General features: G+C 66.2%; 7 protein-coding genes across 15 annotated transcripts in view; 1 reads left to right on the top strand and 6 right to left on the bottom strand.

The window, feature by feature from the left end:
• The window catches only part of EFNA1 (ephrin A1), a 9,918-nt gene extending 9,200 nt beyond the window's left edge, over window positions 1–718 (bottom strand). Inside the window, exon 1 of the mRNA XM_029054741.2 lies at window positions 567–718. Within this exon, the coding sequence (XP_028910574.1) occupies window positions 567–664 (98 nt within the window). The 5' untranslated portion in view covers window positions 665–718. The remainder of the gene's footprint in view (window positions 1–566) is intronic.
• A 13,275-nt stretch (window positions 719–13,993) lies between these two features.
• On the bottom strand, window positions 13,994–28,081 carry EFNA3 (ephrin A3). 2 transcript variants are annotated; one of them, XM_029054834.1, is made up of 5 exons: window positions 27,961–28,081; window positions 18,330–18,634; window positions 14,757–14,822; window positions 14,533–14,610; window positions 13,994–14,356 (listed from the first exon to the last, which is right to left on the bottom strand). In XM_029054834.1, the coding sequence occupies exons 1-5, from the start codon at window positions 28,068–28,070 to the stop codon at window positions 14,226–14,228; spliced, it is 690 nt and encodes a 229-aa protein (XP_028910667.1). In that variant the 5' UTR covers window positions 28,071–28,081; the 3' UTR covers window positions 13,994–14,225. The 2 variants fall into 2 exon arrangements, with proteins under 2 accessions (XP_028910667.1, XP_028910668.1); XM_029054835.1 differs by lacking the exon at window positions 14,533–14,610.
• A 12,713-nt stretch (window positions 28,082–40,794) lies between these two features.
• Window positions 40,795–48,755, bottom strand: EFNA4 (ephrin A4). Its single transcript, XM_039910943.1, has 5 exons — window positions 48,599–48,755; window positions 42,076–42,371; window positions 41,732–41,790; window positions 41,503–41,569; window positions 40,795–40,892 (listed from the first exon to the last, which is right to left on the bottom strand). Exons 1-5 carry the CDS (start codon window positions 48,724–48,726, stop codon window positions 40,795–40,797), a joined length of 648 nt encoding a protein of 215 aa, XP_039766877.1. The 5' UTR covers window positions 48,727–48,755.
• Window positions 48,756–50,165: 1,410 nt separating this feature from the next.
• ADAM15 (ADAM metallopeptidase domain 15) lies at window positions 50,166–71,552 on the bottom strand. The gene is made up of 24 exons (XM_039910850.1): window positions 71,404–71,552; window positions 70,685–70,776; window positions 69,689–69,765; window positions 69,523–69,601; window positions 69,335–69,411; window positions 69,045–69,250; window positions 68,249–68,352; window positions 68,086–68,154; window positions 67,695–67,864; window positions 66,692–66,776; window positions 66,432–66,580; window positions 64,873–65,056; window positions 64,546–64,638; window positions 64,145–64,455; window positions 62,591–62,789; window positions 62,424–62,501; window positions 61,494–61,605; window positions 60,679–60,829; window positions 60,040–60,099; window positions 59,565–59,631; window positions 57,363–57,462; window positions 57,066–57,172; window positions 55,248–55,489; window positions 50,166–50,172 (listed from the first exon to the last, which is right to left on the bottom strand). The coding sequence occupies exons 1-24, from the start codon at window positions 71,474–71,476 to the stop codon at window positions 50,166–50,168; spliced, it is 2,892 nt and encodes a 963-aa protein (XP_039766784.1). The 5' UTR covers window positions 71,477–71,552.
• Window positions 71,553–76,737: 5,185 nt separating this feature from the next.
• On the bottom strand, window positions 76,738–94,105 carry DCST1 (DC-STAMP domain containing 1). The gene is made up of 16 exons (XM_039910849.1): window positions 94,025–94,105; window positions 92,753–92,930; window positions 91,678–91,752; window positions 91,455–91,583; window positions 89,627–89,766; window positions 87,331–87,529; window positions 86,358–86,501; window positions 85,205–85,326; window positions 83,847–84,004; window positions 82,615–82,714; window positions 82,214–82,309; window positions 80,350–80,476; window positions 79,567–79,683; window positions 79,310–79,452; window positions 77,998–78,111; window positions 76,738–77,007 (listed from the first exon to the last, which is right to left on the bottom strand). Exons 1-16 carry the CDS (start codon window positions 94,103–94,105, stop codon window positions 76,750–76,752), a joined length of 2,181 nt encoding a protein of 726 aa, XP_039766783.1. The 3' UTR covers window positions 76,738–76,749.
• DCST2 (DC-STAMP domain containing 2) lies at window positions 94,086–115,444 on the top strand. Of its 6 annotated transcripts, none has more exons than XM_039910934.1 (15): window positions 94,086–94,326; window positions 97,023–97,193; window positions 98,848–98,949; window positions 100,234–100,431; window positions 102,137–102,202; window positions 103,671–103,884; window positions 104,072–104,229; window positions 105,707–105,871; window positions 107,649–107,816; window positions 108,242–108,342; window positions 108,928–109,058; window positions 109,232–109,359; window positions 111,680–111,773; window positions 113,337–113,477; window positions 115,262–115,444. In XM_039910934.1, the coding sequence occupies exons 1-15, from the start codon at window positions 94,104–94,106 to the stop codon at window positions 115,389–115,391; spliced, it is 2,190 nt and encodes a 729-aa protein (XP_039766868.1). In that variant the 5' UTR covers window positions 94,086–94,103; the 3' UTR covers window positions 115,392–115,444. The 6 variants fall into 6 exon arrangements, with proteins under 6 accessions (XP_039766868.1, XP_039766870.1, XP_039766871.1 ...); XM_039910936.1 differs by having other exon boundaries at window positions 115,203–115,308; XM_039910937.1 differs by lacking the exon at window positions 105,707–105,871.
• A 1,543-nt stretch (window positions 115,445–116,987) lies between these two features.
• Window positions 116,988–130,600, bottom strand: ZBTB7B (zinc finger and BTB domain containing 7B). 3 transcript variants are annotated; one of them, XM_029054718.2, is made up of 3 exons: window positions 130,523–130,600; window positions 117,726–118,966; window positions 116,988–117,573 (listed from the first exon to the last, which is right to left on the bottom strand). In XM_029054718.2, the coding sequence occupies exons 2-3, from the start codon at window positions 118,958–118,960 to the stop codon at window positions 117,033–117,035; spliced, it is 1,776 nt and encodes a 591-aa protein (XP_028910551.1). In that variant the 5' UTR covers window positions 118,961–118,966; window positions 130,523–130,600; the 3' UTR covers window positions 116,988–117,032. The 3 variants fall into 3 exon arrangements, with proteins under 3 accessions (XP_028910551.1, XP_028910550.1, XP_039766854.1); XM_029054717.2 differs by lacking the exon at window positions 130,523–130,600 and adding an exon at window positions 129,917–130,032; XM_039910920.1 differs by lacking the exon at window positions 130,523–130,600 and adding an exon at window positions 121,780–121,847.
• Between the last annotated feature and the right edge of the window lie 4,959 nt (window positions 130,601–135,559).

Below are 135,559 nucleotides of genomic sequence, written 5' to 3'. Positions count from 1 at the left end.
AACTAGAGCCTGAACACAGAAACCCAGGGCCAGAGACACGCAAAAAGGCCAAGTCACATAAAGTCACGGGGGGGGGGGGCAAAAGGCAGAGACCCACTCAGGAGACGCACACACACCCACACCCACTCACACCTCCACAAACTCCCCCCCTTACACATACACACACGCACAGACACAAAGCTAGAGCCCGAACACAGAAACCCAGGGCCAGAGACACGCAAAAAGGCCAAGACGCGTACAGAAACACAGGGGGGCAAAGGGCAGAGACCCACTCACACCTACACACACTCCCACACGGAGTCACACACAGCGTCACATACACACACGGAGTCACACACACACACACACCCAATCCGAGCCTCTCCCTCTTCCCTCCCTCTCCCCTTTCCCAACTCCGGGAACTGTGTCCAGAACAAAGGCGGAGACCCCGGCCCCGATTTCGGCTGCGTCCCCCTCCCCCCTGTCCGGCCCCCTGACCTCCCCCAACTTTACCCCCTTCCCCTCCCCCCTAGGGAGGAGGAGGGGGCTTCCCAGGGGTCGAGGGTGGCGCACAGGGTGGGCCCTACCTGGGGTTGCTGCTGTTCCAAAAAACGGTGTGGCGATCGGCGGTGGCGGCGGCCAGAAGGTAGCAGAGGCCGAGCAGAGGCGTCCAAAGCGGCTCCATCGGGGGTCCCGGGGATGGTCCTGGGGGGAGGGGGCAGGGGGAGGGGGAGGGGAGGGCGTCCGAGCTGGGATTCTCCGCTGGACCGGGCGGCCTCTCCCCTGGGCCGCACTTTGAGGACTGGACCCGCAACCCCCGCCTCCGACACCGCCTCCGGGAAGGACCCGCCCCCCGGCCCCACCCCCAGCCCGGGACCCGGGGAGGGACCGACCGGCCCTTCGGCCTGCTGATGCTCCTGCGGGCTCCAGGACACAAGGCCCGGGGGCCCCGGACACACCGACGGACGGACCGGCAGAACCTTTTTCTTTTTAAATGCCATTTGCTAAACGCTTATTAGGTGCCGGGCTCTAATTCCGCCTCTGCCACCTGTGGGCCGGGTGACCTCGGGCGAGTCGCTTCACTCCTCTGGGCCTCGGTCCCCTCGTCTGCAATATGAGGATGAAGGCTGGGAACCCACTTGGGTGCTGAGTGACCTCGAGCAAGTCGCTTCACTCCTCTGGACCTCGGTCCCCTCGTCTGGAATATGAGGATGAAGGCTGGGAGCCCACCTGGTGCTGGGTGACCTCCAGCAAGTCTCTTCACTCCTCTGGACCTCGGTCTCCTCATCTGCAACATGGGGATGAAGGCTGGGAGTCCATCTGGGTGCTGGGTGACCTCGAGCGAGTCGCTTCACTTCTCTGGACCTCGGTCCCCTCGTCTGGAATATGAGGATGAAGGCTGGGAGCCCATCTGGGTGCTGGGTGACCTCGGCCGAGTCGCTTCACTTCTCCGGGCCTCGGTCCCGGAAAATGGGGATGAAGGCTGGGAGCCCACCTGGGTGCCGGGTGACCTCGGGAGAGTCGCTTCGCTTCTCTGGGCCTCGGTTCCCTCATCTGGAATATGGGGATAATAATAATAATTATGGTATTTGTTAAACGCTTACTCTGTGCTAGGCACTGGACTAAGCTCTGGGGTGGATACAGGCAAATCAGGTTGGACACAGTCCCTGTCCCACGTGGGGCTCACACTCTTAATCCCCTGGGAATCGAGGCCCAGAGAAGTCAGGGGACTTGCCCAAGGTCACACAGGAGATAGGTGGCAGAGCCAGGATATGAACCCAGGTCCTTCTGACTTCCAGCCCGGGCTCTAGCCACTAGACCACATTGCTTCTCTAATTTATTGAGCTCTTACTACATGCAGAGCACTGTTTTAGCACTTGAGAGGGTACCTTATAACACTCTAACAGACACATTCCCTGCCCACCACGAGCTTAGAGTCTAGAAGGGGAGACAAACGTTAATAAAAATAAATAAATTACGGATATGGATAGGGATAAATTGCAGCACACGCAGCTGTATACACAAACACACGCACAGTCAAACCCCCTTTCTCCCCTGCCCCAAACTAGAGACAGACTCACAGGAAAGAAGACACACATAAAAACCAACACACACCCAGATATGGACATAAATGCTGTGTCTACCAACTCTGTTTTATGGTACTCCCTCCAACTCAGCACAGTGCTCTGCGTGCCATAAGCGCTCAATAAATGCGATCGATCGATTGACCGACGGTGGGGCACGCCTACTCCCAATCGCTTAGTGCTCAACAAATACTATAGATCAGTCATAGCCGAGTCGGTCAGAGAAGGAGCACATCTTTAATAATAATGTTGGTATTTGTTAAGCGCTTACTACGTGCAGAGCACTGTTCTAAGCACTGGGGTAGATACAGGGTAATCAGGTTGCCCCACATGAGGCTCACAGTTAATCCCCATTTTACAGATGAGGTAACTGAGGCACAGGGAAGTGAAGTGACCTGGAGCGCAGTGTGCAAGGAATTATTAATCATTCGATCCATCGAGCGTATTTATCAGACGCCTACTGGGTGCACAGGGCACTGTCCCGAGCTTTGGGGAGACTACAGTAGAGTTAGAAGACGAGATCCCCGGCCTCAAGGAGCTTCTAATCTAGTAGGGGAGACCAGACACTGAAATCATAATTATATTAATGATTACGGTGTCTGTTAAGCTCTTTCTATGTGCCGGGCACCGGACTGGCCCCGGAACCGATGACAAGAGGAAGAGAAGAGAGATGCCAGCGAGGTAGTGTTTAAATAACAGGGCGTGTGAGGCATTCGCAGAAATGCTGCGCGAGGTTGTACAAGTGCCTAGGTGACCCAGAAATCACTCACTTGGATGCGGCCTCCAAGTTGATGACTAAAGGATCACACTATCGATTATGTGTTACTGTGTGTTGGGTTTGCAGCCCAGCTGTCTAGACTGTAAGTTCCTTGTGGGCCCCGCTACTAAGCTCTCAGTAAATACAACTGATCGATTGCGGGCTTGCATGCTGTTATGTACCGACTGGGGGGTGATGTGTTTGTATTTCTGTGTGTCATTCCCTCTATGAATTAGTGTTTGTGCGTGCTTGGGTGTGTGTTATTGCTGTTTTGTCGCACTAGGATTTCCACTCTTTATTCACCCCTCCCTCAGCCCCACTTGTGGTACATGTTCAAATTTCATTTTTTATCCCCCCCCTTTCCCTCTGCTCCTCCGCCTCTCCCTTCCCCTCCCCTCAGCACTGTGCTCATTTATTACCCTATTTATTTTGTAAATGAGGTGTACATCCCCTTGATTCTATTGTTTTTGTCTGTCTCCCCCGACTAGACTGGGAGCCCGTCAATGGGCAGGGACTGTCTCTATCTGTTGCCGAACTGTCCATTCCAAGCGCTTAGTCCAGTGCTCTGCACATAGTAAGTGCTCAATAAAGACTATTGAATGAATGAATGAATTCATATTAAAGTCTGTCACCCCTTCCTCTAGACTGTAAGCTCGACGTTGGCAGGGAACAGGTTTACCACCTCTGTTATGTTGCACTCTCCCAAGTGCTTTGTGCAATGTTCTGCACAGGGTAAGTGCTCTAACCTTCTCAGTGGGCCTCGATCTCGTCCATCTCGCCACCGACCACCCGGCCCACATCCTGCCCCTGGCCTGGAGCGCGCTCTCTCCACAAATCCGCCAGACAACGACTCTTCCCCCGGCTTCAAAGCTTTATTGAAGGCCCATCCCCTCCAAGAGGCCTTCCCTGACTAAACCCTCCTTTCCTCTTCTCCCACTCCCTTCTGCATCGCCCTGATTTGCCCCCTTTGCCCTTCCCTTCTCCCAGCCCCACACCACATTTCCATTTCCATCATTTATTTATTTCTATTAACGTCTGTCTCCCCCTCTAGCCTGTAAGCTCCCTGTGGGCAGGGAATATGCCTGTTTATTAATTCAATCAGATTTACGGAGCACTTACGGTGTGCAGAGCACTCCAAAGTGCTTAGTACAGTGCTCTGCACAAAGTGAGCCCTCAAAGTATGATTGAATAAATAAATATGACTGAATGATGGTTTTATCTGCGTGATTTTGTTCATTTAAGGGGGCATGTGTGTCTCTGGGATACTACGTGTAACCGTTTGGAGGTCTGGTATCTGTATCTATTAGACTGTGAGCCCATCATTGGGCTGGGGTGGTCTCTATCTGTTGCCGAATTGTACCTTCCAAGCGCTCAGTACAGTGCTCTGCACACAGTAAGCGCTCAATAAACAATATCGAATGAATGAATGGACTCCATTACGTTGAGCTTTTCCAAACACACAGTCAGGGCTCCGTAAATACCAATCAATTGATTAATCGATTGGCTGGCGTATTGGCGTCTAAATGTTCGTCCTTCAATTTTTCGAAGTGTCCCTCCGGGTGTGTCTCAGCCTATACGTGCCTGGGTACTTTCGGTTACTGGGGGGGGGACGTGACACAAAGATATTCGAGTGATGTTTGACCTTTTTGCACACAAACGCATGCACACACACATATACACAATCATTCTCCCTGGACTCTGCCCCTTTCCCTGCCCTGAGAAACTCTGGATTTGTCTCTCATGTTTGTTTCGGGAATTACTGGCTGAGGTTACTTTGGCTGGAACCCACTGTGTGTCGGGGGGGGGGGGGGGTTGGGCGGTGCAGTATCACCGGTTGAGAAGCGGCCCGGCCTAGTGGGTCACGGGTTCTAATCCCGGCCCCGCCGCCTGCCTGCCGGGTGACTTTGGGCAAGCCACTTCATTTCTCTGAGCCTCGGTTCCCTCCTCCGTAAAATGGGGATCGAGACTGGGAGCCCCTCGTGGGGCAGGGGCCGTATCCAACCCGATGTGTTCCTATCCGCCCCAGCGCTTAGTACAGTGGCTGGCCCTTAATAAGTGCTCACTAAATACCATCATCATTATTATTAGTGAGCACTCGATATTCTCGATATTCATTTATTTGCCACTGTTTTTATGAGATGTTCTTCCCCTTGACTTTATTTATTGCCATTGTTCTTGTCTGCCTGTCTCCCCCGATTAGACTGTAAGCCCGTCAAAGGGCAGGGACTGTCTCTGTCTGATGCCGATTTGTACATTCTAAGCGCTTAGTACAGTGCTCTGCACAGAGTAAGCGCTCAATAAATACTATTGAATGAATGAATTGATGAATGAATGAATGAATATTCACCCCACTCTCGCATCTCTAGACCGTAAGCTCCCAGAGGGCCCGAAACACGTCTACCAATTCTGTTGAATTGGCCTCTCCCCGTGGGCTGAGTAAAGTGCTCTGCATGCAGTAAGCGCTCAGTAAATGCCGTTGATTGATAACAGTGTGTTTCGCTTTCTGAGTGGCCCCGGAGACAGTGTTTCTGTATTAAGCACACCGGGAAGGGCAACAGAGAAACTTCTCTTGCCCACAAAGAGCTTCCACCCTAAAAGGGAGGGGACACAGAATGACAACTAGCAGAAGCAAGAGGAAAATTAATCAATCGATGGTATTTATTGAGTGCTTCTTTTCCTTGGCACTTGTCAAGCGCTTCCCGCGTGCCAGGCACTGTACTTAAACGCCGGGGTAGATTCGAGCTAATCAGGTTGAACTCAGTCCGTGCTCCACATGGGGCTCACAGTCATGATCTCCATTTTCCGGACGAGGTAACTGAGGCCCAGAGAAGTGACTTGTCCAAGGTCACACAGCAGAAGAGTGGCAGAGCTGGGATTAGAACCCAGGTCCTTCTGACTCCCAGGCCCGGGCTCTTTCCACTAGACCACTTGTTCCCTGCCCACAACAGATTTACAGGATTAGGTAGGGAGTCCAGCATTTAGAACAGTGCTTGGCACATAGCAAGCGCTTAACAAAGACTATAATTATTATTATTACGTGGCCAACTGGGGGTGTGTGCATGTGTGTGTGTGAATGCCCGATTGTGTGTGCCTGTGAATGCATGACCAGTTTGACTGTATTCCTGAATCTGTGACTGACTCGACTGCGTGAGACGGATTTTGTGTGTGGGTGTCCGACTGACTCTGTAACTGTGTCTGTGTTCGACTGTGTGGCGGACCGACTATGGGTGGCTGTACCGCTGCACGAGGCTGAATGCCATGTGTTCTTCTTGGGTGCGCACGTCTGAGGGACGCTGCGGGGGACGGCGTGAACGTGGGTAAGCGCGTGGGGCTGCGTGTCACCGGGAATGGGCCCGTGCAGTGTTGGTGACCGAGTGCGTGCACGTGTGTGACTGCGTGGACTTGGGTTCGCGCAGATGTGCTTCAGTGACCCCTTTCCCACATCCTCCCTCTGGCCTGGACCACCCTCCCCCTCCAGAGCCGCCAGACCACCGCTCTCCCCGCCTTCAAAGCCTTATAAAGGTCACCTCTCCTCCCAGAGGCCTTCCGGGATTAAACTCTCCGATCCCCAGCTCCCTTTCTCTTCTGCGTCGCGGCGACCTTTGGACATATAATGTTTGCCCCACCCTCCGCCCAACGGCCCCTCTGTCCATATCAAGAATTTATTTCTTATCGAGAAGCAGTACGGCCTAATGGCTAGAGCCCGGGCCCGGGAGTCGGAAGGTCATGGGTTCTAATCCCAGCTCTGCCACGTGTCTGCTGTGTGACCCTGGGCAAGTCGCCTCTCTTCGCTGTGCCTCAGTTACCTCATCTGTGAAATGGGGATTAAGGCTGAGACAACTTGATGTGCCTGGATCCTCCTCAGTGCTTAGTACAGTACCTGACATATAGTAAGTGCTTAATAAATACCATTATAGTAATAATTATTATTGATATTAAGGTCCATCTCCCCCTCTAGGCTGTAAGCTCGTGGTGGGCAGGGAACCCGTCTACCAATTCTGTCGTATCGTAGTCTCGCAAGCGCTTAGTACAGTGTTCTGCGCACGGTAAGCTTCCAAGAAATACCACGATTGATTGAATGAATGTGTTACTGGCTGGGCCTGGAGAGGACATGGGGTAATGATAATGATGATAATGATTCTGGCATTTGTTAAGTACTTACTGTGTGCCGAGCACTGCACTGAGCGCTGGGGTGGCTACAAACAAATCGAGTTGGCCACAGTCCCTGTCCCCCGTGGGGCTCACAGTCTCAATCCCCCTTTTCCAGATGAGGGAACTGAGGCCCAGAGGAGTGACTTACCCAAGGCCACACTGCAGACAAGTGGCGGAGGCGGGATTAGAACCCAAGACCCCCTGACTCCCAGGTGTGTGCTTGTGTCTGATGGATCGTGTGACGGTCTGGGCGAGTGTTGGGGGGTCGGTATGACATTGTGGACACGTCTGTCCGGCTGTGAGTGTGTGGACGACTATGGGCCGGGCCGGGGGAGTGTAGCCGAACACAAACAAACAAACAAACAATTAAAGCTGCCTTTGTGATTCCCCGCGTTCACCGCCTCGGGCCGGCTCTCTCCCGCCACTCTGTCTCTATCTCTCCACGTGGAGGTCTCTCCCTGTCTCCTTGACTCCTTCTGGATCTTTGAGTGTCTCTGTCTTTCCACCTGGAGGTCTCTTCTTGTCTCTCTGGCTCCTTCTGGATCTCTGAGTGTCTCTGTGTCTCCACGCGGAGGCCTCCCCTTGTCTCTGTGGCTCTGGATCTTTGACTGTCTCTGTGCCTCCTTGCAGAGGCCTCTCCTCTCTGTGGCTCCTTCTGGATCTCTGAGTGTCTCTGTGTCTCCACGCGGAGGCCTCCCCTTGTCTCTGTGGCTCCTTCTGGATCTCTGAGTGTCTCTGTGTCTCCACGCGGAGGCCTCCCCTTGCCTCTGTGGCTCTGGATCTTTGACTGTCTCTGTGCCTCCTTGCAGAGGCCTCTCCTCTCTGTGGCTCCTTCTGGATCTCTGAGCGTCTCTGTCTCTGCACCTGTAAGTCTCTCCTTGTCTCTGAGTGTCTCTGTGTCTCCACCTGGAACTCTCTCCTTGTCTCTGTGATTCTTTCTTAGTCTCTGAGTGTCTGTCTCTCCACGTGGAGGCCTCTCTTTGTCTCTGTGACTCTTTCTGGGTCTCTGAGTGTCTCTCTGTCTCCACGTGGAGGCCTCTCCTCGTCTCTGTGTCTTTCTGGATCTCTGAGTGTCTCTGTGTCTCCACGGGGAGGCCTCTCCTTGTCTCTGTGGCTCTTTAGAGAAGCAGCGTGGCTCAGTGGAAAGAGCCCGGGCTTGGGAGTCAGAGGTCATGGGTTCGAATCCCGGCTCCGCCACTTGGCAGCTGTGTGACTGTGGGCAAGTCACTTCACTTCTCTGTGCCTCAGTTACCTCATCTGTAAAATGGGGGTTAACTGAGAGCCTCACGTGGGACAACCCGATTACCCTGTACCTACCCCAGCGCTTAGAACAGTGCTCTGCACATAGAAAGCGCTTAACAAATACCAACATTATTATCTTTCTGGATCTCTGGGCATCTCTGTCTCTCCACCTGAAAGTCTCTGTGACTCTGGATCTCTGAGTGTCTCTGACTCTGCAGCTGGAGGTCTCCCCTTGTCTTGTGACCCTCTCTGGATCTCTTAGTGTCTCTGTCTCTCCACCTAGGAGTCTCTCTTGTCTCTGGGACTCTTTCTGGATCCCTGAGCATCTCTACCTTTCCACTTGGAGGTCTCTCCACCCAGAGGTCTCTCCCTGTCTCTGTGAGTCTGGATCCCTGAGCGTCTCTGTCTCTCCAGCCGGAGGTCTCTCCCTGTCTCTGTGAGTTTGGATCCCTGTCTCTGCCTCTCCACCAGGAGGTCTCTCCTTGTCTCTGTGACTCTGGATCCCTGAGCATCTCTGTCTCTCCAGCTGGAGGCCTCTCCATGTCTCTGCGAGTCTCTGTGGACCCCTGATCGTCTCTGCCCCTGTGGATATGTCGCGTGTGGACCCCCGACCCCTCCGCAGGCCCCGCACCTGGGGGGGGAGGAGGGGTCTCTCCGGGGCCCTGTCTCTCTCTCTATCTCTCTCTGTCTCTCTCCCTCGCCTCTTGTCTCTGCTTCCCCAGGCCGGGAATCTGTTTACGTCTGTCTGGCGGTCACGGGTTGGTCTCCTCCGGGCCTTGCCAGGTGTGTCTCAGTGTCTGTGAGTCTCTGTGTGTGTGTGTGTGTCTGTCTGTGAGTCTGTGTGTGTATGTCTGTGCTTGTCTGTATGTCTCTGTGTGTGTGTGTGTGTGTAGGTGTTGGCGGGACTTTCCCGGTGGTGGGTGGGGTCGAGTGGCCGGGGGTCCCTGGAGCCCCCCTCCCCCCACCACGGCCCCCCTAATTAGGGGCTTGGGGGGTGGGGTGGGAGGCCTGGGCCCTGGGCTCCCCGGACTCCTGGGTCCCGCAGCCCCGCTCCCGCCCGGGACGGGCCTCGGCTGGTCCCGGCCCGCCCCGCCTCGCCCGGCGGGACCCACTGCGGCCCGGGGGAGGGGGATGGGAGGCTGGGGAGGGGGAGGGGACCCGGGGGGGGGGGGGAAGGAGGAGGTCTGGGGGGGTGGGGGGACCTGGGGGGCTGGGGGAGGGAAACCTGGGGAGGGGGCTTGGGGGAGGGGGCTGGTGGGGCTGGGGGAGGGAGAAGAGAGGCTGGGGAGGGGGTCCGGGGGAAGGGGGCTGGTGGAAGGGACCCGGGGGGATGAAGGAAGAGGTCTGGGGGCGACCTGGGGGGCTGGGGGAAGGGACCCGGGGGGATGAAGGAGGGGGTCTAGGGGAGGGGATGGGGGAAGGACCTGGCGGGGGTTGGGGGAGGGGGAGGGGAGGCTGGAGGGGGGCCTGGGGGGCTGGGGGAGGGAGAGGGGACCCGGGGGGGATGAAGGAGGAGGTCTGGGGGCGACCTGGGGGGCTGGGGGAGGGGACCCGGGGGGATGAAGGAGGGGGTCTAGGGGAGGGGATTGGGGGAGGACCTGGGGGGGCTGGGGGCTGGGGGCTGGGGGAGGGAGATGAGAGGGGCTCGTGGGGAGGGGGAAGGGAGGTTGGGGGGGAGCCGGGGGGGCTGGGGGGCGGCCCAGCGAAAGAGACCCGGAGCTCTGAATCCCCCTCCCCCGGAGCGCCGCCTGGTGGAACGACACTAGATAATAAGAAGAAGAATAGTAAGAAAAATAAGAAGAATAATTTGGGATAAGCGTTTCCCGTGTGCCGAGCGCCCAGTCAGGTACAAGATACCCGAGTAGACACGGTTACCTAAACCGAGACAGGCGTCGAGAGACAGAGAGAGTGAGACCCAGGGACAGGGAGATAAGGGGGAGGGGGCAGAGAGAGACCCCCGTCCCTGGGGCAGAGACAGGCCCAAGGGAACTGCGAGACAGGGTCGGAGAGAGACGGGGAGACAGAGAGACAGAGAGGCAGGGCCTTTCGGAAGCTGCCCTGGGGTTGGGGAGGGAAGGGAGGAGCCGTCTGTCTCTGTCTGTCTCTGTCTCTGCCTGTCTCTGTATCTGTCTGTCTGTCTCTGTGTCCGTCCCTCTGTCCGGGGGTGGGGGATGTGGGGGTTCCCCACCTGACTAAAAGCTGAAACAGGGGAGGGAGGAAAGGGGAGAGTTCAGCACCCGCCCTTCAAGGTGGCATCGTGGAAAGAGCCCCGGCTTGGGAGTCAGAAGTCATGGGTTCTAATCCCGCCTCTACTACTTTTCAGCTGGGTGACTTTGCGCAAGTCATTTAACTCCTCTGTGCCTCGGTGTCCCCATCCGTAAAATGGGGACGAGGGCTGAGAGCCCCACGTGGGACAATCTGATCACCTTCTGTCTATCCCAGCGCTTAGAACGGTGCTCGGCACATAGTGAGCGCTTAACAAATACTATCATCATTATTGTTCACCCTCATTTTCACCCCCACGGCCCTCATGTCCGTATCCGCAATTTATTTCTCGGTATTTCTGCCCGCCTCCCCTTCTAGACTCTAAGCTCCTGCAGGACAGAGGACGTATACCAACTCTGACGGTAATCATAGTATCCGTTAAGCCCTTGCTACGTGTCAAGCACTGTTCTAAACGTTGAGGTAGGTTCGGTCTAATTAGATTGGACAGAGTCCCTGTCCCGCGAAGGGCTCGTGGCCTTCACCCCCATTTTACAGGTGAGGGAACCGAGGCCCAGAGAAGTGACGTGACTTGCCCAAGGTCACACAGCAGACACGTGGCGGAGTTGGGACGATAATAATAATAATAATGTTGGTATTCGTTAAGCGCTTCCTAGGTGCAGAGAATGAGAACTGGGATGAGAACCCAGGTCCTTCTGACTCCCAGGCCCGGGCTGTATTCACTAGGCCACGCTCTCCTGAGCGCTTAGAATAGTGCTCTGCAATCAATCGGTCGTATTTATCGAGTGCTTCCTGTGTGCAGAGCACTGTACTAAGCGCTGGGAAGACAGAGTTGCTAGACACATTCCTTCCCCACAGCGAGCTTGCAGTCTAGAGGGGGGAAGGGCTGTACATAGTAAGCGCTCAGTAAATAGTCGTGATTGATGGGTTGGTTTACCCTTTTCAGGGTGAGGGGCTCACAACCCTCTCCCCCTCACGCCCCCACAGCACTATGTGGCTCAGTGGAAAGAGCCCGGGCTTGGGAATCGGGTCATGGGTTCGAATGCCGGATCTGCCACTTGTCAGCTGAGTGACTGTGGGCGAGTCACTTCACTTCTCTGGGCCTCAGTTGCCTCATCTGTAAAATGGGGATTAACTGTGAGCCTCCCGTGGGACGACCCGATGACCCTGGGTCTCCCCCAGCGCTTAGAACAGTGCTCTGCACACAGTAAGCGCTTAACAAATACCAACGTTATTATTATGATTACGTGCCCAGGTAGAACTCCCCCGACCCATTACTGGTATATCCTGGCCCCGTGGAGAGTAATTGAAATAAAAATGATCATTGTGATATTTGTAAAGCACCTTTTAGGTGGTAAGCACCGTTCTAAGCGCTGGAGTAGAGAAAATCAGTCAATCGTATTTATTGAGCGCTTATCGGGTGCCCGGCACTGTCCTAAGCACTTGGGAGAAGGCGATAGAACAGTCTAGCAGATACACTCCCTGTCCACAACGAGCTTGGAATCTAGAGAAGCCCAGGCCCGGGAGTCAGAAGGTCGTGGGTTCCGATCCTGGCTGTGCCGCTGTCTGTCGTGTGACCTTGGGTCACTTTACTTCTCTGGGCCTCCGTTCCCTCACGTGTAAAATGATTAATAACGATAATAATGTTGATATTTGTTAAGGGCTTACTATGTGCAGAGCACTGTTTGAAGCGCTGGGGGAGATACAGGGTCGTCGGGTCGTCCCACGTGAGGCTCACGGTTAATCCCCGTTTTCCAGATGAGGTCACCGAGACCCAGAGAAGTGAAGCGACTCGCCCACGGTCACCCAGCTGACGAGGGGCCGAGCCGCGATTCGAACCCATGACCTCCAGCTCCCAAGCCCGGGTTCTTTCCACGGAGCCACGCTGCTTCTCGCAAGGCTGTGAGCCCTGTTTGGGACGGGGACCGTTGGTCTCGTGTCTACCCCACTGCTTAGAACAGTGTCGTGGTACACAGTAAGCACTTAGCAAATACCGTAATTATTAGAGGAGGAGACGGGATAATTAGAGAGTGGGGGGGATGAGCCCCCATTTTACCAACTGCCAATAAGAGATGGGAGAGGAGGTGGGCCCTGTCCAAGGAGCGAGACATCTCCCCTACGCAGCCCAAACTCCCGTTTGGGTGGTCCCAAAGCAGCGTGGCCTAGTCGAGCCCCGGCTCTGCCCCTTGTCTACCGTGTGACCTTGGGCCACTCACTTCCCTTCACTGGGCCTCAGTCCCCCCCCACCCTTTGAAATGGGAATTAAAGCTGGGAGCCCCACGTGGGACACGGACTGGGTCCGACCCGACGATCGTGGTCCTCCCCGCGCCCGCGCTTAGTACGGCGGCTGGCGTAGAGTGAGCGCTCAACAAACGCCATAAAAAATAAATAGTCTCGCCCCGCCGGGGGGGGGGTGGTTAGGGGTTGGGCGAGCTGGGTCCAGGGGCAGAGGGCAGGGTGCCACGGAGGGAGGCTCTGCCAGGGACCGGGCTCAATCGTTCCTTTGTCTCCCGAGGGTGCCGAGCCCCCCCCTTCCCCCCCATCCAGGTGCTCGGGCACACCCCGGGGGATCGGGGTGGGGGCAGAGAGGGGGGAGGGGGAGATTGGCATAAGCCAGCCAAGCCCCTCCCTGCCTGCCTGCTGGGGGCAGGGAGAAGCTCTTCCCAGTCACTTCTCTGGGCCTCAGTGACCTCATCTGGAAAACGGGGATTAACCGTGAGCCTCACGCGGGACGACCCGATGACCCCGTGTCTCCCCCGGCGCTTACCACAGTGCTCTGCCCGTAGTAAGCGCTTATCGAATACCAACACTATTAAACACGGGCTAATCGAGACCCCCCCCCAGCTCCTTGCGGGCGGGGAACGGGTCTGTTTCTCGCAGCACCGTCCTCTCCCAAGCGCTCAGTACAGTCTTCCGCACGCGGCGAGCCCTCGACCGATGCCATCGGACGAATGAACGGATAAACCCGTCGCGGGCAGGGAAGGCGACAGCGTGGCGGTGGACTGTCCTCGCCCAAACGGCTAGTCCGGTGCTCCGCACGCGGTGAGCGCTCCATAAACGGGATCGAAGGACCGGAGGGCCCGGCCCTCCGGACGCAGTCGACGGGGTCCCGACCGGCGTCCGGATGGTGAGGGTCCCCCACCCGGACACCCCCAAAATAAGAACATCCGGCACCCCCCCAGACGCACAGGTCCCCCCGGCTTTTCCCGGCTTTTATTTTTTTTAGACTAAGAGCAGAGTATGAAAGTCACAGCCAAAGCACTTGAAAAAGGGCAGGTGGGTCGGGGAGGGGGTCCGGCGGGGGGGGGGGGGGTCGGAGGGGGTCCGGGGTCCCGGTTCCGGGGGAGGGTTGTTCTCTCGTCTCCAAAAGTGTCTGTGCGTTGCATAGATCGCGTCTTCACGGAAGACAGAACGGGGGCCGGGGGATCCGGGGGACGGGGGTCCTGGGTGGGAGGGGGGGCGGTCCTGGGTGGGTGGGGGGGTGGGGTCCGGGTGGGGGGGAGGGGATCCTGTCCATCTGTACATTATATATATATAGAGAGAGATATAGCCACCGTCCCCCACCCCCCACGCCCCCCGACCCCACGATGTAAACCCGATCTCGAGTGGGAGGGGACTCACGTGGGGCGGAGGGGGCGACACGGGCGTGCTTATTGCTGTAATCCGTGGGGGCGGGAGGGGAAGGGGGGGGGTCTTAGACACTGGCCCCCCCCCCCTCCCCCGGGCGACCCCAGTCCCGGCCCTGGGGGGGAGGCGGAGGGGCGGGACCCAGGCGTCCCGGGTGGGAGCTAGGAGGCCAGGAGGGAGAGGAGGAGGAAGGCGAGGGCCACGGCGAGGGGCAGGTCCTCTCTCCGGGGGCTGGTCCCGCTGACGCTCTTCTCCACGCGCGGAGGCTCCGCGTTCCCACGGTCGAAGTGATCTGCGGGGAAAACCGCGGGGCGGGGGGCCGGGGGGCGCCCCGGGGGGGGCGGGGGGCGGGGAGGGGTCAGGGGGCTCCGGGGAGGAGGGCGGGGGGTCCCGGGGAGGCCGACGGAGGGGAGGTGCGTGGGGAGGGGGGGGAGGTGACGGAGGGGGGGCGCGCCCCCAAAAACTCACCTAACACGTCGATCCGCACTTTGGGGCCCAGGGTCAACTGGGGGAGGGTGGGCAGGGGTCGCTCCCCGGAGTGCGACGCTGTGGGGGTGGGGTGGGGGGGGGGAAGGGTCAGGGTCGGGCCCGTCTCCCCCCAGCCCCGGGTCCCCCCACCCTTCCTCCTCCTGCCCCCACCCCCCCACCCCCCCGGGAGACCCTCCATGGGTGGGAGGTCGCGTCATACTCACTGGAAGCACAACAGACGAAGACTTTCATCTTCAAACACTTCCAGTGCAGGTTGTGGGTGGGGGTCGCTGGCGGGGGGGGGGGGGAGGGAGGGGAAATAATCACAATCAAGATGTTGGTATGTGGTAGGCGCTTACTCTACACCGTTCTAAGCGCGGGGGGAGACACGGGGTCATCGGGTTGGCCCCCGTGAGGCTCCCGGTCTTCATCCCCATTTGACAGACGAAGTCACTGAGGCGCGGAGAAGTGAAGTGACTTGCCCGCGGTCACCCAGCTGACAAGTGGCAGAGCCTGGATTCGAACCGATAGCATCAACGTGGCATTTCTTAAAGCGCTCACTACTCTTCTAAGCGCCGGGGGAGATCCAAGGTCGTCAGGTTGTCCCAGGCGGGGGTCCCAGCCTTCACCCCCCCTTTGACAGACGAGGGAACGGAGGCCCAGAGAAGCGAGGCGGCTTGGCCCCAGGTCACACAGCGGACGAGTGGCAGGGGGAGTCAGGATTAGAACCCACATCCTCTGACTCCCAAGCCCGGGCTGTTGCCACTAGGCCCGGCCACGCGCTGAGCACTGTTTTGAGCGCTGAGGGAGGGGGACCCTGAAACGTGCCCTCTTTCCCGCCTCCGATTTGTTGCAATCCACCTCAGCGTTTAGTGCGGTGCCTGGCACATAGTAAGCACTTAACCCATATCATAATAATAATGATGATTATTATTAGGATCCCCGCTGCTCCCCATCGTGGCCTCTATCGCGGCTCTCGGGGCGCCGTGGAGCGGGAACGAGCCCAGAGCAGAGGTGGGGGGCGTGGGGGTCTCCTTCGGACACGGGTGGGGGGCTCTTAGTCTGGGAGCCCCACGAGGGACAGGGGCTGTCACCCCATCTGATGATCTGGCATCCCCCTCCGTGCTCAGCGCAGTGCTTGGCACAGAGTAAGCGCTCAGTAAATACCCTCATCGTCCTCACCATCTCACCGTCCCCCCCAGACAATTCTTTATTTCTATTAAAGTCTGCCTCCCAAACCCCCCCCCCCCCACTTGTCAGCTCGTTGGGGGTAGAAAATGTGTCCGTTTATTGTTGGATTGCCCTCTCCCGAGCGCTCAGTGCAGTGCTCTGCACACAAGAAGCGCTCAATAAATAGGAGCGAATGAGCGAACGAATGAATAAGCTCGTTGCGGGCGGGGAGTGCGTCCGTTTAGTGTTGGATTGGCCTCTCCCGAGCGCTCAGTACAGTGCTCGGCACACAGGAAGTGCTCAACAAATCTGAATGAATGAATGAACGAATGCGTATAAATGATGGTATTTGTTAAGCGCTGACTATGTGCAAAGCACTGTTCTAAGCGCCGATGTCCCTGTTGCCCTAGAACCATTCATGGGTGTCCCCCGCCTCGGGGTCGCCGTGGTGTCCTGACCTTGTCCCTTGGCCCCACACCGCCCCGTCCCCCTCGGGCCGTCCCTCACACCCCTCCGGCCGCTGACCCCTGACCCCCGTCCCGCCTCTGGCCTGGAACGGCCTCCCTCCCCAAATCCCCAGTTGTACATTCCAAGCGTTTAGTCCAGTGCTCTGCACACAGTAAGCGCTCAATAAATAGGATTGAATGACGGAAATCCCACAGACCACCACTCTCTCCCTGTCTTCAAAGCCCTCTTGAAGGCCCACCTCCTCCAAGAGGCCTTCCCAGACTAGGCCCCACTTTTGCTCATCTCCCCCTCCCTTTACTCTTCCCCCGCCTCCCACCGCTTAGATATCCATATCTGTCATTTTATTTATTTGTATCGATGTCTCTCTCCCCGCCCAGTCCCCTCCCAAGCGCTTAGTCCAGTGCTCGGCACCCAGGAAGCGCTCAATCAATACGATTGAATGAGTGAATGAACAAGCTCGTTGCGGGCGAGGGGTGCGTCTGTTTATTGTTGCGTGTCCTCTCCCGAGCGCGTAGTAAAGTGCTCTGCACACAGTCGGCGCTCAATAAATACGACTGAATGACTGAAGAAGTTCGTTGTGGGCGGGGAATGTCACTGTTTATTGTTGTATTGCACCTTCCCAAGCACTTAGTGCAGTGCTTTGCACACAATAAATGATCAATCAATACGATTGAAGGAAATGAGGGTTAGCGGTTGAGTCCCGGCCCCCTCCCTCTGGCACCATCCCCTCGGGCTGTCACTCACAGGTCTACCCCTCTCAGCGCTTAGTACAGTGCCTGGCAACGTAGTAAGCGTAGACTGCGAGCCCGTTGTTGGGTAGGGATGGTCTCCATTTGTTGCCCAATTGTCCTTTGCAAGCGTTTAGGACAGTGCTCTGCAGAATAAATACGATTGAATGAACAGTAAATGCTCAATAAATATGAATGAATGATTGAATATATTATTATTATTATTATTAAGTGGAGGGGTTAGTGCTTGAGTCCCCGCCCCTCCCCACAACCCCAGCCCCCCGAGACTGTCACTGCCAGAAGGGTTAGTTCTTTTGGGGGTCCCTGTCCTGACCCCCTTCTCCCCCCTTTTCCACAAACTGTCACTCACAGGGGCTCGTGCCCCTCCCCCGCTACTGGGCGCTCACTCTAAGCCCCCCTCTACACTCTAAGCTCATAGATCATGGGTTCGAATCCCGGCTGGGCCACTGGTCAGCTGGGTGACTGTGAGCGAGTCACTTGACTTCTCTGGGCCTCAGAGCCCTCATCTGTAAAATGGGGATGAAGACTGTGAGCCTCACGTGGGACAACCCGATGACCCTGCATCTCCCCCAGCGCTTAGAACAGTGCTCGGCGCATAGTAGGCGCTTAATAAATACCAACGTTATTATTGTGGGCAGCGAGTGTGCCTGTTTATGATCGGGTTGCACTCTCCCAAGCGTTTAGTCCAGTGCTCTGCAAGGAGTAAGCGCTCGATGGATACGACTGACCGTAAGCTCGTGGCGGGCAGGGAATGTGTCCGCTTATCGTTGTACCGTACTCTCCCAGGCGCTTAGTACAGCGCTCGGCACACCGTAAGCGCCCTTCACTGGGCAGGGATTGTCTCCATCTGTTGCCGAATTGTCCATTCCAAGCGCTTAGTACAGTGCTCTGCACATAGTAAGCGCTCAAGAAATACGATCGAATGAAGAGGAGACGCAGCGTGGCTCAGTGGAAAGAGCCCGGGCTTGGGAGTCGGAGGTCGTGGGTTCCGATCCCGGCTCCGCCACCTGTCAGCTGGGTGACTTCGGGCCAGTCGCTTCACTTCTCTGGGCCTCATCTGGCTCCCCGTCTTCATCCCCGCGTGGGACCGCCCGATGATCCTGGATCCCCCCCCCGCCCCCCGGCGCTCAGAACAGTGCTCGGCACATAGTAAGCGCGTAACCAACACCATATCGTTATTAACGATAAATACGACTGAAAGAACGAACCGACCTGTGGCCCCGTGGCCCCCCCGCCCCTCCTCCGTGGACGCGGCGCGTGGGGAGGAGGGGACCCGCCCCCTCCCCACGTCCCCCACGGCCGTCCCCGCGACCCCGCCGGACGGTGACCGTGCTCGGGGGGGGTGGGGACCGGCCCGCTCCCCGCGCCCCCTCCCCGCCTCCCCCCCCCGGCCCCCGGCCGGCGACTCACAGATATAGTAGTATTCATGTCCCGCGTGGAACTCGTAGCCCAGCGAGAAGGCGCTGTAGCGCTGAAACTTCTCCGAGAACTTGATGGGGCTGTGCGGGGCGTGGGGCCTGTTGCACTCCCAGCGTTTGAAGCCCTGACTGGCGTTGCAGGTGCGATACCCCGCGCGGCTCACCATGTACAAGACGTACTGCTCCGCCCCGCCGCCCCCGGGGCCCGGGCCGGACCCCGACCCGTTATAATGCGGGCAGTAGATGTCCAGGTAATCGTTCACGTTCACCTGCACCGTGTAGCCGTCGCGCCGCAGGCTGCGGGAGGGAGAGAGATGCGGGCCGGTCACGATGACGACAGCCGCGACGACGACACGAAGGCATCTGGGAAGCGCTCACTAGGTGCCGGGCGCTGTACTGAGCGCTGTTATTTATGACGCTACTTTGTTCATGAGGCGTACGTATCTGTGATGCTATTTAGCTGGATGGTGTCGACGCCAGACTACTTCTTCTGCTCTGTCGTCTGTCTCCCCCGTTGAGACCGTGAGCCCGTCGTCGGGCAGGGATGGTCTCTCCCCGTGGCCGCGTCGGCCATTCCAAGCGCTCAGGACAGCGCTCTGCACACAGTAAGCGCTCAGTAAATACGAGCGAATGGATGAATGCCAGCTGATCGGGTCGGACACGGTCCCCGTCCCACGTGGGGCTCGCGGTCTGGACTGTCGGCCTGTTGTGGGGAGGGAACGTGTCCGTTTATTCTCGTATCGTCCTCTCCTGAGCGCTTAGTACGGTGCGGCGCGCGCCGTAAGCGCTCAATAAATACGACTGAACGAATCCCCAAGAAGGGAGAAGCCCCTTAATCGTAACGAACAATTACGCTACTTGTTCAGGAGAGGAGCAGCCTGGCCTAGTGGCAAGGGCCCGGGCTTGGGAGTCAGAGGTCGTGGGTTCTAATCCCGGTTCCGCCGCTCGCCTGCTGTGTGACCTTGGGCAAGTCACTTCACTTCTCTGTGCCTCAGTTCCCTCATCTGTCAAATGGGGATGAAGACCGGGAGCCCCACGAGGGACAACCCGGTCACCTTGGATCTACCCCAGGGCTTAGAACCGTGCTCGGCACCTAGTAGGCGCTTACCAAACGCCATCACCGTTTATTATTACGTCCGACCCGATATGCTTGTATCCACCCAGTGCTCACCACAGTGCCTAGCGCATAGTAACTCGTTAACGAATACCACCGTTATTAATTATTGTTATTACTATGTGCCAAGCACTATTTTAAGCGCTGGGATAGAGACAAGTCTTTCAGGTTGGACACAGTCCCTGTGGGCAGGGAATGCGTCTGTTATATTGTGGAACTGTACTTTCCAAGCGCTCAGTCCAGTGCTCTGCACCCGGTAAGCGCTCAATAAATACGACTGAATGAATGATTGGGACCGGTCGGCCAGAGTCACCCGAGTTCCTCTCTCCCAGGGCTCTGACCTTTTCCTCCCGCTCGCTCCTCGTATCCCTCTACCCCCAATTCAAGAAATCTGGTGGCTACAGCCCGGGCCCGGGAGGCGGAGGGACCTGGGTTCTAATCCCGGCTCCACCACTCGTCTGCCGTGTGACCTCGGGCGAGCCGCTTCACTTCTCTGGGCCTCGGTTCCCTCATCTGTCAAATGGGGATGGAGAATGTGAGCCCCATGGGGGGCAGGGGCTGTGTCCAACCGGATTAACTTGTCGCGTAGAACATAGTGAGCGCTTAGCAAATGCCGTCAAAAAAGATGAATTGATTAACACCCCCGTTCTCACGCAAACCCAGCGGCTCCCTGCTCCCGGGACGGGTCCCTCCCGGAGGCGGTGTCCAGAACGCATAATAAGCACTTAAATACCATAAAGAAATAAATCGACCGGTTTATTGAGCAGCCGCCGTGTGCGGAGCGTTACACTAAGGGCTCGGAAGGGGACGATCCAGCAGGTATCGGGAGCCTACATTACACCTCCAAATCAAACAAGAACTTGTCGCCGTTGGCTTTAAAGCCTTCGATCCCCTCGCCGCCGTCCGCCTCCAACCCGGCCCGCACGCTTTGCCCCTCCAGTGCCAACCTCCTCACCGGGCCTCCGGCTCGTCACTCCGGCCGCTGACCCCCGGCCCACGTCCCCCCCTCCGCCAATCCGCTCTCCCCCTCCCTCAAAGCCGTATCGAAGGCCCGTCTCCTCCGAGAGGCCTTCCCTGCCTGCGCCCTCCTCTCCTCCCGCTCCCTTCTGCGTCGTCCCGGCGCTTGGATTTGCACCCTCTCCTCTCCCTCAACCCTACAGTATTTACGTATGAGGTCCCTGATTTATTTCTTTATTCATTCAATAGCATTTATTGGGCGCTTACTATGTGCAGAGCATATTAATGACCGTCTCCCGCTCTTCACTGGCAGCTCGTTGCGGGCAGGGAACGTGTCTACAGTGCTTTGCCCACAGTAAGCGCGCAAATAAATACAACAGAACGAACGGATGCATAACACGGTCCTCTTCCGAGCGCTTAGTAGCAGCGTGGCTTGGTGGCAAGAGCCCGGGCTCGGGAGTCAGAGGACGTGGGTTCTAATCCCGACTCTGCCACTTGTCCGCTGTGTGACCTCGGGCGAGCCGCTTCACTTCTCTGGGCCTCAGTTACCTCATCTATAAAATAGGGATTCAGATTGTGAGCCCCACCTGGGACAACCTGATTACCTCGGATCCACCCCAGCGCTTAGAACAGTGCTTGGCACATAGTGAGCACTTAGCAAATACCCTAATTATCATTACTAGTAGTAGTAGTAGTAGTATAGTGCTCCGCACCCAGTAAGCGCAGAGAAGCAGCGTGGCTCAGTGGAAAGAGCCCGGGCTTGGGAGTCGGGGTCATGGGTTCGAATCCCGGCGCTGCCACTCGTCAGCTGTGGGATTGTGGTCGAGTCACTTCACTTCTCCGCGCCTCAGTGACCTCATCTGTAAAATGGGGATGAAGACTGTGCGCTTCATGTGGGACAACCTGTTTATCCTGCATCTAACCCAGCGCTTAGAACAGTGCTCTGCACCTTGTAAGCGCTTAACAAATACCAACATTATAATGTGTCAGGCAGCATGGTCTAGTGGGCGGAGCCCGGGCCCGAGAGTCCGAAGGTCATGGGTTTTAAATCCCGGCTCCTCCACGTGTCTGCTGTATGACCTTGGGCGAGTCACTTCCCTTCTCCGGGCCTCACTCATTCATTCCGGTATATTTATTGAGCGCTTACTGTGCGCGGGGCACCGTCCCTGCCCTCCAACGGGCCTCAGTTCCCTCATGGGCAAGTCACTTCACCTCTCTGTGCCTCAGTTGCCTCATGGGGATGAGGCCCGGGAGCCTCACGTGGGACAATCTGATTACCCGGTATCTCCCCCAGCGCTTAGAACGGTGCTCTGCACAGAGTAAGCGCTTAACAAATACCAACATTGTTATCTGCCAAATGGGGATGAAGGCTGGGAGGCCCAACCCGCTCCGCTGGCCTCCGCCCCCCCCCCCAAGCCTGGCCCGTAGTGAGCGCTGAGCAAACGCCATCATTATGATGAACAGATCCGATCGATCGATCGATCGATCGATCGATCGGAGGGCGGAGGAGGGGCGGGCGCCTGTTTTCCCCAGACTGTCCAGCAGGGGGCAGAGGCGGCCTCGGAATCCCGACCCGGGGGGGGGGGAGGGAGGGAACCGAACACGTGCGCTGGTTGCCTAGCAACGGCCAGGCCCCAGCGGTTCTTACAAAGCATCGCGCGTGGCTTTTCCCGTCCCCCCCCCCCACGCGTGGCCCCACGTGAAAGAGGATCTGCCCAAGCCCCTGGAGACGGAAAGGGTCCCGGAGACGGCGTGGACGAACGCATCCCCGCGATGGGATTCCTCATCATCAATACCATCGCCAATAATCGAAGGCGTCGAGCGCTTACTGTGTGCAAAGCGCTGTACTCTGAGGCCGCCGCGGGCGGGGATCGTCTCTCTTTGTCGCTGTACTTTCCAAGCGCTTCCTACAGTGCTCTGCACGCGGGAAGTGCTCGACAAAGACGATTGGATGAATGAATGAATGAGTCCAGTGCTCTGCACGTAGTAAGCGCCCCATACGATTGAATGAATGAATGAGTACCGTGCTCTGCACGCAGTAAGCGCTCAATAAATACGATTGAATGAATGAATGAATGAATGCGTACAGTGCTCTGCACGCAATAAACGCTCAATACGAGTGAATGAATGAATGAATGAATACAGTGCTCTGCACACAGTAAACGCTCAATACGATTGAATGAATGAATGAATACAGTGCTCTGCACACAGTAAGCGCTCAATACGATTGAATGAATGAGTACAGTGTTCTGCACACAGTAAGCGCTCAATAAATATGTTTGCATGAATGAATATAGCGCTCTGCACACCGGAAGCGCTCAATAAATACGATTTGAGTGAATGAGTCCAGTATTCTGCACACAGGAAGCGCTCAATAAATACGATTTGAATGAATGAGTCCAGTGCTCCGCACACAGGAAGCGTTCAGTAAATACGGTCGAATGAATGAGTCCAGTGTTCTGCACACGGGAAGCGCTCAATAAATCCGATTGGATGAATGAATGAAATTGTTTGGGATTATTGAGCGCTTCCTGTGTGCAAAGCACTGGACCGAGCGCTTGGATATTCACCGACAGACGCGGGCGCACGCCGGGTGGGCACGATCTCAGGCACGCACCCACGCGCGGTATAAACAACAGAGACACCCGCCCCCTTCGGGAAGTGCACGCGCAAAGAGAAAGTGTACCCCGGATATACAGCGTCCCCCATGGCACGTACCGAGAGTCACCGACACGTGCACACGGCCCACACTGTCACACACACACAGACACCCAAACACGGGACGCGCGGTACGCTCCCACCGGCGGGGCGCTCCCACAAGGTGTGGGCCCCGCTCCATTCATTCCATCGTATTTACTGAGCGCCCACTGAGCCGCGTGCCTCCGCGGCAGGAGCCCAGGCTGGGGAGTCAGAGGTCGTGGGTTCTAATCCCGACTCCGCCACTCGTCTGCTGCGTGACCTGGGGCGAGCCGCTTGGCTCCTCTAGGCCTCAGTCTCCTCATCCGTAAAATGGGGACGGAGACCGCGAACGCCACCTCAGCCCGGCGCTTAGAACGGTGCTTGGGTAGATATATGCACATAGTCAGTATTCTATCGATGCTGTGTCTACGTCTATAATTCTATTTATTGACATCGAGGCTACCGATGCCTGTCGACGTGTGTTTCGTTTCGCTGTCTGCCTCCCCCCTTCCAGACTGTGAGCCCGTCGTCGGGTAGGGATGGTGTCTATCCGTCGCCCAACCGTACTCTCCGAGCGCTTAGTACAGTGGTCTGCACAGAGCAGGCGCTCGATGAATACGACGGAAGGAAGGAACGACTGCTCGGCGCCTAGTAGGCGCTTAACAGCTACCGTATCGATGATGACCGGGTGCCGAGCGCCGTCGTAAGCGCTCCATCCACCCACCCGCCCACTCCGCGCCCCTACGGGTTAACGGGGCCGCTCGCGGTGAGGGGGGAAACGGGTGTCCGTCGTCGCCTCGCCCTCTCCCAAGCGCTCACCACAGTGCTCCGCGCACAGCGAGCGCCCCGTCGATACGACTGAGGGCCCGGTCCGAGCCGGGAGGGTCTGCGTCCGGTGAGCCTCCCTCCCACTCGGGACCTCCCGTGTCTTCTCCCCACCCCACCCTTCTCTGGGGGGTGGGGGGTCTGGGGCTGGGTCCCTGGGAACCCCCGAGGGCAGGGCCCGGCCCTTCCCACCACGTCAGCGACTCCACAAACAGCAATTAGGCCTCATTACGGTAACGAGCGTGGAAGCCCGCGGCGTGGGGGGGAGGGAGAGGCCGGTCTCCCTCCCTCCCACGCCCACGGCAGTTCCCACGGACCGGTCACTCCCCCCGGGAGACCCTCCCCCCCCCCACCCGGCCCTCGACGCCCCGCCCCGGGGGGACCCACGGTCGTCCCCCCCCCCCATTCCTCCCCAGGCCATCGGCTGCACGACGCCGGGGCACCCAGCCGCCCCCCCTCCCCCCCCCCGGGGGTCCCGAGGGCGCCTAAACGGGTCCCGAAGGGCGTGGGGGATGGGGGAGGGGGACTTGTGAGCAGCCCCCCACCCACCACGCCCCCACCCCCATCACCCCCAAGAGGGTCGGCGCCGAGAGGGCCGGAGGAGCGGTGGCCGGACCCCCGGGCGGGGGGGAGGGAGGGAGGGAGGGACATCGCGGTCCCGCCCCCCGCCCACCCCCCGCCGCCCCCTCCCCCTCCCTGCGACAGCGGCGGAGGTTTTATTGATCTGCAGCGGCGGCGAGAAGACCGGGGAGGCAGAGATGCGGCCCGACCCGCAGAGATAGGCAGAGGGGGACCGACAGCCCGGGAGGGATGGAGAGGACCTCCACGCCACGCACGGACGGAGACCCGAGGATGCCGAGGGCCCGGGGGTCGGCCCTCGCCCACCCCCCACCTCCCCCAGAGCTGGCCCTCGGGGATGCAGAGACCCGGGGAGAGCAACGGAGACGCCGAGAGACCCAGAGGAGGGGACGCGGAGGGGCCGGGACGGTCCCGGGACCGGGGCCGGCACCGTCCGGCGGGAGCCGCCGATGCGGGCCGACCCCTGGATCCGGAGGGTCAGAGACCCGGGGACACCCAGACTGAGAGCCCCGCCACGCCACACGACACGATAAACACACACACTTCCCACACGCAACAGGTGTCGGGGACACAAACCGGGAGAGAGACACCTCCGAAAACACGAGGCGGCCAGAGAGACCGAGAGGCCCAGAGACAGGACCCGGCGGTCCCCTCCCACCCCCACACCCGGGGACAAAGACAATCCCAGAGACACCCCAGAGGCCATCCCTTCCACCGAGACCCCTCCTCCTCTCCCCTCCGCCTCCCCCAGGGGGGCTTCCGAGCCTTAGCCTATTGGGGGGAGTCGGATTGGGAATCCGCGGGCCCCGGGATAAAAGGCGGGGGAGACCCCGGAGGCCCCAGAGACATCTCTCCCCCTCCTCCCTCCGTCTCTCTCCCACAGTCCCGCGTCTCCGTGGGTGTCTCTGGCTCTCTCCGTCTCCGCTCGGCCGTGGTCGCCCCCTCCCCACCCTCGGCCCGTCCGCCCTCCCTCCCCGCGGCCCCCCGGGCCCGGGGGGGGGAAGGGGATGGGGGGCAGCGGGCGGACGGATGGACGGACCCCCGCCCGCCCCCATTTCTGGAGGGGGGGGGTCTCTGTCTCTCTGGGTGGGTGGGTGGGTGTGTGTGTGTGTGCGTGTGTGTCTCTCCCCGGACCCGCCCCCTCCCCATTCCCCGACAGGCACGTCGCTTGCACAATTTATGGGGCCGCGGCTGCCGCAGTGAGAGAACAGAACCCGACCGAACCGAACCGGGGGGCGACGGCCGGGGCCGAGACCCCCCCCCCCCCCCCCGGTCGGGGCGCCCCCTCCCCCCCCGTCGGGGGGCTCAGAGACAGGGACGCCCCATCCCTCAAACTTGGGGCTCCTCAACCCCCCAGGGGCGGTGGGGAGGGGGCGCGGGGGGGGGGGACCCGGGAGGGGGGAGAGGGGCGCGCCCGCCCCCTCCCCAGTTCTGACCCCCGCGGAGGGAGAGGTGTAACGGGGGCGTCGGGAAATAACAAAGGCCGGGGTGGGAGGAAGGGTGGGAGGTGGGGGGGGGGGTCTCCGGGGTCGCCCCTCCCTCGAGGAGAGGCTCCCCTCGCTTTCCAGATCCCCCCCGGGGGGACCCGGGCGGGAGGGGGATGGAAGATTCTCCCCTCCCGCCCCCTCCCCTCCGCCCCCCGCCCCCCCCCCCCCCCCCCCCCCCCCCGGCTTCCAAGCGACGACACCCACGGGGATCCACGGAGAGGAGAAAACAAGGACAGGGAGGCCGCCGGCGACAGAGATGCACGGAGACCAGAGAGACGCCGGGGGCGGGGAGACAGAGATCCAGAGACGCAGAGACTCGGGGGGCGGGGAGACAGAGACCCAGAGGCGCAGGGGGCGGCGAGACAGAGACCCAGAGACTCAGGGGGCGGCGAGACAGAGATCCAGAGACCCAGAGAATCAGGGGGTGGGGAGACAGAGACCCAGACGCTCAGGGGGCGGGGAGACAGAGACCCAGAGACTCAAGGGACGGGGAGACAGAGACCCAGAGACGCAGGGGGCAGGGAGACAGAGACCCAGAGACGCAGGGGGCGGGGAGACAGAGACCCAGACGCTCAGCGGGCGGGGAGACAGAGACCCAGAGACCCAAGGGGAGGGGAGACAGAGACTCGGGGAGACAGAGATGCAGAGACCCAGGGGGCGGGGAGACAGAGACCTAGAGACTCAGGGAGACAGAGACCCAGGGGGAGGGGAGACAGAGACCCAGAGGGCGGGGAGACAGAGACCCAGAGACTCAGGGAGACAGAGACGCAGAGACCCGGGGGGCGGGGAGACAGAGACCCAGAGACTCAGGGAGACAGAGACGCAGAGACCCAGAGACCCGGGGGGCGGGGAGACAGAGACCCAGAGACTCAGGGAGACAGAGACCCAGGGAGCGGGGAGACAGAGACCCAGAGACTCAGGGAGACAGAGACGCAGAGACCCAGAGACCCAGGAGGCGGGGAGACAGAGACCCAGAGCCCCGGGGGGCGGGGAGACAGAGACCCAGAGACTCGGGGAGACAGAGACGCGGAGCCCCAGAGGTGGGGCACCTACACCCTCCCCCTCCCTGGACGCACAAGCGCCCCGCAACACCCAGGACCCACACCCCACAAGTTGCCACCGTCGCACACGCCCACGACTCCTAAGGACACGGGCAGCCCGGGCGCCCGGACAAGATCCAGTCCCACAACTCACGGACGGACCCCCACCCGCGCTGGCCCACCGAGGGCCAGGGAAATCACGGGCTCCTTCCTCTGAGCGCGCCGGCCCCCCGCTCGCACCCTGGCGTCTCCGGGGACCCCCCTTCCCCCCGCTCCCCTCGGGGGACCCCGGCCGGGCTTCGCGCCCGGGCCTCTGTGGAGGGGTGTGGGGGCGGGGGGGGGCGGGGGTGACACGCTCCGGCTCACCGTCACCCCCTCCCCCGCCCCCGGACGCCCTCGCCCCCTCCCCCCCATCCGCTCCCGCGGACCCAGGACCAGCCGCCCCCCGCCCCGAAACAGGTCACCGGGCTCCCCGGATCCAAACCGGTGGCCCCCCCGGACACGCTCGCCCCCCCCCCCCCCCGCCCATCCGCTCCCACGGACGCAGGACCGCCGCCCCCAGACAGGTCCCCGGGGGTCCCCGGATCCAAACCCGGTGGCCCCCGGACACGCTCCCCTCGCCCCCCCGGCCCCTCCCACGGACCCATTCCTACCGCCCCCCGCCCCCGAGCGGGTCATTGGGCCCCCCGCGCCCCCAGACCCCCTCCCTCCCCCGGACCCCCTCCTACCGCCCCCCGCGGGGGGGGGGGGTCATGGTGCTCCCCCCGCGCCCCCAGACCCCCGGGCTCCGCCCTCCCCCCCGCTCCCACGGATGCGCGGCCCCCGCCCCAAAGGGGGTCACCGGGCGCCCCGCATCCTCCCGCGCGCGGGGGGGGGGGGGGGGGGGGGGGAGAGGATGCCCGACGCCCGGTGCCCCCCGCCCGGTGCCCCCCGCCCACTGACTGCTGGTTGGAGCTGTTCCAGTAGACGGCATGCCGGTTTCCGTGCGGCCCGGCGGGCAGCTGGGCCAGGAGCAGCAGCAGCAGCGGAGCCGGAGCCGCTCCCGCCGCCATCCCCGGTGGAGCCGCCGCCCCGCACCCGCCCCCCGCGCGCCCCCGCGCGCCCCCGCGACACGCCCCCCCTCCGCCCCCGGCCCCGCCCCGGCGCGCGCGGACCCGCCCCCGTGCGCGCGCGCGCGCGAGACGCGTGGGCCGGTCCCGCTCCCCTCCCCCGTCGCCGGTGGGGCGGGGGGAGAAACGCGCCTGCGCCTTGGGGTCCGGGGGTGGGGGGCTGCGCCCGGGACCACCCGGGCCACGGCAGGGACTCTCCGCCCGCCCCCTCTCCCTCCCTCCTCCTTCCCCACCTCGGGGGTGGGATTGGGGGGAGACCCCCCGCCCCCCAGCGCAGCAGGAAGCGGGATGGGGAGGGGGACACCGGGCGGGGGCGGGAGGACACCAACGTGCACACGGAAGAGCACACGCGGGCCGTGTGAAGGCACAGATCTCAGCGCCCCCGCACTGCCCTACACAAGCACGCCCCCGGGCGCAAGCGCGCCCGCCCGTGCCCGTGAACGCGCACACCCCCTCACGTGCCCGCGTGCCCAAACGCATCCACTCGCACACACGAGGGGGCACACGCACGGGCCCGTGAACACACACCCCCTCGCACGCCTGCCTACACAAACACATCCACTCGCACACACGAGAGAGCACACACAGCGCCCACGGGCGCACACGTCCTCACATGCCCGCGTACACAGACGCATCCACTCGCCCCTACACAAGAGCGCACACGCACACACGTGCCCTTGGCCGCACACGTCCTCACGTGCCCGCGTACACAGAGACATCCACTGGCACACACACAAGAGCGCACCCACACACGTGCCCGTGGGCGCACACGTCCTCACATGCCCGCGTACACAGAGACATCCACTGGCACACACGCACACACACGTGCCCGTGGCCGCACACGTCCTCACGTGCCCGCGCACACAGAGACATCCACTGGCACACACGAGAGCACAGACACACAGGCCCATGAACACACAAGCCTCACATGCCCGCATACACAGAGACATCCACTGGCGCACACACACACACAAGAGCACAGTGCCCATGGGCGCACACATCCTCACATGCCTGCGCACACAGACACGTCCACTCGCGCACACACACAAGAGCACAGATACACGTGCCCGTGGGCGCACACGTCCTCACATGCCCGCATACACAAACACACCCACTTGCACACACAAGCGCGCGCGCGCGCGCACAGGCATATGAACACACATCCTCACAAGCCCTCGCGCACATACAAAGCACGCCCGCCTGCACTCCGATGCTCACGCACGTGCCACATGGACACACCCTCGCGCACCCGCACATACACAACACGCGCAGGCACACCCGAGAGCGCGCGCGCCTCCTCGCGCGTCTGCACACACGTCCACGAGCACATCCACTTGCACCCCCGTGCACCCCCACGGTCCTATAAAAGACACCCGTCCAGGTGGGTGGGGCCGCACAGGTTGAATCTCTGCGCGGCCCCAGCTCACACGAGCTCAGACACGCTCAGGCGACACAGACACGCGCACCGTCCACCGCCTCCCGCAACTACCTGCCGATTCTCGCTCGCACAGAGCACGGTCACGAAGACACCCACGCACAGTCGCTCAGTGTTTCCCTACCACGACCCTTCGCGCACACACGCGCACACGGTGTCTCTCGCGGTCCACCACATGTGCAGGCAATAGCAGGTGTTCAGTAAATACCGTCGGTCGAGGCGGCGTCTCTCACGTGACCGCGGATACGTTCGGCCATCCCACCCCCACCCGCTCATCCAGAAACAGAGGGTGGGTCGGTTGGGGGTTGGGTTCCTCGCGGGTGGGATGGCTGGATGGGCAGGTTGGGGGAATGGATTTGGTTGTGACTTGGGGTCCGGGGCCTGGGATGATAATAATAATAATAATAATAATGATATATATTGTTATTATGGTATCTGTTAAGCACTTGCTCTGTGCCAAGCACTCTTCTAAGCGCCGGAGTAGATCCAGGGTCATCAGGTGGTCCCACGTGGGGCTCCCAGTCTTCATCCCCATTTTTCCAGATGAGGGAACTGAGGCCCAGAGAAGCGAAGCGACTTGCCCAAGGTCACCCAGCAGACGGGGGGGGGGGCGGGATTAGAACCCGCGTCCTTTGACCTCCAAGCCCGGCTTCCGCCACTGGGCCGTGCGGCTTCCGGGGTCGGTCTCTGCCCGGGAGGGGCCGGCGCTCGGCCCGCTGCCCCGGCTCCCGGGGGGGCGGAAAAAGAACCGTCATGACGACGGCGTCCAAGTGCACAGTCGGTAGCGCAGGGAGCCCCTCCTCCCCCTGCCCTGGCAACCCCCTAGACCGCGGGCCCGTCGCCGGGGCGGGATCGTCTCTCCCCGTTGCCGAACTGTACTCCCCAAGCGCTTAGTACAGTGCTCTGCACGCAGTAAGCGCTCAATAAACAGCACCGAACGAAGGAACGAATGGACCTTCCTTGGTCCCCAGGGAGCCAGCGTCCGCCCGAATAAGCATAACCACGGCATCCGTTAAGCGCTTGCTTGTGTACTAAGCGCCGGGGTGGATACGGGCCAGTGGGGTGGGACGCAGTCCCCGGCAGTCATCCACTCGATAGTATTTACCGGGCGCTCACGACCCGCGGAGCGCGGTATTAAGCGCTCGGAATATACAATTCGGCAACAGACAGGGACGCTCCCTGCCCGACGACGGGCACACGGCGTCCCCCGTGGGGCTCGCAGTCTCGATCCCCATTTTGCAGCTGAGGAAACCGAGGCCCAGGGAAGCGAGGCGACTTTCCCCAGGTCACACAGCAGTCGAGCGGCCGAACCGGGATGGGGACCTCCTGACTCCCAGGCCGGGGCTCTGTCGGCTAGGCCTTAATTAGCGTTTATTCGGTGAGACGAGGGAGGCAGGGTCCACCCTAGGCTCCGCTCAATAAGCCCGGGGGGGCTCCGCTCCGCCTCTCCTCTGCCGGGTGACCCTGGGCAAGTCGCTCCGCTCCTCGGTGCCTCAGTTCCCTCACCTGTGAAATGGGGATCGAGACCGTGAGCCCCGGGTGGGACGGGGGCCGCGTCCCACCCGACTGGCTTGTATCCAACCCGGCGTTTAGGCCGGCGCCCGGCACACGGTGAGCGTCTGACAAATACCGCAGTCATTATTATTATCGTTATTATTACTATCGGTAGGGGAGGGGGGTCTACGGAGCTGGGGGGAGGGCCACGTGGTGGAACCGTGGGGCCGGGAGGTCTGAGAGACCGAGCTCGTCGAGGACGGGGGTCGTCACTCTTGATTACTGTATTGTCCTCTCCCAAGCGTTCAGTACAGCGCTCTGCACGCGGTAAGCATAGAGAAGCAGCATGGCTCAGCGCAGGGAGCCCGGGCCCGGGAGTCGGAGGTCGTGGGTTCTAACTCCGGCTCTGCCACTTCTCAGCTGGGGGGAGTCACTTCACTTCCCTGTGCCTCGGTCACCTCATCTGGGAAACGGGGATGAAGACTGTGAGCCCCACGGGGGTCAACCCGATCACCTCGTGTCTCCCCCAGCGCTTAGAACGGTGCTCGGCACATAGTAAGCGCTTAACAGACACCGACATCATTACTACTATTATTATAGCGAGCACTTGATAACTACCAACGAACACAGGAATCTGGGGATCTGGGGGTTCGGAGGCTGGGGTGTACGGAGGGCCGGGGTTTTGGGGTCCGGTGGGGGGGGTCCGTAGAGGTGGGGGCTGCGGGACGGGGGGGGGGCCGGTAGGGGGGTGAAGAGCTGGGGGTTGTGGAATGGGGTGGGGGGCTGGTGGGGTTGTGTAGAGCTGGGGGTTTGGGGGGGGCCGGTGGGAGTGGGAAGAGCTGGGGGTTGTGGGATGGGGTGGGGGGCTGCGGGTTTGGGGGGCTGGGGCCCGGTGGGGGGGGGTGAAGAGCTGGGGGGTGGGGCTGGGGGGGGGCCGGGGGGTTGGGGTCTGTAGAGCTGGGGGCGTGAGGGCCGGGGGGCAGATTCCGGCCGTCGGGCCGGCCGGGCCGGGGCCGCTTCCCTCCTCCCGCCGCCCATCTCCCCCTCCCCCCGGCCGCTTCTCGGCCTGCGGGGGCCGAAGGGGCCGCAGGATGGATGGCCGGCCTCCCCGCCCCTCCCCGCCCCTCCCCGCACCGCACCGCACGGCACCGCCGCGCCCTCTTCGATCCATCACGGGCCGGGGGCCGGGGGAGGGGGCCGGCGGTCATTCCCTCCGCAAATAAAGGCGCAGAGGGCGACAGCCGGGCCCCAGAGACCCCCCCCCCATCCCTCCGAGGAGTCCGCGGGAAGGAGACACGCGTGGGCGCCCAGGAACCCCCGGGGGATGGTCCCTGCGGGGGCGCGGCCCACCCTCCTCCCCCGGGAGTGGGGGGGCTGGGGCTCCCGGGCTCCCACGCGTGTCTTTCCTTTCCGTGGATGCCGGGTCAGACGTCGCTTCGGTCGTGGAGTCCCCCGAGCGTGCGAAGATTCCCACCCCCGGACTTTCCGGGCCCCCGGACACGGGACCCCACGAGGGAAGAGATGTCAGGCGCCGTCACGGGGATGGACCCGCGCGTGGGCCGCCGCGGACCGGGGCCGCCCGTCTCCGAGCGCGGGAGGGGCCGGCGTCCGGGCCCTCGTGGATGGAGGGACTGGGGGGAGGCCTTCCTCTCCGCTCTCCGGATGCCTCGCCTCGCGGGGAACCCCACGATGAGCAGAAGCGCCACGACCCGTCCCCACCCCGGCGCTCAGAACGGCGTCCGGCACGCAGCCAGCGCTCGACGAGTACCACGCGTGTCGCCACGCTGCTCGTCTGGTCCGCTCCGTTTCGCTTTGCCGTCCGTCCCCCCCGGTCGCCGGGCGGGGATGGTCTCTCTCCGCGGCCCGATCGTCCGTTCCGAGCGGCCGGTCCGGTGCTCCGCCCGCCGTGGGCGCTCAGTCGATACTCTCGAGCGGATGGATTTTTATTCTCGATTGGTATTAAAGAAGCGGCGTGGCCCAGCGGACGGAGTCCGGGCTTGGGAGGCGGAGGACGTGGGTTCTGATCCCGGGCTCCGTCGCTCGTCCGTGTGACCTCGGGCAAGCCACGTCGCTTCTCTGGGCCCGTGAGCCCGGCACGGTCCGTCCGTCCGTTGCCCAACTGTTCGTTCCGAGCGCTCAGGACGGTGCCCTGCACGTAGTGGGCGCTCGATAGATACCATTGAATGAATGAATGGGCCTCTCTCACCTCATCTGTCAGATGGAGGTGAAGCCCGTGAGCCCCACGGGGGACAACCTGCTGACCTCGTTCTACCCCGGTGTTTAGAACGGTGCTTGGCACACAGTAAGCGCTTAAATACTATCATCATCATCATCGAAGGAGTGGCCGACCCGGTTGGGCAGTGGAGGGGCGGCCCTCTTCCCCTCCCCCCGTCCCAGTCCCCCGTCCCCCTCCGCTCCCCCTCCCTACCTCCCTCCAAAATGCCGCCCGATTCGTCCACGAAGCCGTGGGGGATCGAGACGGAAGCCAGCCGGAGGAGCGCGCGTCGCGGGGGAGGTGGTTCGTTCGATCTTTCATTCGGTCGTATCTGTTGAGCGCTCACCGTGTGCGGAGCACCGTGCCAGGTCGAAAGGGAGTCGAAAGGACCCGGGTCCTGATCCCGGCTCCGCCGCTCGTCTGCTGGGTGGCCTTGGGCAAGTCATTTCACTCCTCCGGGCCTCGGTTCCCTCAACCGTAAAACGGACGTCGCGACCGTGAGCCCCACGCGGGACGGGGACCGCGTCCCGCCCGATTTGCTCGGATCCACCCCAGCGCTTAGTACAGTGCCTGGCACGTAGTCAGCGCTTCTCAAATACCACGATTATTATTTAATGTGGCCCACGGACACCCGGACACAGAAACACAGGTTGAGGGTAAGCCTGCGCGGTCCCGCGGAGCCAAGCCCACGTGACCCTTTCTTCGGGTGGGGGGGGCTGTGGGTTCGAGTTCTGCCCAGGACCGGGGTGAAGGGGAGGGGAAGTGTGTGTGTTTGGGGGGGCGGGGGGCGGTAGTCCCAGGGCAGCTGGCACAGGTTGATGAGGCCTCATTAGCGCTAAATGGGGCTGGAGACCGGGCCGGCCGAGGGACCCGGGACGTGGAGGGCGGCCTCGGGCATCGCGTGGGCCTTCCCCTCGGTTAATTAAAGTCTCCGGTGGCCTGGCGCCTCACTCCCCGCCGAGGGGGGGGGACACGACAAACCCGTCGGTGAACCCCCGGTGGGTTAAGCGAAGGTCAGAGGCCCCGGAGAAGGGGAAGCGGCTCGGCCCGGTGGCTAGAGCCCGGGCCTGGAAGTCAGGAGGTCCCCGGATTCCAATTCCGGCTCCGCCACTTGTCCGCCGTGTGGCCTTGGACGCCTCACTTCTCTGGGCCTCGGTTACCTCGTCTGGAAAACGGGGATTAAGACCGTGGGCCCCGAGCGGGACAGAGGCGGTCTGCAACTCGCCGCTGCGAACCCGGCGCTTCGTAAAGTGCCCGGCCCAGGGTTAGCGCTTAACGAACACCCCGATCCTTCTCGTCATTAAGGGGCACCGGAGAGAGGGGTCGCGTCGCCCCGACTTGCTCCCCTTGTTCATCCCCCTCCCAGCCCACAGAACCTACATCCATATTCATTCGCTCACTCATATTTACTGAGCGCTCACTTTGTGCAAAGCACTGTACTGATAATGCTGGTCTTTGTTAAGCGCCCGCTCGGGTAGCTACAGGGTGATCGGGCTGGACGCCATCCCTGGCTCTCCTGGGGCTCACACTCTTAATCCCCATTTTCAGAAGAGGGAACTGAGGCCCAGGGAAGTGAAGCGACTCGCCCCGGCTCACACAGGCGACGCGCGGTGGTCGGGATTAGAACCCAGGTCCTTCCGTCTCCCGGCCCTTGGCTCTAGGTCGCCTCAGCGCTTAGAACGGTGCTTGGCACATAGCGAGCGCTTAACCGATACCGTCGTCGTCACCATCATCATTCTACACCCCACCTACGACCCTTTATTGCTTCTCTCCACCTCTAGTCTTTGAGCTCCTTGGTGGGCATGGGACCCGCCTACTTCATCTTTCATTCATCCAATCGGATTTATGTACTGAGCGCTTACTGTGTGCAGAGCACTGTACTAAACGCTTGGAAAGCACAAGTCCGGCAACAGATAGGGACAGTCCCTACCCAGCAACGGGCTCACGGTCTAGAAGGGGGTCTAGAACGTCCGTTCCGAGGTACTCTCCCGAGCACCTAGTACAGTCCTCTGCCCACAGGAAGGTTGACTGTATTTATCGGGCGCTGGGGGGGGGGGGGATGCTGATGGATCAAGGGTGGTGGAGGGTCTCTCGGGCCCGGATTAAGGGTTCGAGTCGGGGGTCGGGGGCCGGAGGCCTCGCCCCTCCGTCCGGCCACAGGCAATGGGGGTGACCCGCGGTGACATCACGGCCCAGGATCGCAGAGGGGAGGGGAGGGGTGGGGGGGCGGAGAGGGTGGGGAGGGTGGGACCCCTCCCCCGCCGCCGGGAGCCGGGGAGCCCAGCGACGCCCTCGAACCGGCCTCTCGGGACCGCACCCCAGGCCTGCCCGCTCCCGCCCTCCTCTGACTCACCCACCCACCCACCCGGGACCGGCCGAGGACCGCTCCGGCCCAGGGGATAGCGCCGGAGGCTCGCAGACACACACCGTCAGAGACTCCTAGAGACACCCGCACCCACCCAGAGAGACAGAAACCGATTCAGAGACCTCCTGTAGGCCCACACCTAGGGAGAGAGGCGGGCAGAAGCAGATTCAGAGACAGCCATAGGGCGCTCGCTTACGGAGATGGACGGAAACAGATGCAGGGACATCTGTAGACACGCACCCATAGAGAGAGAAACAGGTTCAGAGACACCCATAGGCACGCACCTGTAGAGACAGAAACAGGTTCAGAGACACCCATAGGCACACGCTTACAGAGATGGACGGAAACAGATGCAGAGACATCTATAGACACGCACCCGCAGAGACAGAAACAGGTTCAGAGACGCCCACGGGCACACCCTTACAGAGATGGACAGAAACAGATGCAGAGACCTCTGTAGGCACACACCTCTGGAGACCGAAACAGAGTCAGAGACATCCATAGATACGCACCCCTAGAGACAGAAACAGGTTCGGAGACACCCATAGGCACACCCTTACAGAGCTGGACAGAAGCAGACGCAGAGACCTCTGTAGACACACACCTCTAGAGACAGAAACAGACTTAGAGGCATCTATGGGCACGCACCTACAGACGGACGGAAACAGGTTCGGAGACACCCGCAGACGCGCACTGGCAGAGATGGACAGAAACGTACTCAAAGACCTCTGTTGACACACTCCCATAGAGACAGAAACAGATTCAGAGGCACCTATAGGCACACACCTACAGAGACCGACAGAAACAGATTCAGACACCCATAGAGGCACACTGACAGAGATGGACAGAAACAGATGCAAAGACACCTGAAGGCACACTCCTTTAGAGACAGAAACAGGTTCAGAGGCACCTATAGGCACTCACCTATAGAGACAGGCAGAAACAGATTCAGAGACACCCACAGAGGCACACGGACAGAGATGGACAGAAACAGACGCAAAGGCACACTCCTATAGAGACAGAAACAGGTTCAGAGACATCTATAGGCGCGCACCTCTACGGACAGAGACGGATTCGGAGACATTCAAAGAGGCGCACGGACAGAGATGGAAAGAAACAGACGCAAAGACACACTCCTATAGAGACAGAAACTGGTTCAGAGACATCTATAGGCGCGCACCTCTACGGACAGAGACGGATTCGGAGACACCCACAGAGGCACACTGACAGAGATGGAAAGAAACAGACGCAAAGACACACTCCTATAGAGACAGAAACTGGTTCAGAGACATCTATAGGCGCGCACCTCTACGGACAGAGACGGATTCGGAGACATTCAAAGAGGCACACTGTCAGATGGAAAGAAACAGATGCAAAGACACCTGAAGACACACTCCTATAGAGACAGAAACAGGTTCAGAGACCTCTGTGGGCACGCACCCCTAGAGACAGACAGAAACAGATTCGGAGACACCCACAGAGGCACACTGACAGAGATGGAAAGAAACAGACGCAAAGACACACTCCTATAGAGACAGAAACTGGTTCAGAGACATCTATAGGCGCGCACCTCTACGGACAGAGACGGATTCGGAGACACTCAAAGAGGCACACGGACAGAGATGGAAAGAAACAGACGCAAAGACACCTGAAGACACACACTCCTATAGAGACAGAAACAGGCTCAGAGACATCCATAGGCAAGCACCTCTAGAGACAGACCGAAAAAGATTCAGACAGCCATAGGCACACACCCAGAGAGGCAGACAGAGACAGATTCAGACACCCACTGACACACACCTATAAAGGCCGATGGAAACAGATCCAGAGACACCCATCTAGGCACACACCTATAGAGGCAGACAGAAAGAGATTCAGGGACACCCAGAGAGACAGAGACACCTATAGCAAACGCCTATAGAGACGGACGGACAGAAACCCAGCCCTACAGAGCCAGAAGCACAGATGCGTTCATTCATTCATTCGATAGTATTTACTGAGCGCTTACTATGTGCAGAGCACTGGACTGAGCGCTTGGAAGGGCCAATTCGGCAACAGATAGAGGCCTTCCCTGCCCGTCGACGGGCTCACGGTCTAATCGGGGGAGAAACGCACCCCTATAGAGAGACACCGATTCGGAGACAGTCACCCACGCGAGACCGAAACACGGATTCAGAGCCAGAAGAGATGATGGTGGGATCCCCTCCACCCCCCCCCCCTCAGAAAAGAGACGGAAAAGCAGGTCCAGAGACACCCAGAGACCCACCCGGAGAGGGACGGGTGCAGACACCGATGCAGAGACAGCCGTAAACAGACCCACGCGTGAATCGGTCTCTGGGGGGCTTGGCCTCTGCGTGTGCCGCCCAGGCACACGATCCGTTCCCCGGTGTGCACCGTGCGTGGGCCTGGCCGAGAGACAGAGACAGAGAGACACACAGAGAGAGAGTCTCTGTGCAGGCAGGGTCTCTCCAAGAGACTAGGAACTGCGCAGGCGCGCTGCTCAGGGGCCGGGGTCCCGAGCCCCCTCCCCCCCTCCCCCCCTCCCCATGCGCGTCCTCGGACCTGGGGCGGGACCGCGCATCCTTTCTGGGGATGCGCGAATCGGGGTGCGGGGCCGCGCCTCGGCCTGGCTGCGCGCCCCCGAGCCGGGAGGAGAAAGGGGGGCGGGGGTCCCCTTTGGAAGCCCTCCCCCCTCTCGTCCCCCCCCCGCCCCCTCTCAGGCTGTCACGTTTCCTCCGAAGGTGACGGCAACCGGAGGACCCGTTGCCATGGCAACGCCCAGGCAGGTCCTTCCCGCCCATCCGCCCCCAAACCCCTTCAGGAGCCGGGGGGGGGGGGGGTTGGGACTCGAACTCAGGACTCCCACGCCCTCCCCACCTTCCCCCCGGCCGGGGTGGGGGGCGGGAGGCGCTTGGCAGCCCCTGCCCGCGCTGCCGGGGAGCGTTCTCCCGGCCCAGGGAGGTGGCGTTCTTGCGGTAGCCCCCGTTTTAAGGAGAGCCCCCCACGCCGGCCCGCGGCCCTCCCCGTCCCCCGGGCCCAGGTCCCCGCACATGCGCGTCGCCGTCTCCTCCCTCCCCCCCCCGCCCCCCGCCCCGTGGGGTCTGCCCACGCAGACACCCAAATCGTCGTCCACGGGCCCCCGACCCATTCCCACCGCGGAACACGATGAACGCCCCCCACCCCGTCCCAAGGGCCTAGCCAGACGCCCCCCCCGCCCCCCGAACCGTTTCTCCCCCTCCCCTCACCCCGTGGTATCGGTTAAGCGCCTACCCCGCGCCAGGCGACGTACCGAGCGCCGGGGTGTGGACGATCAAATCGGGCGGGACCCGGTTCCCGACCCGCGCGGGGAACCCCGGTCCCGATCCCCACTTTGCGGATGAGGCGACCGAGGCCCAGGGAAGAGGAGCGGCCTGGCCAAGGTCACCCGGCGGAGGAGCGGCCCGGCCGGGATCGGGATCCCCGTCCTGGATCCCCGGGCCCGGGCCCTATCCGTTAGGCCCCGCTGCTTCCCGGGCCCCTGGGGGTCCTGTGGAAGGACAGATGTTGGAAGGGGAGGGACCTCGGCGGGCAGAAGGGCGAGGTCGAAGGCCCGGCCGCCCCACATCTTCCGCCCTCGGCCCTCCCGGGCCCAGGAAGCGGGAACGGGGAGCGGGGTCGGCGGCCGACGGGAGGGTCCGGGCGCCCCCGCCGCCCGGGGTCCGACCGGGTGGGGGGGGGGGCGGGGGGGGACCGGGCGGACGGACACGGAGCCGACGGTTCCACCGGGAACGGAGTCTTTATCAAAAATACAGGCGGGCGCAGCGTCCAGACGCACGGGCTATTCGTCTTCGCAGAAGACACGGGGTCGGACGGGGGCGGGGGGGCGGGGGGTCTTCTCCGGGGGAGAAGAGATGCCGTCCTCGGGCCGGGGAGGGGAACCCCGGGCCACCCACCCGGGCCACCCAGCGCCGCGGGGGACCCAGGCGTCCGAGCGGAGACGCGGAGCGGCGGGCCGGGGGGCGGAGCGGGCCGGCCGTCCGGCCCCGGCCCGGTCCGGCCGGCCGTCCCTCGGCGGGTCGGTGCGGGGCGCGGGTGCGTTTGGGGGGCCCCGCGTCTCCGGGCTCCTCCCTGCCGTTCGGCCTGATGATGATAATCGCGGTATTTGTGAGTGACGATGAGAATGACGAGGGTATCGGTTAAGCGCCTACGGGGTGCGGGCACTGTTCTAAGCGCTGGGGTAGATAGAGTAACGACAATAATGATGACGGTTTTTGTCGGGCGCCTACTCCGTGCAAAGCACCGTTCTAAGCGCTGAATAAGTTAATCAGGTTGGACGCGGTCCCTGTCCCCCGTGGGGCTCACGGTCTCAACCTCCATTTTACAGATGAGGTCACTAACGCCCAGAGAAGGGAGGTGACCTGCCCAAGGTCACCCCGCAGACGAGCCGCGGAGCCGGGATCGGAGCCCGGGTCCTCCTGACTCTCAGGCCCGGGCTCCGCCTGCTACGTGCCGGGCACCGTATTAAGCCCCGGGGCAGAGACAAGAATCGGGTCGGACGCGGTTCCCGTCCCACGTGGTGGTCTCGGTCTCAATCCCCATCGTGCGCGTGAGGAAACCGAGGCACAGAGAAGCAAAGTGACTCGCCCGGGGTCACGCGGCAGACCGCATTAGAACCCAGGTCTTCGGACTCGGGGGCCCGGGCTCTTTCCACTAATAATAATAATAATAATGTTGGTATCTGTTAAGCGCCTACTCTGTGCCGAGCACCGTTCTAAGGGCTGGGGGAGATACAGGGAAATCAGGATGTCCCACGTGAGGCTCACGGTCTTCATCCCCGTTTTCCAGACGAGGTGACCGAGGCCCAGAGAAGTGAAGTGACTCGCCCACGGTCACCCAGCTGCCGGCATTCGAACCCGTGGCCTCTGACTCCCAAGCCCGGGCTCTTTCCACTGAGCCACGCTGCTTCTCCAACCGGGCCACGCCGCTCCTCCCGTAAGGGGGGGCCGCGTCGGGACCACCGAGTCACCCTCCCGGTGTCCCCGACCCCCAGTCTACTCACCTTGCCCGAACTGCCGTGGCTCTCTCTTGTTTCGGGGGGCAGGTTGGAGGCGTCGTGGGGCGGGGTGGGGGGGGGGGTGGACGGCTGGGCGGGGGGCGGGGAGGGCCGCGGCCCCCCTGCTCAGAGCCCACGCAGGAGTCTCAGTAGGGGCAGCAGCAGCAGGAGGAGGAGGCAGAGGGGGCCCGGGCCCCGGCCCCCCGGCCACAGCGGGGTCCCGCCTCCGCCGGGGCCCGGCGTCTCTGGAACACACATACGGGACGGGGAGGGATAACGACGATAATAAATAATCACGGTATTTGCCAAGCGCTTACTACGTGCCGAGCACCGTTCTAAGCACCGGGATAGATACCGGGTCACGGGGTTGTCCCACGTGGGGCTCCCACTCTTTACCCCCATTTTACAGATGAGGGACCCGAGGCCCAGAGAAGTAAAGCGGCTCGCCCGGGGTCACGGAGCAGACAAGCGGCCGAGGCGGGATTAGAACCCACGGCTTCCGGCTCCCCAGCCCGGGCGCTTGCCACTGAGCCGCGCCGCTTCACGACGGGGACGGGGTCGGGGGGTGGGGGAGGGATGGGGGGCTTTGGAGAGGGACGGGGTGGGGGGCTGGGGAGGCGGAGGGGAGGGGAAAGGATGGATGGATGGGGAACGTTTTTGCCAATGCTGCTGTACCGCCCTCTCCCAAGTGCACAGAACAGCGCTCTGCACGTAGGGAGCGTTCAGTAAACACCGGGGGCTGCTTGATGGGTGGCGGATAGGCGGGCCGGAAGTTGGAAAGAAGAGGGGGAACCCAGACCCGTCGACCCCCATCCGCCCCGCCCTCCTCCCCGCTCTCCCCCGGACTCACCCCCAACCCCGCGGGGTAGGACTTGGGGGACCAAGGTGACCCTGCCGTCCGCTGTGGAGAGAAGGGAGAGAGGGGTCGGGACCTCGGCGCTCCCCCGGCCCCCACTGGGGCCTGGCCCTCCTGTCCCCCCCCTCCCCAAATTCGGGTCTCAGTCGTCGTCGTCGACACCACCGCCCCCCCCCCCCCCCCGCCCCGGGACTCACTGGTCGCCACGCAGCACACCGACACCTTCAGGCGCAGACAGTGGCCGGGACTCTCCGGAGACGGGACGGCTGGCGGGGAGGAAGAGGCGGACGGTCCGGACGCCACCCCCCTCGCCACCCCCTCGCCCCCCCACTCGTCCCTTCCGTCGTATCCATTGAGCGCTTACTGCGTGGAGAGCGCTGTACTGGGCGCTTGGGGGATCGCCAAGGGACAACCGCCGGGCACATTTCCTGCCCACGAGGGGCCTCAGACCTGCCCCGGGCCCCGCCCCACCTCCCTCCCCCAGGACCCCGGGCCATGACCCCTGACCCCGGCCCTGCCCTCCACCCCAGCCCGGGGCCCGGGTCTCTCACAGATGTAGTGGTAAGTGTTCCCGGGGACGAATTCGAAGCCGAGGGAGAAGGGCGTGAAGCGCTGGATCTTCTCGGAGAAGCGGACGGGGCCCAGGGGGGCGAAGGGGCGCGAGCACTCCCAGCGTTTGAAGGCGCCCGGCCCGTCCGGCCGGCAGGCGGCATAGCCGGCCGCGTCCACCATGTACAGCGCGAAGGTCTCCGGGCCTCCCGGGGGACCCGGGCCCTCGTAGTGCGGGCAGAAGATGTCCAGGTAGTCGTTCAGCCCCAGCTCCACCGAAGGGTCGTCCGCCCGGAGCCTGCGGGCACCGGGCGGGCGTCACGGGGGCCGTCCCCGCCCCCGCCTCAGGACCCGCTCGTTCGTCCGATCGTACCGTCCGAGCGCCCGCTGCCCGCCGAGCCGCCGGACCGAGCGCTGGGGAGGGGACGGGACAGCAACGGACGGCTCGCGGGGCCCCGGTCCTCCCCGGGGACCCCGTCCTCGCGCACCCGGGCGGAGAGATGGAGGGGGGAGAGACCGACGGAGATCCAGAGAAACCCGGGGACAGGAAAAGAGGCGGGGAGACGGACGCCGAGACGGAGGCCGAGGATCTGGCAGCGAGACAGACGGGGTAGGGGCAGAGACGGCCAGCCTCGGAGCTGCGGGGGATAGAGACAGAGAGACGCGGAGACGGAGACTCGGAGTCGGAAGAGTGGCAGACCTGGAGAGACAGAGGAGGCGGAGAAACACAGACTCAGCCCGTCGATCATTCGTTCCGTTCATTCGGTAGTGTTTATCGAGCGCTCACTATGTGCAGAGCGCTGTACTGAGCGCCTGGAACGGACAGATCGGCAACAGAGAGAGACGGTCCCTGCCCTCTGACGGGCTCACGGTCTAATCGGGGGAGACGGACGGACGAGAACAACAGCGATAAATAGACCGTGAGCCCGACGCTGGGCGGGGATGGTCTCTATCTGTTGCCGAACTGTATATTCCAAGCGCTCAGTCCAGTGCTCTGCACAGTGTAAGCGCTCGATAAATACTATCGAACTAGAGAGACGGAGAGACTCAGACCTGGAGAGACGGACGCGTAGACAGAGAGACGGGACCAGAGAAAGCTGTAAAGAGACACACCCGCAGAGAGACAGACACACAGAGAGAGAGATGAGGAGGCGCAGAAGCAGCGTGGCTCAGCGGGAAGAGCCCGGGCTTGGGAGTCGGAGGTCGTGGGTTCGAATCCCGGCTCCGCCCCTTGTCAGCTGGGTGACCGGGGGCGAGGCACTTCACTTCCCTGGGCCTCACTTACCTCATCTGGAAAAGGGGGGATTAACTGCGAGCCTCACGTGGGACAACCCCATCTCCCCCAGCGCTTAGAACGGTGCCCTGCACCTAGTAAGCGCTTAACGAATACCAACACGATTATTATTCTCCGGGCCTCAGTTACCTCACCTGTCAAATGGGGAGGAGGGCTGTGAGCCCCACGCGGGACAAACCCGATGGCCTTGTATCTACCCCAGTGCTCAAGAACAGAGCCTGGCACCTAGTAAGCGCTTAACGAACACCGTCATCGTCTTCCCAGAAGCAGAGAGACAGGCCCAGGAACAGAGACACAGGGCTGGAGAGAGAGACAAAGAGAGAGGCGCTGAGCCAGAGACACCGAGACAAAGAGATTCCCGGGCCACAGAGAGACAAAGAGGCAGGAAAACGCAGAATAATAAGAGACGGCAATGGCTTGGGCGGGGCAGATGGCACCGGAGAGAGTGTGAACTTTGTCCGCAAGTGAAAGTCGCTAAACAATAATAATAATAATAATAATAATAATAACGTTGGTATCTGTTAAGCGCTTACTATATGCAGAGCACCGTCCTAAGCGCCGGGGGAGATGCGGGGTCATCGGGTCGTCCCCCCGTGAGGCTCGCAGTTAATCCCCATTTTACAGACGAGGGAACTGAGGCCCAGGGAAGTGAAGTGACCTGCCCACAGTCCCACAGCCGACGAGTGGCCGCGGCAGGATTCGAACCCGCGACCTCCGGCTCCCAGGCCCGGCGGTCAGAGAGATGCGGGTTCTGATCCCGGCTCCGCCGCTTGTCTGCTGCGTGACCTCGGGCGGGTCGCTCCGTACCTCCGTTCCCTGGTCCGTAAAACGGGGACGAAGACGGTGAGCCCCGGCGGCGGGGGGGGGGGGACGACAAGGACCGCGGCCGACCTGACCTCTTTGCGTCTACCTCGGTGCTCGGGACGGCGCCCGGCACACGGTAAGCGCTTTACGGGGACCATAAAATGAAGCCCGTCGGCCCACCTGCCCCTCCGCCTTCTGACCCTCGTTCGGGCGCGGCCCGATACGCGACCCCGGCTGCACCCTGGGCACACCCTGGCACGCCCCGGGCGTGCACGCAGCCGCGACCTGTGCGACCGGGGCGCTCGGTCGCTGAGAAGGACGCCGACGGGCACGCACACACGAACACATCCACATCCACACAGGCACACGCTCGACTCCCACGCCCACACGCACAACCCATTTCCACGCACCGACCCGACATTTACACACACCCCCAACTCTACTCCTTTCACAGACGGACACACGGACACATCATCTACCCACCAACCCGACTCGCTCCCGCGCAGGCGCGGACTCGACCATCGCCCGCGGGCCCGAACGACTCATTCACACCCACAGACACGACGTTTACACGCAAACTCAACCCGTCTGCACGCGTGCAGCTCGACTCATTTGGACACACAGATGCAACACTTACCCAGGCGCAAACTCAACTCATTTACACGCACAGGCACAAACTCAACCCACCGGCGCGCAGGCGCATCATCTCCCATTCCCCGACCTGTCCCGCTCGGCTCTCGGTCTTGACCGGCCCAGGGCCGAAGACGAGGGCCGGGAGGACCCGATGGGAAGGCGGGGGGAAGAGGCAGCCTGACGATGATGACGACGATGATGATCTGTTAAGCGCCTACTAGGTGCCGGGCACTGTACCGAGCGCTGGGGTGGATCCAAGCTCGGACCCAGCCCCTTGTCCCACGCGGGGCTCGCTGCCTCAGTCCCCGTTTTCCGGATGAGGCGACTGAGGCCCAGAGAGACGGAGTGACCTGCCCGAGGTCACACAGCCGACAGGCGGGGGAGTCGGGATTAGAACCCGCGACCTCCTGAGTCCCAGGCCCGGGCTCTAGCCACGGGGGGGGGGGGGAGGGAGAGCACCATGAGAGGGAGGAAGGAGAGCACCCACCGCCAACCCGGGCCTGCCCCGACCGGCTGCCCGCCCCAGCCCACGGAGACCGGCAGAGACCCACAGAGAGATGGAGAGAGACGGAAGAGACACCGAGGCGGGCGAAGAGCCGGAGAAGAGGGGCCAGAAACCCGAGCGGGGCGGCCGCTAGGTAACACCGGGTCAGAGGCGCACGGACGCAGGGGCCGCAGAGACCCGGAGACCCGGGGAGACGGGGCGGAGAGATAGGGGGAGGCGGGCAGAGACGAAGACGGGGCAGGAGCGGAGCGCCTCGAAGGCCGCGTGAGGGGCAGGAAGACGTACGCGGCATTTATCGAGCGTTCGCTGTGTGCCGAGCACCGAACTGAACGCTTGGGAGCGTACACCAGAGAAGCAGCGTGGCTCACTGGAAGGAGCACGGGCTTGGGAGTCCGAGGCCACGGGTTCGAATCCCGGCCCTGCCACCCGTCAGCTGCGTGACCGCAGGCAGGTCATTTCACTTCTCTGGGCCTCAGTTCCCTCATCTGGAAAACGGGGATTAAGATTGTGAGCCTCACGTGGGACCACCCGATGACCCTGTATCACCCCCAGCGCTTAGAGCAGCGCTCTGCACACAGTAAGCGCTTAACAGATACCAACGTTATCATTACTATTATTACACCACTACGGAATGGACAGGCTCAATCCCTGCCGACGAGGAGTTTACGGTCCCGGGCGGAGGTGGGGGAACCGGACGTTAATACGGAGAGGGATCGAACCCCGGGGAGACGCCAAAAGGGAGATTGATCGATCGGTTAATCGGTTGTACTCACTCGATCGACGGACGCTATTTATTGGGCAGTGACCGCGCGCGGGGCACTGGACGAAACGCTCGGGAACCTACGCCACCACGGGGGCTTTCGGTCTCGGGGGGGGGCGAGGCTGGGCCCAGTGGACGGAGCCCGGGCCTGGGAGTCGGAAGGACCAGGGTTCTAATTCCGCCTCTGCCGCGCGTCTGCAACGTGACCTGGGGGGGAGTCACTCTGCTTCTCCGGGCCTCGGTTCCCTCACCTCTAAAATGGCCCGTGGGGGCCGGGGATCGTGTCCAACCCGATTACCTTGTATAATAATAATAATAACGTTGGCTGGTATCTGTTAAGCGCTTACTATGTGCCGAGCACTGTCCTAAGCGCTGGGGGAGACATAGGGGAATCAGGTTGTCCCAGGTTGTCCAGGTTGTATCTGCCCCGGGGCTCAGAACAGTGCTTGGCACAGCAGTAAGCGCCGGACAGATATCATCGTCGTCATTAGAGCGGGGCGGGGAGAGACCCGGAGAGGGACCGACCCCGGGGGAGACGCCCAGACGGAGAATGATTCGTCAATTGTATTTATCGAAGACAAGAAGCGGCACGGCCTAGCGGCTACCGCCCGGGGCCCGGAACTCAGAAGGACCTGGATTCCAATCCTGACTGTGCCACCTGTCCGCTGGGTGACCTTGGGCGAGGGCACGGGCTTTGGAGTCCGAAGTCATGAGTTCGAATCCCAGCGCTGCCACGTGTCAGCTGTGTGACCGTGGGCGAGTCACTTCACTTCTCTGTGCCTCGGTTCCCTCATCTGGAAAACGGGGATGAAGACCAGGAGCCCCGCGTGGGACGACCCGATTCCCCCGTGTCTCCCCCAGCGCTTAGAACGGTGCTCTGCACATAGTAAGCACTTAACAGATACCAACATTATCTTCACCTTTTTGGGCCTCAGTTCCCTCTTCTGTAAAAGGGGGGAATTGAGACCGTGAGCCCCAGGTGGGACAGGGACTGCGTCCGACCCGATCTGCTTCTAACTTAATAATAATAACGACGACGAGGGCATCTGTTAAGCGCTCCCTACGTGCCGGGCACTGTTCTGAGCGCCGGGGTGGATACGAGGCAATCAGGTCGGACGCGGTCCCTGTCCACCCCAGCGCTTAGGACAATGTCTGGCACGTAGTGGGCGCTCAACAAATACCAAAACGCATTTTACTTTTCTTTCTGCCATCGTTCGAGAGTAACGTTTCTGCTCATTCAGCCAGTCGTACTTACTGAGCGCTTACCGTGTGCAGAGGACCGGACTAAGCGCTTGGGAGAGGACGACGGAACGATAAGCGGCCATCTCCCAGATGCTCAGGACGGTGCTCCGCACATAGTAAGCGCTCAATAAATAACGCCGCGTTTAATCGTTTTAAATAAATAACCGACCCGGGGTGGTGAAGAGATTGTTCGCTGAGACACAGAGACGCGGAGAAGAGATCGAGAGACCCGAGGACAAGCAGAGAAGAAGGGACTCGCGTTGTCTTGTTTTTGTCCGTCTGTCTCCCCGGACGAGACCGGGAGCCCGTCGCTGGGCGGGGACGGTCTCCTACCCGCTGCCCGGTCGTCCGTTCCAAGCGCCCAGTCCGGTGCTCCGCACAGAGTAAGCGCTCAATAAATACCACCGAGTGAACGGATGACTCGGACCCAGAGACCTGGGGACACCCAGAGAAGCAGCGGCCCGGCCCAGCGGCGAGAGCGCGGCGGGAGTCGGAGGACGTGGGTTCTAATCCCGCTCCCGCGTCCGCCGCGTGGCCTCGGGTCAGTCCCTTTCCTTCTCCGTCCCTCTCGCGGAAAATGGGGATTCAGGGGGTGAGCCCCACGAGGGACAGCCTCATCGCCCGGCACCCGCACGGTGCTCGGCCCACGGTAGGCGCTCAACCAACACCATCCTCGTCGTTATTAGGAGGGACGCAGGGAAGAAGAGAGGCGGCGTGGCCCGGGCCCGGGGGTCAGGGGTCACGGGTTAGAATCCCGGCTCTGCCCCCCGGCAGCCGAGGGACCGTGGGCGAGTCCCTCCTTCACTCCTCCGGGCCTCGGTTCCCTCGCCGGGAAAACGGGGGTTAACCGGGAGCCTCGCGGGGGACGACCCTCTATCCATCGGTTATTTGTTAAGCAGAGCGCCGTTCGAAGCGCCGGGGGGGATACAGCGTCACGAGAGGCCCCCGGCCCTCACCCCCATCTTCCGGATGAGGGAACCGAGGCCCGGACAAGCGAGGCGACCGACGAGCGGGATGGGAACCCGTGACCTCCGCCTCCCAAGCCACGCTGCGTCCAGCTCCCCCAAGCGCTTCCGACAGCGCTCCGCCCGTAGCGAGCGCTGAGCGAATCCCACCATCGCGAGGATCGTGCAGAGACGCGACCCCCCCGGGGACCCCCGGCCGGGGCAGTCGCAGGGGGAGGGGAAGGGGCGGTCGTGGGCTCCTCCCCCGGGTGCGGACAAAGGATCCCGGGCGCGGGGCGGAGGCGGGGGGGAGGGGGGGGGTGTCTCCGGGAGGGGGGTTCACCTGGGATTGGTGGCGTTCCAGTAGACGGTGTGGCGGAGGCCCAGCCCCCCGCGGAGGGGACCCCCCAGCAGGGCGGCCCACAGCACCGCCGCCCCCACCAGCCGCCCCAGGCCCGGACGGGCCCGCATCGCCTCCCGGGCCGCTCCCGGGCCGGTCCCGGGCCGCTCCCGGCCTGGACAGCGCGGGGTGGACGGGGAGCCGAGTGGGGAGACGGGGCCGGGGGCCGGGCGGGGGCGGCCGGGGGGCGGCCCCGGTCCCGCCCTCTCACTTTCCACCAACCAGGGCTCCCGCCGCCGCCAAACTTGGGCCGACTTGGCCTTAACCCTTGGCGGACTCCCACGCGTTCGTCCCTTCCTCCTTAAATGATCCCGACGTTGGTATCCCTCGAGCGCTTACTCTGGGCAGGGCGCCGGGGGAGATCCGGGGTCGTGGGGTCGTCCCACCCGAGGCTCCCGGTCTTCGGCCCACTGTGAAGTGACTCGCCCCCGGCCCCCCGGCCCAGCGGGGATTCGAACCCGTCACCGGGCCACGCCGCTTCTCCCATCGGGCGCTTAACAGTAATGATGACGGTGGGATCCGTTAAGCCCTCACTCCGTGCCGGGCGCCGGGGGAGATCCGGGGTCATGGCGTCGTCCCCCGTGGGGCTCCCGGTCTTCGCCCCCGCTTTACAGACGAGGGAACCGAGGCCCAGAGAACGAATTAACTAGTTAATTGATGTAGGTATCTGTTAAGCGCTCGCTGGGTGCCGAGCGCCGTTCCGAGCGCCGGGGGAGATCCGGGGTCATCGCGTCGTCCCCCGTGGGGCTTCCGGTCTTCATCCCCATTTTCCAGATGAGGGAACCGAGGCCCAGAGCATCAATCAATTAGTTGATGTTGGTACCTGTTGTGCGCTCCCTAGGTGCCGAGCGCCGTTCCGAGCGCCGGGGGAGATCCGGGGTCATCGCGTCGTCCCCCGTGGGGCTCCCGGTCTTCACCCCCATTTTCCAGATGAGGGAACCGAGGCCCAGAGAAGTGAAGTGACTCGCCCACGGTCACCCAGCTGACAAGTGGCAGAGGCGGGAGTCGAACCCATGACCTCTGACTCCCAAGCCCGGGCTCTTTCCACTGAGCCACGCTGCTTCTCCGATGACAACGGTGGTATTCGTTAAGCGCTTACTACGTGCAGAGCGCCGTTCTGAGCGCGGGGGGGGGGGTACGGGGTGATGGAGTTGTCCCCCGTGGGGGGTTCACGGTTTTAATCCCCATTTTGCAGATGAGGTCGCCGAGGCCCAGAGGAGTGAAGCGACTCGCCCAGTCACGCGGCTGGCGAGTGGTGGGGCCGGGATTAGAACCCACCACCTCTGACTCCCAAGCCCGGGCTGAACTATGCGCCCGGCACCGTTCGAAGCGCCGGGGGAGATCCGGGGGCATCGGGTGGGCCCGCGGGAGGCTCGCGGGCTGCGTCCCCGTTTTCCAGATGAGGGAACCGAGGCCCGGAGAAGCGAAGTGACCGGCCCACGGTCACGCGGCTGACGAGCGGCAGGGCCGGGGTGTCGTTCTGCGCCCTCGCTCGGCGCACAGCACTGTCCTAGGCGCTGGGAATGGACACCGGGCAACAGAGAGGGACCGTCCCTGCCCAACGACGGGCCACCGGGCTGCCTGCGCGCCCTCCACCCCTGCCCCCCCCCCCAGTCACATAATGATGGCATTCGGTAAGCGCTTACTATGTGCCAATAATAACAACGTTGGTATCTGTTAAGCGCTTACTCTGTGCCGAGCACTGTTCTGAGCGCTGGAGTAGATCCAGGGTCATCAGGTCGTCCCACGTGAGGCTCAGGGTCTTCATCCCCATTTTTCCAGACGAGGGAACGGAGGCCCGGAGAAGTGAAGTGACTGGCCCACGGTCACCCGGCTGACAAGTGGCAGGGCCGGGATTGGAACCCGTGACCTCTGACTCCTAAGCCCGGGCTCTTTCCACTGAGTCACGCCGCTTCTCTGTGCGCTGGGGGTAGAAGGTGATGAGGTGGGGCTCCCAGGCCTCATCCCCATTTGACAGATGAGGGAACTGAGGCTCAGAGAAGTGAAGTGACTTGCCCCATCGCGCTCCACACCTGACCACCGCCCCCCCCCAAGCGCGCGCCCCCCCCCGGCGCCCCCCCGACCCCCTCCGGGGTCACCGATTTGTTCATTCGATCGTATTAATAATGTTGGTGTCTGTTAAGCGCTCACTGTGTGCAGGACACCGTTCGAAGCGCCGGGGGGGGGGGCTACAAGGTGATCAGGTTGTCCCACGTGGGGCTCACAGTCAATGCCCATTTTACAGATGAGGTCACTGAGGCCCGGAGAAGTGAAGTGACTCGCCCAAAGCCACACAGCTGGCAAGGGGCAGAGCCGGGATTCGAACCCACGACCTCTGACTCCCAAGCCCGAGCTCTTTCCGCCAAGCCTCGCCGCTTCTGGATTCAGCGCTTAGAACGGTGCCCGGCACACAGTAGGCGCCTAACAAAATGCCGTCGAGCAGTGCGGCTCAGCGGGAAGGGCGCGGTCGCGAGTGCGGATCCCGGCCCTGCCACCCGTCAGCTGTGTGACGGTGGGCGAGTCGCTTCACTCCACTGGGCCTCAGTTCCTCGTCTGGAGAACGGGGACGAAGGCCGGGAGCCTCCGGCGGGACGACCCGATGACCCCGTATCTCCCCCGGCGCTTAGGACGGTGCTCCGCCCAGAGTGAGCGCTCAACAGACGCCGTCGTTGCTGTTACGGTTATCACCGGTATTTATCGAGCGCTTCCGGCGGGCGGGGCACCGTACCGGGCGCTCGGAGGGCACAATCCGGCCGCCGCGAAGGGAGACGACGGCCGCCCACACGGGGCCGAGGACGGCGGGAAGCGGGACCGACCGGGCGTGCTTGTATATCGGATTATTTATTATCGCGAATGATACGTATATATATATATATATATATATCTCCGTGATCCCATTTCTCTCGATGACATCGACGCCAGATGGCCTCTCCCCGTTGGCCGCGTGTCCGTGAACAATTAACGTCGGTCCTCGTGAAGCGCTCCGATGTGCCGGGCGCCGTTCCAGGCGCCGGGGCGGACACGGCGGGGGATCGGGTCGTCCCCCGCGGGGCTCCCGGTCTTCATCCCCGTCTGACAGACGGGGGAACCGAGGCCCGGAGGGGGGGAAGCGACTCGGCCCGCAGTCGCCCGGCTGACGAGGGGCAGAGCCGGGGGGGGGTCGAACCCACGACCTCGGACTCCCAAGCCCGGGCTCTTGCCACTGGGCCGCGCTGCTTCTCTAAGCTCAGCACAGCGCTCTGCGCAGGGTGGGCGCTCGACAGACGCGACCGAACGAATGGCGGGCTGGGGAGCCCCGGGTCCCGGGTTCTGATCCCGCCCCCTCCACTCGTCCGCTGGGTGACGTCGGGCAGGTCGCCTCTCCGGGCCTCAGTTCCCTCCTCCGTCGAATGGGGATGAGGAGCGGGAGCGCGGCCCCGTCGCTTCGGACGCCCCCCGGAAGCGAGGGCTTAACCAAGCCCATCGTCATCCTCCCCCTCCCCTCCCCGTCGGTTTTCTGGGCGTCGAAGCCCCCCGCCCGCGGCAGAGGTGTGATGAGGGAGGCGGCGGCGGCGGCGTACAAAGCGCCTTTGTTCCCGAGCCTCGGGGGGAATCAGGTGCGCCAAGGCCCAGACCCATGGGATCCGCCCCATCCCCGGCCGGGCCCGGCCCTTCTCCTCCTCCTCCTCCCCTTCCCTCCTCCTCCTCGCCCCGCCGGCCTCTGGACCTCCGAGGACCCGGGTTAATAATCGCGACGTTGGGATCTGTACTCGGTGCGGAGCACCGTTCCAAGCGCCGGGGGACATCCGGGGTGATCGGGCGGTCCCCCGTGAGGCTCACGGCGAATCCCCATCTCCCAGATGAGGGAACTGAGGCCCGGAGAGGCGAAGCGACCGGCCCACGGTCACCCGGGCCGACGAGGGGCCGGGCCGGGAGCCGAACCCATGACCTCGGACTCCGAAGCCCGGCCTCTCTCCGCTGAGCCGCGCTGCTTCCCGATCCCGCCTAATCCCGCCTCCTCCTCCTCCTGCCCCACCTGTCCCCCGGGGGTGACCTCGGCTCGGTCGTTTCGCCCCTCCCGGCCACGGTTCCGTCCTCTGTCAAATGGGGACGATGAGAATCGCGTTGGTATCTGTCAAGCGCTCGCTCCGTGCACGGCACCGTTCTAAGCGCCGGGGGCGGGAAGGGCTCATCGGGTCGGTCCCCATTTTACGGAGGAGGGAACTGAGGCACGGGGAAGTGAAGGGACCCCTCGGTCCCTTCCCGGTCACACGGCCAAATGGCAGAGCTGGGATCCGAACCCGCGACCGCTGACGCCCAAGCCCGGGCTCTTTCCACTGGGCCAACGCCGGATGGAGACCGGGAGCCCCACGGGGCCGGCGTCCGACGACCTCATTCGCTGGGCATCCGTGAAGCGCTTCCTGTGGGCCGAGCCCCGTTCTGAGCCCGGGCTTCGGGGTCGGAGGCCGCGGGTCCGGATCCCGGCTCGGCCACTCGGCGGCTGTGTGACTTCGGGCGAGTCGCTCCACCTCTCGGTGCCTCGGTTCCCTCGTCTGTCAAGTGGGGATGAAGACCGGGAGCCCCGCGGGGGACGACCCGATTCCCCCCGTGTCCGCCCCGGCGCTTGGAACGGTGCTCGGCGCGTAGTGGGCGCTTGACAGATACCGCCATTATTGTACGGGGTCATCAGGTGAGGCTCGCGGTCTTCATCCCCGTTTTCCAGAAGAGGGGACTGAGGCACCGAGAAGTGCCTTCCCCTCCCCTCAGCACTGTGCTCCTTCCTATAGGTTATTTATCACCCCGTTTACTCTGTGAATTAGGTGTATCTCTCCTTGATTCTATTCATCTTGACGACGTCGTCTCGTTTTCCTCTGTTTTGTTTGGCTTTGCCCTCCGTCTCCCCCGATTAGACCGTGAGCCCGTCCTCGGGCGGGGACCGTCTCCCTCCGTTGCCAAATCGTCCGTTCCAAGCGCTTAGTACGGTGCTCCGCACATAGTGAGCGCTCAGTAAATACTATCGAACGAAAAGTCGCTTCGCCTCTCTGGGCCTCGGCGACCTCGCCTGTCAAATGCCGACGGAGACTGTGAGCCCCGCATCGTTAACGATTGGCCCTTGCTAAGCCCTTACTGTGTGCGAAGCACTGTGCTGAGCGCCGGGAGGGATACGGGGTGATCGGACCGTCCCCTGTGGGGCTCACGGTCCCAGGGGAGGCCACTGAGGCCCAGAGAAGTGAAGCGGCCTGCCCAAAGCCCCCCAGCTGACAGGCGGCGGAGTGGGGATCAGATCCCGTGACCTCTGATAATACTAGTGTTGGTATCCGTTAAGCGCTTACTGTGTGCCGAGCACCGTTCTAAGCGCTGGGGGAGATCCGGGGTCATCGGGTCGGCCCACGTGGGGCTCACGGTTAATCCCCAATTTTCCAGATGAGGTCACCGGAGGCCCAGAGCGGTGAAGCGACTCGCCCACGGTCACGCACGGCTGACCAGTGGCGGGGCCGGGATCCGAACCCGTGACCCCCGACTCCCAAGCCGGGGCTCTTTCCGCTGAGTCGCGCCGCTTCCACGTGGGACCTGATTAGCCCGTGTCTGCCCCAGCGTTTAGAACGGTGCTTGGCGCCTAGCGAGCGCTTAGCGAATGCTATCGTCGTCATTATTACTATCATCGTTACCCAGCCTGTCGTCTTCCTCCCTGCCGGGCCCGTCGTCCACAGCCCACCCCGGGAACGCCGCCGCTCCACACGGCCCCCCCCCCCGTCGCGACGCGGGAACATCGGGCGATAGGAGGGAATGTCGGGCGATAGGAAGGAAGGCCTCGCCGACGGGTGCCCACGTGCTCCTCCGCCCTCCTCCCCGGTGGCAAGGCACGGGGACGGGGAAGGACGGCGCAACGGTAACCGTGCCTCCCGTTGAGCGCGTCCCACGTGCCGGGCCCCGTACTAAGCGCCGGGGTGGATCCGAGCAAACGGGGTTGGACGCGGTCCTCGTCCCGCCTGGGGCTCCCAGTCCCCGTCCCCATCTGACCGATGAGGGAACTGGAGAAGCCAAGTGACTTCCCCGAGGTCACCGGGCAGACGGGTGGCGGGGGCGGGATTGGAACCCGTGACCACCTGACTCCCAGGGCCGGGCTCCAGCCGCTGCGCCGTGCCGCTTCTCGTGGACGACCGCGTCGGTGTCCGCTGAGCGCTTACTACGCGCAGAGCGCCGTTCTGAGCGCCGGGGGAGAGACGGGGTCATCGGGCCGTCCCACGTGGGGCTCCCGGTCTTCACCCCCATTTGACAGATGAGGGAACCGAGGCCCAGAGAGGCGGAGCGACTCGCCGGCGGTCGAGGGGCGGGGCTGGGATTCGAACCCACGACCCCGGACTCCCGGGCCCGCGCTCTCGCCGCTGAGCCACGCTGCCGGACGACTAGAGAGAGAGAGAAAGGGACGGGGCGAGGACGGAGGCCAAGACGATCTCGGCTCCTCGCTTTTATTGTCGGCCCTCCGAACCCCGGCCCCGCGGGAGGGTCCGCCCCGACGGGCCGACGGGGCGGGGACCTCGGGCCGGGCGACGCAGACCCCGGCGGGGCGGGCGGGGGACGCGGCGAGGGCGGCGCGCACCCCTCCCCCCACTGGGCGGCGGGACCCCCGGCCCCGACGCGGGTCCCCCAGAGCGCGGCGGGCGGCCCGACGGCGCCACGCGGTCCTCGGCCGGCGCGGCGGGAGGCCCGGCGACCCTCCGCCGCGCTCCGCCGGCGCCCTCGGCGGCGCCGGGGGTCCCCCGGGCCGGGGCCGGGGCCGACGCGGCTCGAGGGCGGGGTCAGGGGGCTGCGCCGGTGCCTGTCGCGGTACAGCTGGGGGGCGGGGGCGCCGGCCTGGGGACAGAGAGAGAGACGGGGGGACGGGTCGGGGGAGACGAAGGGGCCGCCAGCTCCTCGCGGGCAGGGAGTGCGTCCCTCTGCGGGGCTCTCCTCCTCTCCCCAGCGCTCAGCACAGCGCTCTGCACGCGGTAAGCGCTCGGGGGATCCGATGGAATGAATGCTTGGGCATTTCCCCCAGCAGTCTTTCCGGGCCCTCCACCCCCGCCCCCCCCCCCCGTGACCGATCCATCGGTGGTATTCAGTGAGTGCTCACTTGGCGCGGAGCACCGGCGACACACCGGCGCGAGGCGAGTGTGATCCCGTGGGTAAACATTTCGTACTCTGGTCCTGCCGTCTTTCGATTACTTCGGGGTCTGTCCTCGCCCCCCCCCCCGCCCCCCGCCCCCGCCGGTGATAACGATACCGTCCCAAGCGCTCACCGCGGTGCTCCGCACAGCGCAAGCGCTCGGTAAATACGATCGAACGAACGAACGGCAACCGTGGTGTCCGTCGGGCGCGCGGTGTGGGCCGGGCACTGTGCTGAGCGCCGGGGCGGGTCCGAGCAAACGGGCTCGGACCCAGTCCCCGCTCCCCGTCTCAATCCCCATTTGACAGATGAGGAAACTGAGGCCCAGAGAAGCGAAGCCACCCGCCCAGATTCACAGAGCGGACACGGGGCGGAGCCGGGATCGGAACCCGCCGCCTCCTGCCTCGCGGGCCCGGGCTCCAGCCGCTGAGCCTTGCTTGCGGTGAGGTCGCCGAGGCCCAGAGGAGGGAGGTGCCCCGCCCAACGTCACCCAGCAGGCAGGCGGCGGAGCCGGGATCGGAACCCACGACCTCCGACGCCCAAACCCGGGCTCTTTCCGCTCAGCCACGCGGCCTCTCTAAGCGCTCACCGCGTGCCAAGCGCCGTCCGAAGCGCCGGCGTAGAATCGAGGGAGCCGGTCCCCATCCGGCTCACCCTCTTAACGATAGCAGTGACGACGCTGGTATCTGTTAAGCGCTCACTCTGTGCGGGGCACCGCTCTAAGCGCTGGGGGAGATCCGGGGTCGTGAGGCCGTCCCACGGGAGGCTCCCAGTCTTCATCCCCATTTTAGAGAAGCAGCGCGGCTCGGCGGAGAGGGCCCGGGCTTTGGAGTCAGAGGTCGTGGGTTCGAATCCCGGCACCCGCCACCCGTCGGCTGGGTGACCGTGGGCAGGTCGCTTCGCTTCTCCGGGCCTCGGTCACCTCACCTGGAAAATGGGGATGAAGACCGGGAGCCCCGCGTGGGACGACCCGATTCCCCTGCGGCGCTCAGGACGGTGCTCTGCACACAGCGAGCGCCTAACAAACACCAACGCTGTTATCGTTATCTTCCAGACGGGGGGACGTGAGGCCCGGAGAAGCGACGCGACTCGCCCGCAGTCGCACAGCTGCCCGGGGGCGGGGCCGGCATTCGAACCCGTGACCTCGGACTCCCAAGCCCGGGCTCTTGCCGCCGACTCTGGATCCCCATCGTCCGGAAGAAGGGAACGGCGGCCCCGAGAAGGGAAGTGACCCGTCCGAGGTCCCCCTCGGCGGGGCCGGGGTTACAGCGGGCGCCCCCTTACCTGGAGGGCGCCGTCGCGGCCAGAGCGGTAGCGTCGGGGAGCTCTCGGCCGCAGGGGTCGGTGGGCGAGGGCCTCCGGGGGGCGGGGGGCTTGGCGGGGCCCTGAACCTGCGGGGGGAGAGCAGGGCGTCGGGGAGGGGGCGGGGCCCCGGGGTCCGGGGGGTGGGGGACAGCCCCCCTCGACGGGGTCTCCGAGCCCCCGGTCCCGCCACGGAGAAGGTGGGCGTCGTGCGCTCTCCCCCCCCCCCCGCCCCCCCGGTCTCGATCAGGACATCAGAGGCATCTCTCAAGCGCCTACCACGTGCCCGGCCGGGCAAACGGGGGTGGACGCGGTCCCCGTCCCACGGAGGGCTCCCGCTCCCGATCCCCGTCTTACGGATCCGTCGGTTCGATCGAATCTATCGAGCGCGTACGGAGCGCGGGGAGCGATGGTGACCACGGCGCCCGTTAAGCGCTCGCCGGGCGCCGGGCCGAGCGCCGGGGCCGACACAGGCGGATCGGATCGGACCCGGGGCCCGGGCTCACACCCTTGCTTCGTCCCCGTCTTGCGGGTCCATTCATTCGATCCCCCCGGGCGGCCGTATCTACCGAGCGCTTCCCGCGGGCGGGTCGTGATAATTACGGCGTTTAAGCGCCTGCCACGGGCCGGGCGCCGTTCCGAGCGCCGGGGCCGGTCGCGGCCCCCGTCCCCCGCGGGGCTCCCGGTCTTAATCCAGGTGAGGAAACCGAGGCCCGGGGAGGCGACGTGAGCCGCCCCGGGGCACGGAGCCGACGGGCGGCGGAGCCGGGGGGGGGGGGACGACCCGTGACCCCCGGACCCCCGGGCCCGAGCTTCTCCACGCCCGGCGGGGGACCCGGACCCGGGACCCCGAGACGAGGAGCCTCCCGCTCCACCGACCGGGCCGGCCGGGCTCGTCACCTGCCGGCTCCCGGCCGCGGGGTCGGGGGGCGGCGGGCGCGAGGGGGGGGGTCGGGCCGGCCGGGGTCCGCGGCCCGGGCGGGGCAGAGAGAGGGCGCGGCCGGCGAGCGGGGGGCGCGCGGCGGGGCGGGCGGGGGGCGGGAGCCGACGATGCCGGGCGGCGGGCAGACGCGAGCGGGGGGAGAGGAGAGGGGCGGGAGAAGGGAGACCGCGTGGCGGCGGCGAGGACGAGGCCCCCTCCCCGCCGACGCCCCTCCGGGGGCCCCCCGCCCCCCGGCCCGGGTTTACCTGCCGGGGTCCGGGCACGGGGTCGGGCGGGAGAGGCCCAGAGGGGGGGCGGGGGTGGCCGGGCCCGCCGGGCCGCGGAGAGACGGAGGCGGAGAGGGGACGGGGACACGGACCACGGGCGCGGGGGGGGGGGGGGTCGGGGACCCGAGAGACGGGGTCGGGGACCGCGACGGATGAAGAGAGGCGGACGGGGACGGGCGGGGAGCGGCGGGGTGGCAGAGATGCGGGGTGGGTGGCGGCGGCGGAGGGGCCCGCGGGCACGGCGCCCGCCGGCCCGCGGCCTCACGCGGGGTCGGGGCGTCCGCGGAGGGCGGGACGGGGGAGGCGCCGGGCTGCGGGCGTCGTGCGGGGAGCCGGTCCCGCCGCCCCCCTCCCCGCAACCCCCCCCGGCCCCGCCGACGTGGGCGTCGAGGGCGCTTACCCACCCCTGAGCGGGGGGGCGCCCCCACCCCCGCAGGCAGCGCCAGCCCCCTTCCCCGGGCACGGTCCAGGGCGGCGGCGAGGCGCCGGCGGGCGGAGGAGGGCAGGGCCCGCCACCGCCTGGGGCGGGAAGGGAGAGGGGGCGATGGCCGGGGACTGGGGGGGGGACGGGGGGCGGAGGCAAGAGGGGGCCGGGGGGCGAGGGGCAGGGGCTAGAAGGAGGACGGGATGAGGGGCGGGAGCGGGAAGGGCGAGGGGGCGAGGGGCAGGGGCTGGAAGGGCGAGGGGGCGAGGGGAAGGGGCTGGAGGGGAGAGAGGAAGAGGAGCTGGAAGGAAGAGGGGTTGAGGGGAAGGGGCCGGGGGAGAGGGAGGAAGAGCGGCGGGGGCTGGAAGGAAGACGGGGTGGAACGGGGGGCGGGAGGGAGGGGAGGGGAAGACCGGGGGAGGAGGGAGGAAGGGTGGGGGGCGACGACGGGGCGGGGGCACACGCCCCCTTCCCCGCTGGGGGGAGGAAAGCGGGAGGAGAGGCCCCCCACGATTAAACCCCCCCCCCCCCCGCCCCCCGTCGATCACTCGACCGTGCCTACGAAGCGCTTTCGGTGCGCGGAGCGCCGCCCCGACGCATCTTGGCAGAGGACGGGGGTCCCTGCCCACGAGGAGCTTACGGTCCGGAGGGGGAGACCGGCGCCGGTGGCGGTGAATTCGATTCCGGATGCGACGCATCGGGGCCGCGGGGCCGAGGGACGGGGGACCGGATCCAAGTGCCGGGGCGACGCCGGAGGGGGCGGGAGGAGAGGGAAGGGGGCTCCCACCTCGTGCCGGGCCCCCCGCCCCCCGAAACCCCTTCCCTCCCCCCCCCGCCCCCCGGCTCACCTTAGCGCCGGACAGCGACTGGAGCTCGGTCGCCCGGGAGCGCCGGGGGAGACTGGTCTGCGGGCCCCTGGCAGCGGAGGGAGGGTCAGACGGTCGACCCGTCCGCTGAGCGCTCACTGCGCGCGGAGGGCCGCGCCGCGCGCTCGGGAGAACGCGACGGGACGACCCCCCCCCCCCCGCCCCTTTTCTCTGCGCTCGCCGGGGGCGGGGGCGGCCTCTCCCGATTGCCGCGTGGCCCTTTCCCGAGCGCCCGGGACAGCGTTCCGCGCACGGGAGGCGCTCGAGAAGTACCACCGGATGAATGACCGGTTCCGTTACCGGCCGGCCCGTTCCGAGCGCCCGGTACGGCGCTCTGCACCCAGGAAGCGCTCCATAAATACCACCGAACGGACGGACGGACGTTACACGGACGCGTTTAGGGTTAGGGCGGAAGGGGTGCTCTCCCTCCCCCACCCCCCCATTTACTCTGGCTTACCCCCAGCCGTTCGCCCAGAAGCTCCCGTGGAGGAACCGAACCCGCGTCTCCGCCGCCTCGCTGCGGGGGAGGGAGGGGTCGGCGCGGGAGGGGCGGGGGTCCGCACGGGGGTGTGGGGTCCGGGCGGGGGCGGGGGGCGGAGGGGCAGCGGGATGGCCCGAGCGGCTGGAGCCCGGGGCCCGGGAGGCAGGAGGTCGTGGGTCCCGACCTCCGCTCCGCCCCGTGCCCGCCGAGTGACCTCGGGCGAGTCACTTCACTTCTCGAGGCCTCGGCGACCTCACCTGGCAAACGGGGACGGAGGCCGGCGGGACGGGGGCTGGGGCCGACCCGGTTTGCTCGTCTCCGCCCCGGCGCTCCCGACGGCGCCCGGCGCCTAGCGAGCGCTCGACAGACACCGCTCTCTTTAGGCTCGGTGGCAAGAGCCCGGGCTGGGGAGTCCGAGGTCACGGGTTCGAACTCCGCCCCCGCCCCCCGACGGGCGCTTAGAACGGTGCTCCGCGCCTGGGAAGCGCTCGACCGATCCCCACGTTATTGTTCTTATTATCAAAAGAGGAACGCGGAGGGAGGCTTGGGCAGGGGAGGGGGCGACACGACGGGGGGGGGGGGGGCGGGCGCGGGACGGCGGGGTCCGAGGGCTACCTGTCCAGCCCGCCGGTCCCCTTGAGCCGGCCCGGGCCCCGGCGGAGGGAGCGGCGACGGAGCCGGTGCTTGTACCAGACCCCCAGGGCCACCAGCAGCAGCAGCAGCAGGGTCAGGCTGAGGAGCAGGCCCGCGGTCAGGGAGCGGGCCGCTGCGGGGAGGGAGGGGTCGGAGGTCAGCGGTCGGGGGGGGTCCCGGAACCAAGGGGCCGGGAGGGGGAACCGAGTCGGGGGGCCACGGGGACGCGGACGCCGGGGACGCGGCGCGGGGAAGCGGCGCGGCGCGGCGGATCGCGGCCGGGCCCGGGAGTCGGAGGGTCGCGGGTTCCGATCCCTCCTCGGCCACCCGTCCGCCGGGCGCCCCGGGGGCCGCCCCCCTCGCTTCTCCGCACCTCACTTCCCTCGTCCGTCCAACGGGGACCCGAGACCGTGAGCTCCGCGCGGGACCGGGGCCGATCGGATGGGCCCGCGGGGAGGATCGCCAGCACGGCGCCCGGTGGGCGCCGTCCGGGTCGGACGCCGTCCCCGCTCTTCGCTCCCGTTTTCCAGATGAGGTCGCTGAGGCCCAGAGGAGTGGAGCGACTCGCCCGGGGACACACGGCGGACTCGGGGCGGAGCCGGGGTTAGGAACCCAGGTCCTTCTGACTCCCGGCCCCGCGCTCGTGCCACTGAGCCGCGCTGCTTCTCGCCACCCCGGCGCTTAGAACGGTGCTCGACGCGGAGTGAGCGCCTGACGGATACCGTCGTCGTCATTCCGGCGCTTAGCCCGGCACACGGTAACCGCTTAAAAAATACCATTATTAATATCGTTATCACCTTTGGGCTGGCCCAGGGCCCCGCTATCCACACTGCCTCCGGTGCCGTGAGTCTCGCAGTTGGGCGGCGCCCACCCCTCTTGACAGTGGCAGTGCCCGCGGCTGTTGCAGACCTGGAGGGGGCAGGACGGGTGGCATCTGGGAGCCCGTCGCGGGGCGGGGACGGTCCCTCTCCGCCGCCGAACCGTCCGTCCCGAGCGCTCGGTACGGCGCTCTGCGCGCAGCGCGCGCTCAGTCAATACCGCCCAACGAACCAACGAGCCAAAGAGGGCTCTGCGGCGCAATGGGTCCGCCCGTCGGGCAGTCGCGGTACCCGTTAAGCGCTTCCTAGGCGCCGAGCGCCGTTCCCGGCGCTGGGGGAGATTACGGGGTGGTCGGGCCGGCCCCCGTGGGGCTCCCGCTCATCATCCCCGTTCGACGGATGAGGGAACCGAGGCCCAGGGAAGCGAAGCGGCTCGCCCGGGGTCACCCGGCGGGTAGGCGGCGGAGCCGGGATTCGAACCCCCCGACCTCCGGCTCCCGAGCCCGGGCTCTTTCCCGCCGAGCCACGCCGCTCCTCGGAGGGAGCCGAGGCCCCGGCGGAGGGAGGTGACGGGCCCGGGGTCACGCGGCGGGCAGGCGGCGGAGCCGGGCTGCGGACTCCCGGGCCCGGGAAGCAGCGCGATCGGGTCTGACCCGACTATCCGCTCTCCGTCGCCGCGCTGAGGGCGGCGCTTGGCCCCTAGGAAGCGCTTCACAGACACCACCGTCAAAACCGTTAGCGTTCCGTGGGCGGGAGGGCGTTCGGAGCCCCTCCGTCCCTCTCTCGCGGCGGCAGCCCCCCGACCCCGCGACCTCCGACCCGCCCGGCCCGCGGGTCCGGTCCGCGGCCGTGCCGCCCTCCCCGCGGCGCCCGGTCCGGCGGCCCGCGCCGACCGACCGCGCGACTGACCCCGCGTCCGTGGCACTTGCTGCGGCACTCCTCCGCCTTCAGGGTCTCCACGGGCTGACACCTCCGCTCCACGCACACCTGGGGGAGGGGACGGAGGGGTGGGCGGGCGTCGGGGCGGGGGGCACGGGGGGGGGGGGGCACCGTCCCCGCCGCGCCCTCCCCCTCACCAGGCCGGGGCCACAGGAGGTGCCCGTCAGGGCCAGGGGGGGCTGGGCCACGTCCTCGCCGAGGTCCAGGTGGGTCCAGCGGCAGGCCCGCCGGGTCCCGTTGGCAGCCACCGTCTCCGTCCGCGTCTCCCGGGCCGTGCCCACCAGGGGCCGGGCGCCGCCGCCCCGGCACTGTAGCTGCCCGCAGCCGGCATCCCTGTGGGGAATTCGTCCGGTAGTATTCACCGGGCGCTTACTCCGCGCGGAGCGCCGGACCGGGCGCCCGGGACGGACGGTCCGGCGCCGGACGGAGCCCGGCCCCGCCCGGGGGCGGGCGCGCGGTCCGGTCGGGGGACGCGCGGCGGGCGGGGTCGGGCTCAGGCCAGTGCTCCGCGCCCAGCGGGCGCTCAGCAGACACGCCCGGACCGACGGGACCCGTTAAGCGCTCACCGCGCTCCGGACGCCGGGCCCGATCCGGCCCCTGGGCCGCCCGGGGGCTCGGTTAGGAGGGAGAACCGTAGGAGCCACGACTGAGGCGCTTACTGTGGGGCAGGCGCTGTTCTAAGCGCTGGGGTGGACCCGGTCCCCGTCCCCCGGGGGGGCTCCCGCCGTGCCCCGGTGGAAAGAGCCCGGGCTTGGGAGCCAGAGGAGGTCACGGGTCCGGATCCCCGCTCCGCCCCTGGTCAGCTGGGTGACCGTGGGCGAGTCACTTCACTTCTCTGGGCCTCACTCACCTCATCTGGAAAACGGGGGATTAACCGCGAGCCTCACGTGGGCCAACCCGATGACCCCGGATCTCCCCCGGCGCTCAGAACGGGGCTCGGCACAGGGTAAGCGCTCAACGGATGCCGACGCCGTTATTATCCCCGTCTCCCGGACGAGGGACCCGGGGCCCAGAGAAGTGAAGCGACTTGCCCGAGGTCCCACGGCGGACAGGTGGGACAGGCGAGCCTCGGGCGGGACGGCCCGATTACCCTGCAACCATCCCGGCGCTTAGAACGGCGCTCTGCACGCGATAGGCGCTTAACGGATACCGACGTCAGCAAGCGGCGGAGCCGGGATTAGAACCCGGGTCCCGCCGACGGGTCCGGGCGCCGGCCACCGGCGGGTCTCGAATCCCCGGTCGAGGAAACCGGGGCCCGGAGGAGTTAAACCATCGTGACGACGGCGACGACGACGACGACGACGACGGCGGCATTTTGAAGGGCTTAAGTGCCGCACGCCGCGCCGAGCTCCGCGGAGGACGCGAGCACGGCGGATCGGATCCGGTCCCCGTCCCCCCGTGGGGCTCCCGGTCTCCGTCCCCATCTTCCGGACGAGTGGACCGAGGCCCGGAGAGGCGAGGCGACCGGCCCGAGGCCTCCCGGCGGACAAGCGGAGGCGGGGGACGCCGACCTCCCGACTCCCGGGCCCGGGCTCGAGCCGCCGGGCCACGCCGCTCCCAAGCGACTCGGCCGGGGCTCGGAACCCGGGTCCTCCGCCTCCCGGGCCCGGGCCGCGGCCGGGGGGGGGCGAGGGCGGGGAGGCCGGGTCGGGGGGGGGGGGGGTGGGGGGTCGGGGCGGGCACTCACCGGGGGGGCACAGGGCCGGTAGCCCCCGTCGGCCCGGCGCCCGCAGCTCCCGAAGGCGTCGCCTCGGACGTTGGCGGCCAGGAGGCAGGGGCCGGGTGCGGGGCTCGCCCCGGGACCCCACAGCGCCCGGCACTGAGCGGCGTAGGACGCGCAGCGGCCGCCCGCGCACACGGCCTCCTCCCCGGCCCCCGTGCCGCAGGGCTCTCCGTCCCCGAGGCTGGCGTCCGGCGGGCAGCGCGGCCCGTCCCCCGGGCAGGACTCGGGCAGGTCGCAGGCTCCACGGCGGGGGCGGCACTCCCAGCCCGCCGGGCGGAACTGCGGGGGCGACGGCGGTCAGCGCGGGCGGCGCCGCGGGGCCGCCCCCCCCCTCCCCGGCCCCGCCGGCCCCCCCGGCGCCCGGCCCACCCGGCAATCCCGGCAGCACAGCTGGTCCGAAGAGCACTGGGCGCCGGGCATCAGCTGGCAGGAGGTGGCGTTGCAGCAGGGGTCAGAGCAGTCCTGGCCGGGGAGCAAACGCGCAACAATCTGTTGGTCCGTGCCCTCCCGGGTGCTCCGCACGGAGCGGCCGCTCAATGGGTACCACTCGCCGACGGTCCGCTCGGCGCAGAGAGCGCCGGCCGACAGACGGGAGCGGCCTGGGGCCGGGCGCGGGGGGTGAGAGCAGGGAGGGCGACACGGGGCTCGGCGGCGGGGCTCGGCGGCAGGACCCCGGGCTGGTGGGCCGTGACCCACCTGGCGGAGGCCACAGTCGCACCGCTCCCCGGGCTCCACCAACAGGTTGCCGCAGCGGGGGGTCCGGGGGGTCCGGGCGGGGCGGGGGTCCCCGCGGGCGAACAGGCAGGCCTTGCCCCCCGCCCGCAGCCCCCGCTCCAGGGCCTCCCGGCTGCAGGTGCTGAAGCTCAGGCCGGGCAGGAACCTGCCGGGGGCAGAGGGGGGGGCGGGGGGTGAGACCGGCCGGCTCCGCCGCCTGACCCCGGTCGAGCCGCTTCTCGTCTCTCGGCCTCGGCTCCCCCGTCGGGAAGATGGGGACGAGGACCGGGAGACCCGACTGGCTTGGATCCCCCGCCGGCCGCTCCACCGACGCCGCGGCCGTCGGTGAGGCTCCCGGGCTTCGTCCCCATTTAACGGATGAGGTCGCTGAGGCCCAGAGAAGTGAAGCGACTCGCCGGCTGGCAGGGCTCGAACCCATGACCTCCGCCTCCCGAGCCCTTTCCACCGAGCCACGCTGCTTTCCGGCGGGTCTCTCTCTATCCCAGCGCTCAGTTCGGTGTCTTTCTGCTGGGAAAGAAAGCCGGGTGGGCGAAGAGCCGGGAGCCGGGAGACTCCCCCCCCGAGACCCTGAACTCACCGTGGGCGGGGAACGTCGCGTCCCGCCGAGGTGTTATCGGTTCGTATCGTTTTACCGTCACGAGAGGCAGCGTGGCCTAGCGGGTAGGGCCCGGGTTCCGGGCGCCAGAAGGACCCGGGTCCTGACCCCGGCTCCGCCGCTTATCCGCCGCGCGACCTCGGGCGAGCCGCTTCGCTTTTCTGGGCCTCCGTTCCCTCGTGGGGAAAACGGGGATCGAGAGCGCGGGCCCCGCGCGGGGACGGGACCGTCGTCCCACCCGTCTATCTAATTTCGCCGGCGTCCGCCGCGGTGCCCGGCGCAGAGTGAGCGCTCAACGGAGAAGCAGCTCGGCTCAGGGGGGAGAGCCCGGGCCGTCGGAGGTCACGGGTTTGGATCCCGCCCCCGCCCCCCCGTCGGCCGGGTGACCGTGGGCGAGTCACTTCCCTTCTCCGGGCCTCGGTTCCCCCGTCCGTCAGATGGGGACGAAGACCGGGAGCCTCCCGTGGGACCGCCCGATGACCCCGGATCTCCCCCGGCGCTCAGCACGGTGCTCGGCACAGACCGGGCGCTTAACCGATACCGACATCGTCGTCGTCATTATTCTCCGAGGCTCGGTTCCCGCCTCTGGAAAATGGGGACGAAGACCGTGAGCCGCACGCGGGACCGCCTGATGACCCCTCAGCGCTCTGCACGTAGTAAGCGCTCAGTAAATACCACCGGACGGACGGCGCTCGGCACATAGCGCTCAACCGACAGCAACGTTCTCATTACTCTCCCGAGCGCTTAGTACGGCGCTCTGCAAAAGGTGAGCACTCAGTAAGCGCAACAGACTGGCACGTAGTAAACGCTCAACGGCGATCACTTTGAAAACGAGAAGAGAAATGGCTCCTCCCGGTGCGTTCGGACCCCCGCCCCCCGCGTCCCCCCCCCCCCGCCCCCCCCGGCCCTCCCCGGCCCGGCTCACGCGGTGGCGGCCTCCATGATGCAGCTCTTGGCGGGGGGTCGGTCGGGGCAGGGGCAGGCTTCTCCCGGGGGGTCGTGGGGGAGCCCCAGGCTGTGGCCCAGCTCGTGGGCCATGGTGGAAGCCAGGCCCAGCACGCTCACCGAGTGGTCCTGCGGGCAGAGGGGACGCGGCGCGTGACGCGGGGAGGGACGGGACCGCCGCCCTCCGCGGGGCCGGGCGGGGGGCCCGGCCGGGGGAGGGGGGGGGGGGGGTCGTCTCACCACGTTGACGCCGCCGGAGAACTCCGGGGAGCAGATGGAGTCGTGCACGGCCATGCCCACGGCGGCGCCGGAGAACAGAGAGGCCCTGGAGCCGGGGGAGAGGGCGAGGGGTCGACGCGGCCGAGACGCGGGGACCCGCGCGCTGCGCTCCGCCGCCTCGCCGCTCCGGCCGCCCACCCTCCTCACCCCCCCCCCGCGCCGTCCCTCTCCCCGCGAAGCCCTTCCAAACTAGAGGAGCGGCGCGGCTCAGGGGAGAGAGGGCTTGGGAGTCAGAGGGCGTGGGTTCGAAGCCCGGCTCTGCCCCCTGTCAGCCCGTGGGCCGGGCCTCGGTTCCCTCCTCTGGAAGATGGGGATTCACCGGGAGCCTCCCGTGGGACCGCCCGATGACCCCGGATCTCCCCCGGCGCTTAGAACGGGGCCGGGCACAGAGTAAGCGCTTCACCGGTACCCACGTGATTGCTAAAGCCTTATCGAAGGCCCGTCTCCTCCTCCAGGAGGCCTTCCCAGACTAGGCCCTCCTCTCCTCCCGCTCCCTCCTGCTTCGCCCTGACTCGCTCCCTTCACCCGTCGCCCGTCCTTCGGCCCCGCGCCGATTACGTCCGTATCCCTCATTTATTTATTTCTGTAAAGGGTCGCCTCCCCCGTCCAGACCGCGGGCTCCCAGCGGGCGGGGAACGCGTCCGGTCGCCGCCGGACCGTCCCGTCCCCAGCGCCCCGTACCGTGCTCCGCGCCCGGCGACCAACCGGTCTACGGAAACGTCCGCCTCCCCCCCCCCCCCGGACCGTCCGCTCGTCGTGGGCGGGGAATGTGTCCGTCACGCCGTCGTACTGCCCTCTCTCCCGAGCGCTCAGTACAGTGCCCCGCGCACGGTCACGGCTCAATAAACGACGCCGGACCCGACGGGTCGATCGCCGGATCGGGGTGTCTCGGGGGCGCGGCCGTGGCCGGGGGCGAGCGGCGGTCGGGGGGGGGGGGGTCCGGAGGGTCCGCCGCGAGGCTCACGTGACCAGCTGGGCGCTGTCGTGGGGCAGCCGGGGCAGCAGGTCCGTCCGGCGCCAGCGGAGGAACCGGTCCAGCGCGGCGCCCGGGTCCCGGCTCAGCGTCGCGCCGGCCCCGGGGGTCCAGGCCTCGATGCCCACCAGGGCCACCCGCACCCCCAGCGGGAGGAAGAACTGCCGGGGAGGCGGGGGGGCTTGGGGGGGCGGTCCAGGAGGCCCCCGCCCCTCGGCCCCGCCCTCTCCCCCCCGGCTCCGGCCCCCCCCCACCCCGTGCCACCCGCACCCCCGGCCGATGGAAGAGCTGGGGGGGGGACGGGGAGGGCTCGAAGGGGTGGGCCCGGAGACCCCTCCCCACGTGGCCTCGCCCCCGCCCCCCCCCGCCCCCCGACGCTCACCGCGTCCACCAGGTTGGCCACCTCCAGCATGCGGGTCTGGAGCTCCTGGGCATCCGGGTAGCGCCGGACCTGGCGGCAGGCGGGCGTGAGGTCGGCGGGCACGGGGCGGATCGCCGCCCCCTCCCGCCCCCGGGACCTGCCCGTCCGCCCCCCCGCCGCTCACCTCCGAGGGGTCGGCCACGATCACCAGCTCCACCAACCTGGGCTCGCCGCCGGCTCCGCCACGGCCCGTCTGCCCCTGCGGCGAGGGAGCGGCCCGGTGGGGCACTGCCCGGGGGGGCGCCGCCCCGGCCCCTCCCCTCCCTCCCACTCCCGTTCATCCGTTCGTCCTATTCACTGAGCGCTCACTGCGTGCGGAGCGCCGGACCAGGCGCTTGGGAGAGGCCGATACGACGATAAACGGTCGCCCCGCCCACGACGAGCTCACAGTCTAGGGGGAATCACGGCATTTAAGCGCTTATTGACGACGACGACGACGGTTAAGCGCTCGCTCTGCGCCAAGCGCCGTCCTGAGCGCCGGGGGAGATTATCGGGCCGTCCCGCGTCTCAGTCCCCATCTCACAGATGAGGTCGCCGAGGCCCAGAGAAGCGACTCGCCCCAGGTCACACGGCCGACAAGTGGCGGGGCCGGGACGAGCGCCCGCGGCCTCTCGACTCCCGAGCCCGGGCTCTTTCCACTCAGCCGCGCCGCTTTTTCAAATGTGCGGAGCTGCCCATTTCTATCCGTGCCCATCTCCCCCTCCGATGACGACGACGGCATCGGTTAAGCGCTCACGGCGTGCCGGGCACCGTTCTGAGCGCCGGGAGGGATAGAAGCTAACGGGGCGGGACACGGTCGCCGTCCCGCGGGGGGGGGGGGCCCCAGGTCCAAATCCCCGTTTTCCCGGAAGCCCAGAGAAGTGATTTGCCCCGGGTCCCCCGGCGGAGGAGTGGCGGAGGCGGGATCGGAGAACCCGGGCCCCCCCGGCTCCCGGGCCCCACCCACCAGGCGGGGCCGCCCCTTACCCGCCGTGCGGGCCGCGGCCCGGGGGGCGGCGGGCGCGTGGCGCAGGACCCCCCCGGCAGGCGGAGGTCGTCGGTCCCGGTGACCCGGACGGGGCCGTCGGGCCCTCCCGCCGTCGGCTCCAGGGCCAGGCTGACCCCCGGGGTCAACGCCACCAGTCCCCTGCGGCGGAGAAGCGGGCGGCGGTGGGGCCTGGGGTCCGCCGGCCCCCCCGCCGCCCCGCCGCCCCGCCGCCGTCTCCCGTACCTGAGCCCGGAGCAGGTGCAGACGGAGACCCGGGAGTCCGGGAGGCCCAGCACGGTCCCGTGATAGCAGCAGTTCTCCTGCGGCCCGGGGAGGAGGGAGGGGAAGGCTCGGCGGGCACCGTCCCTCCGCTCCCGCGTCCCCCGACGGTGCCCGCCGCCCCGTCTCTCTCCCCCTCGCCCCCTACTCACCAGGGCGTCCCCGGCCCGGGGGTGGCGGGGTCCGGCCGGCCGGGGCCACGTCGGGGAGGGGGGGCGCGGGAGCAGAACCCTGGAGGCGGGACGGGAGGGGACGGGGTCGGCGCCGGGCCGGGGGCCGCCGCCCGCCCCGCCGCCCCGGCCCGCCGCGCCCTCTCACTCGTTCCGACGCAGGTCCAGGACGCGTTCCAGTCCCGCCAGGTCCAGGGCGATCCGCAGGGCGGAGGGCGGCCCGTCCTGTCGGGGGGCGGGGGGCCCGGGCAGGGTGACCCCGGGGGCGCGGACCCCGGGGGGGCGGGGGGCTCCCCGGCGGAGGGGGAGGGGGCGCGGGAAGCGGGTCGGGGCGCGGAGCATTGTTCTGGGGGGGTGGAGGGTCCGGCTCCTTCCCCACCCCACCCCCCCGGGCTTCCTGCCCCGGGGAGGAAACGAGGCCGGGTGGGGTGGGGGGCGGAGGGCCCGTCCCCCGCCCCCCCCCCGCCCGGCCCTTCCTGTGACTCAGTGCGAAACCCCGGGCCGGACACGTGGGGAAGCTGGACGGGGACGGGACGGGGCCCGAAGCTCCGAAAGCTGGGCTGGGGGGTCCTGGGGGGGAGGGTCCTGGGCGGGGGAGGGTCCTGGGGGGGAGGAAAGAGTCTCGGAGGGGAAGGGTCCTGGGGGGGAGGGGAGGGTCTTGGAGGGAGGAGGGTCCTGGAGGGGAGAGGGTCGGGGGGGGGGGAGGAGGGTCCTGAGGGGGAGGAGGGTCCTGGGGGGTGGAGGGTCCTGGGGGGGGGAAGGATCCTGGGGGGGGAAGGATCCTGGGGGGGAAGGATGCTGGGGAGGGAGGGGAGGGTCCTGGGAGGGGGAGGGTCCCGGGGGGTGGAAAGAGCCTTGGAGGGGAAGGGTCCTATGGGGGAAGGATACTGGGGGGGGGGGAAAGGAGGGTCTTGGGGGGAGGAGGAGGATCCGGGGGGGGGCAGAGGGTCCCGGGGGGGGAGGATCCTGGTGGGGAAGGATCCTGGGGGGGGTGGGGAGGGTCGTGGGGGGCGGAGGGTCCCGGGGGGGGAGGGGAGAGAGTCCCGGGGGGAGAAGGATCCCGGTGGGGAAGGATCCCGGGGGGCGGGGAGGGGCCCGGGGCGGGGGGAGAGTCCCGGAGGGGGAGGGGGCGGGGGGTTCTCACCCGGAGGGCGTCCTTCAGGCTGACCGTCCCGTTACCCCGCAAAACCAAGGGGGTGGCGTGTCCCGGCGGGGTCCGCTCCGGCCGCCGCCCCCCTGCGGGGTCCACCGTCAGGACCGGACGCGACCCCCACCCGCCCAGCCGGGGACCCCCGCGGCCTCCCCTCCCCCCTCCCCCCCGGGACCTTCCCTCCTCCATCCATTCGATCGTCCCGGCGGAGCGCTCGCCGCGTGCGGGGCACTGCGCCGAGCGCTCGGGACGGTGCCCTACGACAGTCGGCGGACGCCAGCCCCGCTCACCGCGAGCTCACAGTCTAGAAGCTCGCGGTCCCCGGCCGAACAGCCATCGATAGAAATCGATCGAATGACAGACGGGGACATGGGGGGGGGGGGGGGCGGAAGACGACAAGAGGAGGGGGACCTGCCCTTTGACCCCTCCGGGATAGGCCGTGCCAGTGTCTCGGGCCGGGCGGGTGGCACGGCTTGGCACGGGCCGCGGGGGGGGGGGGGCGGTCCGGAGGGGAAAAAAAGGGGAAAGAGGAGACGAGGCGCCCACCCTCGCGATGCCCACCTGCTCCTGGCCCTGCATCCCGTTGCCATGGAGACGGGGGGGGCATCCCGCGTCTCCACGGCAACGAAAGCCTGCCTGTTCCCCCCAGCATCCCGTCCCGAAGGAGGGACACCCCCCCCCCCACCCCGACCCGTCGGGGGTGCGGGACTCACCGGGGTGCGCGGCGGCGGACGGGGGGCTGCCCGCGCCCAGGAGCCCGAGGGTCCACAGCAGGGCCAGCCGCATGGCGGCGGGGGGGAGGGGGATGCTCGGGACGCCGCGGGGCTGCGCGAGGCGCCGCGGGGACCGGCTCCGCGGGACTCGCGCCGCCGCCGGCCCCGATCCGGGAGCTCCGGCCCCGCCCCCTCCCCGTCCGGGACACGCCCACGGGGGCGTCACGTGCCCGGCCCCTCCCCGGGGCCCCGCGAGCCCCCGCCCCCTCCGAGCGTTCGACCGGGCCCCGACCGTGACGTCACGCCGGACCGAGGCCCCGCCCACTCGGAGCGCCCGCTCCGACCCCGCCCGCTCTCGTGACGTCATAACGGGCCGAGGACCCCCCCCCCCCCGGGATCACTCCGAGCGTTCTGGGCGCTCCGCCCAAACTCGTGACGTCATGTGGGACCGCGGCCCCGCCCCCGGACGTTCTGTGAGACCCCCCGCCCGCTCTCGTGACGTCATATCGGACCGAGGCCCCGTCCGTTCGGTGAGACCCTCCGCCCGCTCTCGTGACGTCATATCGGGCCGGGGCCCCGCCCGTTCCACGACCCCCGGCCTACTTCGTGACGTCATATCGGACCGAGGCCCCGCCCGCTCCGTCCGTTCGGTGAGACCCCCCCCCGCCCGCTCTCGTGACGTCATATCGGGCCGGGGCCCCGCCCGTTCCGAACGTTCTACGACCCCCCCCCCCGGCCTACTCGTGACGTCACGTCAGACGGAGGCCCCCCCGCCCGATTCGCACGTTCTATGAGACCCCGCCCACTCTCGTGGCGTCGTGTCGGGCCGAGGCCCCGCCCTTGTTGCATGTTCTATGAGGTCACGTCCACTCGTGACGTCATTTCGGACCGATCCCTCCCCCCTTTCTAGAAATGTTCCGACAGGCCACGCCCTCTCGCGCCACTTCACGCTTGACCCCGCCCACTCGCAGGATTCACTCACTCATTCATTCACTCATTCATTCATTCATTCATTCATTCATTCATTCGTATCGATTGAGCGCTTAATGTGTGCAGAGCACTGCACTGAACGGATTTAGAAGCAGCGTGGCTCAGTGGCAAGAGCCCGGGCTTTGGAGTCAGAGGTCATGGGTTCGAATCCCGGCTGGACCACTCGTCAGCTGGGTGACTCTGGGCGAGTCACTTCACTCCTCTGGGCCTCAGTGACCTCATCTGTCAGATGGGGATGAAGACGGGGAGCCCCACGTGGGACGACCCGATTCCCCTGGGTCTCCCCCGGCGCTTGGAACAGTGCTCGGCACATAGGACGCGCTTAACGAATACCAACATTATTATCATTATTATAATTAAAGGCAACGTCGGCCTAGTGTGGGACCGCGTGGCCTAATGGATAAGGCGTCTGATTCCGGATCAGAAGATTGAGGCTTCGAGTCCCTTCGTGGTTGATACTTTAGTGTCCATTCATTCGTTCGTTCGTTCGTTCGTATTTATTGAGCGCTTACTATGTGCAGAGCACTGGACTAAGCGCTCGGAATGGACAAATCGGTAACAGATAGAGACGGTCCCTGCCCTTTGACGGGCTCACGGTCTGATCGGGGGAGACGGACGGACGAGAACGATGGCGATAGATAGAGTCGAGGGGAAGAACGTTCCTAGCGCTCAGTCCAGTGCTCTGCACAGAGTAAGCGCTCAATAAATACGATTGAATGAATGAAGAGTGTAAAATCTCCCCAGCCCAGTCCCTTTTCTCCTCTGGCCGACTCGTTCATTCCAAGCGCTCAGGCCAGTGCTCTGCACGTAGTGAGCGCTCAATAAATACTATTGGATGAACGAGTCCTCTTCTTCTCATCTGCCAAAGGGGGATGAAGACCGTGAGCCCCACGAGGGACAACCTGATGACCTTGTCTCCACCCCGGCGCTTAGAACGGTGCTTGGCACATAGTAAGCGCTTAAATGCCGACGTTATTATTATCGTTAAATGGAGGAGATTCAAGAGGCAACACCCACTCCCAGGGGTCCGGCTCAACCCGTTGGCAACGTTTCATCAGGCACCACCCACTCGCTGGTTTCCATGACGGACGGAGGCCCCGCCCACCCGGAGCCGACTGGAAATTGTTTTTAAACTGGGAGTTCGTTGTGGAGCAGGGACGGTCTCTATCTCTTGCCCGATTGTCTATTCCAAGCGCTCGGTACAGTGCTCTGCACGTAGAAGCGCTCAATAAATACGACTGAATGAATTTCAAGCGCTCAGTGCAGGGCTCTGGAGAAGCAGCGTGGCTCCGTGGAAAGAGCACGGGCTTTGGAGTCAGGGCTCATGAGTTCGAATCCCGGCTCTGCCCCTTGCCGGCTGGGTGACCGTGGGCAAGTCACTTCACTTCTCTGGGCCTCAGTTCCCTCATCTGTAAAATGGGGATCAAGACCGTGAGCCCCACGTGGGACAACCTGATTCCCCTCTGTCTACCCCAGCGCTTAGAACGGTGCTCGGCACATAGTAAGCGCTTCACAAATACCAACATTATTATTATTACATCGATTAGACCGTAAGCGCGTCAAACGGCAGGGACCGTCTCTATCTGTTGCCGACTTGTTCATTCCAAGCGCTTAGTACAGTGCCCTGCACAGAGTAAGCGCTCAGTAAATACTATGGAACGAATACTAAGCGCTCAGTAAACACGATTGAATGAATTTCAAGCGCTCAGTGCAGCGCCCTGCCCCCAGTGAGCGCTCAATAAATACGACGGAATGACAGAATGAAGAAGGCCCCGCCCACTCTGGGTTCCATGGCAACCAGAGGCCCCGCCCGCTCCCTGGCCTCATCGGGCAGAGGCCCCGCCCACCTGCCGCGTTGCGTGAGGCCTCGTCCAATCACGGGGCCCCGTGTCTGCCCGAGGCCCCGCCCACCCGCCGAGGTCGGTGAGGCCCCCGCCCGTGCGCAGAAGCAACGTCACCTTTCGGCCCCGCCCCCATCGCGTCTGGCCACGCCCCTCCCGAGGCCCTCGCCCAATCACGACGCTCCTTGTGTGACCGAGGCCCCGCCCACTCGCGGGGGTTCCTGTCATTCTCGAGGTCCCGCCCATGCGCAGAACTTCATTCATTCATTCATTCATTCGTTCGTTCATTCATCCACTCATTCATTCATCCATCCACTCATTCATCCATTCGTATTTATTGAGCGCTGACTATGTGCAGAGCGCTGTCCTGAGCGCTTGGACTGGACAGTTCGACAGCAGCTAATAATATCATGTCGGTATTTGTTGCTGTGCGCCAAGCACTGTTCTAAGCGCTGGGGTGGGGTATATTCCAAGCGCTTAGGACAGTGTTCCGCACTTAGCGCTCAATAAATACGAATGAATGAATGAACAGAGGGTAATCAGGTTGTCCCACGTGAGGCTCACATGTTTTAATCCCCATTTGACAGAGGAGGGGACCGAGGCCCGGAGAAGTGAAGTGACCTGCCCAAAGTCACACAGCCGACAGGTGGCGGGGTCGGGATTAGAACCCATGACCCCTGACTCCTAAAGGGGGGGGGGGGGCTCAGTCTGGGAAGGCCTCCTGGAGGAGGTGAGCTCTCAGGAGCGGTATTAGTTCAGCTCCTACTTGAGCCAGGCACCGTGCTATAAGCGCCGGGGCGCTTCCGAGCAAATTGGGTTGGACACCGTCCCAATCCCCCTCCTCCAGATGAGGTCACCGAGGCCCAGAGAAGTGAAATGACTGGCCGAAGGTCACGCAGCAGGCCGGGGGCAGAGGCGGGATTAGAACCCACGACCTTCCGACTCCCAGGCCCGGGCTGTAGCCGCGAAACCGTGCCAGGTCCCCGTCCTCCCTCGGCTCCGCCCGCTTCCTCGCCCGACCGGCCCGACCGGGCCCCCACCCCACCCCGCCCGTCCGGCGCCCCTTCCCTGCCAAAACCTCCACACCCCAAATTCCTTCCCCGACCCGCAGCCCTCCATCCCCCTCCTCCGCGCTCTTTTCTTTAGTGCCATTTAACAATAATAATGATGATGATGATGATGGTATTGGTTAGGCGCTTACTATGTGCAGAGCACCGTTCTAAGCGCCGGGGGAGACACAGGATCATCGGAGTGTCCCACGTGGGGCTCACGTTTTTTAAGCCCCGATTTTGGCAGATGAGGTCACCGAGGCCCGGAGGAGTGAAGTGACTCGGCTGACAAGCGGCGGAGCCGGGATTCGAACCCATGATCTCTGACTCCCCAGCCGGGGCTCTTTCCGCTGCTTCTCTATCTTGTACGTTCCCCGGCGCTTAGTACGGCGCTCTGCACGCAGGTCGCCCGACAAACAGGTGGCAGAGCCGGGTTTAGAACCCGTGACCTGGCGGCTCTCAGGCCCCTGCCCTTTCCACTAGGCCACGCCGCCCCTCCGTCTCGTATCTACCGCAGGGCTTAGAACAGCGCCCGGCACATAGTAAGCGCTCACCGAAAGCCGTCATTACTATCGTTATCCGTATCTATAATAATAAATTATTATTACTGGGGAAGCAGCGTGGCTCGGCGGAAAGAGCCCGGGCCTGGGAGTCAGAGGTCATGAGTTCGACTCCCGGCTCTGCCCCTTGTCAGCTGGGTGACCGTGGGCGAGTCGCTTCACCTCTCTGGGCCTCGGCGACCTCATCCGTAAAATGGGATTAACTGTGAGCCTCCCGTGGGACCACCCGATGACCCCGTATCTCCCCCCAGCGCTTAGAACGGTGCTCGGCACATAGGACGCGCTTGACAAATGCCAACATCATTCACTTCTCTGTGCCTCAGTGACCTCCTCTGTAAAAAATGGGGATGAAGACCGTGAGCCCCACGTGGGACACCCTGATTCCCCTGGGTCTCCCCCAGCGCTTAGGACGGTGCTCGGCACATAGGAAGCGCTTAACAAATACCAACATCGGGATTGAGAGCAGTGTGGCTCGGTGGAAAGAGCCCGGGCTTGGGACTCCGCAGTCACGAGTTCGAGTCCCGGCTCTGCCCCTTGTCAGGCGGGTGACCGTATCTACCCCAGCGCTTAGAACGGTGCTCGGCACATAGTAAGCGCTTAACAAATACCAACGCTATTATTATTATTATGTATCACTTCCCTTCTCCGGGCCTCGGTGACCTCGTCGGGAAAACGGGGACGAACCGTGAGCCCCACGTGGGGCAACCCGACGACCCCGTCTCCCCCCCCACCCAGCGCCTAGAACAGCGCTCCGCACGGGGTAAGCGCTTGCCCGATACCAAGCTTATTGGAAAGCAGAGACCCTCTCCGAGGCGCTCGGCGTTCGGCACAGGGTAAGCGCTCGCCGACACGGCGGCCTCTTTACTGCGGAGGGGGGCGGGGGGGGGGGGCCGAGGAGGGGAGCCGTCAGCCGGCGTAGGTGGCGTCGTCGACGCTGTCGCTGTCGGCGGAGGAGGAGAGCTGGTTGGCCGGGGTGCAGGCCGGGCAGCGGCGGCCCACGTCGCCCCAGCAGGCCGGGCAGTACACGGCCCCGCAGCCCGAGGTCGGGCAGGGCAGGGAGCCGCTCGTCTCCGGGGCCTGGCACACCACGCAGCGGCGGCCCAGCCAGCGGTCCAGCAGCCGGCCCGGGCACCGGCGGAACCAGGCGTCCGGGAGGGGCCGCCGCTGCCCGGGGCCGGGACGGAAGGGAGGACAGGCTCAGCCGGACGATAATAATGATAATGATAATGATGACGGGGCTATCTGTGAGCGCTCACTCGGTGCAGAGCACCGCTCTAAGCGCCGGGGGAGAGACGGGGGTCATCGGGTCGGCCCGCGGGAGGCTCCCAGTCTTCCGATCCCGACTCTGCCCCTTGTCAGCTGTGTGACCGTGGGCGAGTCACTTGGCTTCTCTGGGCCTCGGTTCCCTCATCTGTCCAATGGGGATGAAGACCGGGAGCCTCCCGTGGGTCGACCTCCTTCCCCCGTATCTACCCCAGCGCTCGGAATAAGCGCCCCGCACAAAGTAAGCGCTTAACAGATACCAACGTTATTATCAATCCCCGTTTTTGCAGGCGAGGTCACTGAGGCCCAGAGAAGTGAAGTGACTTGCCCGAGGTCACACAGCAGACGCGTGCCGGAGCCGGGATCCGAACCCGTGACCTCCGTCCCCCCCCCCCCCCCCGGGCCCGGGGTCCTGCCACCCAGCCACGCGGCTGAAGGCTGTCGAACTGCACATTCCAAGCGCTTAGCGCAGCGCCCCGCACACAGTAAGCGCTCCGTAGAGACGACTGAATGAACGAACTGGGAGACGGGGACCGTGTCCACCCCGACGGGGCCGTCTCCGCCCCGGCGCTTAGAACGGCGCTTGGCGCGTGGCTCAGTGGCAAGAGCCCGGGCTTGGGAGTCGGAGGTCGTGGGTTCGATTCCCCTGTCGGCCGGGTGACTGTGGGCAGGTCACTTCACTTCTCCGGGCCTCAGGTCTGTAAAATGGGGATGAAGACCGGGAGCGGGGACAAGCCGACGCCCCCGGATCTCCCCCAGCGCTTCCAACAGTGCTCTGCACGTAGTAAGCGCTTAATAAACACCAACGTTACTAGGCTAAGGGGAGGGGGAGGGTCTAAAACGGGGGGGGGGGGGCGGAGGGTGGGCAGGGGGTGCTGGGCGTCTTCTCACCCGGGCTCCCTGGCGCTGGGCGCGCCGCACGATGTTCTTCCGCTGCAGCTTGGCGAAGGCCAGGCGCCGCCTCAGTCCCTCGTTATACAGGAACAGGATGCGCTTCTTCTCCCTCTGGGGGGGGCCACGCGGCGGGGTCACCGCCGAGACCCGCCCCCCCCCCGGCGGAGGGGTCCCGGGGGGCGGGCCCGGGGGCTGGGGCGGTGGGACGGGTGGGGCCCTCGCTCCGTGCCGGGCGCTGGACTGAGCGATGGGGTCGAGCCAAGCAAATCGGGGCGGACGGAGGTCCCGGGCGGGGCTCCCGTTGGACGGGCGAGGGCCCGGAGGCCCGGAGAATAATGATAATGTCGGTATTCGACAAGACAAGCGGCGGAGCCGGGATTAGGACCCGCGACCTCGGACTCCCAAGCCCGGGCTCTTGCCGCTCAGCCGCGCTGCTCGTGTGTTCTGTCAGGCGCTTACTCTGTGCCAAGCACTGTTCTGAGCCCTGGGGTGGATACAAGGTCATCGGGTGGTCCCCAGTGGGGCTCACGGTCCTCATCCCCATTTGACAGAGGAGGGAACTGAGGCGCAGAGAAGAAGAAGAATAATAATAATAATAACGATGGGGTTTGTGAAGTGCTTACTCTGGGCCGAGCCCTGTTCTGAGCGCTGGGGTAGATACGAGGTAACGAGATGGTCCTCATCCCCATTTGACAGAAGAGGGAACTGAGGCCCAGAGAATAATAACAACAACGGTGTTTGTGAAGTGCTTACTCGGTGCCGGGCACCGTTCCGAGCACCGGGGTGATAATAATAATAATAATAATTGTAATGATTAATAACGTTGGTATCTGTTAAGCGCTTACTGTGTGCCGAGCACCGTCCTAAGCGCCGGAATGGACACAGGGGAATCAGGACGTCCCACGTGGGGCTCCCGGTCTTCATCCCCATTTTACGGATGAGGGAACCGAGGCCCAGAGAAGTGTGAAGTGACTCGCCCACACGCAGCTGACGAGTGGCAGGGTTGGGATTCGAACTCACGGCCCCCGGCTCCAAAGCCCGGCCTCCCTCCACCGAGCCCCGCTGCTTCTGGGGTAGATACGAGGCCGTCGGGCGGTCCCCGGGGGGGGGGGGGGGGGGGGCTCACCGACCTCATCCCCGTTGGACAGACGAGGGAGCCGAGGCCCAGAGAAGTGAAGCGACTCGACCGGGGCCACGCGGCCGCCGAGCGGCGGAGCCGGGATCGGAAGGCCGGAAGGAGGAGGGCCGGGCCGGCGGGCGAGGGGGCGGCCGGGGGCGGGGGGTGGGGGGGCCGGGGGACCCCGGGCACCTTGGGGAAGTAGAAGGAGGCGATGACCCGCCGCAGCCGGTAGCCGTAGGCCTGGAGGAGACAGCACAGCAGCAGCAGGCCGGCGGGCAGGCAGACGTGGGCGTAGCCCAGGGCGTCCAGCCCGCGGGGCTCGGGCAGGCAGGCTGGCGACGGGGGGCAGGAGACGGGCCCCGGGGGGGGGGGGGTCACGCCCTCCGCCCCCGTCCCCTCCCCTCCGGCCCCTCCGGCCCCCCCCCGCTCTCCCGGCCGGGCCTCACGGGTGTTGTCGGCGTCCACGCGGGTGGAGGAGGACGTGTTGAGGGCGCCGACGGTGCTCCGGAGGAGCCGGGCCAGCAACGAGTCGCCGCCCACCTTCACCTCCAGCTGGTGGCTGCCTGGAAGCGGAATAATAATAATAATAATAATGTTGGTACCTGCTGAGCGCTCACCACGTCGGAATCCCGGCTCGGCCACTCGGCGGCTGCGGGACCGCGGGCGAGTCACTTCACTTCTCCGGGCCTCAGTTCCCTCATCCGTCAAATGGGGACGAAGACCGGGAGCCCCACGTGGGACGACCCGATTCCCCCGGGTCTCCCCCAGCGCTCAGAACGGTGCTCGGCACACAGTAGGCGCTTAACAGGTACCGACGTTATTATTATTGAGGGGCAGAGCGGGGATTTGAACCCGTGACCTCTGACTCCCGAGCCCGGGCTCTTTCCACGGAGCCCTGCTGCTTCTCTACATAAACCGGGGTATTTGTTCGGCGCCTACTCTGTGCAAAGCACCGTTCTAAGCGCTGGGGGATACAACGTGATCAGGTCCCACGCGGGGCTCCCGGTTCGAAGCCCCCCATTCGACAGACGGGGTCACGAGACCGTCGGCGCCGGCTTTTCCGACGGCAGACTGGCCTGGCCCCACCGCCGGGTCCAGTGCTCAGCACACGGTCCAGCGCTCGACGGGGCGGCCCGGGTGGCGCGGGGGGGGGGGGGGGACGAAGGCGGAGGAGCGGGCCCGGGGGGGTGGGGCGGGCGGGGAGGGGGGCCTCGGGGGGCCGGACTCACTCTGGTAGGAGTACTGGACGAAGGAGTGGTGGCGGATGGTGGCGAAGACGGTGTAGAGGGCCCAGTCCAGCACGCAGGTCACCAGCAGCAGCAGAAGCGGCGGCATCGACTCCATCAGCTCCCGGATCTGCCGGACCCGCACGATGCCCGGCCGCCGGCTTCCCCGCCTCTCCCGGGCCCCCCCCGCCCCCCCCCCGCCCCGGCCTGGAAGACCCTCCTCCTCCTCCTCCAATCCCCCCGATCAGACCGTGAGCCCGTCAAACGGCAGGGACCGTCTCCATCTGTTGCCGACTCGTTCATCCCAAGCGCTTAGTACAGTGCTCTGCACATAGTAAGCGCGCAATAAATACCAGTGAACGAATAAATACTATCGAATGAATCCCCTCGGCACCGTACTCGTCCGCTCGACTGTCTATATTTTCTTCATCACCCCATTTATTTGGTTAACGAGATGTACGTCGCCTCGATTCTATTTAGTCGCCTCGACTGAATCCCCTCGACTCTGTCGATCGCCATCGTCCTCGTCCGTCCGTCTCCCCCGATCGGACCGTGAGCCCGTCGGACGGCGGGGACCGTCTCTGTCTGTCGCCGACTCGTCCGTTCCGAGCGCTCGGTCCGGTGCTCTGCACATGGTAAGCGCTCGGTAAATACCGTTGAATGCACGAATGAAATCCGCCAGACCGCCGCTCTCCCCGTCCAAGGCCTTACGGGAGAGCCCCGCCTCCTCCGAGAGGCCTTCCCTGACTGCGCCCTCCTCTCCTCATCCGCCGCTCCCTTCGGCGTCGCCTCGTCCCCCTTCATTCGTCCCCCTCCCCGTTCTGTGATGATAACGACGGCGGTATTTAAGCGCTTAGGATGCGCAGAGCGCTGTTCTAAGCGCTGGGGGAGATACGGGGTCATCGGGTCGTCCCCCGTGGGGCTCCCGGTCTTCGTCCCCATTTGACAGATGAGGGAACTGAGGCCCGGAGAGGTGAAGTGACCTGCCCGCCGTCACCCGGCCGACGGGGCGGGGGGGGGGGGGGGGGGGGGGGGGTCGGAGCCGGGATTCGGACTCCCGAGCCCGGGCTCTTTCCACTGAGCCCCGCTGCTTTATCCCGGGTGACTCTGGACCGGTCACTTCACTTCTCTGGGCCTCAGTTACCCTATCTGGAAAATGGGGATTAAAAATCCGTGAGCCCCACGAGGGACAAGCTGATGGCCCTGCATCCCCCCGGCGCTTGGGCCAGTGCTCGGCACCTACTGAGCGCTCAACAGAGAGCAGATTGTTATCACGATCGCCGTATCCGGGAAGCAGCGTGGCTCAGTGGAAAGAGCCCGGGCTCGGGCGTCCGGGCTCATGGGTTCGAATCCCGGCTCCGCCGCCTGGCAGCTGCGTGACCGCGGGCGAGTCGCTTCCCTTCTCTGGGCCTCAGTGACCTCATCTGGAAAACGGGGATGAAGACCGGGAGCCCCACGGGGGACGCCCTGATGAGCCTGTATCCGCCCCAGCGCTTAGAACGGTGCTCGGCACCCAGTAAGCGCTTAACCGATATCATTCGTCCCCGTGTCTTCCTGGCGAGGTCACCGAGGCCCAGAGACGTGACTTGTCCGAGGCCGCCCAGCCGACAAGCGGGGGAGCCGGGATTAGAACCCGGGTCCTTCTGACTCCCGGGCTCCTGCTGGGCGACGGGAGGGAGTCGGGACGCCGCGGAAGGGAGCGGGAGGAGAGGAGGGCGCGGTCGGGGAGGGCCCCCGGGAGGAGACGGGCCTTCGATAAGGCCCCGGGAGAGAGTCGTCGTCCGGCGGGTTGGCTACGGTGCTTAGCCCGGGGCTCCGCGCGCGGGAAACGCCCGGCACGTACGACTGAAGGGACGCAACGCCTCACCACGTTGGCTCTCTCGGGGATCTGGATGGTGGGTTTCCAGGGGAAGATGAAGATCTTCTCTTCGGCCTTGCGGAGCGGCAGGAGGGTCCCCTTGCCCTGGGGGGGGGGCGGGGGGGGGGGGGACGGGACACGGTGTCTCCTCCCTCCCCGCTCCCCCAGAGGGGACGGTTCGGGGCCGAGGGGGGTCGGCGGCCAGAGCCCGGGCTCGGGAGTCAGAGGTCACGGGTTCGAATCCCTGCTCGGCCACTTGCCTGGGCCTCGGTGACCTCCGCTGGAAAATGGGGATGAAGACCGGGAGCCCCACGAGCCTGATCCCCTTGCACCGTCCCCCACCCGGCGCTCAGGGCGGTGCTCGGCACACGGTGAGCGCCTCCCGGACGCCGTCGCTATTACCCCCTCACCAGCCGGCGACGGCGAGCGTCGATCTGGCGGAAATAGGTGGTGATGTAAATGTTGTCGAAGCGAATGTCGCCGTTGTAGCTGTTGGTGTAGGAGAAGGACCTGAGGGAGGAAACGGGGAGCGGGGACCCCGTTGAGGGCGGGGGTCCCCCCGGGACCCTGCTGACTTACAACAGTGCTTGGCACACAGCGAGGGCGTCACGGGTACCCAAGTCGTCATTATTACGAGGGCTGAGGGCGAACCACAGCGGGGTGAGGGCGGTGAGTCCGCGTGTCTCTGCGCGTCTCTGTCTCTCCCTCTTTCGGTGAGTCCGTGCGTCTCTCCGCGTCTCTGTCTCCCCGCCCGTCGGTGGGTCGATGCGTCTCTCCGTGTCTCTGTGTCTCTCCACGAGGACGGTGAGTCCGCGTGTCTCTCCGCGTCTCTGTCTCCCCACCCGCCGGTGCGTCCGTGTGTCTCTCCGCCTCTCTGTCTCCCCACCTGTCAGTGCGTCCGCGTGTCTCTCCGTGTCTCCGTCTCCCCCTCTTTCGGTGAGTCCGCGCGTCTCTCCGCGTCTCTGTCTCCCCGCCCGTCGGTGAGTCGATGCGTCTCTCCGTGTCTCTGTGTCCTCCATGTCTCCGTCTCCCCCTCTGTCGGTGAGTCCGTGCGTCTCTCCGTGTCTCCGTCTCCCCACCTGTCAGTGACCCACCTGACGTGGGACAACCCGATGACCTCATATCTACCCCGGCGCTTAGAACAGTGCTGGGCACACAGTAAGCGCTTGACGAACACCATCATCATCATTATCATTATTGCTATCATATCCGCCGTTACGTATACACAGGCAGCGCTACATATGTACGCGCACATCTACGCGCACGCACACGAATACGTGGAAAAACCCATTGCCCAAGACGAGCCGCGCGGCTCAGTGGCAGGAGCCCGGGCTCGGGAGTCAGCGGTCATGGGTTCGAATCCCGGCCCCGGGCAGCCGCGTGGCCGAGTCGCTTCACTTCTCCGGGCCTCGGTGACCTCATCCGGAAGACGGGGACCGTGAGCCCCACGGGGGCCCACCTGATGGACCCCGGATCTCCCCCAGCGCTCAGAACGGTGCTCGGCACACAGGAAGCGCTTAGCAGATACCAACATGATGATGACGACGACGACGACGATGATCTCTGTCCCGTCCCCTACGGTTGTGTCTCCACCGGGCCTCCCTGCCCTCCCCCCCCCCGCCCCGGACCCCCGGGCACGCACGCGCAAAAGACGAGCAGGAAGGTGGCCGAGAAGAGCACTTGGAGGACGCCCAGGATCCGGCCCAGGGCCTTGGCCCCGAGCGTCACCTGGCTGAACACCTGCTGCTGGATCAGCAAGGGGCTCACGGTGCCGCCCACCAGGGCTTGCTGCTGCTGCTCCTGTCGGATAAGAAGAACAATAATACTAATTATGGCGTGCGTGAGGCGCCCACTCTGTACCGAGCACCGTTCTAAGCGCCGGGGCAAATCCACGTTTAGCGGCTTGTCCCCCGCCCCCCCCCCCAGTCACCATCCCCGGTTTCCAGATGGGGCCACTGAGGCCCCGAGAATAATCGTAATAAGCATTTTGGCATTTGTTAAGCGCTCACCAGGCGCCGAGCACCGTTCTGAGCGCTGGGTGGGTACGAGGCGAAAGGGGTCGAACCTCACGGGGCGCCCGGTCTTCATCCCCGTTCTCCGGACGAGGCCACCGAGGCCCAGAGAATAACAATAATAATAATTTCGGCGCTTGGGCGCTCACGAGGCGCCGAGCACCGGTGTGAGCGCTGGGTAGGTGGAAGGTAGACGGGTTGAACCTCATGGGGCTCCCGGTCTTCATCCCCATTTTCCGGATGAGGCCACTGAGGCCCGGGGAAGCGAGGCGACTTGCCCGAGGTCACACGGCGGACACGTGGCGGAGCCGGGATCAGAATCCACGTCCTCCGACCTCCCAAAGCCGGGCTCGTGCCCCCAGACTACGCTGATAAAAAATAATAACCACGGTACCTGGGAAGCGCTTACCATGTGCCGAGCACTACCCTAAGCGCCGGGGTAGACAGGCGCGTCACCTACAGGGAAGCGGCGCGGCTCAGGGGCAAGAGCCCGGGCTGGGGAGGCAGAGGTCCTGGGTTCGAATCCCGACTCTGCCACCCGTCGGCTGGGTGACTGTGGGCCAGTCGCTTCTCTGGGCCTCGGTGACCTCATCTGGAAAATGGGGCTGAGGACTGGGACCTCCCGCGGGACCACCTGGTGACCCCCGTCTCTCCCCCCCCGCGCTTAGAACGGCGCTCTGCACACGGCGAGCGCTTAACAGATACCGACGGCTTCGTTATTATTATTATTATTATTGCTCTCTGTGCCTCAGTTTCCTCATCGGTAAAACGGGGATGAAGACTGTCACCTCCCGCGGGCCAACCCGACGACCCCGGATCTCCCCCCGGCGCTTAGAACGGCGCTCGGCACGTAGTGAGCGCTTAACAGATGCCCGCATTGCGACCGGTATTGTTATTAAGAGGGCAGGGGCGCGGTGGGCGGGGTCTCGCGTGGGGGCAGGAAAGGGGCGGGGGGGGTCCCTCGCGGAGGGGGCGGGGCGACACGCACGTGGATCTCCACGCGCGCCGAGAACTCGCCGCCCAGCCCGTTCACGGAGTCATTGACCGAGTCGTAGGTTTGGCCGAAGTTTCCCTCCACGGGGATGCGGTTCCGGCACCAGGGGCCCATCGCTGCGGGGCGGAGGGATCGGGAGCGTGAGGCCACGCCCACCTCCCAATGGCCCCGCCCACTGCCGCCTGTCCCTCCCGAAGCCCCGCCCGCTTTCCTCTGCCCCGCCCACTTTCCTCGGTCGCCCCGCCCACTCTCCTCTGCCCCGCCCACTCTTTTATTGCCCCACCCCTTCTCTTGCCCCGCCCCCTCCCCACCCATCTCCCCGGGCCCCGCCCCCTCCCCTGGCCCCGCCCCCTCTCCTCAGGCCCCGCCCGCCTCCCCTTCCATCTCCGCGTGCCCCGCCCCCTCCCCCGGCCCCGCCCCTCTCCAGGCCCCGCCCTCCTCCCCTTCCCGCCTTTTCTCCGCGCGCCCCTCCCCCTCGGTCGACCCCTCCCCTTCCTCCAGGCCCCGCCCATCGCTCCTTTCCCGCCCCCTCCCCGGGCCCCGCCCCTCTCCAGGCCCCGCCCTCCTCCCCTTTCCCGCCTTTTCTCCGCGTGCCCCTCCCCCTCGGTCGACCCCTCCCCTTCCTCCAGGCCCCGCCCACCGCTCCTTTCCCGCCCCCTCCCCGGGCCCCGCCCACCCGTCCCGCCTATTCTCCGCGCGTCCCGCCCCTTTCCTCGGTCCCGCCCCCTTGGGTCCGGCCCCGCCCACCTCCCCTTTCCCGCCTTCTCCCCGAGTGCCCCGCCCCTCGCCCTCAGGCCCCGCCCGCCTCCCCTTCCATCTCCGCGTGTCCCGGCCCCGCCCTCCTCCCCTTTCCCGCCTTTTCTCCGCGCGCCCCGACCCCGCCCCTCTCCCCGGACCCCGCCCGCCCCTTTCCCGCCTTTTCTCCGCGCGCCCCTCCCCCTCGGTCGACCCCTCCCCTCCCTCCAGGCCCCGCCCACCGCTCCTTTCCCTTCCTCTCTCCACGTGCCCCGCCCCTCCCCCCGACCCCGCCCACCTCCCGGCCCCTCCCGCCCACCCCTTTCCCGCCTCTTCTCCGCGCGCCCCGCCCCCTCCCCCTCCGGCCCCGCCCCCTCCCCCCCCCCCCCCCGGCCCCGGTCCCTCTGCTGACCCCTGGCGGCGGCGCAGACGAAGGCGAAGCGCAGGGGGAGGCAGAGCAGGTGGTTGAGGAAGGGGACGGGGACGGCGCGCAGGCAGCTCCGCAGCTTCTCCTCGAACCAGCGCCGGCAGCTCAGCTCCGCCTGCCGCACCAGCTCTGACCACCAGGGGGCGTCGCTGAGGCGCTCACGCCGGGACCCGCCCTGCCCTGAGCGCTGCGGGGGGGGGGGGGGGGGGGGGGGGGCTCCCGCTCTCCATCCCCATTTGACAGATGAGGCCACCGAGGCCCCGAGCGGCATCGTCATCGTGATGGTACGTGTTAAGCGCTGACTAGGTGATAATAACGTTGGTATGTGTTAAGCGCTTCCTATGGGCCGAGCACCGTTCTAAGCGCCGGGGTAGACCCAGGGGAATCGGGTGGTCCCACGTGGGGCTCACCGTCTTCATCCCCATCTGACAGATGAGGGAACTGAGGCCCACTGAAGGGAAGGGCCTGGCCCAAAGCCACCCAGCTGACAAGCGGCGGAGGCGGCATTCGAACCCACCACCTCCGACGCCCAAGCCCGGGCTCTCGCCGCCGGAGCCACGCCGTTTCTTAACGGCGGTTAGACCGTAAGCCCATCGACGGGCAGGGACCGTCTCTCTCTGTGGCCGACCTGTCCACTCCAAGCGCTCAGTCCAGCGCTCCGCACACAATAGGCGCTCCGTAAATACTATCGAACGAATGACGGGAATGACGGTATCGGCGAAGCGCTTACTACGTGCAGAGCACCGATCTCGGCGACGGGGTAGACACGAGGTCATCGGGTCGTCCCCCGGAGGGCCTGCCCTTTTCCGGATGGGGGAACGGAGCCCCAGAGAAGCCAAGTGACTTGCCCAAGGTCACGCGGCAGTTGGGTGGTGGAGCCGGGATTAGAACCCAGGTCCTCCCGACACGTTAGAGGCCCCGGGCCCCCCCACCCCCGGGCCTTGGGACCCCCACTCACGGGCGCAGCGCAGGCGGGTCTTGAGTTCGTACATCTTCTGGGTGTCGGGGATGGGGGTCCCGGGCCCCGCGCGCCCCCGGAGGGCCCGGGCCTCCTCGGCCGTCGCCTCGTAGCCTTCCTCGCTGGTCACCTGCTCGTCCAGCTCGTGGAAGGCCAGGGTCACGTTGCGGGATTCGGCGTTCAGCTCCGGGGCGCGGCGCTGCGGGGTCAAGGGGGGCCAGGGGACCCTGAGACGCCCCCCCCCCCCAATCCCTCCGGCGTCGCCCCGACTCTCGCTCCTCCCTTCCTCCGGCCCCCCGACGCCGATGTATCGATTTCTCCCCCTCTAGACTCTCGGTTCCTCGTGGACGGGGGGGGGGGGGGACGGGGACACGCGTCTGTGATATCGTCCCATTGAGGCACTAATAATAACCATAATAACGAGAAGCGGCGTGGTCGAGCGGCAGCATGGCCCGGGCTCGGGGGTCGGACGTCATGGGTTCGGATCCCGCCTCTGCCCCTGATCGGCCGTGTGGCCGTGGGCGAGTCACTTCACTTCTCTGGGCCTCAGTTCCCTCGTCTGGCAAATGGGGGTGAAGACTGGGAGCCTCACGGGGGACGACCTCATTCCCCCGGATCTACCGCAGCGCTTCGAACAGTGCTCTCCGCGTAGTAAGCGCTTAACTGACACCAACGTTCTTGTCATTCACTTCTCCGGGCCTCAGTGACCTCGCCTGTCAAACGGGGATGAAGACCGTGAGCCTCGCGTGGGACACCCTGATGAGCCTGGATCTCCCCCGGCGCTCAGAACGGTGCTCGGCACCTAGTAAGCGCTTGACAGATACCAACGTTATTATTGATCGCGGCATACGGAGGCCCGTCTCCTCCAGGAGGCCTTCCCTGGCTAACCCTTCCTCTCCTCCCGCGCCACCTCTTAATCGCTCCTTTCTTCATCTCCCGCTCCCAGGTCCGCAGCCCGGATGGATGGATCTAGGGTGATGATAATAATGGTCGTGGTACTGAAGCGCTTACTACGTTCCAGCCACCGTCCTAAGCGCCGGGGTGGAGACGGGCAAATGGGCTTGGACCACCGTCCGGGTCCTGCGTGGGGTTCGCTGTCTTCATCTCCATTTTACAGATCGGTTCATTAATCGACGGTGGTATTTGTTAAGCGCCTACTCTGTGCGCCGTTCTGAGCGCTGGGGGGGGGGGGGGGGATACAAGGGGAACAGGTTGTCCCCCCCAAATCCCCGTTTTCCAGATGAGGGAACTGAGGCCCAGAGAAGCGAAGCGACCGGCCCACGGTCACCCAACTGACGATAACAGTGTTGGTATTTGTTGAGCGCTCACTAGGTGCCGAGGGGAGATACGGGGTCGTCAGGCGGTCCCACGGGAGGCCCCCGGTTAATCCCCATTTGACAGATGAGGTCACTGAGGCCCAGAGAAGCGACCTGCCCACAGTCGCACAGCCGACGACCGCATTCGAACTCACGGCCTCCGCCTCCCCGGCCCGGGCTCTCCCCGCTGAGCCCCGCTGCTTCTCGTCGTCCGTGCCGACGTATCGACCGAGCGCCTCCTGCGTGCGGGGCGCCGTACTAAGCGATTGGGAGAGCCCCGCTCAACTGTATCTGGCTTCTTCGCCCTGTTTAATTGGTCCGTTTCGTTTCCACGAGCTGCCCGTCACCCTGATTCCATTTCCTCGCTACCGTTTTTAACGAGACGTACATCCCCTCGATTCCATCGATCGCCATCGTTCCCGTCCGTCCGTCTCCCCCGATTAGACCGCGAGCCCGTCGACGGGCCGGGACCGTCTCCGTCTGTTGCCGACCCGTCCGTTTCCCAGCGCTCAGTCCAGTGCTCTGCACCCAGGAAGCGCTCCATCAATAGGGGAGCGGCGTGGCTCGGTGGAAAGAGCACGGGCTCTGGGGTCATGAGTTCGAATCCCGGCTCTGCCACTGGTCAGCTGGGTGACCGTGGGCGAGTCACTTCACTTCTCTGGGCCTCAGTGACCTCATCTGGAAAATGGGGATGAAGACCGGGAGCCCCACGTGGGACATCCTGATTCCCCCGTGTCTACCCCAGCGCTCAGAACAGGGCTCGGCACATAGTAAGCGCTCAATAAATACCAACATCATTATTACTATTATCGATACCATTGAATGAGAGGAGAATAGGACAACCGGGGGACGCGTTTCCCCGCCCGCGAGGAGGTCAAGGGGCCGGGGACATCCCGGTGTTCCCCAAACGGGGGGGGGGGGGGGGTCTTCCCCGGGCCCCCCGCGTGACCTCCCCGTCGACCCCCGTCGACCCCGCTCACCAGCAGGTCCCGGATGACGGCCCGCAGCGGGGCGGTGGAGACGCGCCAGGCCTCGCGGCTGTTGTTGACCTGCAGCTCCACGGTGCAGCCCAGCGAACGCGCCGCCTCCGCCAGGTTGTGCCGCAGGTTGGACACGGGGCCTGCGGGGGCGATGGGGCCCGTCCGCCGCCGGGCCGGACGCTCCCCGGCGCCTAGCGCAGCGCCCCGCACGCCGGAGGCGCTCACTGGACCCCACCGCCCGACGGACCGTCGGGTTGGACATCTGACAGGAGAAGCGGCGGGGCCCCGGGGGCGACGGCCCGGGCCGGGGAGTCAAGAGGCCGTGGGTTCTGATCCCGCCTCGGCCGCCGGGCCGCTGCGCGACCTGGGGCGAGTCACGTCTCCGGGCCTCGGTCGCCTCCTCCGGAAGATGGGGATGAAGACCGGGAGCCCCCCGGGGGCCGACCTCCTTTACCTCGGCTCTCCCCGAGCGCTGAGAACAGTGCTTGGCGCAGGGTGACGACGGTGGCGGTGTTTGCTGAGCGCCTACTGTGGGGCTCACAGTTTTAATCCCCATCTGACAGATGAGGTCACTGAGGCCCAGAGAGGGAAAGCGACTCGCCCAGAGTCCCACGGCCGGCAAGCGGCGGAGCCGGGATTCGAACCCGTGACCTCTGACTCCCAAGCCCGGGAGTCGGCGCTTAACAGATACCGACCCCACATCCCGGTGAATAATTTGTAATTCTTATTCTCTCTTTTATAGATTCTCTCTTAATATCCGTGCCTATCTGGAACTTCTTGATTGGGATTCACGTCCGTCTCCCCTGCTCCCGAATGTGAGCTCGGTGTGGGCAGGGAATGTATCCGGTGGACGTTGCGTTGAAATGTTGGCGTTTGTTAAGCGCTCGCTCTGTGCGGAGCACCGTTCTAAACGCCGGGGGAGAAACGGGGTCAGCGGGTGGTCCCACGGGAGCCCGGCGGTCTCCATCCCCATTTCCCAGACGAGGTCGCCGAGGCCCAGAGGAGCGGGGCTGACCGGCCCGCGGCCAAGTGGCGGAGCCGGGAGTCGAACCCGCGACCTCTGACTCCGAAGCCCGGGCCCTTTCCGCCGAGCCACGCCGTCCTCCCCCGAGCGCTTAGTACGGCGTTCTGCGCTCAGTAAAGCCGACTGACTCGCTGGACATTCGATATCCGCCCCCCCGCCCCCCCGTCCTCGCGGCACTGCGGTGTGTCGGTCATTATTGTTCGGTATCGCAGCAGGGGAAGCAGCGTGGCTCGGCGGAAAGGGGCCGGGCTGGGGAGTCAGAGGCCGCGGGTTCGAATCCCGGCCCCGCCGCCTGGCGGCTGGGGGACCGTGGGCGAGTCACTTCGCTTCTCTGGGCCTCGGTTCCCTCGCGGCGCTTAGAACGGTGCTCTGCCCGTACTAAGCGCTTAACAGGTACCAACATTCTCCTTCTTCTGCTATATGATATTATCGGGGCCTATCTGCAACGCACTGATCTGTACCGACGTCTCCCTCCCCCCGCCCCGGACCGTCACCTTGCTGCGGGCGGGGAACGTGCCTGTTTGTCGTTGTTTTACGCTCTCCCGGGGGCTTAGGACGACGCTCCGCCCGGAAGCGAGCGAGCGCTCACCCGATGGGACCGAGTGAACGAACCCGTCGGCGCTCCGTTTGGAAGGTAGGAAGCGCTCGACAGAGGCCGTAACCGCGATCCTTACCGATGGGTTATTTGCGGCACGCTAGTGGCGGCGTCTGGGAGCCGCTCGCTCCGTGGCTCACCCGGGTGGCCTCCCTGTCCCTCCTGGAGTTCACGGCCCCTCGCCCGCCCCCCCCTTCCCGGCCCCTCACCCTCGTAGATGGCGGCCAGCAAGTAGCCCAGCACGAAGAGTCGTCCCTCCTTGCCCACCATCTTGGGCACCACCAGGAGACTGGCGCAGCGGACGTGCGGGGAGAGGCCCCATCCCAGGGCGCCCACGCCTGCCGCCAGGGGAGAGGGCAGAAGGGGGTGAGCGGCCCGCCCCGGCCCGCCCCGCCCTCCGCGTCCCCCCCCCGGCGCGGCCCGCCGGCTCACCGGCCATGCTGTACATCAGGATCACCTTCTCCTCCTCTGGGAGACTCGTGGGGTTGACCAGGATTTGGAAGAGACCTAATAATAAGGATAATAAGGATAATAAGGATAATAACGTTGGTATTGGTTAAGCGCTTCCTATGTGCCGAGCACCGTTCTAAGCGCCGGGGTAGACACAGGGGAATCAGGTCGTCCCGCGTGGGGCTCACGGTCTCAATCCCCATTTTACAGATGAGGGAACCGAGGCACGGAGAGGTTAAGCGACTCGCCCACGGTCACACAGCCGACAAGGGGCAGAGCCGGGATTCGAACTCATGAGCCCTGACTCCAAAGCCCGTGCTCTTTCCACGGAGCCACGCTGCTTCTCCTGCGGAGAGACGTCGGGAGCGACAGGCACGACGACGGCGGTGGTATTCGGTGAGCGCTCGCTACGTGCGGAGCACCGTTCTGAGCGCCGGGGGGATCACGATGAGAATGATAATGATCATGTTGGTATTTGTTAAGCGCTTCCTATGTGCCGAGCACTGTTCTCAGCGCTGCGGTGGATACAGGGTCATCAGGTTGTCCCACGTGGGGCTCGCGGTCTTCACCCCCATTTTCCAGATGAGGTCACCGAGGCCCAGAGAAGCCAGGTGACTCGCCCGCGGTCCCCCAGCTGACCGGCGGCAGAGCCGGGATGCGGACTCGTGACCCCCGACGGCAAAGCCCGGGCTCTTTCCACTGAGCCACGCTGCCTCTCGGCAGGGCGATACAAGGCGATCGGGTGGTCCCCCGTGCGGCTCCCGGTCTTCATCCCCATTGGACAGCTGAGGTCACCGAGGCCCAGAGAAGCCAGGCGACCGGCCCTCGGTCACCCGGCCGCCGAGCGGCAGAGCCGGGTTTCGCGCCCGCGACTTTCCGGGTCCCACACCCGGGCTCTTTCCGTCGAGCCGGGCCGCTTCTCCCCCCCGCCCCCCCCGGCGCTTAGTACAGCGCCCGGCACAGAGGGAGCGCTTGGCAAATACCGCCCCGTCAGTACTTCTGCAGAGACGCACGCGGAGACCCCCGCCCCCGCCCCGCAGACCCCCGCCGGGCTCACCCAGAGACATCAAGCCCCCGACTCCGGCCCCCAGCAAGAAGGCGGCCACGGGGAAGCGACCGGGTCGGCGCCACAGGAAGCGGGCACAGGTGGCCGGCAGCACCCAGCCGAGCGCCCGCTTCAGAGCTGAGGACGAGGGTGGCGTCGGTTGAGCGCTCGCCGGGTGCCGAGCGCCGTCCTACGCGCCGGGAAGGGGCCGGGGTCGCCGCCCGTGGGGCTCCCGGTCGTCATCCCCGTTCTCCAGACGGGGTCACCGAGGCCCGGGGAAGCGACTCGCCCCCGGTCGCCCGGCGGCCCGGATGTGAACCCGTGACCTCCGGCTCTTTCCGCGGAGCCACGCTCGCTGCACGGAGCCGCCCCCCCGTCGACGGCCTCTCCCGGGCGCCCGGCACGGCGCCCCGCACCCGGCGAGCGCTCGGTACGGCCGACCGAACGAAGGGGTCGGGGGAGGCGACGGTGGACCGCCGAGACGGGGGAGCGGGGGGTTCCGCGAGGGCCCTCCGGGCGGTCGGCTCGGTAGGGGCGGGCCGGATCCGGCCGTGCCGTCCTCTCCCGGGCGCTCGGCGCGGTGCTCCCGCACACAGCGGGCGCCCGATCAGAGAAGCGGCGGGGCTCCGTGGCCAGAGCCCGGGCCGGGGAGTCGGGGGTCGCGGGTTCGCATCCCGCCGCTTGTCAGCTGGGTGACCTCGGGCGAGCCGCTTCACCTCTCTGGGCCCCGGCGACCTCATCTGAAGACTGGGCGCGGCCCAACCCGATGACCCCGTGTCTCCCCCCCCCGCCGCCAGCGCTTCGGACGGTGCTCGGCGCGTAGGAGGCGCTCAACGGATCCCGACATTCATTAATTGATCAATGCCCGGGGTCGAGCGACAATAACGTTGAGCGCTTCCTAGGCGCCGAGCACCGTCCGAAGCGCCGGGGGAGACCCGGGGTCATCGGGTGGTCCCCCGCGGGGCTCCCGGTCTTCATCCCCATCTGACGGATGAGGTCGCTGAGGCACCGTGAAGTGACCCGCCCGCAGTCACCCGGCCGACAAGTGGCCGAGCCGGGATTCGAACCCTTGACCTCCGACTCCAAAGCCCGCGCCCTTTCCCCTGAGCCACGCCGCCTCTCTGGAAGGGGGTGGGGGGGGCTCTGGGGAGGAGGGGTCACCCCGGGGCCGGGGGGGGGGGGGTCCGGCTCACTGCTATTCGGGGGTTTGGGCGACCTCCCCGCCCGCCGGTCCCTCCGGGTCAGCCGAGCGGCCATGGTCCAGCCGGAAGGAGCCTCCCCCACTGTGAGGTCACGGCGGGGCCGGGGGGGCTTCCGGAACCCCGGGCCGGTCGCCGGGGAGACGGGCGCCCGCCCTCCGGCCATGGCGGACGAGGAGAGGACGGTGGTCCGCAGCGCGGGGGGCTTCGCCCTGGGCCTGGCTCTGTCCGCGGCCTACGGGCTCCTGGCCCTGCTGGTCCAGGGCCACCAGCCCTGGGGCTGCTTCGTGGTCTCCGTCACCTTGGCGGCCTTCCTGGGGATGGGCATGGCCTTCTCCCGCCCCGTCCGGGCCACCGTGCTCCTGCTGCTGCCCCAGGCCTTCTCCAGTGAGCCGGCGAGGGGGCGTCGGGCCGGGCGGGCGGGCGGCCCGGCGGACGGACGCCCGGGCCTCGGGAGGACCTGGGTTCCGGTCCCGCCGCCTCCGCCGCCCGTCCCCTGGGGACGCTTCTCTGGGCCTCGGTTCCCTCATCTGTCAAATGATAATAATGACGAGGTTGGTGTCGGTTAAGCGCTTACTCCGTGCAGAGCACCGTTCTAAGCGCTGGGGGAGAGCCGGGGTCATCGGGCGGTCCCGCGGGAGGCTCGCGGTCTTCATCCCCGTTTTACGGATGAGGGGACCGAGGCCCAGAGAAGCGAAGTGACTCGCCCACGGTCACCCAGCTGCCAAGCGGCGGAGTGGGATTCGGACCCATGACCTCTGGCTCCCCAGCCCGGGCTCTTTCCACTGAGCCACGCATCTGTCAAAAGGGGACGGAGCCTGGGAGCCTCACGGGGGACCACCTGATTCCCTCGCAATCGTAATCATGGTAATGATGTCGGTATCTGTCAGGCGCTTACTCTGCGCAGAGCGCCCTTCTAAGCGCCGGGGGAGATCCGGGGTCGCCGGGTCGGCCCACGTGAGGCTCGCGATCTTCAGCCCCATTTGACAGACGAGGTCACCGAGGCCCAGAGAAGCGAAGCGACTGGCCCGCGGTCCCCCAGCTGCCGAGTGGCAGAGCCGGGAGTCGAACCCGTGACCTCTGACTCCCAAGCCCGGGCTCTTGCCACTGAGCCGCGCTGCTTCCCGACCCCAGCGCTCGGAACAGTTGCTCGCACACAGTGAGCGCTTCACGGATACCACCGTTATCATTCTCTGGGCCTCAGTTTTCTCATCTGCGAGACGGGGATTAATAATAATCATAACGTTGGCATCTATTAAGCGCTTACTATTCATTCACTCAATAGTATTTACTGAGCGCTTACCCTGGGCAGAGCACTAAGCGCTTGGAATGGACAAATCGGCAACAGCTAGAGCGTCCCTGCCCACTGACGGGCTCGGGGTCTAATCGGGTCTCATTCGTTCATTCAGTAGCAATTATGGAGCGCTTACTATGTGCAGAGCACTGTACCAAACGCTTGGAATGGACGAATCGGCAACAGAGAGAGACAGTCCCCGCCCACCGACGGGCTCACGGTCTAACCGGGGGAGACGGACGGACGAGCACAATAGCGACAAATAGAATCGAGGGGATGGACATCTCACCAGCAAAATAAATAGGGTGATAAAAATACCTACTACGTGCCGAGCACTGTTCTGAGCGCTGGGGCAGATCCAGGGTCATCGGGTGGTCCCCCGTGGGGTCCCCAGGCCTCATCCCCCTTTGACAGATGAGGGAACCGAGGCCCGGAGGAGCAAAGCGACTCGCCCGAGGTCGCCCACCTGACAAGTGGCGGAGGCGGGATTAGAACCCAGGACCTCTGACTCCCAAGCCCGGGCTCCTTCCACTGAGCCATGGGGGTGGGCGGGGGCATTCATTCATTCATTCCATCGTATTTACGGAGCGCTTACTGAGTGCCAAGCAGTGTGGTAAGCGCTGGGGAGAGGAGAGGGCTGGGGGAGGGTGTTCATTCACTTCATTTCATCGTCTTGAGTGGGTGCTTAGTTCATTCATTCATTCATTCATTCATTCATTCATTCATTCATTCCATCCTATTTATAGAGCGCTTATTGAGTGCCAAGCAGTGCGCTGAGCGCTGGGGAGAGGAGAGGGCTGGGGGAGGGTGTTCATTCACTTCATTTCATCGTCTTGAGTGGGTGCTTAGTTCATTCATTCATTCATTCATTCATTCCATCCTATTTATAGAGCGCTTATTGAGTGCCAAGCAGTGCGCTGAGCGCTGGGGAGAGGAGAGGGCTGGGGGAGGGTGTTCATTCAATTCATTTCATCGTCTTTGGTGGGTGCTTAGTTCGTTCATTCATTCATTCATTCATTCATTCATTCATTCATTCCATCCTATTTATGGAGCGCTTATTGAGTGCCAAGCAGTGCGCTAAGCGCTGGGGAGAGGAGAGGGCTGGGGGAGGGTGTTCCATTCAATTCATTCCATCGTCTTGAGTGGGTGCTTAGTTCATTCATTCATTCATACATACATTCATTCCATTGTCTTTAGTGGGTGCTTAGTTCATTCATTCATTCCATCGTATTTCTGGAGCGCTTACTGAGTGCCAAGCAGCGTGCTAAGCGCTGGGGAGAGGAGAGGGTGCGGGGGGGGGGGGGGAGCCTGACTTTGGGATGGGGGGTGTTCATTCAATTCATTCCATCGTCTTGAGTGGGGGCTTAGTTCATTCATTCATGCATTCATGCATTCATTCATTCCATCCTATTTCTGCAGCGCTTACGGAGTGCCAAGCGGCGTGCTAAGCGCTGGGGAGAGGAGCGGGCTGGGGGAGGGGGCGGGTAGCCTGCATTCATTCATTCATTCATTCATTCATCCCATCGTGTTTCTGGAGCGCTTACAGAGTGCCAAGCAGTGTGCTAAGCGCTGGGGGGGGCGGGAGGGGGCGTTCAATTCATTCCACCGTCCTCCTCGGGCGCTTAGCTCGTCCATGCACTCCACGGTATCTGCGGAGCGCTTCCCGGGTGCAGAGCACCGTCCTAAGCGCTCGGGCGGGGGGGGGGGGGACGACGACGACGACGACGGGGGAGTCGGGGCGCAGCGGCCCGCGGTAAACGTGGGGCGCGGGTGCCCGGGGGGTCCGCAGGGCAGGGCCGCGCGGTGCTGCTGGTGGCGGCCTTCGGGCTGGTGGTGCAGGGCCCGTGCGCCAACGCCCTGAAGAACTTCCGGCGCGCCGGGGAGGCGGTGGCCTGCGGAGCCGAGCTCGCCCTCAACCAGACCCGACGGCTCGTCGACCAAGCGCGCCTGCCTCTCCTCGGTCAGACGCGCCGCCACCCGCCCCGGGGAGGGACGGGGGCGGGGCTTCGGGGCGAGGACACGCCCCCCGGGCGGCAGGGCCAATGGCGACGGGGGAGGGGAGAGGGGGCGGGGCCTCGTGGGAAGGACACGCCCCCTAGGGCCCGGGGCCAATGGCGAGAGGGGACGGTGTGGGGGGCGTGGCCTCTTCGGTTAGGTAACGCTCCCTCCGTCCCCAGGGCCAATGGCCGGAGGGAGGAGGGGCGGGGCCTCGTCGGGAAGGACCCGCCCCCTCCGTTCCGGGGCCAATGGCCGGAGGGGGGAGGAGGGGGTGGGGCCTCGTGGGGAAGGGCACGCCCCCTCAGTCCCGGGGCCAATGGCGAGAGGGGAAGGGGTGGGGGGCGTGGCCTCTTCTGTTAGGTAACGCTCCCTCCGGCCATTGGCCCTGGGGACGGAGGGAGAAGGAGGGGGTGGGGCCTCGTGGGGAAGGGCACGCCCCCTCAGTCCCGGGGCCAATGGCGAGAGGGGAAGGGGTGGGGGGCGTGGCCTCTTCTGTTAGGTAACGCTCCCTCCGTCCCCAGGGCCAATGGCGGGAGGGAGAAGGAGGGGGCGGGGCTTCAGCGGTAAGGGGTGGGGGCGTGGCCTCTTCTGTTAGGTAACGCCCCCTCAGTCCCAGGGCCAATGAGGGGAGAGGAAGGGGCGGGACCCCAGACGTCTGGCCACGCCCCCTCCCGACCCGGGTCCGATGGCGATAGGGGAGGGAGAGGGGGCGGGGCCTCGTAGGGAAGGACACGCCCCCGCGGTCCCAGAGCCAATGACGGGAAGGGAAGGGGCGTGGCCTCTTCTGTCAGGTTAACGCCCCCTCCGTCCCCAGGGCCAATGGCCGGAGGGGGGAAGTAGGGGGCGGGGCCTCGTCTGGAAGGACACGCCCCTTCCATCCCAGGGCCAATGACGGGAGGGGAAGGGATGGGGCGGGGCCACAGACGTCAGGCCACGCCCCTTCAGCCCCCAGAGCCAACGGCAGAAGAGGGAGGGGGCGGGGCCTCGTCGGGAAGGACCCACCCCCTCAGTCCTCAGGGCCAATGGCCGGAGGGAGGGGCGTGGCCTCCTCGGTCAGGCCCTGCCCCCTCCACCCCTGCGGACCAATGGCGTCTGGGACAGGGGGCGGAGCCTCCTCGACTAGGCCCCACCCCTTCGACGGGGATTGGCCAGTGGTGGGAAGGGGGGGTGGGGAAGGAAGGGAGGGGGCAGGCCCACTATCAATCCATCAATTAATCGATTAATTATTCAATTAATTAATGTTGCTATTTGGTAAGCGCTCACTATGTGCAGAGCACTGTTCTAAGCCACTGGGGTAGACACAGGGTCATCAGGTTGTCCCCCATGGGGCTCCCGGTCTTCATCCCCATTTTCCAGATGAGGTCACTGAGGCCCAGAGAAGCGAAGTGACTGGCCCACAGTCACCCAGCTGCCAAGGGGCAGAGGCGGCATTCGAACCCGTCACCTCTGACTCCCCAGCCCGGGCTCTTTCCACTGAGCCACGCAGCTTCTCAAAGAACAGGATTATTAATATTAGAAGAGGGCAGAGTCACAGACGCCTTCCCTGCCCCTGACGAGCCGCCGGGAGGCCGGGGGCGGAGAGGAGCGTGCTGAGCGTCCCCCTCCGCGCCCACCAGATGCCCTGCAGAAGATCAAGGCCGTGGCCCAGAAGTCCAAGGTGGTGGCCGACCGCATCCGCCGTTTCTTCCGGGCCATCATGGACGGCGTCCAGCACGTGGGTGAGCGGCCGCACGTCCGCCGTGTGACCCCCCCCCCCCCCCCCCCCGGGGCAGGTCCCTTCTCTGGGCCTCGGTTTCCTCATCTGGAAGATGGGGATGCAGGCCGCCAACGCCACGTGGGGCAGGGACCGATTTGCTTGTACCCACCCCGGCGCTTAGCACGGCGCCCGGCACAGAATACGTGCTTAATAATAACGTCGGTATCCGAGGTGCAGAGCACCGTTCTAAGCGCTGGGGGAGAGACGGGGTCATCGGGTGGTCCCACGGGAGGCTCCCAGTTCATCCCCATTTGACAGAGGAGGTCACCGAGGCCCAGAGAAGTGAAGTGACCGGCCCACGGTCACCCAGCTGACAAGGGGCAGAGCCGGCATTCGAACCCACGACCCCTGACTCCCAAGCCCGGGCTCCTCCCACCGAGCCACGCTGTTTCTCTGTGTGCTTCACCAATTCCACACTTATTACCTCGTATCTACGCCGGTGCTCAGAGCGGTGCCGCGCACAGAGCGAGCGCTCACAAAGTACCGCAATCTATCGTCGTCGTCGTCATCACCTTTCTACCCCAGTGCTTAGAACAGCGCTTGGCACGGAGAAGCAGCGTGGCTCAGTGGAAAGAGCAGGGGCTTTGGAGTCAGAGGTCATGAGTTCGAATCCCAGCGCCGCCAGTTGTCAGCTGGGTGACTGTGGGCAAGTCACTTCTCTGGGCCTCAGTTTCCTCCTCTGTAAAATGGGGATCAAGAGGGCGAGCCCCACGTGGGACCACCTGACTCCCCTGTGTCTCCCCCGGGGCTTAGAACAGTGCTCTGCACACAGTAAGCGCTTAACGAATGCCAACGTTATCAGGAAGCGCTCCACAAATACCAAGGTGATTAGTTTACGGTGACGACCTGCTCCCGCCATCCCAGCTCACTGACCCACGGAAAGGGCCCGGGCTTGGGGGGGGGGGGGTGGGGGGGTCACAGGTCGTGAGTTCTACTCCCGCCAGCTGGGGGACCTCGGGCGAGTCCTTCGATGGTGTCGATCGAGCGCTCGCTAGGTGCACGGCGCTGGACTCAGCGCTTGGAACGGACGGATCGTCTGCCAGACGGGGACCGGGAGTCCCACGTGGGACATCCCGATGACCCCGTGTCTACCTCGGCGTTTAGAACGGCGCTGTGCACAGAGTGAGCGCTCGGCAAATGGCACCACTTAGTTGCTTTTGACGGCTGGGGCTTCTCCCGGCTCCCCGCCCCGACGTGCCCATCCTCGGGGACGGCGCCCACCGGGCCCACCTTCTTCCTCCGCCAGCCCGGGCGCTGCGCAACGTCTGGTACTGGTTGCGGCACATCGGGGAGGTGTGCAATAAGGAGCTGGGCGAGCCCTACCGGAAGTGCGCCCGCGTCTTCGACGGCGCCCAGGACAACTGTCTGCGCGCCCTGCCCGTCCTCTTCTTCCTCTGCTACGTGCTGGTGCCCTTCAAGGTGGTCCTCTGCGGGCTGGCCAATGGTGAGGAGGGAGCCCCCCCCCCCCCCCGCGCCCCAAGGGCTGCCCAGTGGGGAGCGGGGATCGGTTGGGGGGCACAGGCTGGCCAATGGGGAGGAGGGGGATCGGGTGGGGTCTGGGCGGGCTGGCCAATGGGGAGGAGGGATTAGTTGGGAGGGGGCACAGGCTGGCCAATGGGGAGGAAGGATTGCCTGGGGGGGCTCAGGCTGGCCAATGGGGAGGAGGGGGATCGGGTGGGGTCTAGGTGGGCTGGCCAATGGGGAGGAGGGATTAGTTGGGGGGGGGCACAGGCTGGCCAATGGGGAGAAGGGATTGGTTGGGGGGGGTTCAGGCTGGCCAATGGGGAGACGGGATTGGTTGGGGGGGGGGGCCCACAGGCTGGCCAATGGCGAGGAGGGAGTGGGGTGGGGCCCAAAGGTTGGCCAATGGTGAGGAGCGGAATTGGGTGGGGCCTAGGAGGGCTGGCCAATGGGGAGAAGGGATTGGCTGGGGGGGAGGGGGCACGGGCTGGCCAATGGGGAGGAGGGGAATTGGGTGGGGCCCAAAGGTTAGCCAATGGTGAGGAGGGGGATGGGGTGGGGCCTAGGTGGGCTGGCCAATGGGGAGGAGGGATTAGTTGGTGGGGGCACAGGCTGGCCAATGGGGAGAAGGGATTGGTTGGGGGGGGTTCAGGCTGGCCAATGGGGAGACGGGATTGGTTGGGGGGGGGGCCCTCAGGCTGGCCAATGGCGAGGAGGGAGTGGGGTGGGGCCCAAAGGTTGGCCAATGGTGAGGAGCGGAATTGGGTGGGGCCTAGGAGGGCTGGCCAATGGGGAGAAGGGATTGGTTGGGGGGGGCACGGGCTGGCCAATGGGGAGGAGGGGAATTGGGTGGGGCCCAAAGGTTAGCCAATGGTGAGGAGGGGGATGGGGTGGGGCCTAGGTGGGCTGGCCAATGGGGAGAAGGGATTGGCTGGGGGGGAGGGGGCACGGGCTGGCCAATGGGGAGGAGGGGGATTGGGAGGAGCCCAAAGGTTGGCCAATGGTGAAGCGGGAGGGGGTGGGACCACCTGAGGCCTGGCCAATGGGGAGAAGGGATTGGCTGGGGGGGGGGTTGGGCCCAAAGGTTGGCCATTGGCGAGGAGGGGAATTGGGTGGGGCCTAGGTGGGCTGGCCAATGGTGAGGTGGGAGGGGTATCTCCCCCAGCGCTTAGAACAGTGCTCTGCACATAGTAAGCGCTTAACAAATACCAGCATTATTATTATTATTATTATTATTATTATTATCATCATCATTAGACCGTGGGCCCGTTATTGGACAGGGATGATCTCTCTCTGTTGCGCAATTATACTCCCCAAACGCTTAGTACAGTGCACTAAGCGCTCAATAAATCCAACTGTATGAATGAATGAGTGAATAATAATAATAACGTTGGTATTTGTCAGGCGCTCACTATGTGCCGAGCACCGTCCTAAGCGCTGGGGGAGATACTGAGCAATCAGGCGGTCCCACGTGAGGCTCCCGGTTTTCCAGATGAGGTCGCTGAGGCCCAGAGAAGTGAAGCGACTCGCCCACGGTCACCCGGCTGACCGGGGGCGGGGCCGGGATTCGAACCCGTGACCTCTGACTCCCGAGCCCGGGCTCTCGCCCCCGAGCCGCGCCGTGGGTGGGACAGGGAGGCGGTCACTTGGGCGAGCCCGGTGGCCCCTCACGCCCTTCTCTCCGCCAGTGGCCCAGTTGTTCTGCCTCCTCCCGCGATACATCCAACCTTTCCTGCAGCGAACCGTCGGCATCCGTGAGTCTCCCCTCTCCCCTCCTCCCCCGTCCGCCGGTCCCTACCTTAGTGGCCGGAACCCGGGCCTGGGGGTCGAAGGTCGTGGGTTCTAATCCCGGTCTGCTGTGCGACCTCGGGTGAGTCGCCTGCCTTCCCTGGGCCTCGGTTTCCTCATCTGTCAAACGGGGATGGAGACGGCGAGCCCCTGGGGGACAGGGATTGGGTCCAACCCTTTTGCTTGGATCCACCCCAGCGCTTAGAACAGGGCCTGGCACCTAGTAACAAATGCCATCATCATCATTATTATTATTATTATTATTATTATTATTATTACCCCGCTTAAGGGAGCTCCCTCCAATTGCTGGCGTGGGGTGGATTTCGACGGCAAAGACCGTTGTCCTTTATTTCCTTTCTAACTGTAACACCAGTGGGATTTGTTAAGCGCTCACTACGTGCCGAGCACCGTTCTAAGCGCCGGGGGAGTTCCAGAGAAGCAGCGTGGCTCGGTGGCCAGAGCCCGGGGCCCGGGAGTCGGCGGTGGTGGGTTCTAATCCCGCCTCCGCCGCTTGTCGGCTGTGTGGCCTCGGGCGAGCCGCCTCACCTCTCTGCGCCTCAGTTCCCTCATCTGTCAAATGGGGAGGAAGACCGGAAGCCCCTCGGGGGACCACCCGATCACCTTGTATTGCCCCCCTCCGGCGCTCAGAGCGGTGCTTTGCACATAGTAAGCGCTTAACAAACGCCGACATCATTATTGTCATTATTTATCGAGTGCTTACCGCGTGCAGAGCTCTGTACTAAGCGCTCGGGAGAGGACGATTCGGCAGGCCCGGGCCCTTCCCACGGGGCCACGCCGCTTCTCTCTAATAATAATGATCACGTGGGTATTGGTGAAGCGCTTACTACGTGCCGAAGCACCGTTCCGGGGTCATCGGGCGGTCCCGCGTGAGGCTCGCGGGTTAATCCCCATTTGACAGATGAGATAACCGAGGCCCAGAGAAATGAATACTAATACCGTTGGTATTTGTTAAGCGCTCACTACGCGCCGAGCACCGTTCTGAGCCCCGGGGGAGAGCCAGGGGAACGAGGTGGTCCCCCGTGAGGCTCCCAGTCTTCACCCCCATTTGACAGAGGAGGGAACCGAGGCCCAGAGAAGCGACCCGGCCAGTCACCCGGCCGACGCGGGGCGGAGGCGGGATCCGAACCCGTGACCCCCGACTCCCAAACCCGGGCTCTTCCCGCGGAAGCCGCGCCGGGGAAAGAGCCCGGGCTTGGGGGGGTCGGAGGTCACGGCCCGATGACTCCGGGAAGAAGCGCTTAACAAACAGCCGCCGGCATCAGAGGCCCGGCGCGGCGCTCTCCGTCCATCCGACGGCCCCACGCCCCCCCGACCGCAGCGGCCGGCCCGCACGGCGCCCCGCGGCCGCCGCGTCGTCCCGTCGGGGCGCGCAGAGCCCCGTCCGAGGCGGAGCGTCTCCCCCGTCCCCCGCAGCCGTCCTCGACGTCGTCGGCCGCGTCCGCCGCCAGTTTGAGTTCAACGTGAGCGTCGGCCACCGCTTCCGCGTCGACCTCAACTCTTCGCGCAGCCTGTCGCAGGTGGCCTTCGACCTCCAGGAGGCCGTGGCCCTCAAGCTGCACCCGCTGCAAGAGGCCCTGGCCACGTTCAGCTACACCTCCAGCCTGGTGCTGGCCTACCTCTACGTCCAGTGAGGGCGCGGGGCCCCGGCCGGGCGGAGGGCGGGCACCCAGGGGGCGAGGCGCGGGTGCATGGCCCAGCCCTTCGTCCGGGGAGGGCAGGGGCGCCAGAGGGCGAGGAGCGGGTGCACGGCCCGGCTGTGCGTCCAGGGGGTCCCGGGCCCCGCCGTGGGTGACGGGGACCGGGGCGCGTCTCAGGGCCCTGCTCTACCGGCACCGCTACCTCCGCCACGACGACTTCGACAACATCTACATCAGCCGCCGCTTCCTGCGCATGGACGCGCTGCGCGCCCGCCTGGGGCTGCCCACCGTGCTGCCCCTCAGCGGCGCCGAGAGCTCCAGATACATCCTGCCCGGTAACGGGGGGGGGGGGGGGGGGGGGGGGGGGGCGCGGGTGTGCGCATGCGCCGGAGGGGCGGGGCGGCGGGGTGTGAAGGGCGGGGTCTGGGGGTGCGCGCGCAGCGGGGGGCGGGGCCGGGGATTGGAGGAGGGAGGGTTGGAGGGGCCGGGGCCGTCGTCGGAGGGGCGTGGTCTCGAGCGGGAGGGGAGGGGTTGGAGGGAGAGGGGGCGGGGCCAAGGGGGGGGCCTTGGGGGGTGCGCGCGCAGCAGGGGCGGGGATTGGAGGCCGAGAGGGCCGGAGGGGCGGGGCCAGAAGGGGGGAGGGGCGGGAGCGGGGTGTGCGCGCGCAGCAGGGGCGGGGCCCGCGCAGGAGGGGGCGTGGTCTAGAGCGGGAGGGATAGGAGGTCGAGGGGGCGGGGCCAAGGGGGCTTGGGGGTGTGCGCGCGCAGCAGGGGCGGGGCAGGAGGGGCGGGGCCAAGAGTAGGAGGGGCGGGCCCGCGGTGTGCGCGCGCGGCGAGGGCGGGGCCTAGTTGGGAGGGGCGTGGTCTCTAGGTGAAGGGGCGGGGCCGGGATGTGCGCGCGCGGCAGGGGCGGGGCCGAGGGCGGGAGGGGGCGTGCGCTTACCGTGTGCAGAGCACTGGACTAAGCGCTTGGTCTCATACCTCCTTGTCCGCGCTGCCGACCCCCTCGACGCCCCCGGCCCTGACCCTTAGGGTCCCCATGACCCCTTGGGCCCGACCCTTAGGGTCCCCACGACCCCCTGGGCCTGACCCTTTAGAGCTCTGTGACCCCCGGGCCTGACCCTTAGGGTCCCCACGACCCCTTAGGCCTGACCCTTAGAGCCTCCGTGACCCCCCTGGGCCTGACCCTTAAGGTCCCCACGACCCCCTGGGCCTGACCCTTAGGGTCCCCACGACCCCCTGGGCCTGACCCTTAGAGCCTCCGTGACCTCCTGGGCCTGACCCTTAGGGTCCCCACGACCCCCTGGGTCTGGCCCTTAGGGTCCCCACGACCCCTTGAGCCCGGCCCTTAGGGTCCCCACAACATCCTGGCCCCGGCCCTTAGGGTCTCCACGACTCCCCAGACCTGCCCTTAGGGTTTCCACGGCACCCCGCGCCTGACCCTTAGGGTCGTTCATTCAACTGTATTTATTGAGCGCTTACTGTGTGCAGAGCACTCTACTAAGCACTTGGAAAGTACAATTCGGGAACGGATAGAGACAATCCCTACCCAACAATGGGGTCCCCGTGCTCCCCTGGGCCCGAACTTTAGGGCCCACACGACTCCTTGGGCCCGACTCTTAGCGTCTCCACGACACCCTGTGTCCACGACCCCCTGGGCCCGACCCTTAGGGTCTCCACGACTCCCTGATCCCAACCCTTAGGGTCCCCGCGACTCCCCGGACCCGACCCCCGAGGGTCTCCCCGATGCCCCGGGCCCGACCCTTAGGGTCCCCGCGGCCCCCCGGGTCCCGGGCCCGGTCCCGCCCCTCAGGGTCCCCGTTCCTGACGCGGCTGGAGCGTCTGCGCTACACGGCTTCGCTCTTCAACCTGTTCCGCCACGTGCTGCTGGTGCTGCTGCTGGTGGCCCTGGACTATGCCATCTTCTGGCTCCTCGACCTGGCGCGATTCCACCTGCAGGGCGAGATCGTGGCCCGCAGTGAGGATCGCCCCGACCCCCGACCCCCGACCCCCGACCCCTCCCCACCCCCCCACAGGCCTCCGAGGGAGCCCCAAACTCCCCGCTTCTCGTCCCGCCTCCGCCTCTTCTCTGCCGGGAGACCCCGGGCGAGTCATTTCACTCCTCCGGGCCTCAGTTTCCTCAACTGTAAAACGAGGACTGAGACCGCGAGCCCCCAGGCGGGACGGGACCCGCGGGCGATCTGACTTGCTGGGATACGCCCCCCGCACTCGGTACGGCGCCTGGCGCGTAGTATGCGCTTCGGTACCATTATTTTAAGAGTGATGAAGTGTTCATTATAATAACCACAATTAAGGATGATGTTAATTATGCTAATTAGAACATCATACTCAATAATGATCATAATAATGACGATGGTATTTGTTATGCGTTTACTACGTGCCAACCACTGTTCTAAGCGCTGGGGGAGGTACAAGCTTCTCAGGTTGTCCCCGTCCCCCCCCCCGTTCTTAGCCCCCATTTTCCAGATGAGGTAACTGAGGCACAAGGGAAGTGACGTGGCTTGCCCAAAGTCACACAGCTGACAAGTGACCCCGGTGGGATTAGAACCCACGACCTCTACCTTCCCAGCCCCGTGCCCTTGCCACTGAGCCACGCTGCATCCCCCGTGAGTTATAAATAAATGTAAATGACAAATACTTAAATATAAATGACAGGTAAACATGAGAAATGAAAATAGGAATAAAAACAAATATAAATGATTAATTATTCATTCGAATAACGCTAACAGACGCCGCAGTTTTTGAGCCGCAGCGTGGCCTGGTGGGTAGAGCGCGGGCCGGGGTGTCAGAACAACCCGGTTTCTATAGAGGAACCAGCGTGGCTCAGTGGAAGGAGCCCGGGCTTGGGAGGTCACGGGTTCGAATCCCGGCTCTGCCCCTTGTCAGCTGGGTGACTGTGGGCAGGTCACTTCGCTTCTCTGGGCCTCAGTTCCCTCATCTGGAAAATGGGGATTAACTGTGAGCCCCACGTGGGACAACCCGATGACCCCGTATCTCCCCCCAGCGCTTAGAACAGTGCTCTGCACATAGTAAGCGCTCAACGAATACCAACATCATTATTCCCGACTCTGCCGCTTGTCTGCTGTGTGATCTTGGGCAGGTCACTGGCACATAGTAAGCGCTTAACAAACACCATTAACGGATACCATTATTTAATTTCTTTGTGCCTCAGTGTCCTCGACTATTCATCCCTTTCATTTCATTCAATCGTATTTATGGAGCGCCTACGGCGTGCAGAGCCCTGTACGGAGCGCTTCCGTGGGATCCCGGGCGTGCCGTTGAACTTCTCCGTGCCTCAGTTTCCTCGACCATCCATTCAAGCGTATTTATTGAGCGCCTACTGCGTGCAGAGCCCTGTGCGCAGCGCTTCCGTGGGATCCTGGGCGTGCCGTTTAACTTCTCCGTGCCTCAGTTTCCTCGACTTCATTCAATCGTATTTGTTGGGCGCTTACGGCATGCAGAGCACTGTACCAAGCGCTCGGAAAGTACAATTCGGCGACAGGTAGAGACCATCCCTACCCGACGGCGGGCTCGGGGTCTAGAAAATGACAGTGAAGACGGTGAGCCCCGTGTGGGACGGGGACCGCGTCCGACCCGATTAGCTTCCATCCACCCCAACGCTTAGTAGAGTGCCCGGCACGTGGTGGGCGCCTAACTAATACCGCTTAGAGGAGAACAGAATCCAGGAAGAGACCCCGGGGACCCCAGCCGCCCTCTCCCCCCCCCGTCCCCAGGCCCGGTGGTGGCGACGGTGACGGTGGAGGGGAGCGGCTACACGGGCGAGATCTACCGGGACCTCGTGTCGGCCTTCGAGGCCCTGCAACGGGGCAACGTCAGCGTCCTGTCGAAGCGCTGCCTTCTCCGGCCGTCCGAGCCCGACTACACCGGCTACTCCCTCATCGGTGACCCTCCCTCTTCCTCCCCTTCCTCCTCCTCCTCCCGTGGGCTGCTGGGGGGGGGGGGCGGCGGGCCGCCGCGGGGGGAGCGGGGAGGTGAGTTCTAGGAGGAGGGGCGGCCCCGGGGGGGGGGGGGGGTCGGTGGGATCCCCGGAGATGGAGAAGCAGCGTGGCTCAGTGGAAAGAGGCTTGGGAGGCCGAGGTCATGGGTTCGAATCCCGGCTCCGCCCCCGCTCAGCTGGGTGACTGTGGGCGAGTCGCTTCGCTGGGCCTCAGTTTCCTCATCTGGGGGAGAAGAGTGGGAACCTCGCGTGGGTCCACCCGATGGCCCCGTATCTCCCCCAGCGCTCAGAACAGTGCTCTGCACATGGTAAGCGCTTAACAAATACCAACATCGTCATCCCCGGGGGTGTCACCTACCCTGTCGGTAGGCCTCATGTACGGCGTCTGCTTCTGCATCACCCTGGTGGGTTCCTACGTGGGACGGCTCCGGAGGGTCATCTGTGCCTCCTATTACCCCTCGCGGGAGCAGGTGAGACGTCCCGGGAGGGGCTGGGGGGGGGGGGCCGGGAAAAGCCCCCCCCCCCCGCCCCCCAGGGCGGGCTTGGGAGTCCGAGGTCGTGGGTTCTAATCCCGGCTCCGCCCCTTGTCAGCTCGGTGACTCTGGGCCAGTCGCTTCTGCGGGCCTCAGTTCCCTCATCTGGAAAATGGGGATTAAATCCGGGAGCCCCACGGGGGACAACCCGGTGGCCTTGTATCTCCCCCGGCGCTTAGAACGGTGCTTGGCACCTAGTAAGCGCTCAACAAAGACCATCATCGTGATTGTTACGATTCCCTGGGCCTCCGTTCCCTCATCCGTAAAATGGGGATGAAGACTGTGAGCCCCGCTTGGGACGGGGACGGTGTCCGACCCGATCTGCTTGGATCCACCCCAGCCTGGCACCCAGGGAGCGCCTGACAGAAGCCGTTATTCTTCTTCTCTGGGCCTCGGGTCCCTCGTCTGTCAAATGGGGATGAAGACTGGGAGTCCCACGCGGGACGGCCCGATGACCCTGGATCTCCCCCAGCGCTTAGGAAGCGCTTCAGAAAGGCCAACATTATTATTACGACGCTACAGGAGCGGATCATATACCTGTACAACCTGCTGTTGGCGCGTCGAAGCCGGCTCCCGGCGGTGCTGTTCCGGGCGGCCCGGCGGCGCTCGGCCGACCAGGGCCAGACCGGCGTCCTCTTCGTGCTCATGGCCAAGTGAGCGGGGCCCGGGAGGACGGGTCCGGCGGTCAGAGCGACCCCCCCGAGCCCAACGGGACGGGAGGCCCCCGGGGAGGGTCCGGGCGGCTCCGCGTGGGGTCGGGGGGGGGGGGCGGGTGGGGAGGCCGCGGGGAGGGGTCCGGGACGACCCCTCCACCCGGCCCTCCCAGATTTCCTCGTCTGGCCCGGTTGCTGCGGCCCCTCCGGCTGCAGCGGGCCTGCTGTCTGGCCTGCGGGAGACCCCGACCCGACGGGGCCGGGGAGAACTTCGTGGCCTGCAGCACCCCGGGCTGCCGTGGTAGGACCCTGGACGCGACGGCGGGGGGGCCGGGAGGAGGGCGAGGGGTGGGGGGTGGGGGGGGGGTCCCCTGAGTATTCCCCAACAATCCTAATGGCGCTGGTATTTGTCAAGCGCTTACTAGGTGCCAAGCACTGCTCTAAGCGCTGGGGGAGATCCAAGGTCATCACGTTGTCCCACGTGGGACTCCCGGTCTTCATCCCCATTTGGCAGATGAGGGAACTGAGGCACGGAGGATACTACTAATAAGAATAATGGCATTTGTTAAGCACTCGCTCTGTGCCAGCCTCTGTACTAAGCGCTGGGGGGGGGGGTTCCGAGCAAAGCGGGTTGGACTCGGTCCCACGTGGGGCTCACAAGGCTCGATCGCCATTTTACAGATGAGGTCACTGAGGCCCGGAGAAGCGAAATAATAATGATAATAATCACAATGTTATATGTTAAGTCTCAATCCCCATTTTACAGGTGAGGTCACTGAGGCCCAGAGAAGTGAAATAATAATAATAATAATAACAATAATGATATTTGTTATAATAATAATAATAACAATGATGATATTTGTTAAGTCTCAATCCCCATTTTACAGGTGAGGTCACTGAGGCCCAGAGAAGTGAAATAATAATAATAATAACGATGTTATTTGTTAAGTCTTGATCCCCATTTTACAGATGAGGTCACTAAGGCCCAGAGCAGTGAAGTGACTTGCCCAAAGTCACAGAGGTGACAAGCGGGGGAGCCGGGATCAGAACCCACGTCCCCTGACTCCCAAGCCCGGGCGCTTGCCGCTGAGCCAACGCTGCTCCTTCCTTTACATACCCTCTAATGCCGAGAGCCCGGACCTGGGAGTCAGAGGTCGTGGGTTCTAATCCCGACTCCTTAACTTGTCTGCTGTGTGACCTTGGGCGAGTCACTTCGCTTCTCTGGACCTCAGTTCCCTCCTCTGTCAAATGGGGATGAAGACCGGGAGCCCCACGGGGGGACCTAGCCTGTGTCCACCCCAGCGCTTAGTACAGTGCCCGGCACATAGTAGGCGCTGAACAAGTGCCATCATTACTATTAATCTTGCCATCAGTCTAGCGTTCTGGGATTTGCATACGGGTGGTCATTTGCATACCGCTTTCTCATTTGCATAAAAGCCATCCTTCGCCATCTGCTCCGTCTTCCGCCGGGCTCCCTCATTTGCATGCCGTCCCCTCATTTGCAAGCAGCCCTTTTATTTGCATACTACGCTCATTTGCATGCCCCCCCCCTCCGTCGCCCCGTTCGGTGATTTGCCTACCGCCTGTCATTTGCATACTGCCCTCTCATTTGCCCGATTCCTCTGTACGCGCAAGCCCTCATTTGCACATCACCCTCTCATTGGCCAGGCTCCTCATTTGCATACCAGTCATTCATTCATGCATTCGGGCGTATTTACTGAGCGCCTACTGCTGGCGAAGCACTGTACTCAGCGAGTCAGCTGGGTGACGGCGGGCCGCTCACTTCCCTTCTCTGGGCCTCAGTTCCCTCATCTGTCCAATGGGGATGAAGACCGTCAGCCCCCCGGGGGACCACCCACCTGATCAGAATAATGTTGCTATCTCTTAAGCGCTTACTATGTGCCGAGCACTGTTCTAAGCGCTGGGGGAGATCCAGGGTCATCGGTTTGTCCCACGTCTTCATCCCCATTTGACAGATGAGGGGAACTGAGGCCCAGAGAAGTGAAGTGACTCGCCCACGGTCACCCAGCTGACAAGGGGCAGAGCCGGGAGTCGAACCCATGACCTCTGATAAACTTCTACCGCCCCCAGCGCTTAGAACAGCGCTTGGCACCTAGTAAGCGCTGAGCAAATAGCAGCGTGGTTCAGTGGGAAGAGCCCGGGCTGGGGAGTCAGAGGTCGTGGGTTCTAATCCCTCCCCCGCCACTCGTCGGCTGTGTGACCTTGGGCAAGCCACTAAGCTTCTCCGGGCCTCAGTTCCCTCATCCGTCAAATGGGGGTGAAGACTGGGAGCCCCACGGGGGACAACCTGCCCACCTTGTATCTCCCCCAGTGCTTAGAATAGTGCCTGGCACCTAGTAAGCGCTTAACAAATTGCATTATTACTATTATTTTTATCTCCACTCATTTCCATCCCCGACCCGGGGGGGGGGGGGGGGGGGGAGGGCCGGGACGGGGAGGGTCGGAGCATCATTTCCCGCCCCAGCGATGGGTGGATCCGCTGTACTGGACTCCCCCGAGCGCTTCGCACGGGGCTCAGCCCGCGGTAAGCGCTCAATACGTACGATGGAAAGAAGACTTTGGGAGACGACGGGGGTCTTGACGCCCCCTCCCCTGGCCAGGCCTCTTCTGCCCCGAGTGCTTTCGGCTGCTGGACAACTGCTGCTCCGTGTGCTCAGCCCCGCTCATCGTCCAGGGGGGCCTGGACCTGGAGCTGTGAGTGACGCCCCCCGCCCGGGGGCGGGGGTCGCGGGCTGGGAGGGGGCGGCAGGCAGCCCCCCACCCCCTCCCCAGACTCTAAACTGGTGGTGGGCCCGGAATGGGTCGATTTAGGACTGGCCGTGTGACCCTGGGCAAGTCGTTTCCTTCCCCTGGGCCTCAGTTCCCTCATCTGCAAAATGGGGATGGAGACTGGGAGCCCCACGGGGGACGGGGGCCTCTGTCCAACCTGATGAACTCAGATAATAATAATGAAGGTATCTGTTAAGCGCTTACTATGTGCAGAGCACTGTTCTAAGCGCTGGGGGGAGATCCAGGGTCATCAGGCTGTCCCACGTGAGGCTCACGGTTAATCCCCATTTTGCAGATGAGGGAACTGAGGCACAGAGAAGTGAAGTGAGTTGCCCACAGTCACCCAGCTGACAGGTGGCAGAGGCGGGATTCGAACTCATGACCTCTGACTCCCAAGCCCGGGCTCTTCCCACCGAGTTGGTGATGGGATTTCTTAAGCGCTTACTATGTGCCGAGCACTGTTCGTAGCGCCGAATCCACCCCAACGCTTAGAGCAGTGCCTGGCACCTAGTAAGCCCTTAACAAATACCATAATTATTATAGTGTATTCTCCCGAGCGTTTGCTGCAGTGCTCTGCACACCGTAAGCGCTCAATAAATACGATAGAATGAATGCTGTGCTCTCCCAAGCGCTTAGGAGAGTGCTCTGCACACCGTAGGAGCTTAATAAGTGATCGAGTGAATGACTATCGTCCTCTCCCAAGCGCTTAGGAGAGTGCTCCGCACACAGTAAGCGTTCAGTCAGTAGGACTGAATGACTCTTGTCCTCTCCCAAGCGTTCAGTCCAGTGCTGCGCACACAGTAAGCGCTCAATAGGATGGAAGGAAGGAAGGAAGGAAGGAAGGAAGGAAGGAAGGAAGGAAGGAAGGAAGGAAGGAAGGAAGGAAGGAATGAGTGCCGTCCTCTCCCAAGCGCTTAGGAGAGTGCTCCGCACACAGTAAGCGTTCAATCAGTAGGACTGAATGACTCTTGTCCTCTCCCAAGCGTTCAGTCCAGTGCTGCGCACACAGTAAGCGCTCAATAAGATGGAATGAAGGAAGGAAGGAAGGAAGGAAGGAAGGAAGGAAGGAAGGAAGGAAGGAAGGAAGGAAGGAAGGAAGGAAGGAAGGAAGGAAGGAAGGAAGGAAGGAAGGAAGGAAGGAAGGAATGAATGAAGGAGTGCCGTCCTCTCCCAAGCGCTTAGGAGAGTGCTCCGCGCACAGTAAGCGTTCAAGAAACACGACTGGATGAGTGCACGACCGTGGTCCTCTCCCAAGCGCTCAGTCCAGTGCTCCGCACCCGCAGGATGGAATGAACTCCTTCATCCCTGCGTTCCTTCGGTCACTCATGCAGCCCCTGGGATTTACTGAGCGCCTACCCTGCGCGGGGCGCTCGGAAAGTCCCATTCGGCACGGCCTGAAGGAGGGAGGTGCTCTCCCAAGCGCCGGGTGCAGAGGAAGCGCTCGGTAAGTAGGCCGGCCTGATGGAAAGCGCCCCTTCCCCGGCTCAGGGACTCGAGCGACGAGGAGCCGGTCAACCTGTGGCGAGCGGCGGCCCGCGGCCTGGAGGGCGAACGCAGGCGGCTGCTGCGGAGGAAGGTGCGGGACTTTCTGCGCAACGCTGGAACCCACTCCCTCCGCCTCGGCTCCAGGTAACGACCCCCCCCCACCCCCCACCCCCCCCGCCGCTCGCTTCACGGTTCCGCTCACCCGTCGGTGCTACTTGCTAAGCGCTTACTATGGGCCGGGGGCGGAAGGCAGAAGGACCCGGGTGCTGATTCTGGTCCACGCTGGGTGACCGGGGGCGAGTCACTTCCCTTCTCTGGGCCTCAGTGGCCTCATCTGGCAAATGGGGCTGAATAATAATAATAATGATGGCATTCGTGAAGCGCTTCCTATGTGCCGAGCACTGTTCTCTAAGCAGCGCTGGGGGAGACCCAGGGGAACCAGGTCGTCCCACGTGGGGCTCCCAGTCTTCCTTCCCCATTTGACGGACGAGGGAACTGAGGCACCGAGAAGTGAAGCGACTGGCCCACAGTCACCCAGCTGACAGGTGGCCGAGCCGGGATTCGAACCCATGACCTCCTGACGCCCAAGCCCGGGCTCTTTCCACTGAGCCTCACGGGGGACCACCGGGTCACCTTGTATCCTCTCCAGCGCTTAGCACATAGTAAGCGCTTAACGAATACCATCATCATCGTTATCATCATCGTGATCCGCTGGGCCTCAGTTCCCTCCCCCAGCGCTTAGAACAGTGCCGGGCACATAGTAAGCGCTTAACAGATACCAACAGTATTATTATTATTATTATTATTATTATTAATTCTCGGGGCCTCAGTCCCCTCATCTGTCAAATGGGGAGTGAAACTGTGAACCCCCTGTGGGACGGGGACTGCGTCCAACCCAATTGGCTCGTATCCAGCCCAGCGTTTAGTACACTGCCCGGCACATAGTAAGCACTTTACAAATGCAAGAATTATGGTTATTACAAGCAAATCGGGTTGGACCCCCGTGGGGCTCCCGGTCTCCATCCCCATTTGACAGATGAGGGAACTGAGGCCCAGGGAAGGGAAGTGACTCGCCCAAGGCCGCACAACAGACAAGGGGCAGGGGCGGGATTAGAACCCACGACCTTGTGACTCTCGGGCTCTGTGCGCTCTGCCGTGCTGCTTCCCCTCTCGCAGGCGCTTAGTAGAGTGCTCGGCCCGCAGTAAGCGCTCCATACAAACGATCGAATGAGTAATAATAATAATAGCAATAATTTGGGTACGCGGTAAGCGCTTACTCTGTGCTAAGCGCTGCGTGAGCGGGGCGGCTCCGGAGGGGCTGATTCGGGGCTCCCCAGGGAGCGCTCATCACTGGACCGAGCAGAAACCTTTTCCGGGAGTAAGTGCCATCGATCGACCATCCATCGATCGAATGGGAGAAGCAGCGCGGCTCCGTGGCAAGAGCCCGGGCTGGGGAGTCGGAGGGCGTGGGTTCAAATCCCGCCTCGGCCGCCGGGCGGCTGTGGGACTGTGGGCGAGTCACTTCACTCCGCTGGGCCTCGGTTCCCTCATCCGTCCAATGGGGATGAAGACTGGGAGTTCTTCATCACCACCCGATGACCCTGTACCTCCCCCAGCGCTCCGGACAGGGCTGGGCACCTAGCGTGGCTCAGTGGCAAGAGCCCGGGCTGGGGAGGCAGAGGTCATGGGTTCGAATCCCGCCTCCGCCCCTTGTCAGCTGGGTGACCGTGGGCGGGTCACCTCACTCCTCGGGGGCCTCAGTTTCCTCCTCTGTCAAAGGGGGATGAAGACCGTGAGCCCCACGGGGGGCGGGGGTGCCTGATGACCCCGGATTCTCCCCCAGCGCTTAGAGCAGCGCTCTGCACATAGGAGGCGCTTAACAGATACCAACATCATCATTATGTGTTTTCTCCGATGATGACGATGAGCAGCAGCAGCAGCAGCAGCAGCAGCAGCGAGGAGGGTCCCGGGGGCGACACGGGCACCCCCCGCGACGGGGCCCGGCCCGTCTTCGTCCCCTTCCCCCCCTTCTCCTTCGCCGCCCCCTCCCCGCCCTAAAGAAGGCACCGGACGCCGCTCCTTTACCGAATCTTAAATTATTATTCCCACAATTTCTTCCGCCGTTTACACCGCGGGGACGGGGGGACGGGGGGGCGGGGGAGGGGGCGGCGGGAGGGGGGGGGGGCCGCGCCCCCCCCCCCCCGCCCCTTAAGGCACTGTCTGGGGAGAAGCCACCCGGCCGGAGGAGGGGCCTCCCCCTCCCAACCTGAAATGCTGACAGCCCCCCTCCCCCCCCGCGACCCCCCCCCCAATATATTACACCCTCACTCCTTAAATAGACACGCGAACGGCTGAGGACCCCTCCCCTCCCCTAGGCCGCGCCCCCCACCCCCTCTCCCCCTGCACCGCACCCTGCCCGGCCTGGGGGTGGGGGGGGGGGTGGGATCGGGGAGGTGGGGGGGGATGTGCAAAAGGGGCAGGGGGGAGGTGGGCGACAGAAAGCACCGGGCTCCTTTACCCCACCCCCCCACCCCCGCCGGGCCGAGGGAGGGAGGGGGGGGCGGGGGTCAATAGTGCAAGGCGGAGTCGGGGGGAGGGGCGGCCCCCTCCCCCTCCCCGGCCGCAGTGGGGGACCAGCACCCAGCGTGGGGACGGGGGGGGGGGGGAAAGCGAGGCCGCCCCCGGGATCCGGTGCCACCCGCCCCCGCGCACGGAATCAGAGGAAATTTAAAAATCTCGAACTAGATTGAAACCGACAGAAGAGGAGGCCTATGTACAAAGTGCGGGGCGGCGCGGGGGGGGGGGCGGCCGCCAGGGGGCGCGCGGCGGCCGGGCGGGGGCGGCGGGCGCCTCCCGCTAGGGGGCGCCGGCGCGCGCCGCGGGGAGGGAAAAGGAGGGGGGGGGTCCGCCGGGCGCCGCGGGGCGGGCGTCCCGCTAGGGGGCGCGCGCGTGCGCGCCGGGCGGCCGTCCCGCCAGGGGGCGCTCGGCCGCTCCCCGCCGGCCTCGGCCGGCCTGGGGGGGGGGGAGGAGGGGGGGTGAGTCAGGAGGGGGAGGGGGCGTGTGCGGGAGGGGGAGGGGGCTGTGTGCGGGGAGGGGGCGGGGCCGGCTCGCACCTGGGCGGGGAGGGAGCGGCGTTGCGGGGCCCGCCCTGCCCCCCCCCCCTCACCCTGTCCGGGGGAGGGGCGGGGCAGGGAGCGGCTGGAACAAGACATTCTCTGCCTGGGGCCGGCGCCCGGGCGGGGCGGGGGGGGGAGGGGGAGGGGAGGGACGCTGACCCCCCCCCCCAGACACACACAGACACACACAGACACACACACACACACACCCCACCCTCCTGGACTCTGTGCCAGTGAGTCAGCCCCTCCGGGAGCCGGGGTCTCCCTCCCCGCCCCGACACCCGGTTGCATAATTCATTCTCAGGAAAAGGGGGGGGGGCGGGGCGGGTCACGGATGCGCGGGCCCCCCGGACGCCCCCCACGAGAGACCCGGGGAGGGGGGAGCGTCCGGCCGCCCGGCGGCCCCGCGCCGGAGACCCGCGCGGCCCGAGGTCCCGCGCCCGGAGAGGATCGCCGCGGCGCCGGGGCGAGGGGGCTGAGGGCCGCCCGGCTCCCCCGCCCGGGGTCCGTCCGGCCGGGGCGCCCCCGCCGGGAAGGGGGCCGGGGTCCGTCCGGCCCGGCCGGGGGGGCTCCCGCCGGTCCCTTAGGAGGAGCCCAGGGCCGCGGCGGGGTCGGGGCCCGCGGCCCCCTCGGCCCGCTCCTCGTCGTCCTCGTCGTCGTCGTCGTCCTCGTCGTCGTCCTCGTCGGCGGGGGCCGGGGCGGCGGGGGCGGCGGGGCCCCGGGCGGGCGGCCCGTCCCAGAAGCGGGCCAGCGAGAGGCGGATGTCGTCGAGGTGGCCGTTGGAGAGGTCGAGGCCGGCGGCGGCGGCGGCGACGGCGGCGGCGGCCGAGGGGGCCGGGGGCGGGTGGGGCGGGCGGGGCGGGTAGCGCGGGGCCGGGGCCTCGTCCTTGCGGCGGCGGCGGGTGCGGACCTCCAGGCAGTTCTGTCCCTTGAGGTGGCGCTGCAGGTGGTCCTCCTTGGCGAAGGCCTTGTGGCACAGGTGGCACTCGAAGGGGCGGTCGCCCGTGTGCAGGTGCATGTGGTTCTTGAGGTCGTAGCTGTGCAGGAAGCGGGCGGGGCAGTGCGGGCACGAGTAGGGGCGCTCGCCCGTGTGCTTGCGCATGTGGATCTTTAGCTTGTCGTTCCTGCGGGGGGGGCGGGCGGGGGTCAGGCCGGCGGGTCCTCCCGGCCGCCCCCTCCCCTCCCTCCCCGCCGCCCTCGCCCGGGGGACGAGACCCTTCCTCCGCGGGCGCGCCGGCCGGAGACGGGGCCCCTCCCTCCCCGCCCCGCGCCTGACCTGGTGAAGCGGACCCCGCAGACCTCGCAGGCGAAAGGTTTCTCTCCCGTGTGGGTGCGCATGTGTCGGGGGAGCTTGCCGGCCCCGTGGATGATCTTGTGGCAGACGGGGCACTCCTGGGGCATCTGGGAGCGCCGCTTACGGACCAGCTTGTCGGGCCCGTCGAGCGCCCCGGGGGCCAGGGCCTCCTGGTGCAGGGAGCTCAGGTAGGCCATGAGGTCGGCGTCGATGGCGTCCTCGTCCGAGCCCAGCTCCTCGGGCGACAGCGGGACGCCGGGGACGCCCGGCCCGCCGTAGGGGCCCCCCCGGTAGGCGGCCTCCTCCTCGTCCTCCTCCTCCTCCCCCCCGACCGGGCCGCCGCCGCCCCCGGGCCCCCGGCCCTCGAAGGCCTCGAAGGCCAGCCGCCCGTCGGGCGGGGGCGACCCGCCGCCGCCGCCTCCGGGGGGGCTGCCGCCGTCCGCGGGGACCCCCGGGCCCGCCGCCTCCTCCTCGGGGAAGGGGAACGGCGGGCGGGCGGGGAGCTCGGCCGCCAGGCGGTCGGCGTGGGCGCGGGCGGCCTTGGTCTGCAGGAAGGCCTTGCGGGGCTTGCGGCTGCGGCGGACCACCGGGCGGGCCGCGGCCGGCGGGGGCCCCGGCGGCGGGGGCCCCGGCGGCGGGGGCGGGGGGCTGCCCGAGGGGCCCACGCCGTTGGCCAGGGCGGCGGCGGCGCCGAAGGCCTCGAGGTAGCGCTGGGCCCGCTCCGAGTCGTCCGCGTCCAGCCCGGGGGCCTCCAGCCCGCTGCCCTGCAGGATCTCCACGCAGGCGGCGATGACGCAGGGGATCTCCAGCAGCTGGGCGGCCCGCAGCACGGCGGGCATGTTGGCGCTGCTGGTGGTCAGCGTGGCCGTGTAGGCGAACTCCAGCAGGGCGCCCAGCGCCTCGGGCCCCACGAAGTCCAGCTCGCACACGCCGCCCCCGCAGCCGCCGGGCCCCGCGCCGCCGCCCCCGGCCGCCGCCGGGCCCGTCGGGGCGGCCCCGGGCTCGGCCCCCGTGGCGGCGGCCGCGGCGAAGAGCTTCTTGAAGTAGTGGCTGCAGGCGGCCAGCACGGCGCGGTGGGTGCGGTACTCCAGGCCCTGGGTGCGGATGGTCAGGTCGCACAGCTGGCCCAGCTGCCGCTGCTCGTTCAGGCGGCTGAGGAGCTCGCTGCTGTGCTCCGGGAAGGGGATCCCGATCAGGTCGTCCTCGGCGCTGCCCATCGTGGCCTGCGAGGGGGAGGGGCCGGCGAGAGGCTCCGTCAGGGCCCGGGGGGGGCTGCGGGGGGGACCGCGCGGTTGGCAGCGCGGCGGGGGGGAGGGGGCGGGAGGAGGAAGGGAGAGGGGTCCAGAGGGTGGGGGGAAGGGGCAGGGGGTGAGGGGGAAGAGGGGCGGGGGAGAGAGGACCGGGGGGTGACGGAGAAGGGGCGGGAGGGCGAGAGGGGAAGGGTCGAGAGGCCGAGCGGGGTCCGGAGGGCACGAGGGCAAGGGTCGGGAGGGCGGGGGCGAAAGGTCAAGGGGAGGCGACGGGATGGGGAGAGGCGTCGGGAGGACGACGAGGGGAGGAGGGTGAAGAGGGTGGGGAGGAGGGGCGGGGGTGAGGGGGAAAGGGAGGGTCCGGGGGAGAGGGAGAAAGGATCGAGAGACGAGGGAGAAAGGATCGGGGGAACCGGAGGGGAAGGGTCGAGAGACGGAGAGGGGTCGGGAGGTCGCGGGGAAGAGGAGTCAGGAGGGTGGGGAGGAGGGTCGGGGGGGGGGGGTGAGCGACAAAGGGTCGGGGGAGAGGGAGGAAGGATTAAGGGGCGAGGGAGAAGGATCCGGAGAACGAGAGGGGAAGGGTCGAGGGACGGAGAGGGGTCGGGAGGGTGGGGGGGGGGGAAGGGTCAGAAGGGTGAGGGGGAAGGTCAGGAGGATGAGAGGAGAGGGAGGGTCGGAAGGAAGAGGGGCGAGGGGTCGACAGGGCGAGAGAGGAAGGGTCACGAGGAGGAGAGGGGATGGGGAGAGGGGTCGGGAGCGGTGGGGGGGAAGGGTCAGGGGGTGAGGGGAAAAGCGTCGGGGAGTGAGGGAGAAAGGATTGGAGGGGAGGAGGGAGAAAGGGTCGGGACTGCAAGGGGGGCAGGGGGTCAAGAGGTGGAGAGGGGTCAGGAGGAGGAGAGGAGAGGGGTCAGAAAGGTGAGGGGGCAAGGGTCGGGGGGGCGAGGGCGAAAGGGACAGGAGGGTGGGGGGAAAAGCACCAGAGGGCGAGGAGGAAGGGGTCAGAGGGACGAGGAGGAGAGGGGTCGGGAGGACGAGGGGAGGGGGCGTCGGCGGATCGGGGCGGGGAGGGGGTCGGCGGCGGAACCCGCGCTCTGCCCGTCCCCGCGGCCCTTCTGACGGGCCATCGTCTCCTCCCGGAGGCCTTCCCGGATTCATCTCGCATCTTCCCACGCCATTTCCCCCCGAGCTGCCGCTTCAGCACTTTCGCATCACCTCAGGCCTCGGGTCCTCCCTCCCCTGCCTCCCTCCCTCCCCCCCCACCCCGGGCGGGTAGGTGGCACACGCGCGGGTCGACGTCTTTATGCCCCGTGGCCCGCGCTGCCCCGTCGCTGACTTGGGCGTCCTTGCCCGCCGCTTCCCCGGAAGCGCCCGCGAGGGCAGGGACGGCGCCTCCCCACTGCCCGCTAACTCTCCCCGGCGCTCGGTTTAGTGCACGGCGCGCAGTAAGCGCTCAGTGAACGCACCGATGGGTTCAGAGGACCGGGAGAGCCGGGGTGGGGGGTGGGGAGGGGAGGCGGATGGGGTGGGGGTGGGGGGTCAGTCTCCCGGGGCCCTCCCCCCCACCGACCTGGGGAAACGTGGCGCCCGCGGGGCCCCCTCCCCACATCCTCTCCCCCCCACGGGTTCGCGTCGGGGCGTCGCTGGGGCTTCCTGCCCCGGAGATTAGGATCGGGCCCGTGGGCGCCGCCGCCGTCGGGATCCGGCCCCTCCGCCCCCCCGGGTACCCTCCGCCTGGCACCGCACACGCCGCGCGTCGCGGGGAGGGGGCACGGGCGGGACGCCCCCCCCACCCCCCCACCCGGCCACGGCCAGGAGGCCGCGGGCCCGCTCCGGGGGACGGAGCTGCAGCGGGCCCCGGTCGGGGTGGGTGACGGGGAAGGCCACGACCCACAGTCGGCCCCCGTGTAGGTGCGCGTGGCGCGTTCCCGCGTGTACGGCGCTGGGGGGGGACCGGACACGGGCGGCGTGAACGGGTACGTTTGCGTAGGTGTGCCCGCGGGCCTGCGCCAACGGGGGCCGGGAGGGAAGACCCAGCCGGCCCGTGTGGGGACGTGCACGTGTGCGTACGGCGGAGGAGGGTGGGAGGGAAGAAGGGCGAGCGGCCCGCCCTCGTTTAGGCGTACACGTGTGCCCGCACGAACGGCAGAAAGGACGGGGCCGAGACCCGCCTGTCCCGCACGGAGGGACGCGTCTAACGTCCGCACGTACGGCGGCGGCGGGGAGGAAGCGGGGTCGGCCCGCGCGTCCGCGCGGCGGCCTGCGTGTGCGCCGGGGTGTCCGGAGGCCGAGGGGGAGGGCGCGACCGACCCGTGTGTAGGCGTGCGTGGATGTTGTGGTCCGTGGCAGTCGTCAAGCGCTCACTACGGGCCGGCCGCTCTTCTAAGCGGATCCAGGCAATTGGGCCACGCTCTTGGTCCCCGTTCTACGGAGGAGGCGACCGAGGCATAGAGGAAGCGAGGTGACTCGTCCGAGGTCACCCGGCAGACAAGCGACGGAGCCGGAACGAGGACCCGGGTCTCTCCGACTCCCGGGCCCGGGCTCTAGCCGCTAGACCGGGCCGAGGCCGGCGGCGGGTCGGGGTCCGCGGGCGGTCGGCCCGCGTCTGCGTGTTCGGCGGCAGGGAGGGAAGGCCCGGCTGGCCCGGGCGGAGGTGTGCAGGTGTGTCTGCGGGTACGGTTCTTTTCTTTTCTGAAGGAGGGGGACCCACGAGGCCGGCCCGCGGGGAGGTGTGCCTGCGGGAACGCGCGGCGGCGGGTCCGCGCGCGGAGGTCTCCGGCGTCGCGTACCCGGCCGTCGCTCGCTGTCTCCACGTGTCCGTCAGCGCGTCCGGAGGGACGCGCGGGTCCGGGGCGCCGGACGGGCCCCGGCCCGGCCGCCCGGGCAACCGGCGGCCCCGGGGTCGGGGCGGGCCGCCCGGGGGGGGGCGAGGGGGGCGGGCGGCCGGGCGGCATCGGGCGACCCTCGAGCCGGGCGGCTCGGCCGGAGAGGGGGGCACGGGGAGGGAGGCGGCGGGGCGCTCCCCCGGCCCGGCCGCCCATTGGCCGGGAGCCGGGCACCGGCGGGCACGCGGCCCTCCCCTCCCTCCGTCCCTCGCGCCCGCCCTTCCTTCTCCCACCCCGGGGCCGGTCGCCGTGGCAACCTGGCGTGGCGGGGGCGCTGATTGGCTGACCCCGCTGTCAGGTCACGGGCGCTGCCTGGTTCACCACGCAGCTCACACGGGCTCCCGGGCGAAGGGGGCGGGGGGACCGGGGGAGGGAATTAACCCCTTCGGCGCTGCCCACACGCATTTCCCAGGGTTCGGGGGGGCGGGCGGGAGCGGAGGGGATCGCCCCCGCCCCCCCCGCCCCCACCCCCGGCGCCCCTAAGGCACCCGGCCCGCTCCCCGACCCGCCCGGCCGCCCGACGTCGCCGGGGCCCTCTTTCCCCGGCACCCGGTCGGCCTCCTGCCTCCGCCCGGCGCACCGTCTCCCCGGGACCCTCTTTCGCTGGCACGCGGCCCGTCCCCCCCCCCCAACGCGCCCGGCACCCGGTCCGCCCCCTGCGGCCGCCTGGCGCCGGGTCCCCCCGCCGACCCGCCCGGCCCCGCGCCCCCGGCCTACCCCGTCCTCGCTCCGGTACCCCATCCGCACGCCCGAGTGCCGCCCCGTGTCCCGACGGGGCCGGGACACGGGTGGGGGCAGGCCTTCCCCACCCCCCGACGCACACCTCCTCCCGCTCCCCGTGCCAGCGTGCCCACGCCCACCCTGGGCACCGGGCCCTCGTCCGCCCACCCCCTCCCTCCAGCCCCCCGCGGCCGCGCCCCGGCCCGGCGTGCCCCCTCTTGCAGAGACCTCGTGGGCACAGGGCGGGGGGCGGCCGGGCCGGGCGCTGCCAGGAAGGCGGGGTCCGCCCGCCGCAGGAGCCGGCGAGGGGGGGTGGGGACAGGGGTGCCCGGAGGCCCCCGCCGCTCCTCCCCGCCCGCCGGGCTTCCCCTCCCCGCCGGGTCCGGCCGGACCGGCAGGGCAGGTGGGCGACGCGGCCGGCCCCCGAGTCGGGCGGGACGAGGACGGCGGGACCGGGGGGTGGGGTGTGTGTCGGGGGGAACGGTGGGGTTGGGGGGGGGGGGATGCTCTCATCACCCTCCCGCCGCCTCCACCCACCCCCTCCCCGACCCCGGGGGCGCCGCCCCGCTCCTCCTGCCCCGGCTCCAGGGCTCGCCGAGCACCCCAGGCCTCTCCCCACCCACCGGGGGGCCGGACGGGGGGTACGGGGTGGCGGGCGGGGGTCGGCCGGGGAGCAGGGAAGGGCACCCCTACACCCAGGGATTAGCGGAGTTTAGGGCCGGGAAGTGGGGGGGGGGGGATTAGAGGCAGAGGAGAAAATAGACCCCGGGTGGGGTGAGGAAGGGGAGACCGGGCCCGGAAGGGGAGGCGGACAGAGAGACGGGCGGGGGGTCCGAGGTGACGGCCCGGGGGACGGGGAGACGGATCCCGACGCGGCGACGGTCGGGGGGGGGATGGACGGAAGATCCGGGAGCACGCGAGAGGGCCGGAGGGCGGCCGGCCGGTCCGAAAGGCCCGGACGGACAGGCCGCAGGGTGGGCCCCCCCCCCCCAACGCCGCTCCGGTCTCCGCTCCGTCTTCCTGTTTCGGGGCCCAGGATGGGGGCGACGGGGCGGGGGGTCGGGCGTTACCTGGCGGGACGGACGGACGGACAAGGAGGGAGCGGCGGAGGCCGAGGCTTCGCGAATCGCGGCGGAGAAGGCTCTCTCGCCCCTGAACGGCGCAGAGGCCGCCCGCCTCCCCCAAGCTCCCCCCGGCCCCCCACCGCCCCCAGGATCGGATCACACTTCCTGGGGGCTGAGGCGGGGAGGGGAGCGACCGCAGCCCACAAGTGAGGAAGGGGGGGGGGGGCCCGGGATGGGGTGGGCGGTGGCTTCCCAGCGCAGCAAGAGTTAACTTCCTCCCAACCCCGTCCTGTTCCCCCCTCTTTCCATGACACCCACCACCCACTTCCCGGAGTGGGGTGGGGGTGGCTGACGCGACCCCCCCCCCCCCGCCCCCCGTCCTCCGAGCCAGCGACCCCCTAGGCCTGACCCCCGACCTCTTCCCTCCAGACGCGGGCCTAGGCCGGGCAGGGCCGGGCCGGCGGAAATGTGTCGGGGCAGGGCCCGGCGCCCGAGGCCCCCGGGCCTCCTCCGGCCGGCCCCCTCCCCGCTGCGCCCCAGAAGCCCGGGGGAGCCGGACGGCGGAGCGGTCGGCCCCCCGGACCCGGGGGGCTCGAGCGGAGCGGTGGGGTCCGGGCAGGGCGGCCCGGGAGGGGGGCTCCGGGCCCCGGGCGGGGGGACGGCCGTGCGGAAGCGGGGGAAGGGCCCCCGTCAGAGTTTCCACACCCGGACTTTCCCGGGGCCCGCGCCCCGCCGCCACCCCCCCCGCCCCGGCGGGGGGACCGAGGAGGTGAGGGGGGCCGGGGGGGCGCAGGTAACCGAGACACAAGTAACCCCACACCGGCCGTCGGTCCGGCACCGAAATCCGAGAGCCGCGGCCCGGCGGGGCCCCCCCGACTCCCGGGTTCACCGTCTCGTGCCCCCCCCGCCCCACCCCATCCCCGGCCCCGCTCACCTGCGGCTTCCCGGCTCGCCCTCTGAGGGGGGGAGACGGGGCCGGGGGTGGGCCGGGGGGCCGGGTGGGGGGGGGGGCGGTGCTCCCCAGGCACGCTCCTCCCAGCTCCGACCCGGGACCCAAATCCCTCTCTCCCCCCCCACCCCCCCCCCACCCCAACACCACCAACACCCAAAATCCACCCCCGGCCCCGCCCGGCCGCCGCCGTGCCCGCCGCGGGAGCGGGGAGGAGGGCAGGCTGGCAGGCTGGCAGGCGGGCGCCCCGGGGCCTGGTGCCTGCTGTGGGAGTTTGGTCCCGAGCGGGAGGAGGGCCCGGCCTGGGCCGGACCCCCGGGGGTGGGGTGGGAGGGGGACGACGGCCCCTCCCAGGGGACCCCACCTCAAGCCCACTCACGCGCCGCGGCCCCCGCCCGGCGCCGGGACCGGCCGGACTCAGGGGGCAGGGTGGGCAGCGGCCGGAGAGGGCCGGGGAGGGGGTGGCGGGGGGCGGCCGGGCGGGTCCCAAAAGAGGAAGGAGAGGGCCCCACCCCTTGCGCAAGAGACCGCCGGGGTGGGGGGCGGGACGAGAGGGGGTCCGGGTCCCGGCAGGTCCCCCCCCATCGCCGCCCCCTCTGGGGGGGATGGCAGGGCTCGGCCCCCCCCACCACCCCGTCCCCACATTCGTCAGAGCGGCCCCCGCCCGGGGCACCGGGGCCGAGTCACCTCACCAAACTGGTTCTGGCCGGGCGGGGCGGGGACCCAGGGGAGTTTTGGGGGGGTGGGGGGGAGCAGCCGGGGAGGCGCCCCCCTTCCCCCCCCCACCCCGGGACGCCCCCTCCCCCCTCTCCCCGGGTCCCCGCCCGGGCGCCAGCGGGCAGGTGCCAGTCCGGCCTTCCCCGGCCCACTCTCGTCCCGGTTGGCACGGCCCGCCCCACCGCACCCTCCCGGCCCTTTGACCCACTGGCTTCCGGCGACCGAGCCGGGCCGGGGCTCCGCGCCTGCCAACCGCGCCCCCCCTTCCCACCTCAGTCAGCCCATTTTACCCCCTCACCGCAGACCCCAGAAACAGCGGCAGTGATTGTCGGTCCCCCCACCAAACCCAGCCCGGCCTCCACATCACTGCACCTGTGGGGGCGGAGGGAAGGGGGTTAGGGGGTGAGGCGGGGGGGGCGGGGGGGAGACAGAGAGCGCGCCCAGAGAACAGAGGATGAAGAGAGATCGAGAGGGGGAGAAGGAAGAAGGGGGCGTCCATCCGGCCGGGACCATCCCCCCCGACCCGCCGCCCTCCTCCCTAGGCCCCGGGAGCCGGCGTGCCCACCTGCGCCCGCCCCTGTGTCCTCTGCACCCCTGTGCCAGGGGCTTGGGTGGGGCCGCCTCCCCTGCCCTTTGATCCCCACGGAGGCGGGGAGGGGGAGGGCACGGCTCCAGCGGGAGCTGGCAGGGCCCGGGGTGCCCACCCACACGGCCCCGGGGCGCCCGGCCGGAGCGCGTGGGCCCCGGGGTGGGCGGGGGGAGGCCGGGACAGGTGGCTGTGGGGCACAGGTGGGGGGCGGGGGGGTGGGGGGGATGGGGGAGGAGGGGACAGGTGGTGTCCCGCTCCCCACCCCCGATTTCCCAGGGCTAGGCCCAGCCGACCTCCCAGGTCCTTCGGGGACTTCAACCCCCAGCATGCACCGGGGCGGCCGGCCGCCCCAAGACCGGGGGCCCGGCCCCGGTGCAGCCTGGGAGTTGTAGTCCTCGACCGATTCGGCCCATTCGAGGGCCGGCGCTCCCCTCCCCCCCCCCCCCGGCCATTATCGGGGGAGGGGGGGCGCCCCGGTGGGCCCGAAGCGGGTCCAGAGGGCGAGGGTGAGTGTGTGTGTGCGAGAGTGTGTGTGCGTGTGTTGGGGGGGTGCCGAGGAGGAAGGAAAGCAGGAGGATGTCGAAAGGGGGTGGGGGGGTCAGAAACAGGAAGGAAGCGAGAGGCAGTCAGCTGTACGGGGGGCTGGGTGGGTGGGGGGGGCATCTGCTCTGGCAAAGGAAGAGACCCAAGGGGTCACCCCCACCTCCGGCCATTCGCCCTGCCCCTGCCGGGCGGGCGCCGGGGCCCGGGGCGGCCCGCGCGGCCCGGCCTGGCCCGGCCCCTGCCCTCCGAGACCCTCCCGGGCCGGCGCCCACCCCCGGCATCCCCGGGTCGGCAGGGCCGGGATGGGCACGGCGAGGGCAGGCGGGGTGGAGACGGAGGCAGAGAGAAACAGAGACGGTGGCAGGGAGAGAGAGAGACAGAGAGGGGGGAGAGGGAGGGAGAGAGGCTTCAAACAGTCTGGGCAAGACTTCAAATTCTCTCACGAGTTTACTCAGCGCAGGGCGCGGGGGGGCCGGGGGGAGAGGCCTAGCCCCCCCCCCCCCCCGGCCCCTCCTCGCCCGACCCCAAGCCCCACCCGGCCGGGTTCCCGGACCCCGGGGGGCGGGCCCGGGACAGGGAGAGGGGGACGACCAACTCCGTTCCCCCCGCGGCGCGGACCCTCCCGGGGTCCGGGAGGACCCCCCGGCCCGGTCCGAGGCACCGCGCCCGCCTCGATTTTCTCAGGGGTGGGAGCGGAGGGTGAGGGGAGGGCGCGGAGGGGGTCCCGACCCCGGTGTCCTCCGCCTCGGAGCCTGGCTTCGGCCCTCCCTCCGCGGCCTTCCTCCGCGCTGACCTCTGACCCCCGCGGCCCCTCCCCCAGGGGCCCGGTAGGCATTCGGGCCTAGCGCGGCGGCGCCGTTGGCACTGGGCACGGGGGAGGGCGACGGGGGCACCCCGGTGCCCGGGCCTAGGGTGGGCCCCGCTCCCCGACCCACTTCCCCCTTTTCCCGCCACCTGCTTTCGTTTTCTCCCCGCCCCCGCGGCCCCTCCCGCCGGCCCATCCCCACCCCGGGCTGCCACCGCACCCCCACCCCCAGGCCCGAGGTGCCAGGGCAGGCACACAAAGGGGCCGATGGTGTATTGTTAACCCGGCCCCCGCTGCCCGCCGCCGCCGCCGCACCCTCTCTCTCTGTACGCGGGCAGCCGGCCAGGGCGGGGCCCGGGCCCCTCGGTGCCAGGAGGGTGGGCGCCCGCCCCACGCCCGCAGGGTGGGCACCGCCCGACGTCACCCTGCCCCCACCCCAGACTCCCCGGCCCGACCGGGACGTGCCCGCGGGGCGGTCGGGGCCCGCGGCCTCCGCTCCCCGGCACGGCGGGCACCCTAGGCCCCGGTCGGGCCCCCCGACGCGCATCCCCTACCGGGTCTCCACGGCCCCCGGGGGGCGGCGGGGTCGGGCCCGGAAGGTGTGTCGGGGGGAGGGGGGGAGGGATGGCCATGTGTGCGTGGCGGGGGCGAGGACGGTACCGCCACCCGCCCGGTGCCCGGGGTTACCGCGTCGTCAAGCCGGGGGAGGCCGCGAGGGGCGGGAAGGCGACGACGGGGAAGGGGTGGGGGGGACCCCCGGGGCGGGAGGAGCCGGCGGGTAGATTTCTCTGCAGTTTCATCAGCAGCTCCGAGGGGACCACCCTTCTCTGCCCCCGGGGCCGAGTGAGGCCTGCCAGGTGGCGGGCGGCCCCCTCCTGCTCCTCCTCCTCCGCCCTCCGCCCCCCTGGGGTCCATCTACCCCTGTGCCCTCTGACATACCCAACCCCCACCCACCGAGGGCCGGCCCTCCCCAGCCTGCCCCGGGGGCAATGCCAAGCGGGCACGGCGGAGGCAGAAACCAGCCGGGCCGGTAGGGTGGGGGGTGGGCGCGCCAGGCCCCATAATCCTCTCGGCTGCCCCCCCCCCCGCCCCCCACCCGCGGGAACGCCGCGTCCCCCGGCCAAAGTTAACCCCTCCCTGCCCGCGGACCCCCTGGCAGGGGTGGGGGCGGGGGGCAGCGCTGGCACTTTGACATCCCGGACGGGGGCAGGGCCGGAGGAGGAGGAGGAGGAGGAGGAGGAGGCCGGGCCTCGGTCTCCCCTCCCCTTCCCCCGCCCGGGCCCGGTGGGCGTCCGGACCTTTCCACCCCGTTCCTCCCGCCCCCCACGCACATCCCCCTCTCCCCCCACGGGGGTGGTGTGGGGGGGTTGGGGGGAGACCAGACTTCCGGTGTCCCAAACTGGGTCATCGGCGCCCGCTTCCTGCGGGTCATCGCGGGGCCCCTCCCCCCCCCACCCCCACCCCCGGGGGCGCCCCCGCGCTCTCACCACGTCCCCGTTGCCCTTTGATACGGGGTGGGGGGGGGGGAACGACCCGGGGGGGGGGGCTTGGCCCGGGGGGGGGACCCCGCCCTTTCTGCAAACACCAGGCGGGCGCCTGTCCGGGCAAGGCCCGCTGCCCACGCACCCCCCTGCCCCCCGCCACCCGGGACACGTCGCACTCGGACCCGGGGGTGGATGGGTGGGTGGGTGACCCTGCTACGCACCAGGGCCTGACCGCCCCCCCCTCCCCCTCGTGGGCCCTCAAGCCCCCCACGGGCGGGGGGGGTCGGCGGCACTCGGGACCGGTCCTACTCAAAACACAGCAACGGCGACGCTCGACGCCCCCTCCCCTCTTTTCTCCCTCCTCCCCTTCCCCTCCGCCGCCGGGCAGGTGCGCCGGCGCCGCGATGTTGGAAAGAGCCCAGGGTCCGGGGGGGGGGGAACCCGGGGGGGGGGGGGGGTCCCGCCGCCCCCCCTTCTGCGTCCCGCTGGGGATGGGGGGGAAGGGAGCGCGCGTTAAAGCGGGAGCCGGGACGGGGGTCCGGCCGAGGCCCGAAGTGGGGAGGGGGGAAGAAGAAGAAGAAGAAGAAGGGATGAAGGTGGGTGGGGAGGGGGAGCGTTCTAGCCAGAGGAGTTGGGGAGGGGGGCGCGTTGTAGAGAGGCCGGCTTGGCCCGAAGAGGGCGACCTGTCCCGGCTGGCCCCGCTCCAGGGCACCGCGCTAGAACGGGGGCGGTCACGGGTGGGGACGGGGGAAGAGAAGCCGAGGAGGCCGGGGGACACTCTGCCCCACTTGGACCCCTCGGGCTTCGGCCGCCCCCCCTCCCCATCCCCGCCCCGGAGAGGGTCCCCATCACCCCCGGGGGTTGGGGGGAGGGAACGGTGGTAAGGGGACACGGGGGAAGGAGGGGACGCGGGGCAAAGAGGGAGGGGACACGGGGCAAGGAGGGGACGCGGCCAAGCTCCCCCAGCGCGGCGGAAGCCCCCACTCCCAAGTGATGGCAAAACTTTCGGGGCGATCCGCCTCCCCCTCCCCACTTCCCGGGGGACCCGGGGGGGGGGGGCGCGCGACGAGGGGTGTCCCCAACTAAGGGCGGCAGAAGGACACTGCGGGGGGAGGGAAAGGGACCCCCCCACCCCCGGGATCAGAAAGAAGGAGAAGGGGCCGAACTCACCTCTCCGAGGGGGTCCCGCCTGCTCAGGTGTCCGGGGGCTGCGACCCCCCCGTCGGGGCCCCTGCCCCCTGGGCGGGGGGCGAGCTCGGCCGCAGGCCTCGGGGAGCGCGGGGGGGGGGGGGCGAGGGGAGGGGAGGGGTCTCCTCGCAGCTCCCGGCCTCCGCCGCCCGCTCCTGTCCCCGGTTCGGCCGGTCCTGGGGGGGGGGGGGGGGGGGGCTGCTCCTCCTCCTCCTCCTCCTCCTTCTCCTCTGCCCGCCGCCGCTCCTTCTCCTCCTCCTCCTCCTCCTCCTCCCGCTGCTCCGCCCGCCCCCCCGACACCGCGCCCCCTCCCCGCCTTGACCGCCCTCCCGCAGGGAGCCTCGCACCCACCTGGTGTGTGTCGTGCGTGTGCGTGTCCCCCCCTCCCTCCCTCCCTCCTTCCTCACCTGTCCCGCCGCCTCACCTGTCCCCCGCCCCCTCCCCCGGCCCGGCCCTTAGCAACATCTCTGCCACTTCCTGGATCGCCCCCCCCCACCCTTCCCACCCCCCAGCGGCCCCCGCCCCCCCTCCCTGCCCTCCCCCCACCCCCCCCGGACCACTCCGCCCAATAAGGAAATAAACTTCAACCTCCCATCCAGCCCCGGGCCCGCAGGACGCAGGCGGCAACGGACAGCTCCTCCTCCTCCTCCTCCTCCTCCTCCTCCTCCCCGGCCTGTCCCCTCCGCTGACCACTCCCCCCCCCGGCCCCGCCCTCCGCCGGCCCGGGTCGCCCCCCGACCTGACCCCGCCCCGATCGAGGCCGGCCCGATCCCTCCCTCGCCCCCCCCCCCATAGCCGGTCCCCCTCCCCCCCCCCACCCCCACCTGTCCCCTCCACCCACCCCCCCCTCCACCGGTGCTGCCTTTTCACCTGCTCCCGCCGGCCCTATCTCGGTCCGGTCCACCTTAAAAGCCCGGCCCCGCCCCCCCCCGCCCGGCGCCCATTGGTCCGGACGGACGTCCATCACCCGGCCGGAGCCCCGCCCCCCCCCCGGACCGCTCCGGCCGGGGGGGGGGGGGGGAGGGGGTTGGACGGGGCGGGTTTCCTGGCTCCGCCGCGCCCCCTCCCGGTAGGGGAAGGGATTAAAGGGGGGCTGCGGGGCGAGGGGGAAGGACGTGGAATCAGGTCAGAGTGACGGGGTGGGGGTGGGGGGCTGACTCAGTGGCGTCTCGGCCCCAGGGCGCCCCCCGCCCTCCCCCCACGACCGCAGACCGGAGGGAGAGGCCGAGGAAGGAGCCGGCAGTCAGTCCCTCCCTCCCTCCCTCCCTCCCATCCGGCCCCACGCGGGACCGCGGCCCCCGCGGGGACCCCCGCGGCCGACCCCGGGCTCCGCGGAGGAGAGGAGAGGGTGCGCGAGGGGGGGAGGAGGAGGAGGAGGAGGGGGCATCCCGCCCCATCCCCCCCGGGGGAAACTGAGGCCCGTCCTTTCTGCCCCCGAGGCCTCGAACCTCGAGGTGAGAAAGGCCTGGAGGTGGGAAGGCCTCCGGCCGCGGACCCCTCCCCACCGGCCCGCTACGCCCCTTTGCGCCCGGGGGTGGGGGGACACGGGACGGGGGGAGGGAGGGGAGGAGGAACCGGGCCCAGCGGAACCGAACCGAACCGGGCCCAGCTCGGCCTCCTCTCCGGGCCTCCCCTCCCCCTCCCCCCTCCACCTCCCCCAGCAGGTGTCTCAGCGGGGGACAGAGACCCAACCAGTCCGACTACAATCTGGCGGCCCTCACCCGGGTTGACCCGGGCCGCCCGGCGGAGGGGAGGAGGGGGCGGAGCCGGGCCCGGGGCCCCTCCCTGCCGGCCTCCCTCCCTCCCTCCCTCCCTCCCTCCCTTCCCCGCGGCTATGACTCAGCCCCCGGCTCTCGGTCCCTTCTCTGGCCCGGCCCGGCCCGGCCCGGCCCGGCCAGGGCGGAAAGAGTGAGTCCCCCCGGGGGGGGCCCCCGGCCAAGCCAAACAGCCCCCACCCCGCCCCCCAGACATGATCTCACTGGAGACCGGCGGAGGGGACCAGGCGGCGACGCTCCGGGGGGGAGGGGAGGCGGACGGGGCGCGCCGGGTTTTCCGCCCGGCCCCCCCTACCCGGTCCGGAGGGGGCAGCGCCGCGCCGGGTTTTCCCGCCGCCCCGCGCCGAGGACAAAGTCCGGTTCGGTGGCGGCGGCCGGGCCGGCGGCGGGGGGGACGCGATCCGGTCCGGGTTTTCCCTGCCGGAGGGCGCGGAGGGAGCGGCGATCCGGGCCGGGTTTTCCCGAGCGCCGCCGATGGTGATTGACGGGGGCCACGCAGACCGCAGAGTCCGGGCCGGGGGCGGGAGGCCGGACCGGGTCTTCCCTCGCCCCGTCGGGGACAGAGTCCGGCGGGGCGAGGTCCGCTCCGCTCCGCTCCGCTCGGCTCCGCTCCGGGTGTTGTCGCCCTCCGGGGAGGGGGGGGGGACACACGCCGCCCCCCCCCCCCCCCCCCGCCCTCCTCCAACAGACCGTAGGCGGCGGGGGAAAAACCCGCCCGAAACCCCCTCCCCCCTCCCCCACCACCGAGAAATGCTGACGGGGGCCCGCCCCCACCCCCAAACTCCGGCCTGGGGGAGGGGCTCGTCGCAATAACGAGGGTCTCAGCCCGGCGCGCACCCTGTGCCAAGCGCTGTGCCTTCGAGGTCATCCCCATTCGACAGAGGAGGAGACTGAGGCCCAGGGAAGGGAGTCGAGCTCTAGGAAGTCTGCTATTGGGATTGGGATTAATAGTGATGATGATGGTACGGGTTAAGCGCTGACTAATAATAATGTTGGTATCTGTTAAGCGCTTACTCTGTTCTGAGCGCTGGGGGAGACCCAGGGGAATCAGGTGGTCCCACGTGGGGCTCCCAGTCTTCATCCCCATTTGACAGATGAGGGAACTGAGGCACCGAGAAGTGAAGTGACTTGCCCAAAGTCACACAACTGACAGGTGGCCGAACCCGTGACCTCTGACTCCAAAGCCCGGGCTCTTTCCACTGAGCCGCGCTGACTATGCGCCAAGCACTGATCTAAGCGCTGGGGGCTGCGAGGCGAGCAGGTGGAGCTCCCAGGCTGCATGCCCATTTGACAGATGATGAGGGAACGGAGGCCCAGAGAATGATAATGTGGGTATTTGTTAAGCGCTTACTCTGTGCAGAGCGCTGTTCTAAGCGCCGGGGGAGATCCAGGGTCATCAGGTGGTCCCACGTGAGGCTCCCGGTCTTCATCCCCATTTGACAGATGAGGTCACTGAGGCCCAGAGAAGGGAACTGACTGGCCCACGGTCACCCAGCTGACAAGCGACGGAGCCGGGATTCGAACCCGTGACCCCTGACTCCCAAACGCAGGCTCTTTCCACTTCTCTAGAGAAGTGAAGTGACTTGCCCAAGGTCACACAGCAGACAGGTGGCGGAGCCGGGATTAGAACCCACGACCTCTGACTCCCAAGCCCGGACTCTATCCACTGCTGGGGGAGAGACGAGGTCATCAGGTGGTCCCGCGCGGGGCTCACGGTCTTCATCCCCCTTTGACAGATGAGGGAACTGAGGCCCAGAGAAGTGAAATGACCCGCCCCAACTTGCCCAGCTGACAAGCGGCGGTGCTGGGATTAGAACCCACGACCTCTGACTCGTTTATCGATGGCATTTGTTGAGCGCTTACTATGTGCAAAGCACTGTTCCAAGCGCTGGAGAGGATACAAGGTGATCAGGTTGTCCCGTTCCCAGTCTTCATCCCCATGTGACGGATGAGGGAACTGAGGCACAGAGAAGTTAAGATCACGTTGTCCCGCCCGGGGCTCGCAGTCTTCATCCCCATTTGACAGATGGGGTAACTGAGGCACAGAGAAGTTAGGTGTCTTACCCAAAGTCACACAGCCGGCAAGCGGCTGAGGCAGGATTTGAACCCACGACCTCTGGCTCCCAAGCCCGGGCTCTTTCCACGGAGCCACGCTGCTTCTCTAAGAAGCGGACGGTGAGCCCGTTGTCGGGCGGCGATGGTCTCTATCTGTTGCCGAACTGTCCACTCCAAGCGCTTAGTCCAGTGCTCTGCACACGGTAAGCGCTCAATAAATAGGAAGGAAGGAAGGAAGGAATGACTCCCGAGCCCGGGCTCTTTCCACTTGACCCCCCTCCCCAGGCGCTTAGTCCAGCGCTTAGCGCGGTGCTCGGCACACGGCGCTCAGTACATAATGATACTGGGATTCGTTAAGCGCCTAGTCCGGAGAGCGGCCATACAGCGCCCAATAAATAATGATGATGGCATTAAGCGCTTAGTACGGTGCTCTGCCCGCGACGCTTAATAAATGATAGTGGTGTTTGGTTAAGCGTTTAGTCCAGTGCTCTGCACCCAGACCTCCGTCAGTAATAACGGGGGGATTAAGCGCTTAGTACGGTGCTCTAGCCCACGGCGCTCAATAAATAATAACGGGATTTGTTAAGCGCTTAGTCCAGTGCTCTGCACTCAGCGCTCGATAAATAATAGTAACGGGATCTGCTGGGCGGTTTCTAGGTGCCAGGCGATAAGATTGAATGAGTGAGGGGTGAGAGCGGGGACAGGATGGTGCAGTGGTTAGACCCCGGCCGAGGTCGTGGATTCTAATCCCGCCTCCACCCTTGTCAGCTGTGTGACCTTGGACGAGTCACTTCACCTCTCTGGGCCTCGGTTCCCTCCTCTGTCAAATGGGGATGAAGACTGGGAGCCCCACGGGGGACCACCTCATCGCCTTGATTTCCCCCCAGCGTTTAGAACGGGGCTTCGCACATAGTGAGCGCCTCACCGATGCCATCCTTAGGGTGATTATCATCAGCGTCCGTCCCGCCCCGAAGCCCCCGGAGCGGGGACGGGCCCTTTTCGTTGCTGTATTGGACTCTCCCAAGCGTTTAGCCCAGCGGTGCGCACGCGGTCAGCGGTGGGTCCGGAGGAGGGAAGGGCGGGAGGGTCCCGAGGTCCAGGGTCCCGGGGGGGGAGGGGAGGGGAGGGGAGGCGCTTCCCCCACCGCCGCCGCCGCCGCCGCCGCCGCCGCCACCGCTTCCCTCGAAGTCCCCGGGCTGCCGAGGAAACCGCGCGGGGGAGGGGGAAGGGGGCGTCCAGACCGCAGCCCCCCTCCGCCCCGCCCCCCGTCTCCCCCTCCGCCACCGTCCGGCCCACCTGGGGGGGCGGCGGCCGCGGGGGGCCGCCCGCACAACACGCCCACCCAACGGCGGGACCGGCCGCAGATAGCGGGGACCCGCCCCCGGCCCCTGCCCCCACCCCCCCAGGCCCCAGCCTCCAGGTCCTGCCCCCTGCCCCTACCCCCAGCACCCCGTACCCACCTCCCAGCCCTACCCCTAGACCCTGGCTCCTACCCCCAGCCCCCCCCCCCAAGCACCGGCCCCCCAGGCCCCAGCCCCCAGTCCCTGCCCCCAGCTCCCCACCTTTACCCCCCAGGACCCAGTCCCCAGCCCCCAATCCCTGCCCCCAGCCCCCCCCAACCAGCCCCCAGTCCCTGCCCCCAGCCCCCCATCTCTACCCCCCAGGACCCTGTCCCCAGCCCCCAGTCCCTACCCCCAGCCCCCCCCAACCAGCCCCCAGTCCCTGCCCCCAGCCCCCCATCTCTACCCCCCAGGACCCAGTCCCCAGTCCCTGACTCCTACCCCCAACGCCCAAC

The sequence above is a fragment of the Ornithorhynchus anatinus genome, chromosome X5 (genome assembly GCF_004115215.2).
Source record: "Ornithorhynchus anatinus isolate Pmale09 chromosome X5, mOrnAna1.pri.v4, whole genome shotgun sequence".
Lineage (NCBI taxonomy): Eukaryota > Metazoa > Chordata > Mammalia > Monotremata > Ornithorhynchidae > Ornithorhynchus > Ornithorhynchus anatinus.
Note: the sequence above shows the minus strand (reverse complement) of the source record. Positions and strands in the feature narration are given on the sequence as shown.

Excerpts from the sequence above, each read along its gene's own strand:
- EFNA3 (XM_029054834.1), bottom strand. The coding sequence starts at position 28,070 with ATGGCGGCGGGAGCGGCTCCGGCTCCGCTGCTGCTGCTGCTCCTGGCC. Across the intron at positions 14,611-14,756 it reads CTTCGTCTGTTGTGCTTCCA|CGTCGCACTCCGGGGAGCGA; the intron begins GTGAGTATGACG and ends CCACCCCCACAG. Across the intron at positions 14,357-14,532 it reads AGTGCGGATCGACGTGTTAG|ATCACTTCGACCGTGGGAAC; the intron begins GTGAGTTTTTGG and ends TTTTCCCCGCAG.
- EFNA4 (XM_039910943.1), bottom strand. The coding sequence starts at position 48,726 with ATGCGGGCCCGTCCGGGCCTGGGGCGGCTGGTGGGGGCGGCGGTGCTG. Across the intron at positions 41,791-42,075 it reads GAACACTTACCACTACATCT|CCGTCCCGTCTCCGGAGAGT; the intron begins GTGAGAGACCCG and ends CCTCCCCGCCAG. Across the intron at positions 40,893-41,502 it reads GGGGGTGAGTCCGGGGGAGA|GCGGGACCCCGCTGTGGCCG; the intron begins GCGGGGAGGAGG and ends GCCCCGGCGGAG.
- ADAM15 (XM_039910850.1), bottom strand. The coding sequence starts at position 71,476 with ATGCGGCTGGCCCTGCTGTGGACCCTCGGGCTCCTGGGCGCGGGCAGC. Across the intron at positions 69,251-69,334 it reads TGCACCTGCTCCGGGCTCAG|GGGACTGGTGGCGTTGACCC; the intron begins GTACGGGAGACG and ends TCTCCGCCGCAG. Across the intron at positions 68,353-69,044 it reads GGGGCCCGGGAGCCGGGGGG|TGCCCCACCGGGCCGCTCCC; the intron begins GCCCGGGTTCTC and ends CCCCCCGGGCAG.
- DCST2 (XM_039910934.1), top strand. The coding sequence starts at position 94,104 with ATGGCGGACGAGGAGAGGACGGTGGTCCGCAGCGCGGGGGGCTTCGCC. Across the intron at positions 103,885-104,071 it reads CTGGCCTACCTCTACGTCCA|GGCCCTGCTCTACCGGCACC; the intron begins GTGAGGGCGCGG and ends GGCGCGTCTCAG. Across the intron at positions 108,343-108,927 it reads ATTACCCCTCGCGGGAGCAG|GAGCGGATCATATACCTGTA; the intron begins GTGAGACGTCCC and ends ACGACGCTACAG.
- DCST1 (XM_039910849.1), bottom strand. The coding sequence starts at position 94,105 with ATGGCCGGAGGGCGGGCGCCCGTCTCCCCGGCGACCGGCCCGGGGTTC. Across the intron at positions 89,767-91,454 it reads GCTGGCCGCCATCTACGAGG|GCCCCGTGTCCAACCTGCGG; the intron begins GTGAGGGGCCGG and ends TCGCCCCCGCAG. Across the intron at positions 87,530-89,626 it reads CCGTCATCCGGGACCTGCTG|CGCCGCGCCCCGGAGCTGAA; the intron begins GTGAGCGGGGTC and ends TTGACCCCGCAG.
- ZBTB7B (XM_029054718.2), bottom strand. The coding sequence starts at position 118,960 with ATGGGCAGCGCCGAGGACGACCTGATCGGGATCCCCTTCCCGGAGCAC. Across the intron at positions 117,574-117,725 it reads TGCGGGGTCCGCTTCACCAG|GAACGACAAGCTAAAGATCC; the intron begins GTCAGGCGCGGG and ends CCCCCCCCGCAG.